The 129105-nt window shown below is 38.1% G+C and overlaps 1 protein-coding gene across 1 annotated transcript; it reads right to left on the reverse strand.

Annotated features, from left to right (window-relative positions):
* Window positions 1–1246: 1246 nt before the first annotated feature.
* CFAP46 (cilia and flagella associated protein 46) lies at window positions 1247–110222 on the reverse strand. Its single transcript, XM_072995373.2, has 63 exons — window positions 110045–110222; window positions 108749–108826; window positions 107472–107596; window positions 107253–107384; window positions 105597–105661; window positions 104358–104522; window positions 100650–100773; window positions 95072–95166; window positions 94364–94465; window positions 91999–92098; window positions 89091–89189; window positions 88443–88633; window positions 87620–87848; window positions 85207–85327; window positions 76717–76840; window positions 76407–76537; window positions 74007–74158; window positions 71463–71596; window positions 68336–68548; window positions 65245–65464; window positions 63201–63350; window positions 61093–61200; window positions 59690–59871; window positions 57019–57150; window positions 52906–53074; window positions 52425–52509; window positions 52191–52329; window positions 49427–49610; window positions 47978–48137; window positions 47319–47479; window positions 45185–45286; window positions 44827–44895; window positions 44639–44707; window positions 44191–44244; window positions 43939–44103; window positions 42886–43034; window positions 42464–42562; window positions 40603–40732; window positions 40196–40342; window positions 37285–37485; window positions 36611–36717; window positions 36014–36193; window positions 33986–34121; window positions 33305–33493; window positions 31729–31917; window positions 30608–30748; window positions 28932–29111; window positions 27342–27512; window positions 25282–25379; window positions 23686–23840; window positions 23096–23277; window positions 22398–22510; window positions 20567–20763; window positions 18659–18820; window positions 15806–15882; window positions 13065–13125; window positions 10839–10874; window positions 9905–10004; window positions 8516–8628; window positions 7413–7494; window positions 5234–5370; window positions 4074–4157; window positions 1247–1878 (listed from the first exon to the last, which is right to left on the reverse strand). The coding sequence occupies exons 2-63, from the start codon at window positions 108795–108797 to the stop codon at window positions 1739–1741; spliced, it is 8256 nt and encodes a 2751-aa protein (XP_072851474.2). The 5' UTR covers window positions 108798–108826; window positions 110045–110222; the 3' UTR covers window positions 1247–1738.
* Window positions 110223–129105: the final 18883 nt, after the last annotated feature.

Consider the following 129105-nt stretch of genomic DNA (forward strand, 5'->3'; position numbering starts at 1 on the left):
ACCTTCACCTCTCAAAAAGAATGCTACAGATGTCATGATTTTGCAGCACTATGCTACAAATCCTTATGTTTCTATCAGGTTCTAATTAGTTTTAGCATAGCAGGGAAGCCAAGAATAGTATTTTTCAGTGACATATTAATGTCTTTAAAAGGAACACAAACAATTTATCACAGGGAACAGACCTGCCTGGCTTGCTAAGAATGAAAGAAACTTAGGTTGATGCAGTGATGATTGAATCTTTTGTGTTTTTCCTTGATGTTGTTTTTCCTATTAAGTGCAAAGAAACATACTGTAATATAAAATGCAAGTTATCCATAATAGACTATGCTGTGCAGAGTACTCTTAAACCCCAGATCTAGCTTGCTGGATTAATTTTGGGGAAATGGGCAGCAGGGACCCCTCTCCTCTTACTACCAGAGAGAGCTGTACTGTGGGTGGTGTTCCTGCAGGCAGAGATGGGAAATGTTAAATTCCCAGAACCACACAGCCAGTAAGAGCCAGGATATGGGACGTTACCTTTTCTGAGTATACAGATCCAAGAATCTGGGGGATTCTGGGAAATGTAGTCTCAGAAAAAGTAACGTCCTGTATCCTGTTGCATAGCTTCACTGGCACAACATGACTGACACCACTAGCAGTGGCAGGTTGCAGCTAATTAAAGAGTCCCTATATCAGTTGCAGGTTGTCTTTGACTTTCTCTAGTTTCATGTCAACCAGCAAACAGGCCAAAATTAAAGGTGGTGGTGGTGTCATTTTTGCTGTGATGGAGCAGCTACACAACAAGTTTTTAACAATCATTTATCACCTCTGCTTCTGTGCAGGAGCTGCCCAAAGTCCCTCAGGCAGGTCAGGGAGGGCTGCAGTTGGAGGTTCAGGAACTCCTTTTGCACAAAGGAAGTGCCTTCCACTCACACAAAGAGCCTTCTAGATCTCATCTAGCATCCTGAAATCTCTGAGACAAGGAAATTGAATCTTACTAGTAGCTTGTCTGGTTAGTTCATAAACAGAAGGGGAACAGATATTTAGCCAGATGCTTCAGATTATCAGGCAGATATCTTTTCCTACCCTCCATACCCTAATGTCCGTCCGTCCGTCCGTCCGTCCGTCCTTCCTTCCTTCCTTCCTTCCTTACTTCCTTACTTCCTTACTTGTGTTAAGCAGTATTCTGGCTGGTTTACATTACGAAACAAAATAAACATGAAAAAAATCTCAGATATACTAAGAAATAAACTTATCACACATAAACAACAAACAATAGGACTGTTTATTATCAAATATACATTGTTAATGTATTATAGCCATGTACGCTGAACTTTTTTTTAAAAACAAAGCATGTGCATCCCTCAGTGGAGAACAGCAATATGGTGAAGATACAGCGACAGACTCACATTTCTGACTCCCAGCTAAATGGGTATAGGTGTGCAAACTAAATCTGTGTGATAATATACGATCATGCTATCAGGGTAGCAACCAGTACTATACCAACATCTAGCACCACAAACACACAGTGATTGTGATGTGATTAAGCACAGCGGTAACAAAACACAGATGACAGACTTCCACACTGAAAAACATCGGTAGAAAACTCAGACAAAAACATTTTATATTTCTTTGAACACTAATGTATAAATTTAAAAATAATCAAACTTATGTGAACTCAAATTAACAAGCTCCAATTATAATAGCTGTGTTTCACATTCTAGTCAATTTCTCTGTTATATCAGAAATGCACTGTGAATCAGGTGAACATTAGGTTGGGAAGTCCATATAAAACAGCATTAATAGCAGATGGCTGCATTTCAGGATGGCTTCGTCCACTGGGACTTTCCCTCTGATCCTCTTTGTTGTCTTCTGGAGAATCGATATGGTATGGTTCCACTAGAAACATAGTTCACAGCAAATAGTTAAAACCAGGTACTGGGTTGTTTTAAAAGAGAAAGACGATATGATATAGCCAAAGGAAAGGTAATCTGAAGACCTATTTCTTCTCGTAGAAATGATTTAAACATATGGCCAAATTTTTATTGAAATCAATAGGATTTCAAAGTACTTAACTTTGAACTGTACTTAACTTTGAACTGGACTGTACCAAGAGTTTTAACTTCTGCCACTTAAATATCTAATTCTTCACATCTGTGCAAGTGCAACATGTCAAGGATCACTCTTCGATACAATATTAATCCTCAATTCCATCAATCCTGGTCACTGTGTAATTTGCATATAGGACTGTTCTCGGTGAATGGAATGCACAGGTACTTCATCACATTTGCAATATTTTCCAGAAAAGAATGGTTGTTTATCAGAAGACTGGCAGGCCAAATCCAGTTGTTAGACACCAACTAGAGTAGACCCACTGAATCAAAGAATCTTACACAAATGTTGACTTCCCTAGTCTCATTCATTCAATGAATTTTCCCTAGCTGGGAATAAGATACAGATTTAGCCCATCAAGCCTGAAAAAATATATGTGGTGCAGCCTCTTGCACTAGAACAAATAGTTGGAGGGTTAAGAGACCAAGGGTCTTTTCACACATTACATAATTATATACAGGCAAGCCTCGTTTGCCACACTTGTATGGATCTGCATTCAAGAGTGGCTCCAAGATAAGTGCACTGGTATGATACAGGTGTTTGCAAATACGTGTCATATTCATACTTTAAACTGTATTGTGTATCTATAAAACATAGTACATTTACATCTAAAATGTATTGGGGGAAGTGGCCCCCAATCTCAACCATATGGACAAATTAGTGTAAGAACCTGGCTAGTTTCCTTTGCCTATATCTATTGGCTAGTATTCTGTTGCCCCATTCCTTATGTGTAGCACTCTATAGGTGTCTTCCTGAAGCTTGTGAAGGTAGATGCACACATTTCCTCATGCAAATGTAAGGCACACTGAAAACAACATGGATACAGAAGGTCCATCATCAATATTCCATAGCTTTGCTGTATTAGTTAGACTCCACTTAAACCTTTGTATTTGAAGCTCATGAGCTCATAAATTAACTCAGCAACCCTGAATGCAAAGTTTCCTGAATACTGGCCTTGACAACTAAAGGCTTCCATGTCTTGATTGCAGAGAAATCTCTGGTCAATGAGTATAAGTGGGCTGTAGGGTATTGTTTATGTGTATATGGTTCATAGGTAGGATATTTTCATACACGAGTCTCAGAATGGTTCTTGCCTTCAAATGTTATAAAATGTTTGTTACAACGAACAACAAATATTGCAATGAACTATGTGAGAGTAATTCAAATGTTATTTCAAAATATCCTGTGCAAATCTGGGATCAGTATCTCCTACAGTTTAAAACAAGAACCACCATAATCTAACGCTAACTGAAGCACGTGTGTGAGCTGGATCTGATCAAGACTACAGCAGTGGGAGGGGAAGGATTTAACACTTTTCCCCATCATGTAAAACTTACAGTATCACATAAGTAACCATATATTTACCACAATGGGGCAAACAGCAGATCCAGTCAGCCAATATTAATTCAGAAAATTGTGGTAGTGGTAGTTGTTCACACCCCTTCCTCTAGATCCATGGTCCTGAATTTATTTTATACCCATTCACCCACCCAGCATCGGTAGGGTCTTCCCCCCCCAAAAAAAATTGCACAATAGTCTAATTATAGACCTCTTGTGTCCACTGCAGTTGTGATGGGGATATAAATAAAAATAAATAAGATATTATTTTTGTATACCACTTGGTTGTCATCACAGCAAATAAATATGGAAATCTGACATCAGAGACACACTCTTTGAATGTTTTGTGGGCTTAACACACCACTGATATTTATTGCAGTACTTATTCTTAACACCATGGCTTTGCTGATACACTCCAGTTTTCAAACATTCTTCATGGAACCCCCTCCCCCACTCCATCGCAAATCTCTTCTAGGCATATGACATTTTTCAGTAGTTCAAAAAAAAAATCCCCTTGTCTTTAAGTGTGGCTATAGAGCTACAAATACTCTCAGAGGAATAGTAACAACTACTACAACAAATGAGATAAAAATTATTTAAGAGTTTGTAGTATCATTTCTTTTTTTTTAAAATATGAATTTTACCTTTAGGTGTCGGATCCATAGCAGTCTTACTCCTCTGCAGGATTCGAACAGCTTGTCCAGTTGTTTTGCCTACTTTTAATAAGCCTACAATGATAGCATAGACGTTTTCACAATTAAAACATGCACACACCATGGACCAGGGAGCAGAATCCATAATTTTTCTTTTGCATGTTTGCAGCCCAACTTGATCCCATTCAGAGTAAGGTGCATGCCAACTAGGTACAGACAAATGGTGGCCCTCCAGATGTTGTTGAACTCCAATCCCTAGAAGCAGTTCTCACCAACAAAAGGAAGAGGGAGCAGGCTGAGAGATGTAGCCCAATAAATTATATCACTGGTGTAAACCAACTGAAAACTATCAAAATCAATGGATTTAGGGCCTCCTGTGGGCAAAACTACATGTTGAGTGAAATCAGTAGTAAGTCACAAATAGAGCAGGCCCAATGAATCAATGGAATTTACAAAGATATTGACTCAGCAAATTCCCACAAATACAGTGGGCTACTCTAGTTGCAACTTATGACTGGGTTTTAGCCAATATGATGAAAATACTCCCCAGCCATTATTTACCGCAAATAACATCATCTGGAGCAAATACAGATGAAAACTGGAGGAATTTGGCAGGAAACCAGAACAGAATCCAGATCTAGATTCATGAGTATGTTTGAATTGCTTTTTCTTTTTAAAGAGTGCTTGATTCAAACATACTTAAAAATAAAACCATAAACATTGTGACATAACAGTTTGACTAGTAAAAAAAAAACACACAACAAGTTTATCAGCTTTATTCCTATGATGCCTATAATGGTTCTTGATAGCCTTTCGCACATGGCACAAATTCACACTTATTGTGTGCTCTGCAGCAAATTCTATCTTTTTTTTATATACTTGCCCTTTAATGACTGCACTCAGAGAGCAGCCTGAGTGCAGAAACCCCTTAGAAAACTCCTTAGAAGTTTCTCAAGGGCTCCTTGGTAGACGCGTCAAATCCCTCAGCGTTCAGGTATCCAGATGTACACAGGTTCAAAAGAATTTATTTGAATCAGAAAATGTGATGTTTCTAGAGTCATAAAGTTTCCAAAAGTTTTCCCCCTAGTTTCTCCCACATAAAACTAGAGATGTACGGGAACAGTAATAAGAAATCATAATGTGCTACCTACTTTCACATAAGCTTTCCAGTTTTGGTGCATTCTCTTCCAGGGTAGTATGCCATTGGTTTGCGATGATGGAATGCACCCCAGTGAGGCTCAGAAGGATTACTGTCTCCGTGGGCAGCTCCAGAGACAGGCGTAAAGAACTGAAAAACGGAACAAGAAGTATAATGAATACATATAGCAAATACTGGCAGTCCTGAATTATTAGGGCACAAAGGACAAAGCAAATGTTTGTCTATATTGCATCCATCAGCCACACCAATGAAAGCGAGTGGCATTTTTCTTATCTTGTTCTCATTAGTCTGTCAGCCATCAAATAGGATTTGGAAGCTGCAAGGTCATATAATACATTATGGCTGCAAACTGGCTATCCCTATTCCTAGCCATACTTACTGGGCTGAAGATCCTATCAAAATTAATGGAACATATTTTGGAAAAAGTTCAAAGGAAGACAACATTGCTATTAGTGAACTTCAATCACAATCTTATAGGCCCCTTCACTGGGAATTTTTAAATGAACTTTGAAGACATGGCTTTTTCAGCAGGCTTTTCCGGAATTTACATCTGAATAACGCGTTGCACTCTTCAGTGTTTATTTTCATTCTGCCATCTCGCTTCTTAAACCGCTTATCTCTATGTTGATTTTATTTACGGTGTATGTTGTATTTTTGAGTCTGATTTTGATTTTGTGTCTGATTTTGCATAATTGAGTTTTATATCTGTTACTGACAGTTGTAATTTGACGATGTCTTATATTTTTGTTTCTTGTTTTTTGAGTGTAAACTGCTAAACTGCCCAGAGTGGCCTTGTAGCGAGATGGGTGGTATAGAAATCAATTTTTTTAAAAAAGTTAACAAACAAACAAGCAAACAAATTTAATAATAATTAATAATTAAAATAATCAATTAATCCAAAAACAAATTAATCAATAAATTAAATAAAATAGGTTGAGTATTTTGGTAAGGTTTATTAATCCAACACTCCAGAATAAAACTCCTGATCAATTCCACCATTAGAAGGCTAGATGCAATATGCTTCAAGCGATGCAGAGGCAGAAGTGCTCACTAACAAACCAAGTCCAAAATCTAACTTGCTAGGAAGGAGATATCTTTAAGAATAATGACTCCAGATGGAGTCATTATTCCCCAATTTTGCACTCATATACATAGGCAGTTTCGCCAGATGACAAAAAGTTTAAATCAGTACCAACAGTGCTAATCTACTAACAAACAAGAAAAAAAATCCAGCACAGAAGATCATTCTTTAAAGGAGTTCTTCATTGCTTTTGAAATAGTGAAAAACAGCAGATTTCCAAAGCTGATGGAGGCTCTGCTGAAAAGAGCTCTCAGATTGAAAGCTTTTCCTGAGGGTACAAATCTACTTTTTAAAGAAATCAAGCACAGAAGATCATTTTGGGAGCATTTCTTCATGGTTTTAAAATATTTTTGAACCATTCATTAAGATGATGCTGGTTTCTCAAAGAGAAATGGGATGTTTAATAATAACTGTGGACAGAAACCCATGTTCATTTAGCACTAAGAGGCATCAATCAGCAAGGAAGAAGAGAGGACAAATGTTCCATCGGAGCGAGCCTTCAAATATAGAAGTTTTTTGCTTTATTCTGCCCACTCCTTTTTTCTGTCCCTCTTTCTCATTACTCCTGGCTTTTCTAACACCATGCCTGATGGAATGATCCTGTGATCTGTAAGCTTGCACACAATTTTACACCTTTTCTTTTCTTGATTAACATAATAAGCATATCACCTTCGTTCAGAGTATATTAGTCAACATGGCTGTCTCTGCAGTCTCCATTACATCAAATCTAGCAGTCCAATGGTGGAGTTGATTAGGAAGGGAGGACTACAGACTGCTGGGAGCTGCTAGGACTTTAATCACTAGGTAATACTTCCCAATGGGGATTCAACAATGTAGTTTTTCACAAGCTGCACAACAGGTTCTAGGACACAATATAGTTATAATACTGTCTCCCTGCTCCTCTCCCTGTATTTACATTTTAATGCTGTATAGAGGAACATTGTATAATATTGTATCATACTTTACCACAATATGCAATACTTTATCATAGGAAGACAACTATTGTAAATAAAATAACGAATATTTTTTAAAAAATTACTAGCTTCAACATAGGTTTTAGATTGAGAAACTAACATAAAGTTTGCTTTACCTTCTGTCCTCATCAAGATCTCTCACTCGTACAGCACTTGGTTTTGTATGCGCAAGTTCTAAAAGCATCATCAGCTGACATTCTAAGGAGAGAAACAAAAACTAGTAGTACTAATATTGTTTCAGTGGTGTTTGGATACAAATACACGAATAAGGCACACCTTAGGCAACAGAGATCTCTATCCCCATCTTCTCACCCCCATGTGAAACTTCCCAGCCCTTAAGATCTTCAAAAGAGGCCCTCCTTCTTAGTCTCATTGCCTCCGCAGGCACATTTGATGGGGACACAAGAGAGGGCCCTTTCTATGGCTGCTCCCAGGCTGTGGAATGCTCTCCCTCAAGAGCTTAGGTTAGCTCTTTCTCTTTTATCCTTCCACTGACAATTGAAGACTCATCTCCTCAGGCAGGCTTTTAATAACTGAATGCTGATATTCAGCCAAGTAAGTTTTTAAAGTTTGAAATAATGTATTTTTAAATGTGCAATTTATTATGTTTTTAATTTTACTTCTTTTAATGTTGTGAACCTCCTTCACTGGGAGAAAGGTGCCCTTACAAATAATATTCACTTATTTACTTAATAAACAAATATTTATTCCCTGACGGTCAAAATTTTTCCCAAATACTATAGAAGGATTATGGGGGTGGAGAGGTCAGTAGAAGGGAGACTTTTTGGCAGAAATCAGAGATTTCCATTCATACAAGATCGTCTTCACAGGCACTATGAGTGGCTTCCACAGATCGTAGTAGCACCCGGGGTGCCATAACAATGAAGGCAGAAACAAACCATTGTTAACATGAATCAAATTTTGGGATTCAACCAACATGGTATATGAAAGGAAGGCACTGTTGGCTCCTCATGGCAAAGACAGAGGAGAGAAAGACAGTGGAGGGTGTGCAAGACCATGACTTGCCTAGGTTTATTCCTGTCATAATAAACTATAGTTTATTGTGACACCTGTATGCAGCCAGAATGGCTCACCTGATTTCACCAGTGACTGCATATTCACCATCTAAAATTATGATAATTGAATAACACATTTCAAAATAAAATGAAGAGAGCATTGTGTTATTCTGGGGTGTTTTTGTTCAGTTTCATTAAATCACCTGGTATCTTCATAGCAATGAATCTCTCAAGCAAAATGTGGCAGAGGAATCTTTCCATTCCATAGAAGACAAATGCACTACAGTTATTCAGTAAGTGTTCCCACTCTGCTTGACTGAAAGGAAAAACAAAACAAAACATTTTAATACCAAAATAAATTAATAGGGATAATGCAGAATAATGTTACAGCACATGAAGGTGGTAATGAGAATATGTAGCCTATATCCTATCCGGATGATTCCAAATCTCACACAGAGCCAGCCTCCACGCGGAGCAGAGACATGTATCTTCAGAAAGTCACTTTCTACTCCAGGAGAATGGTGAAAGTGGCAACAGAAGGGATGGGACTAGCATCTTCACATGTTTATTATACCCACTTCACAATACCAGAATAAGACTGCAATGGGCGGAATGCTATTCTCCTAAGCAATTGCATAAGCGCAATTGTGCACATGATCTGATTTGCCTCTTAGACTTTCCATTGCGTCCCCAGACTTCCCCTAATTGCATACTGATTGTGTGCCCTGTCTCTTTCTAAGAAACAGAAAAAACCCGTGATCATACACATGTGGAAAAAATGCAATAGGACATTGGGCAGGTTGTTATTAATTATATCAGAAGGAAGCTACTACTTTAAGAATTTTCTTTTCTGCTCTGTTCTGATCAGAACAAAAAACAACAAAACAAAAACAACACACACAACCTGTATGCTAACAGCTAACAAATACTTCTTGCATGGAAAGGAACATAATACATAATGTTGACCAGAATTCTGTTGCTGATTTACTCTTGCGTAAGGAAAATCACATAAGTCTTGGCAGCAAATTGCTGCTTATTAATGAGTTGATGGTTTTCCTGGGTGTATAGCCAATTCTACAATCAGACAGACAAACACCCAGGAATACAACAAGAACCTCATTAAGGAGCAATAATTTCCTGTCATGACTCACACAGTTCCTTACAATTCAGTAAGACGATCCTGGCCTAGAGTGGTCGTAATTGACCAGATAGGCAGGATATAAATAGAATAAATAAATAAAATACACTGACAGAATACTGGCAATATGTATGTCAGCATTACGAGTATACTTGTGTATGTGTTTCCCAAATTTAGAACTAGCTGTAATTTTTCTTAACTTGTATACAAGTATTCCTTTTTATCACAATCATTAAGGAATATGATGCTCAGGTTAAAGCTCAGCATATTTAATTCCTTTCAGTGGGAAAGACTCCTTAGCTCTTCTGCTAAAATCAACAGAACCTTAAAATGTTTAATTTATGACAGGATTTTGCATTGTGTTTTCACCTTTTATAAGAAGTTTAAGGAAAATAAACTAGATATTTTTAAAGATTCTAAAATATTCTGTGTCCTGAGGAACAAAGTTACCTACCTTGGACAATGTGCGCTACCGAAAAAACCATCCCAACGAAGAGTAAATGGCTCATATTTCTCTAGGATTGTCTTAAATGTTTGTTCAGGATTATCTGTTTCTGAGTATAAAATTTTTCAAAGTTAGGAACACCTGATTTTCCAGCACTGTTGTAAAAATTAATTATATACCTTTAAAAAGCTCTAGCTCAAAAAAATATGTGTGTAAAAATTCCAAGCCTGGCTGCAGGGACACAAAAGCCCAGCCTCAAGAAGACCTAGGTCGTCTTTCACAGACAAGTATCAATTTTTGGACTCTTGTCTACAATTTTTCTGCACTGTCCAAGAAGGAGGTGTGCTTAGCCTGAGGAAGTAGGTTCTATCCATGAAAGCTTGCTATTTATTTAATTTTTTAGTGGTCCAGTAAAAGGTATGACCCACTCTTGCATTTGTGTAATCTTGGGGACTACACAGTCTTGTTCTATGATAGTCAAATTTGCAAATAAGTCCACAAAAGTTAGTAATAATCTACAAAATAAAATATGTGACTGCATAACTAAAATATGCTGCCCAGAGGCTAACAGCCTTTTGCTTCCCTTTTAGTTATGGAGAGATGGAAACCTAGGAATACAGATTTCTAGTCTGTTAGTAAAAAAAAAAACACCAAACTCTCAAACCTTGAACAGGATACTGGCCATAATTGGAAAGAAAGAAAGAAAGAAAGAAAGAAAGAAAGAAAGAAAGAAAGAAAGAAAGAAAGAAAGAAAGAAAAGCTTTAAAAACTGATACTTTTCCTTTAATATACAAAATAAAATTTGGTCATCATCTCAATCAGCAGCCATTTTCTGACCTACAGATCAGCTGCAGATTTAAATGATTTCATCGGGGAAATGTCCTCAGGGTCGCTTAGTGAAATGGCAAAACAACTCATAAGCTTTAAGTTTTACAAACAATACCTTTTCTCCTTGCTTCATTATGTGGATCCACAACATCTGAGACATAGAGTTAAGAACATGCAAACAAGACATTTTTTGAGACAGAGAGCAAGAAACAGACATTGTTGTTTAGTCATTAAGTCATGTCCGACTCTTTGTGACCCCATGGACTAGAGCACGCCAGGCCTTCCTGTCTTCCACTGCCTCCCAGAGTTGGGTCAAATTCATGTTGGTAGCTTCATTGACACTGTCCAACCATCTCATCTTCGGTCGTCCCCTTTTCCTCTTGCCCTCACACTTTCCTAACATCAAGGTCTTTTCCAGGGAGTCTTTTCTTCTCATGAGAAGGCCAAAGTATTGGAGCCTCAGCTTCAGGATCTGTCCTTCCAGTGAGCACTCAGGGTTGATTTCCTTTAAAATGGATAGGTTTGTTCTCTTTGCAGTCCAGGGGACTCTCAAGAGTCTCCTCCAGCACCACAATTCAAAAGCATCAATTCTTCGGCGGTCAGCCTTCTTTATGGTCCAGCTCTCACTTCCATACATCACTACTTGGAAAACCATAGCTTTGACTATGTGGACTTTTGTTGGCAAAGTGATGTCTCTGCTTTTTAAGATGCTGTCTAGTTTTATCATTGCTTTCTTCCCAAGAAGCAGGCGTCTTTTAATTTCGTGGCTGCTGTCACCATCTGCAGTGATCATGGAGCCCAAGAAGGTAAAATCTGTCACTGTCTCCATATCTTCCCCTTTGATTTGCCAGGAGGTGATGGGACCAGTGATCATGATCTTGGTGTTTTTTTTATGTTGAGCTTCAGACCATTTTTGCACTCTCCTCTTTCACCCTCATTAAGAGGTTCTTTAATTCCTCCTCACTTTCTGCCATCAGAGTGGTATCATCTGCATATCTGAGGTTGTTGATATTTCTTCCGGCAATCTTAATTCTGGCTTGGGATTCATCCAGTCCTGCCTTTTGCATGATGTATTCTGCATATAAGTTAAATAAGCAGGGAGACAATATACAACCTTGTTGTAATCCTTTCCCAATTTTGAACCAATCAGTTGTTCCATAGCCAGTTCTAACAGTTGCTTCCTGTCACACATATAGATTTTTCAGGAGATAGATAAGGTGGTCAGGCACTCCCATTCTTTTAATAACCTGCCATAGTTTGCTGTAGTCCACACAGTCAAAGGCTTTTGCGTAGTCAATGAAGCAGAAGTAGATGTTTTTCTGGAACTCTCTGGCTTTCTTCATAATCCAGTGCATGTTAGCAATTTGGTCTCTAGTTCCTCTGCCCCTTTGAAATCCAGCTTGTACTTCTGGGAGTTCTCAGTCCACATACTGCTGAAGCCTACCTTGGAGGATTCGGAGCATAACCTTGCTAGCATGTGAGATGAATGCAATTGTATGGTAGTTGGAGTGTTCTTTGGCACTGCCATTCTTTGGGATTGGAATGCAGACTGATCTTTTCCAATCCTCTGGACACTGTTGAGTTTTCCAAACTTGCTGGCATATTGAGTGTAGCACCTTAACAGTGTCATATTTTAAGATTTTGAATAGTTCAACTGAAATGCCATGCCCTCCACTGGCCTTGTTGTTAGCCATTAAGAGGTCTCAAAACTAGAAGCCCTGGACCACCAGTCCTCACCTACACTATAACTGTGCCCATAATTTTTCATAGTGTTATTCAATGTTGTTGAAGTTGTGAGTAGCAATTAGCTTTTACTTTCCATTATCCAGTTTGAATGTGTCACCCTTACAAATCTAGTTATCAGGTCTACTCTCTTGCACCTGATTGTCCTCATTACCTTTCACAACTCAGAAGTATTAAAGTTTCCTTTCCATATGTCACTGCTTTTGGTATGCCCTTCCACATGCCTCCACTGTAGTCATCTCATATGATGAAACAATTTCCTTTCAATTCCAGCAGCTTAAATACTGTCTAAACATCAAATTTTCTTCCACTAATTAAAAACCACTCATACCCATTCCCTACCATTTCTCCCTACCAGTAAATTCCAGTATATTGTTGTTTACATAATTTCTATAGTTGTTAACACTAACGATTGCACTTCTGGGGCATTCAGTAGCCCCTCTGCGCTACTAATGGCAGCTAACCACTGAAGATGATTCAGTACTTTAAATGGGAGCTTGTACTAGGACAGACCCCAAGGGGAACAATAAAACTCATGGGCATTGACAAGCTGTGGTTTAAACATTCCAACTTGTCAACAATAATTTTTAAAGGATACATTTAACATTATGTATATCAATCGGAAGGCAGTTGGGTAGCAGAGGTCGGTTGAGGGCAGGCTGTTATTAAACAAGGAACAGTTTTAGCCTGGGCACATCACAGCATAATGCTAAATTAATTTACTCAGAATTAAACCCTTCAGCTGGTTCTTGCTTCCTGGTAGATGTAGCTAGGATGGGAACCCCAATACGTTTTCATCAATACTACATGGCACTGTTCCTCTCAAACAGTGTCATGTAGTATTACTTCATGTAACTCTCCAGAAGGATCTCAGCTGCCACAAAAAAGCCACAGTGAGAATGCAATACTGCAGCTGTAAGAATACATATATTTCTTGACCACCATCACTTAGCCCTTACTCTAAAGGTGAAAATAAATATTGTGCTTCTTTTGGTATTTTGTTGTGTTTGAAGGAGGAGGCTTGGTACAGTTTAGAAACTAGTAGCTTGTGTAGTGAATTTCCTGCTTTGTAGTAAGGCTATGGATGTCATACACTGGCTGAAATCCTGTTGTGCAGCTCTGCATGCACAACAGGAATGACATGATCATTTACAGCAATTCACGGCTGGTCAAAGGTTTCTATTGGTGACTTTCAAATATACGTAGTTCACAATGTGATGAAGTTGCACGCACCTAAAAAAATCACACAAGAAAGCCTTAAACCAGGGGTGTCCAACCTTTCACCTTCCCTGGGCCACATTAGAAGATGAAAAGTTGGTTTGGGCCGCACATACATTTTATTTGGGCTGCATGGGGGGGGGGCAGCCCTAGCCGTCCTCCACACACACCCTCCAAGCACGTTTACCGGCAGCTGCGATCTCTGACAGCAGAGGCTGCCAGCTTTATGGGGCCGGGAGGGGGTCCACCTATTGACGGGGAAAGCGCAATGCAGTCACGCAGCCCCCCTGTCCCCTCCCACTCCTTCCTTCCCTCTCTCCACCTCTACTGTTGTGACACGCCGCGGCCACATTCCGGCCGCAAGGGCCGGCAGTGTAACTCGAAACTTTGGAATTTCTTTAAAAATAAAAAATTGCACTGGGCCGCATTACGAGCTGAGCTGGGCCGCATGCGGCCCTCGGGCCGCAGGTTGGACAAGCCTGCCTTAAACAATCATGATTTCTTATTGGTAATGAGCTGTGCAACATGATTTCAGCCGCTATCTAGATAGCCTGATGGATATTATTAGAGACGACTCTAGTGATGGTACATGTTGGCACCACTGTCATTGGGAAATGTAATTGTGAGTTCTTGGAAGCCAAATTTGGGCTTCTTGGTAGGAACTTGAAAACCAGATCTTCCAAGGACACTTTTTCTGAAACGCTACCTATTCCATGAGCATGGCTAGCTGGTAAGTGACACAGAAAGGAGAGTGTCAATTGATTAACTAAATAAAACATTTGGACTGTACAAAAGAGTCAGACTGGAACTTTAACCTCTAGGGAATCATACTAGCATTGTAAGCAGAATAACAGCTTTTAAACTAAACCCTGAAAAGAAGCTGACAGAAGCTGGGAAAGATACTGTTCATGATTAATCACCCTTATAAAAAGAGGATGAAAATGTTTCTGGTTGTTCAGATGGTGATAGGGTTGAAATACCTTTTGGATGTACCATAAATACCATAGTCAGTCAAAACACTATAGCCAGAGACCTAGGAATTTTCTACAAACACCGTCTACTAATGCCGAGAGAGGCCCGGAAAGAAAGAACAAGAAACCGGGCCTTCTCAGCAGTGGCCCCTCGGCTCTGGAACAGCCTCCCGACAGAAATTCATCTGGCACCCTCACTGGATGTTTTAAAAGCCATTTAAAAACAGGCAGGCCTTCCCTCCTGTCAATTAAACTGACCTTTACTTTTTCTTTTAATCTCTCCATCTTGGCAAGGATTTATATAATTGTTTTAAATGTTTTTAGGATGTTGTTTTGCTATATTTTTATGTATGTAAGCCGCCCCGAGTAGACCTTGTCTGGGGGGGGGCTGGGGTAAAAATCCAATAAAAGTAAAACAAAGTAAAGTACAATAAATATTGACCACAAATGTGAATAACATTAAAAGAAAATTGAAAAAAATAATAATGGTAGATAAGGCTATCAAAACATGATTGCGAAATATTACTCAAAACATCAGAGGCAGCATGTATCTGTATCACTTGCTGGGGGTGTGAACGGAAGCATGCTAGTGCTATCATGTCCTGCTTGTGGACTTCCTAAGACCACCTAGTTAGCCACATTATGAATCCCTCTGGTCTGGTCTAGCATGGCACCTTCTATAATCTTAAGGTTCCCTGTCCATTTGTTAATGGCAGAAAATGACAGGTATGTCACTCCTCTCAATTGAGAGTACATAAATTAAATGTATGTATGTGTGTTTTCAAAAAGAAGGAACATATTTTGAGCCCATAGCTCAGACAAAGAAGGAATGAGAATTTGTGTTCCCCCTAGACAAATTTCCAAATTAGCTTGGGACCTGTAGATTTCTTGTACCTCAGGTAGCTCCTTATATTGTCTAGCTGCTAGGCCAACTTGACAAATCTCTTCATCAGGATAAAGTTTGTCTGAAAAATCTTGCTGAAAGACTTTTAAAGAAACAGTAGCCTTTTCTCCCTCTTCTGAAATGCAGCACATGATACATTATGTAGTAGCTTAACTAGTATGCCTATTCAAATAAAAATAAAATAAATAATGAAGCTATTTTTTATGAAGGCAAAAGCTCAATGGAAATAAAAAAATATATACTTACTATTTTCATTCCTCTTTTTTGTTCACCTTTAGGTTTGGATTCCTTCACACCCTTTCCATCCTTCCTTCCCTCAGCTTCTATAAAATGAAAAGCAGCACTAAGGCAAACTGACAGGTATTAAGATGAGAATTAGCACTTCCTATAGTATTAGAGATGGAGTTTCACAGAATGAACTCATAATCTCTGCCTCCATTCTGTTTCCTAAACCCACAAGGTTTTCTCCTCAAACAAATAAATTCTTGTTGACATTTAAAAAAAAAACTTTCTATTTTTGTTTTGGTTAAGACACTGATTTTAAACATTTGTAATAACCACTTGAGGCAATCTGCAGCTCTGGTTTTGGAAGCAGCCATGGTCTGGAAGTGAAATTTAGATTGCTGCAGGAGCTTGAAAGTAAGACCACTAAGGTAGGGTGTTTTTCTCCCCTGAAATGTGACCTGTTCCATGCTCGAGGCCAGCTAGCTAGTTGATTTTGAGACGTCTCTAGTAAACAGCTAGTGAACTATTGTTAGCTTCATAAATCGTAATGTATATAGGTTTTAATTAATATCACAAAGTTGAATGATGGCAATGTAACATCTGTACAATTAATACTGTGACAAATGTATTAATTACAAAACATTTTCTGAAAATAATGGCCTTAATTTGAGGATGAAAAAACCTAGCCAGCATAGTGTCAGTATAAATCTGTGGTACAGTTAAAAGATTAACACATATTGGCTTAAATCTTGTTTGTAGGACAAGCACAAGTATTATTTCCTGTCTATTCTACCTTGGGTAAACTAGGTGCCACCCCAAGAATTGACACAATTGCTTAGCAGGGAGGAAAAAATGTACCATTACACTTGGGTTTATGCTACAATCAGGATTTCAGCCATTTTTGGTTATCAAACTAATAACTGCAAGAAAAACTGAAAAGGTACAAAAAGTAGCTAAAATGTCGATACAGAGAAACCACATCTGAAACATCCTCGATAGACAGTAATCAAAGCTCTGTATAAAAAATTCCAACAGAGTCCACCACTTCTGAGATACCAAGATTTGTTTGGAAGTGGAACAGATTATCAGAAAATCATTCCTAATATTTAATGAAAATCTTATTTCCTTTAATTTTAATCCACTGGTTCAGGCCTTGCCCTTGAGGTATAGAAAACAGGACTGGTCCAGCTTCTATGTAACAGTACTTGAAATGTTTGAAAATGGTTGCCATATTGCCACTGCTCTTTTGCAGGCTACATACACCTATCTCTCTCAATTGTTCCCCTTAGACTTGGTTTCCAGACCCGTCACTATGTTGGCCGCTGTTCTGCCTGGTGGCGCAGTGGTTAAACCGCTGTACTGCAGCCAAAACTGTGCTCATGAACTGGGGTTCAATCCCAGGTAGCTGGCTCAAGGTTGACTCAGCCTTTTATCCTTCCGAGGTGGGTAAAATGAGTACCCCCAGCTCGCTGGGGAGGGGGCAATGTGTAGCCTGCATAATTAACTTGTAAACAGCCCAGAGAGTGCTTGAAGCACTATGGGGCAGTATATAAGCAGCACGCTTTGCTTTGCTTTTGTTCTGCGGATAAATTGTTCTCCCTTTTATCCTTTTAAAATGTGGGATGCCCATAACTGGACACAGTATTGCAGGCGTCTGAGCAAAACAGAACAAAGTGCTACTATTTCTACTCTTGATCTGGAAATTAGATCTGTCTTGATGCAACAGAGTATTACGTTAGCCTTTTTTTTGCCCTTGTGTCACACAGTTGACTCATGAATAACTAGTGATCCTTTCTACATGTACCACTGGCAAGCCATCTGTGTGTCCTGTATTTATGAACACATTTCTTCCTGCTTTAATGCAGAAATGTACATTTATCTCCACTGAAGCATATTTGTAATTGTTTTGATCTACTTCCCCACTCTGTTATGGTCACCTGGAATCTTGTTGCTGTCTTCTGAAGCATTAGATAATCCTCACAGATCAGTGTCATATAAAAGTTTAATAAGTTTCTCTTCTACTCTTTCATCCAAGTCATTTGTAAATATGTTAAACAACACCTGGCCCAGAACAGAATCCCATGGTACCCACTTGCCACTTCTCTCCAGGATGATGAGGAACTATCAGCAAGGACCCTTTGAGTATTTTCCCTCAACCAGCTCTAAATCCATCTAACAGTAGTACTGTCTAGCCTACATTTTACCAGCTTGTCAATGAGACCATGGAGGACCTTGTCAAAAGGCTTGCTGAAATTAAGATACACTAAACAAAATCTGTAGTTTTATTTAAAAAGAGACACAGAAGATTAGTTTGGTATGATTTATTTAAAAAACAACAATTCATGGTTCCCCCTAGTAACCATCATGGATACAATTTTGTTTACTTACATGACAGTGGAAGACCAGCCGTGTGTTTCTTCCCCTCTCATGGGCTCTGCTTAGCATTATAACAAGCCTGGAGGAATTTAGGGGGCATCCATCCCCATCAACAAAGCAGTGCCATATGAACAGCAAACAACATTGTAATATGTGGACAAGAGATGGGCAATTAATTTGTTTCTTTTTCTGGTGGTTTTCTAGTCCCTCAAAAAATAGCTTAGTTCTAAGATAATATAACTTGGCCAATGTGCACAAACCTTGTGCTTGTTAAGTCCTGCTGTAGTGCTGCATCACCTCTCTCTCTCTCTTCCTCACACACAGTGATTGAAGAATCACTGTGTGTGAGGAAGAATTTCCAGAATCAACCAATCACAGTTTCTGGTTATAGTCATAGGTTGCAACTGGTAATCAATCTCCAAACTAATGGTCTAATGTTATATATATTATCTAATCTGTACTACTGAATATTTTGTCATAGTTTCTCAACAGTCATACCCGATTCTTCTTTATGCAAGCGATTGTAGAACATTTGGAGAGAAAAATCTCTGGACACAGAACTAATTGATTCTTCTTGAAAGGTACTCAGAGCTTCCAAAGGTAGCTCCATAAGGGATTTGTCCACCAGCAGTATCACACATTGTCCAATATCTTCAAGAGCTGAATATAGGAAAAATGAAGCAGATCAGAAAACCAATGTTAGAATAAAATCTGTTCTATGTTTTTTTTTTCATAAAAATGTTTCTAAGGAAAACAAATAACTAATTGGGGGCCTTTTCTAGAATCTCTTTGGAAATGAAAGCTCTACAAATGTTGTGAATCATGCAGATTATGCAACTCCATGGTCTGGAGAGAACAAATGATGCAATAATTAATCACTATGAGCTGAGACTTCATTTCCCAAAGAAATGTAACAACTGCAGTCAGAGGTAATTGCAAATAGTTTTCATTTGCAAGCAAAAACAAGTATAATACTTTTAATGTATTCGCAAAGGCTTTCATTGCCGGGATCTAATGGTTGTTGTGGGTTTTTCGGGCTCTTTGGCTGTGTTCTGAAGGTTGTTCTTCCTGACGTTTCGCCAGTCTCTGTGGCCGGCATCTTCAGAGGACAGCACTCTGTGCTCTGGTGTAGTTTGCTTGGGAGTTGAATACTCTGAAGATGCCAACCACAGAGACTGGCAAAACGTTAGGAAGAACAACCTTCAGAACACGGCCAAAGAACCCAAAAAAAAACCCACAACAAGCATATAATACTTTTAGTTTGCTACTTCTCTGCACCACAATCTGTTCTTTATCTGAGGTTACCTCTCCATATCGATCAGGAATATTTGAGGAGACACTGTAACCCACAAGGTTGAACATCATTAGTGATTTATAACATTGCTGAATCATGGTTTCCCATGCATGGAGGTCTGTAACTACGTTTGCTTTAATGATGATGACAAATAATAATTAGCAATTTGGCACCCGTCTTTTGGCTTCAAAAGTACAAAAAGGGCAACTTTCAGGCAAGAAATTAAAATAACGCAGAAGCAAAATCAGGTCATTCTCCTTCCTATACTAATTTCAGCAACTGAAGTCATTCCAAGATCTTTGGTTACCAATTTTAAATAATTGGCTGCTATTTGCTTCTTAAAATTAAAAAAAAATCAGTGATATTTGTAAACACGTTATCTCAGAAGTAGAGAAGTGTCAAGAAGGTGAGGCAGGAGAGCTGGGGCGCTGCTTCTGAATGGCAACCTGCCTGAGGAGATGGGGTTGGGAAGCATCGAACAACTGTTTGGCCAAATGATGAACCCTTTTGGCAGTTTGGGCTCATCTCTACTCCGAAGTGTTCCTTTCCTTTGGGGCAGCTCTGGGACTGTGTAATTTGCACAAGACCACACACAGTCTGGCCATTCTTTAAGGGATTCGAAGATACGAATTCCCCAGCCCCTATCTTTGCAACTAGGTGCTCCATCTCACTGAGCTATCCCAACAGCTGTTCCCCTGAATAAAGCTAACTCTCTCTCTCTCTTCAGAGCTGTCCAAGAAGGTTGGATATAGTGGGGTGGCAGAGATGCATGGAGCTACATGTCCACTGCTCAGTGTTCATCTTGTAATGCCTGCACAAGACAAGTTGCTTGTTGCCAACCAAGAAATGGAAACTTCTATCGTCTTCCCAGAGCAATATGGAAGAAGAGATAGCTCATGAGCTCAAGGTGGTTCATGTAGCAAGCTTTGGTTTGTTATCATTATGCTTGTAGACAGTTTCTCATACCAAAATAATCAGTTACTAATAGTTATCAACTTATACAAACTTGAAAACACAATTATTTTTAATTTGAAACTTTGCAACCAACTATGTAACAAATAGATAATTTTGCCACTATCTATCACAAATACAGTTTGAAGCCTAAACTATACCTTGACTTGCTATGCCTTTCTCCTTAGTTTTAGTTTTAGTTTTCCCTGCCTCATTGACTTTGGATTTTCCTGAGTCATCTGTTTTAGCTTTTCCTGGACTACCTTTTCTGTTTTTTCCTGAGTCACCTGTTTTACTTTTTCCTAAGTCACCTTTTCCTTTTCCTGAGTCAGCTGGAGAGACTGCTGGACTTTGATGTCTGAGGAGACAAAACTCATATTATTCAGAATTTCTTTAAAAACAATTGAATTAGATACTTGCAACTCATTTCATGCTAGCAGCAAAAGCAGTGCACATTGAGCTCTATTATGTATAAAGAAATCCACACATCCAAAGTTTAATGCAAAGTTAACATAAGCTGACAGATTTGTTTATAACAGGAGAGTTTGGAGGTAACTCATTATAGGCTTCCCATACCATAAGTTGGAAGCAACTTGATGGTACATCACAACACGAAACTTTACAGGCATGATGGTGCCAATGACACATATGTTTTGGTATTAAAACAAGTTGTTTTTGATGACATTAATAGGATATATGCCAGAGGATGTAATGTGATTAATTACAATGACTGAGTATTTCTTGCTTTCCTTTATCTTGATTTGTTCTCCCATGAGCAACGTACTTCTGGCAACACTGATCTGTCACAGCTAGGGCTATAAACAGAATGGGACAAAGCAATTACTGTAATAGTCCCAATGGCCGAAAAATGGGCCTCTGAGTGGGAAAATATTCACGAGCCTTGAACAAATCTCTTGCAATGTGTCTGCAGATCAGCTCCTGCACATCTATAAGAAATTCTTTTATCAGGCTACATAGCAAGTAAAATGTAGAGAACAGCTCTTAGACTCCTGTTAGTGGTCTATTTGTGACAATCACATTATCTTTATTATCAGTTTCTTTGAATTTGATATCTGTTTTTGAGCCTGAAAATGACAGCACACTGTACAGCTGAGGTTGTATGGCAAGGGATTCTGCTGCAGACATTCAGCTAGGTATGACAACAAAAATATTCTATATAATACATCAGTTTTGTGACATTATTATCATTTTGTCATGGGTGGCAGCTTTTCCCAATGGATCCTTTTAAAAAAAAGTGTTTTGAAAAGGACATTCTAAATTAAGATGCACGTGTATTTGGAGCATCCAGGCTCTACACTTCTCTAGCAACAGTGGCTTCCTATTTGTTTCTGAATCCTATTTAAACATTGACTATGATCTGGATATCTGAAGGTCTGCTTCATGTAATTCTCTTATGGCGTCTGTTCATGAAAATACATTGCCAAAGACTTCTTATAAGAGCTTATAAAGAAAAAAGAGAACTTATTTCTTCACTGAGACCTCATGCAATTGGCACCTGTGATCCAACACAGGGAGGATGCTTCTACTCTCAGTGGTAGCATGAAACACCTTATGATTGTCCAGGGCAGTGGTTCCCAACTTTAGGTTGCCAGATATCATCATACTGCAACTTCCAGAAATCCTGGTCAGCACAGCTAATGACGAAGGCTTCTGGAGTTTTAGTCTAAGAACATCTGGGGAATTAAGGCTGGGAACCAAAGGAATGAATAATTCCTGATTTGTGAATTGGATGGTTGAATATTCACACAACCTTGTCTTCACAGACAACAGCTGGTACATATGTACCAAGGCCTAATTAGTCCTTATGATCAATCCTTTGAGAACAATGGTTGACATAGTAAATATTGTGAACCACCCAAAGAATGTTAACACTATTGGGGTGGCATAGATGTCAAAATAATAATTAAAAAATACAAAGTCTCATTTCAGTTTAACTCAGTGCACATATTTTTTCTTTTTTCTTTTAAATACCTCAGCTCAGAGAAATCAAACTGTGATAATACAGGTTTTAGATATTCTTCCATATCTTTCAAAACAGCCTGAAATTCTGATGCAAAGCGCTGTTCGTCTTCATCTTCCATATTCTATGGCATAAAATTAAACCATAATTTAAAAGCAAAAAGTGATACTTAAAAGGCATATGAGTAACAAAAAAGGGACAATATAGCAGTCAAATATATAAATGGAATAATCATGGTGAATAATGTTTTGAAACATCCTATGTAAAAACTGAACAACCCCTTTTTAAACAGCAAGTATGTTATGCTTTATTATTTTTATGCATACACTGAGGTACTGAAAATATTGGTGCAAAGTTACCATGGCAACATTAATAAAATCATTCTCTAGAGCAACAGTCTTCAACCTTATCAACCCTGGGTTCCACCTTTAGCCCACACATGCATTCGGGAACCCAGCTCTTAATTCTTTACCACCTACCACATCTTAGTAGAGAGTTGGTGCTGTTATTGCAGCCTACTTAAGATGAGGCTGCAATGTTCCAGGGAACTAATGCTAATATTCTGGACATTGTACATACAGCTGTTACAAGCTGTCTCAAAAAGTAAAGAGTAGTTATTAAATAGTTCTCTATAGACATAAAAACACAATGTAAATAAGTGAAATATCTAATTGATTAATTATCTAGATAACTAGTTAAGATTTCTTACTTGATCTAACTGTGCAGATGATTCTTGCCATTTTCGCAGCCCTTCATCTTGCAGGGTTTTATCTGGTGATAGAACTTGATCCAGAAGACTCAACATCCTCTCCTCTTTCAGAAGTTTTACTTTCTCCAATAAACTGAAGAATATATCAGAATCCACAGTGGTCCGCACAATTTTAGCCTGCACTGGTGTTAAATAAAATGCAAATCTATTGTTATTTTTTAAAAAAAGCATTTTGCATCTTCATTTTTCATATCCATCATGTAGCACAAGATTCTGAGAGGGCCAGCGCAGGCACTGTCAAAACCCTATTGTGTGCATTCACAGAGGCCACGATGAAGAAAGATTGTTCTCACTCTGAACTGGCTTTGTGATGCTGTCATATGATCCTAAAGTGGTAGGAAATGCTTCTCATGAAGAAGATACAATTAAACATGGTGATGAAGCCACTGCCAATCAAACTGCTAAGAGCTTGTGACAAGGCAAGTAAAGACAGGTTTTCTCGTACATCCTTCACACCCCTCCTTTAAAAACTGTGCCTGAAATATGTATGGGAAAACATCAGCATTAAAAAGGACAACAAATACACTTACAAGTTGGCTGAAGAGGTTTTCCTTTATGTTGTCCACTCTTTTCCTTTTGTTGCCCACCCTTGTCTTTTGGGTGCCCAGTTTTTTCCTTTTGCTCCTTTTGTTCCTTTGGGCTTGCTGATTTTATTTTTTGGAGCAGTGCACCATACAACAATGATCTATCAAAGGAAACCATCAAAGCTAATTCTCTATTTTCACGAATGATTCCTTAGTGATTCCTAATCTGACATCTTTACATACACCGAATAAAAATGGTATAAATATTAGCTACTGAAACTAATTAATTAATTTAAAATATTTATATGCTACCTTTCTCCTGAAAAAGGATCTAAGGAGGCTTATAGTCTTAAAAGTAACAATATTAAAAGTTAAAAGAAAAAAATTATCACAGTATTTTTTTAAAAAAATTAAACAATTATAACATTATCATTAATAGATAAGAACACAATGTTTTAAACACATTTAAAACAACAATAAAAAGACATTGGTTTCATTATGGTGGAGAAGGGGGGAAAGACTGGTCTTTGCCTACTTGCAGTAAAGACCTTCCTATACTGACTGGAGTATTTACATTCTTTGGAAACTTCTACATGCCTTTTTGAGATGTTTAGCTTTTCTTAAGACAGCAAGAAGCTTATCTGGGAGAAAGACAAATGATCTAGCGTTAACAGACCTTGGAAAGGGCTGGAACTAGGAGACAGTGCTAAAGCAAAGTTAAGGTGCGGTATCTGCTATCTCTTAATAGAGGAACTTACAGCCTTGAGTTTGAAAGAACTAAGCAGGGCTATTACAACTGAGCAGGCCTTTTAAGGAAGTCACTAATGGAGATGGGAACAAACCAGAAAACGAGTGGTTCACCTTTGGTTCAGATACAGCGGGTCCGGCTTCCCTTCACAGAGCCAGCCACTGCCTCTGCACATGCACGTCTCTATCAGCCGGGTGGTATTTGCATGCATAGGGGCAGCGGTCCTGGCTCCTGGAAGAGAAGCTGGGCCTGCTGTCTCGCAACTGAACTGTGAATCAGCCCGATTTGTTGTTTTTTATGTTGTTAGCTGCCTAGAGTGGTCCTGACCTGACCAGATAGGCGGGATATAAATAAATAAATAAATAAATAAATAAATAAATAAATAAATAAATAAATAAATAAATAAATAAATAAATAAATAAATAAATAAATAAATATTTTTTCAGTTTATGGCCATCTCTAGTCAGTAATTCATAGCTTCATCATTACCTCAGAAGCAACGGGATGCCAAAGGACAAGAATAACATCAGCTGTGTATTGGAGGTTGTTTCTCCATATTTAACCAAACCTGAATAACTGAATCACTGGGGTTCATCAAGGTTACAACAACCAAGTATATTAGCACTAATCCAAATTCAGATTTGTTCCATCACATGAGTTCCATCAATTCCTAGAGGAAACAGCTCTGGCCACAGTGATCCATCTCTCTGATTTGGAAGAATGAAGCATGCCCCACATGGGACTGGCCTTAAACACAAACTGCAGGTAAGGCAAACCATGGCAGCCCAATTGCTGGCACATGCTTTCTAAAGCATTCTAAAACAGAGAAGTCGTGAGAACTGTCACATTCATACCTGTCTTCTGAATGCTGGAGAATGATTACATGAAAATTTGGTGGCAATTCATTCATGATATTAAAATGTTGCACAGAAATGCAGAGGTTTCCCCATGCCTACAAACAATAATAGCAATAGAATTGATAATGATGGTAATAATGGTGAATTTTTTTAAAAAAATTAGCATCATAATTTCAATCACAAAGTGCAATTTGCAATATATTTTTATTAGTAAATATTTTGCTCACCATAGTTGAGTGACTGATACATAATAAGTTCGTACAATAGAAATAATGGAAAATCACATCTAGGAAGCAGTGTATTATGAGTAAAATCATTACTCATAACTCATTAACATTTTGAATAAAAATGGATAATGTTGTTCCTTCCTACCAGGTTTATGTTATATTTTTGGCATTCTGAATAGCAGTAATTATTTCACAAAATTCAGAGATACACACTCAGTTTATTGTAATCACTCAAATGTCAAAAACATGATGAACATTTTTAGCTTTCCAGAACTCCTCATCAGCTTAAAAGGTAAAAAAAACTGAAGGCATGAAAAAAAAGCAATAAATGCAATAATCTGTCTAGATGTATTGTCCATTGTCTCTGTGACATTCTGACTTTTCAAGATGGAGATGCATACTAAGTGAAGAAGCAAAAGTACATGCACCTTAAGTTTACAGAGGCCAGTAACTTTACTGCAAAATATGGCATGTGTACGGGAAAATGTGGACGCAGTTTTCATACTTCTCTGGTCATCTGCTGCAGACACAACTGAGTATGGGATCTGGGCCACATCAGAATGTGTGACAGAGAATTAGCAATATTGCTCACATTACATATGCATTTGGCAGTTTGTCCTGCATGATTCCAAGAGGATTCCGGCTACAGCTAATGGTTTTTCTGTCCCCTATAGACAAAAAGTCTGATTGTAAGCCTTTTATTCAAGCACACTGGCTTCTGAATTGGCTTGCAGGAGAAGCAGGTTTATATAGGAGTAGTTTTTTCAGCAGTAAAACTGGATATTAAATTTATATGGCAACTAGCTAAATAAACCCAACTGAAACCCAACTGGCAGTGGTATCTAGTGGCCGGAGGGAGAAGAAACCCTGACTGCAGTAGAATTGTCTTAAAAAGCAGGACCTGTTCTTCTGGTGGGAGATCCTGCTCATAGCAATAAACTGCAGTATTTTTCACCGCACATGAAAAACACAGAGTAGTCATATGCTCATAGATCACTATTTGTGGAAATTCTACAGGGAAAAAGTTGATCAACCTGTGAGACCTTTTTACAAGCCTGTTACCGCTCCCAGGAGTGCTTTTAGTCTTCCTGAGAAGCTGCATCTATCCCATGCTTCTTGCATTTTGATTTACAAAGGAAAAGAGCCTTTAGCAATGTGTGCCACCGTCTTTCTCTGTGCATCTGCAGCCACTGTTGGCTTGTGGAGGGGAAGATCCTTCAGGGAGGGCAGACCAAAATAAACAATGTTTGAAAATGTATTATTAATAATTTACACTCCTCAATAGTAACAACAAACAGGCAACAAGGAAAACACTGCTTGAGAATGTAGAAGGGTTAGCTGCATTAGTCTGTGCAAACATTATAGGTAAAAACAAAACAGAAATAAAAAGTTTTAAAAAAGACAGAAAGTGCTGGCATCATATATATCAGTGGTTCTTAACCTTGGGTTACTCAGGTGTTTTTGAACTGCAACTCCCAGAAACCCCAGCCAGCACAGCTGGTGCTGAAGGCTTCTGGGAGTTGCAGTCCAAAAACACTTGTGTAACCCAGTGGTTCTTAACCTTTGTTACTTGGATGTTTTTGAACTGCAACTCCCAGAAACCCCAGCCAGCACAGTTGGTGGTGAAGGCTTCTGGGAGTTGCAGTTCAAAACTCCTGAGTAACCCAAGGTTAAGAACCACTGATATATATGACAAGTCCACTTCACCAGACATGATAAATAGCTGATTGCATGTGACCCCTACAGGTGTTCTGATTCAACTAGGGACCAGAACCCTGTGAGAATAGGCTTCTGTGAATCTACAGCATTTTTTTTAATTGATTAGCTCACCTTGGATATAGTTGTTAATCTCTGCTCCACATTTTTTAGAAGACTGCTTGTTCTGTCTCCTTTTTGTTCTAAGTGGTGCTGCAGATGTAGCATTGCTGCCAGTTGTGAACTGCTTGTATTCAGTGTAGCTGCTAGAAGGATCTCTTTCATCATCATTGATGCTGTACAGCTCTGTAATGTTTTAATATTAGTCTAGTTTGCCGAATGTTTTTAAACAGATTCTGAACACCTTATCAAGGAAGTATAATAGCAAGTGGTACATAGACTGCAATTATTTACAATCACAATAAAGTACTGTACAAAGACTCTGAGAGTGAAATATGAAGTATGCATTTTCTCAATTATTCAGGTTCTTTCATGGAAAAATTATCTCTAAATCACATACATGCCTGTTTAAAATATTTATATAGTTAAGTAATAGATTGTCAGTGTTAAGTAAGGGACCGTATAGTGATGAAACTGCTGTATAGCTCAGCGGTTAAGTATATGGCTGTGGATCCAGAGATTGGAAATTCGATCCCTTACTGTCAGTCCTTGATTGCTTTTTCTTTTCTCTGCTTCAAAAGTGACATCTCTACAACTTCTTACTAAGGCCTAGAGCAATGGTATGACTAGCAATTTTTCACTATGGTTGGAAGGAATATGCAGGCTTGTTCGGATATTCCACGTATGGGTTTGCCCTGCATGCCACATTTTATTAAAACAACCCCATAAAGGAAGTTGGAAAGAAAGCGATGATTTCTAAGCTGTTTCGAGAGACTTATGGCAGAACAGAGAACTGAAGTGCTCATCTCCTAATCCAAAATCCGACAGCTAATCAGTACACTGATTAGTTGTAACCATACCTAGTGCCAGTATAATGCTGCTAATGAAAATGAAAGGCTAGCTATGAACATGAACAATTTTTGGACTGAATGGAGTCACTAATAACATTTATCCTTACCCATGGTTAGCACGGTTGCAGATATAATGCTGACCATTATTAACAATAACATGAGAGGAATTTGCACAGGTGAAAACTAGAGAAGCAGATGAGTTTGCTCTCAATTACCAGTCCATTGTTAGGCATTTGCTAGTATTACGTCAACACCAACTTAATGGGGTTTACCACAATCTAAAACATAGTGGCTGAAATCCAACTACAGTACATATTTACACTAGCATAACTTCAATGGCATAAATTTCAGAGGCAAATTGCTGCAAGTTAAGAGGTTGAGGAGAGCATTTGAAATTTCAGTGACAAAGTGTTGTAAGTTAAGAAGTTAGCATAGGCATTTGGTATCAGACACCAGTCAAGACTAAATGGACTAAATGCCTGTGCTAATTTCTTAACTTACAAACATTTGTTACTGAAAATAACACCAATGGAGTGATGTTAATATAAATATGGAGTGGGATTCCGGCTGTTGTTTCCGTATGCAGCAAAACAGGATTCTAGCCCATAACGACATTTAACATCAATGACAAACACTAAGTAAAGATAATAACTTCACACAATTATTGTAATGGTCTCCCTTCAGAGCTTCTTAATTAATACCTTTACGTCGGTCCAGTCATCAGTCCAACTGTTCTAACGAGTTGTTACCTTACCTGATACAGGGCCAAAAACTGAGCTGCTGAAACTGGGTCAAATCGTCCAATGCACTCCACCATTTCCAAACTAGCATTGGCCAAGGTATCGATCATGTTATTATTAATCGCAACATTAATGCACTGCAGCAAAACTTCTGTTGACTGAAACAAGTATTTCTGAGTCCAAATCTGTCTTCCCTATATAGTAAAAACAGCATTTTTTCATTAAACATTATACAGACTACAAAAGCCGCAAACCTATAGTTATCTATGACTTCATGGAGAGTGGCAGTTTCTCACATGTAATCAATTTTTAATGAAAAATATTGCACGCTAGTAGAGGTGAGAGAAGCCTGCTGTGTACCTCAAAAATAAGCAGAGGCCTCCTACAAAGATCTGAAGGGCCTACTTGGAAACCAAAGGGACGACACTGATCACACTGAGAGTGTATCGGCATGACTGTTCAAACAGCACACCTTTCCGCAGGATCCCCTGTTTGCAGATGTATGGGGGAAGCCATATGCCTATGAATGTGGAAGCCATATTCCTACGCCCAACATCGGTAACACAAACTCTTTGAATAAAAACATGAGACTGAGTCCAGTTTTATGTCGTCCCCACATTTACCCACCCTCAGATGGTTCACTTTCCTATGATCCTTTGTAAGGTTGAGCAACCAAATTTCTATTCTAGAAAGACCAGATGAAATAGATAGCTTCTTTTGAGGCTGGAGATTTCTGTGAAATCACCACACTAGAGACGACTGAATCTCTCCAGTGCAGAGCAGAATTATCACTTCCCAATAAAAACTAATTAGAACGCCAAAGGACTAAAATTTTACAAACACACAGCATGGATGACTCTTTCATCAGCAGCTACTCTCAGTCTCCAGAAATGCTTTGTAATTGTTCCTCAGTTTCTTTTGCTACCCCATACTAAATGTTCTGTGACCACATAGTACAGTATCATGACACACAGGCTTGCCTACATAAACCAACCTTATTTCTTCCACTCCATTTAGAAAGGGAGTTCAATATTCACATGAGAGTGCCTTTTTTCTGCTTTGAAATGGCATTTGTTTTTATACTTCCAAATGTCATTTGTCCATGAATTTCTTTTTTTCATTTCTCCCTGTGCTAGTGGAGATAGCAGAGGAAGCACTGATAAGTGCTCCGCACAGCCACACTATCCCCCTCTCCCTCAAACCCCCATCTTTCTGGATGATTTCAGAAGGACCTGACAATTTCCACAAAAATGGCAAGTGGCAGTGTGGGTCTGTTGCTTCCCCCCATTTTTGCAGCAATCACATTTTCCCAGAGAGAGAGAGAGAGAGAGAGAGAGAGAGAGAGAGAGACAGAGAGAGACAGAGAGAGACAGAGAGAGACAGAGAGAGAGACACTTCCAGAGGAAGAATTTTTTCAAAATTGATCTACCAAAGAGAAAAAGAATAGTAGAAGCATCTGAAAAAAACACGTATCCATTTTCTCCCTTTTCACTTTGATTTTCACAGCTTATTCAAATTCTGCATTATTTTCTTTAGTCTACTAAAAGTATGTGTTTAATTAAAATATTTAAAATATTCAATAAGTTAAATGGAAAATTCTTCATTTTCCATTGGCATTACTTTTCCCTGTCCACCTTCTTAGAAGTGATCTACATGGTCCAGATCTGAGAAATTTCTGTGCTCAACCTACCCTTAATTCATATGCTTTCTTCCTGTACTGATCAAGCTGTTTTTTACTAAGTGGCAAAGGAGTAGTTGGTACTTCACTTTCATCACATTTTGCTTCTGCTTCTGGTGAAGGAGACTTTTCACAGAGAGATTTAGCCACCTCCTGTTCATCACAAACAAATAAAGGACTGTCAACAATCAATGAATTATTAAAGCATGCAGATCCGTCCGAAGACGTTTTCCTAGGTTGACTGTATATATTGTACATGTGTCTCCTTTGCCCAAGTATGGCACAAGACTACAAACACAAAGGTACTGAATATGCAGAAGTAAAGAAGATGCAGGGCAGGGCAACTGGTGCTAATTCTCAAGGCAACAGTTTAGAAGATGCAGCCATAATGATTGCCCTGCCCTCGGCTGCTCCAAATGTTCTGGGTCATGCAAACACCCTGTGATTCTTGGATTTAGTTTTAGGACTATTGTATAATTATAAAGGGCAAAGAGGTAGTACAAAGAACCCATTTCTTTAAGCACATGATCATACAAATTGAAGAGAGTTAACATGCTAAGAGTCTAGTCATGTGAAAACAATGACAGTGGCATAGTATACTTCAGGGCATCTTCAGTTTATCAGTCCATGCCTCTCATGCATACACCATTAATAAGAACAACCGCTACTGATTTGTCATATATTACAAAGTTCCAGATTTTGAGGGAGAGTGCTGTTACATCTGCAGCAAAAATGCCACCACCCATGCCTAAGAGGGAGAAATGAGCCAATTCAGAGGAAGCCCAAGGACTGCAGAAACACAAAGCAATGGGTAGAAAAATAATAATAAAGAAGCAGTTCTTCCCAAGCAAAACAGCCCCAGAGGGAATGAGTGAGATCAGTGCCCTAGAAGAAGAGATACCAGGGTAGAGAGATGAAACTAATTGCTCAAATCCTGAGTGTAATCATTCAACACGACATTTTGATATGCAGCCCACCTGAATATTTTAAATAGCTATATTTCCTCTCTCTTTTAAAGAAGCTCCCAAGGCAGCTAAAGAAATTATTTTAAAAGAATGAAATCATATGAACTTACAAAACAGTCTACAAAAGCCACTGAAAGGTTTAATTAACTTTTATAAAGGCCTGCTTACCACTGTACTTTCCGACCAATGAATATCTGAAGATAAAGGGTTTGAACGATCAGCAAGTAAATGCAGACTCCTTCCTGTGAGATACAGGTACTTGGCTTTGATATCAGGACAACCAGTACAAAGAGTCTGTAGGCTTGTTAGCTGAGCCAGAGCATTATGACCAATTGTGCGCCCAAGGGTTATCCAGGCCTGTTGTAATCCAGAAAATATAAAGTCAATGCTTTGGAAAGTGTACAAAATAGGCAATATGATGAGTGATAAATAATACAGTATCAATGCTTCAGTACACTAAATGTCCCGTCAAAGAAGTGGTAATTCAACCATTCTCTGGACCCTGAAGGTTGATACAAATACTGATTAAGTTGCCACATACTCTTTCAAGGCAATGTGCTTGAGTGGCTGGGCAAGCTTGAACACACACACAATAATAATAATAATAATAATAATAATAATAATAATAATAATAATAATAATAATAATAATAATAATAATAATAATAATAATAATAATAGAGGATCTGCTGCAATCAAATTTCATTCCTTGGTTTGATACTGAAACTGTTTTGTTCCATTCACCTATGCCAGTAGGACAGGGGGAGTACAACTCAGTTCTTTCAACTCACAAAGGAGTCTGATGCCACCAGCCAAGATATCCTTCTAAACTTAATATTTAGGATAGGAATTAATGATACCGTACTTAGTGGTTCCATTCGCATTGGAATTGCCATTTCCTGCAGACTGTTATGGCATTTTGCTGGGCTCTATTTTGTTCTCTTATGCTGTTTATTATCATTATGAAATCCCTGGGTGAAGTCATCTAGGAATTTGAAGTGAGTTGCCACCAGTACAGTATATTTCTCTTTTTAATCAAACTCAGGTGAAGCTGTGGAAATGCTGAAACAGTCTCAGTTTCACAAGGAATTCATTGTGGGCTAATAAATTGAAGTTCAATCCAGACAAAATGGAGGTCCTTGTGGTGATTATTTATTCTAAGATATGGCTTTCAGCCATTCCAGTGAACTTGAACTCCTACTGAAAGACTGAGGTTGTGCCTTCTATCAGCTAACGTTTGTGCACTAGCTGTGACCTCACTTGGATAGAGTTATCACTGACTGGTAATGTCTCACCTAGATTATCACAATATATTGTATGCATGTCCATCTTTGCAGACTCATTGCAAACCATGGGCAGCACAATACATAGCACCTAGATTAGTATTCAAATCACACACAGCTTAACTTATAGATACATTGATTGAAGTAGGCTGTGATGTTGGGGGAAAGGGTATCTCTACTCAAATATTGTGGATCTTCTCTTTCAACCTAAAACTTTCAGCAGGGTCTCCCAACTTCTGCATATCACTGGAAGTGTAGACTGAAGAAATTGCAAAAGAGAAGAGGGGTAGGAAAGCATATTTCTGGCAGCCTCACTGCACATGACTACATACAGGATCTGACCCATTAAACCTTTTCATAATAAGCACTTCACAGTATCTTGTTTCCAACTCTCCCACTTTCCATGAGAAAAGTAAGCCAAAGGGTTTCTTCTGAGTAACTAAATATCACACAAGCACAAACCTGTTCAATGGAAGCTGCGTCAGGGGTAAATCTCACAAAATCCTCAATAATTTGCTCAATTTGTTCGGCTCGGGCCTCCTTCTTTTTTCTCTCAACATTGGTAAGCATAAAAATATCCAAAATAATCTCTATGAGGCTCAGTTTCATGACAGCAAGTCTTCTCATCAATGGCATGCTAATATTTCTAGTCTGAAAATTTAAAAATAATGTAAATGGAAGCCACACCTTTAAAATCAAACTACATACTCTGGGCATCCAAGTGAAATGCTTCAAAGTTAGAGAATGGATATTGGAACAGGTGGAAAGGCCCACATGGAATCCTTCCAGCCAGTGACCTACTTCTCCTGCACATTGCTCTGCTCCATTAAAAATGGAGAAAGAACCAAAAGAACAACTAAAATGGAATGAGAAGGAGAAATCTCTATCAGTTTTCAGAGACACATTCATTTATTTTGTGAAATATGTTGGTATTCTTACGGGACTGTCACAACTGGGCGACAACCAGAACTAAGGAGCTACAATAATAGTACTGTAACTGCTGAAAGTGATATCTTGATGATTCTCCCCAGTCTCTGTTTTTTAGAACACTCACCAGAAGTGTGAAAGATTGTCAACCTTCCCACTGGATTGTGAACTCTCCTTGTATTTTGGACACTGCAAAAATACAGATATCACACTTACTTCATTAACTGGAAGCATGTTATTTGTATGTCGAAAAAGTTTTTCCATTTGTGTTACTGCTTCTTGAGCTAATCTGTATGCATCCATGTAACGGCTCTGCTTGTCTATAGTGTCTGTTGTGTGTTTAGCCAGAATCCTGTAAGAAAGGAACAGAGAATTTGCTGCAAAATGTATATTTTACATTGGGTGATGCGATGATCCTTTCAAAAAGTGGCAGTGGGGGAGGGAGGAAGATACTTCGAGAAACCCTTTTATCTTCTCTCCCGTGTACAGAAGAGGAATAACTGTCTCCTGCTGGAAGAGGCGGCCATTTTTGTAAGCCATTAAGCAAGCTAAAATAATATAAGTGTTTATTTATTTAGCGACATGTTTATACCATGTTTCATTTTAAAAATGTCAAAAGAGTTTAAATTATGAACAGGTACAATAGAATCAGTTGGTAAAAAGTAATAAAATAGCTATTTTTTAAAAAAATGTTTAATTTTTTAAATTTAATTTTTTAAAATTAAAACAATTAATGGAAAACTAGGGTAACAAACAACAATCAAGCAAATGGCAAGGACACTCACACACAAAATAGAAATAAATGAATAAATATAATATCAAACACCGAGAGCCTGCACAATCTCTATAGAAAGACCGTTCCACATGATTGTTGCAACAATCGAAAAAAAACCTTCGTCTGCATCACAACAAAATGAATCTCTCTGGGCTGTGGTATATTATTGCGTCTTCCACTCAGTGGATAAAGTTAAGGATATTCTGTACATGGTTTCTCAGATAACCTGGTCATGAAGTGTTCAGAGCCTGATAAGCTAAAAATAATACTACAAATCTGGCTTGATATCTGAATAGCAATTACCGGTAATTTAGAGCTTTCAGCATAGATGTTGTATGCATATTACAGAGCAGCCTAACTGCCATATTCTGTACTAGATGTAGCATCTGAACCAAGCTTAGGGTGGCTCTTTGTACGGTGTGTCACAACAGTTCAGTCTTAAAATTACCAATGCCTAGACCAAATGTGACCAGGCCACCTTGGCCAGAACGGTCAAAGCTGCCACACCAACTGAAGCTGTTAGTTAGTAATCTCACTCAAGGCATGTGAGCCTCTGTCTAATATTACTTCTGAATATAATTTTATTGACAAACGTTCATCTAGTTTTCCTTTCCTGATTCTGTATTCCAATTAGTTATGAACCCAATTTAGAATGCTGTTTTTGACTGCTATAGCCCTAAACCATTTGGGACCTTGATATTTATCAGGTCTGCTTACACCATAAAAATCTCCATAGTTCTGTTTTTTTAAACCAAGGTCCTCTTGCATGTCTCACTGCTATCACAATCAGATGCAGCTGGTGGGTACGCAGAACCCAGCCTTCTTGCTAGAAGCATAAAGGCTCTAGAATCACAATAACTCTGTTCTGAGGTAGATATTTGCTAAAGACAACATTGTTTAAACATTCTCTCCAGGGAGATACTATGGGATATTTACATGCTGTTATTAATGTTGCTATTTTAGCTTTCATTAATATCATTTACTATATTTTACTAGTTACTGTTTTGTGACTGTTTTACCTGGCTACCTTGAGGTTTAAATTTTACAATAGAATGACTATATAACATATCTTAAAAACTGGCTATTTAGAGATGTTGGGAGTCCAACAAAAGGATATTCTGAAAGTATCAAAATTAGACAAAGGAAAAATTGAGCAAAGTCTATTTTCATGAGAGTAGATGCTAGTTACTTTAACTTACAGCAAAGGTTATAAATAAAAAGGTTGGGGTTATGGACTCATCTGGGAGTCTGTTTAGCCAAAAAGTAGGAGAAAAATACTACAAACAGTGGGCTAAATACAAATGCAAACCAATTGAATCACCAAAATATACATGTTTTGATTTACAGTCTCCAATGATTCAGCTAGTATACTCTAGCTGGAATTAGTAACTGGCTTTAGGCCAAAGAAACTAGTCCCTTTCAACCTGGCATATTTGCATTGATATATTTAAGAAATACTGCGAGCTTACCTTTGAATGTCTGCACAGGCCATCAAAGCTTCAGTGCTGTAATCTATATATCCATAAGAAAGAAAGTCCTTCTCTATGTGAATTAATTTATCATATGGCTCCAGCAACATTGCTACTGAATTAGAAGAATTATGACCACGGATGAAATCTTTAGCAAAATCTATCTGAATATAGGCTTTCCTGTGGAGAAAATATATTAATAGTACATTTATTTATAAAAGATAATGTTCGCATGAAAATGTTAATATTTGCATTTGTCTATGAGAGGTGATAATTGCATTTTGGAAAAACAGGTGAAAGTTCTGCAATAGTTTATAAAATTACAGCACAGTCCTATGTGCATGTATGTAAAAGTAAACCAGATTGAGTTCAGCAATTATCTATCTAATCTAATCTATCTAATCTATCTAATCTATCTAATCTATCTAATCTATCTAATCTAATCTAATCTAATCTAATCTAATCTAATCTATCTATCTATCTATCTATCTGTATGTCTCACTGAATTCAGTCGGGCTTACTTCGGAGAAGTATAAGATAGGCCTGTAAATTATTTGAGGAAAAGAAACTCTAAACATTGTTTCAGTCTGTGATTACCTGGCTTCAAGACGTGCAATTATAAAACTCAGCTCAGTCTCTTTGTTAGGTCTTTCCATAAGTAATGGTCGCAAAATATTTATGTGTTTTTGCAGAAGATGGCAAGCCTGGACCCACAAAAAGACAGAGTTGTTTGAAATATTTTCATTCTTATACACAATATTATTAAAAAAAATTCAGAGTAATCCTATATAGTAAAAACTACAAGCAGCATTTTACAAAAGTTCATATGACTTCTTACTTAGAAGCAGATAAGGCTTAATTACATGTAACTATAAAATAAGAGCACTTACAAATAAAGGAACTGGGAGAAAGTGAGCAATATATTTGTAGAAGGCTTTTCCTTTCTACCCTTAAACTAGCAAAAGGATGCACAATACGCCATGTTGCTGAATGCTTAAATCTTTCTTTACCTCAGAATTTGGAATATTTTCATGGCGTTTGGCATATAGACACTTTTCCAAATGCTTTTTAAAGCTGGATAATTTCTGGCAAAACTGAAACACTTTGTGTATCAGTTCATAAATAACAACAAAAATCTGTCGTTGGTAGGAAAAATATATACAGATGGCCTAACCCTAGATCAAAATCCTAGTTATTATGGTTCTAAAAACAAAACTACATAATCCATCTTTACTATTGTATCCTTAGAGATAAATCATCAGATTACTTACCCTTTTGGACTTTCCTTCCCTGTCTTCCCCTAAAATTGCATCTGTAAGACACAAAGTGCTATTGCACCAAAACTTCTCATTTCCTCCTATCAATTGTGCATTTTCAAGCAGGGCTTTGGCCTGCCCGTGTTTTTTTTCCAAGTTAGCCAGCACAGCTAGAAGATAAAGGCACTGTGATATGGTACATGGATCATTCATTTCCTAAGGAAAAATATGATATTTTAATGTATATTTTAAAAAGAGTACTTTTCCATCTTTGCACTAACATTTAGACCTGAGACTTATTACTACATGATCAAAATACTCCTAATGTTAACCCCCATTTTTTTACAATAAAACAAACAAAACAATGAAGAACATACATCACAAAAACAGTCACAGAAATAAGGTTGGTCTTAATTATATTTAGTCAGCTTCTCCCTTACTCCACCTCTTCTCAGCTCCTTTTCTTGCCTCTTCTGCCACAAGATCTTAGAGTTGTTCTGCTGGCAATTCCATCAGATGGAGTGCAAAAGAAGGTTCAGCCAGAGCAAAGGCATTTCTGCTGGCATTAGGGATTTCTATCTGCAAAAGAGGCCCCTGCCTCTCCTGAGCCCCCTACCTCAGCTTTGGACTAGGATTCCACCATGTGTCTTGATCCAACCCATACTCAATTCCACATCAGTGATGACCAGTTCATTACCCTTTCAATTTAACAAACTGAGATGTACTAAATCTTCCCTAACCTTGGGAACTTGTACAGGGAATTATGTGGTCATTAAAAATATACTTACTATTATCATCCATTAAAAAAAAAGAGAAAAAACAGCACTTGATAATACAGCTATTCCTGTGCTTCACCAAGAAGGCACCTATAGTAAGTTCTCACAGGACAACGTAGAAATCCTCTTCACACAACTATGCCCACATAAGGCTGAAGACATCAACAACAGGAGCAATTTTTCAGAAACTTAAAATTTCCTACTACTGTCCCAAGACAGTCATTACTCCTGTTTAATTCCTTTAATCATTTAGAAGCCATAGAAGCTGTAGGATGGAAGAAGTCTTACACTGCTGAAAATGACTACCACTGGTAAATCATCCTGATGGCAGCAATTTTTAGTAATTAAAGGCTTCCTTTTCCTGTCTTACTGCTTCCATGGCTACCCAACAATGAAAGGGATTATATGGGAGCTGCGGGGAGCTTTGTGGAAGAAACAGGAAATAATTAATTTTTGATTTAAAAAAATTGGTTGCTTATGACATTGACAGAATTATGTGGGCATACCTGTGCAAACAGGATTTCAGACATTTTAATATAAAGGCTATCTAAATCACTACTGTACAACTGATGTGTAAATCCCTTCATAATATGGAATATTATTGTCACACCCTTACTTTATAAGAGACTGATGGAAGGAGAATGGAATAAATGCTGTTCAGGACCAGAAAAACAATATTCAAGGCCTGCTTGAAAGAATGAATGAGTGGGCAAAATCCTTTTAGTAAACATTATAACAGTGTAAATGGGATCTGTTAATGGAACAATTTAATTTCAATAAGTTGAAAGTCTTCCCCCTTCCAGGTTTTGAGGCTCCCCAGGGACCCTTTTTTGCCACAGGGAAGCCTTGTGGAGTTGGGATTCTTTAATAGTTAAAAAATCACTGCTTGGTTGCCACCAGTGGTCCCAATCCCAGCAGCAGTGACACAGCAGCGATTTTTGAGTATTGAAATCTCTTTCCCATCCCAAGGCTCCAAGAGGCTTTCCCAGGGCAAAAGGGAGCCTAGAACCTAAAAAGCGGGGGTGGGGTGGGATACGGGACCCTCGAGTCCAGCCTCTGTCAAGGAGGCCCAGTGGGGAATGAAACTCTCTGGCTCCCCAGCCAGAGACCTAAACCACTGAGCTATCCAGCAGAATCTTACAAATACGTGGTGACTCGCAAGACAAATGCCTCGCAGGAAAAAAAAACTTGCAAGACAAATGGTTTGGGCAATGGGGTTGATGACTCGCAAGAAAAGTGTTCCTGTGGCCGTGCTTCGCAAGATGAATTTTTTTTGGTTTTTTGTTCCTGCCTCATGTTTGCTGATTTTTAAATGTTTTTCTATGATGTTTAAAAAGTTAAAAGTTTTTTGATTGAAATTTTTGAAATCATCTGCACAATATGTATGGCTTTAAAGAGCACTTAATAAACCCTTTGTAAACCAAATTTGACTTTGTTCTGACTTTTTTTGCCCATAGGAACACATTAATTAGATTTCAATGCATTCCTATGGGAAAACGTGTTTTGCAAGACGAATTTTTCGCAAGACAACATTAACCGCATAACGAATTAAATTCATCGTGAGGCACCACTGTAGTTTAAATTAGATATTTCCAGTGCCTGATTTAGTATATATTGGTGTGATTTTACACAACTAAATTTTGGCTCAAGGGAAAAAAAGTAACTCCAAATTTGCACTCTTACACATGCTTAGGTGTAAGCTCTTCTAAAGTTAGTGGAATTTCCTTCTGACTTGACATGTACAGGACTGCTCTGCAAGATGAATATTGAAACCAAAATCTGAATAACTACTGGAAGGTTCATTAGTTTAAAATATCTGGCTGCAGAGCCAGACGTTTGAAGTTCGATTCCCCACTGCACCTCTTTTACAGGAGCTGGATTCAATGATCCATAGGGTCTCTTCCAGCTCTGCATTTCTAAGGTGATGATGAGAAATTTTTCAAAAGAGGAAAACCCGAAAGCCAGAATGTATAGCACAGATTTTTTTCCCTCTTGTGCTTTACATGTTCAATAAACATCTGACACTCCAGGGGCACTGGAATCTGTCCATTAAAGCAGAGGCTGCCTCTTTATACACAGAATGGGAAATTAAGTCATGCCAGAATATGTGTGTGTGTGTGTGTGTGTGTGTGTGTTTCTGAATAAGTTACCTGAGCTGCTTGGTGTGCTTCTGAAAGCAGTAGTCTTGCTGGTTGATATAAATTCAGTTGGAGTAAGACCTCAGCCTTGTCTATCCAGAGGTAGGGGAATGAGAGTCCACTTAATTCTTTTTCAGTGATAGGATTTAGTTCCAAAATCTGTAAAAGATTCAGACTTGCCATTATTCTTCCTTTTAGGAAAAAAAAACATTTTGTAAGTATTGCAAATCTTGCTAATTAGAATATAATGACTAAGCATAAGACAGCAAAAAATAAAATAGGAGAGATAGAATCACGGGATGCTTGGAGATCACAATTAATTTAATATACAGGATGCCATTCATTTCTTTCTAAAAGCCATCAAGCAATTAAAGGTAGCCTAGTTACTGTATTATATATTCCAAATAAATGCAAATTACCTTATCTTTTGCAGATAATTTTTGTGTATTTTGATCAACATCACCTGGTTTTGGACTGTCAAGTAACTTATTTTCCTTTTGATTATCTTTTAAGGCATTCTCCTTTTTAAATGCAATCTCTTGTCTAAATCTAAACCAGGAAAGAAGCAATGGGAAAGATCAGCATGTTATAAATACCTTGGCATAGTTTTTCATTCTTCAGGATCCTGGCTTACTCATGTAAACCACGAAGCAATAAGTGCCCAGAAAAATACGGGGCAATAACAAGATTTTTTCATACTGTTGGGGGTAAACATGTACCATCGGTAATACAAGTTTTTAAGGCCAGGATTATTTCACAAATGCTTTATGGTTCTCAACTATTAATTTACACTAATCTACAACCTCTGGAGATTGTTCAGACCAAATTTGCGAGAGCCATTCTTGGAGTTCCACCTTGTACTTCCAATGTGGCTCTTCGCTTAGAGGTTGGGTTAATATCTATTAAAGCACGGGCTAAAGTCCTTATGCTGAAATACTGGCTTAAACTGATTTTTTTCATTAGAAGGCTTGGCCCTACTGATCCTACTAGATTCCTTTCAGTCGGAGTGGAAGAAGCATATATCTGAAGAGATATCAAAAATTGGCTTTTCCCTCTGTATACTTATAGCAATGGGTCTCACGGATGTCATCAAAGCGCTGAAGTTAAGGGTATGGGACATTGAACTACAGGACCATGTTGGCCAGTTAGGGAATTATAGCTTCCTTAAGAAATCTGCTTTTATCACCTCCTTGTATTTAGCCAGCACTATGCCATCTAAAGTCATAAGGGCTTTTACGCTAACTAGGCTCAATATATTTCCTTCTAAGCTTTTGGAGGGAAGATTTTGAGGTTTGCCTGTATCAGATTGTCTCTACCCTTGTAACAGTGATAAAGTTGAATCAGTTGGTCATGTTCTGCTTTTCCGTACTTGTTATCGGGATCTTCGTATGGAGCTTTTATCACCTATTATCTGTAAATCTCCTGGGAGATAAGAGGAGGATTATGTGCAGTGGCTACTCTCTGACAATACCCCTTATATTACAAGACAAGTGACCAAATTCTGTGCTGCAGCAATGGTTATTCATAAACAGATGTTTAGGTAGGTGATTTTAGATGGATAATATAATGTTTTTAATATAACACTGCCTGAGGTTTTACCTATATTAAGTATATATGATGTTATTAATTGGAAAGAAGGGGTTGTTTTATCATGTTTTAATGGAATTTTATTACCCTGCCCGACTTTACGAAACAATAATTATATGTATCTATTTTATATTGATTTGGTTTTACTGGTCTTTGTAATAAAGTATACTACTACAATGGGAAAGATTAGTCTCTTTTATAGCAAATATTAAGGTCATGAGCTAACAGACAAAAATGTTTATGATAATCATTTTAGTGTTCATGAAACATCCTTTCAGTCCAGCTATATCAGCGCAATTTAAATACTGTGATGCCCTTATAAACAACTATCACTCTTCAAAGAGCACTGTGTAATTATAAAGCTTATCACCACAATTCAGCTTGCAACACTACAAATTAGAACCATGGAGAGAACTAGGTTGTATACTTTTCAGTTCCCCATTCTGACACAACAGTCTAGGATACATAAAAGTAACACAGTCATCTAATAAAAGTTAAAATTCTGCCATTCTAGGGTGGGGTGGCTGGATTCATCACCTCTTACTTTCTTTCCCTGACTAAGAGTGTACAAAATGGCTGTATGATAATAGTTCTGGTGGCTCCCCATCTATTGCTTTAGACTGTGGCATACAGTTATAAGGGATGTTTGTAAAACACTTACAGAATGATATAGGTTAATATAAAATACCATACCTCCCTTGTTCTATTTCATTAATGAATACTCCACCCACTGCCTTCTCATGATAAGACGATGCTGGACACAATTTTAGATCTAAGCAAGTACTGGAGAGTCTGTGAAAACAAATGACATAATCTGTTATTACTCTCAATCATCCTAATCACCTATTTAATTGCAAAAAATGCAAGAAGACTGAACAGAAAGGGTAGTTTCATTCATTGAAGAATGGCCCAAGCCCATTCGAAAATGAAACTGATTTCATTCAATGTGTATTCTAGAAATATGTGGCTAGAAAAGTGTCTGTAATGAAAACCAGGGGATGCCAAAATGTCCGTCACAACTGAAGTTAGTTTAGCAAGGATATGAAAGAAAATTAAAAAGTTTCATAGTAATCACAATAATAAAAAAAAAATGTTTCTAAGCAATCAATACTAACCGGAGATGGTAGAGATCAGATAGACTTCTGCTTTCTACAACATCATGAGCAATGATCTCAGCCAGATGAAGAACTGGAAGAGTCAAGTGCGTACACAAAAGAGCCTGTAGTTCCTTAACTAAAAGGTCTAGGTAATATAAGGTTCGTGTCTAAAAATGAAAAGAAGAGTAGATGGAAGACAGGTTCACAGTACCTCTGTCCCAATTCCTTACTCCCCACTCCCTTCAGAAGGCTTTCTGAAGCAATATATCCCCACCTAATACTCATGCTTTGGGATTTGATGAGACCCAGAGAAGGTTTCTGCTCACACATCTTCTTTACCCTCCCTATCCCTCAAATCCCTCTACACACTTCTATCTTTCCCCCACTTTCCTTATCTGAAATCAGTGGTGGTGCAGGGTTAATATAAAAGTGGTAGGCAAAGAAGAGAGAAGTTTCTCTTTTCTTTTTCTGATGTCCTGTCACACTAGCTAATGCACATGATGGTCCAGGGATTACAAAAACCTTAGTTCCTACCATTGCTGCACAATCTGGCTGAAAGCATACTGGGGCAGCAGGAAAAATTCCCCTTGACTTTACTGCTTCACAGTCACCACAGATTTAAGGCAATTATAGCAAGAGAAATGATTTCTATAGTATGCTCAGTCTGACTTGTTTCGTTTCTATCAGTTTTCCAGGAAAACTGAAGAATTCTGGAGCCTCTCAAAGGCAGGTATCACTCGGAGATATCATCTATTTCCTGCCAGAATGTTTTGCCACAGCAAATCTTTCTGTTCATACTCCAACAAGTTCCGCAAATTCACACAAACCCAAGAAAGCTCAGGATCAAATTAGGTAATACATTTATCATATTTTCTTGCCAAGGCACTCTTCCCAGCGGTCAAACTGGTTGACCAACTGCATTTGAATGGAAGGTAAAAACAAGCTTCATTTGAAAGCCTGGCTGCTGAATTCTTGTATCTGAGGAAGGGATTGTGCATCTCTCTGACATTCAGGTCTGACCCTTTGACAGAACAATTGGCTTCCTGAATGTCCTTTTTTAATGTTACTCACGGGTGCTAGAATGGTCTCTCTGTTCACAGCACAGCCACTTGAGTCGTGTTTGAAGGCCTCTCTGATTTCATCAGGACATTCATAGTTTGCCCATTCCTCCACACTTGCAGGTAAGGCATCAGCAGGGGCTTTTCGTTTAGATTTGTCTTTAATAACTGACTGCACCTGGAAATAAGGTTTCTATTTGAAGGAAGCTTATTTTTTCCCCATTATGCTAAACAAACTGGAATATCATATTTAAAGACAACGTACCTGTCTGACGTCTTTTGAGGATTTATCCTTTTTAGGAGGAGTTGTTGGTGACCTCTGGTTGCCAGTGGGATTAAGAAAAAGAAAAGCTATTGTGATGTTTTAATTTTGTTGTGGAAATAAGTAATTAAATTGGGATGTATTTGTGTGGGTTCAAAAATATCATAGTAGGACTGGGAATCCTGTGAGCCTTCAGATATATTTTAATACAGCTCTCTCTCCCCCCCCCCCCCCGCGTCTTGGTTGGTTGGGAGCAATGGGAGTTGAAATCATCTCTTCAGGACCAAATAGCCATCTCATTCCTCTACACTTGCGAGTAAGGATCGCTGGGTCCTTTCCATTAAGACTTTCCTTTAGTCACTAATTATACATGAAAATGAGACTCTTATTTTAAGGAATCACATTTTTCATTTACATCCAATCAAAACACGATATTAAGAGAAAAATATACCTGTTTGCCCTCTTTTGAAGATTTATCTTTTTTAGGAGGTGTTGTTGGTGACCTCTGACTACCTGGAGGCTTGAGGAAATAAAAAAAAAGGAAAAACAATTGTAATGGCATGTTTTTACTGCAAAGCAGAACAGAATCCCATTTTCATTTACATCCAATCAAAACACTGTATTAAGAGAAAATTATACCTGTTTGCCCTCTTTTGAGGATTTATCTTTTTTAGGAGGTGTTGTTGGTGACCTCTGACTACCTGCAGGCTTGAGGAAATAATAAAAAAAGGAAAAACAATTGTAATGGCATGTTTTTACTGCAAAGCAGAACAGTGCGAAATGTAATACTCTGTATTATCCCATCTACGTGTGATACTAAATTACTTGTCCACTGGTTTTGAAACCTCAGATCACTGAGGAAGATGGAATGCACATTCGTGCTTGTGATAACATAAATAGTTTCCATAATGTATTAACAGAAGAAATGTACAAGTGTAGGTCATTTATCTGAAGAAAATTTAAGCTTTTACTATTTTAACATAAGGGAGTATCTTACTTGTTTTACATCTTTTTTCCCCTTTGTTTTGGAAGTAGACATCTGAGATGGTGAAACTCTGGTCAGTGCTTTCAAAGCAGATCCTGCTGATGTCAGTGACATCTGGGGAAAAATAATGACATTTATTTTAGCATCTACAAGCGATACATGCTAGATTATTTATAGGAGACAGAAGTAATCTCTCTTACTTTTACAAACAGCACAGTTTCAAAAATACAGTTTAGCTCTCCAGTTACCTTACAGCAGCCTACAGAAGGAAAGATTTCTGTTCCTGGTACCTAGTGCAGCGACTTCTTGAATAAAGTGGAATGGGACAAAATAAAGGAATACTGCAGGAAGGAGGAGAGAGAGCACATGCTCTTTCTGTGGACTTTTTTTTAAATTTAATGCACCTTAACACCTATGATTGACTTGAGATAGACTTTTCTCCCCACTGTTTCCCACCTTCACAATAAACACTGAATATCACATTGTTCAGGAGCATCACCCAGAGAAACTTTTCAGATAATGGAGGTCACTCTCCTGCAGGAAGGGGACACCTTCCTTTTTTGAACTTTCTTAAGTTAATTAATTTTAGGATACAAGTCACTGTAATTGCCAATCTGCAATCCTTCAAACAAATGACATGTATCAGTTATTTTCATTAACTATATGTGTCATTCTGCACCCTATACCATGTATTTTCCTCATTAACCAAAATCAATTACTCCAGTAATCTTAGCAATTTTAACAAATGATTTTATTGTTTTAGTGTTGTTTAGGGAGATTAATTCCTTTATTTTATTGTATTCTATGGGGTTTAATATGTAGTATCCGTAAACCACTTTGGAATTTTTGGAATGAAAAGTTGCACAGTAATACCAGAGTTGATTATGCAAACCAGTGGAAAGAAGCCTGAACACTACAAAAGAGTGCTATTTATTGTACAATAATCTATTGATTTTTATTTTGAAATTGTCACAAATAATAGTGGTAATGTATTAGCCACCATTAGCAGCAAAATGCCAACAGTCAGTGCTTCAGAACAGTTTCAATTCCACCATATATTTTTGCTCTAGAACAATTACAAATAAAAATGGGGGTTCATGCCCTAAAACCAGTCATCAGAGCACTGCATATAGAAAGCCCAGATACATTTACAGAACCTGGTCATACTGCTAACTAGAATAATGTGAGGATGTCTATAACCATTGGCTAGATCAGTGGTTCCTGACCTTGGGTAACCCAGGTGTTCTTGGACTGCAACTTCCAGAAATTTTGGCCAGGACAGCTGGTGGTGAAAGCTTCTGGAAATTGCAGTCCAGGAACACTTTGGTTACTCAATTGTCTTGATATGTAATACGTATATGGAATACTACTTTAGGTGTCTCTTAATAGAAAGATTTCTGGGTTTGGATTTTATTTTATTTTATTACATTTCCAGCATTTTAATTTTTTTCTCCAAAAGCTGGCAAGGCAACAAATTTAAGATGTCCTATTCTATCTTAAATTATTAAATGTAACCCATAAAATCATTACTCAATAAAGGGAAATTTCTTGATTAACTAAAAAAGCAACTGTGTGTTGTGTTATAATCAAGTTGGTACTGACTTAAAGCAACTTACATAGAGCTTCCAAGTTAAGTGAGATATTTGTGTGATGCTGATAATGTTTTGATAATGTTTTGCATTAAAACTATCACAGTGTTTTTAGTATAAACAATTCTGATGCTGCAGACATAGCTGGACTTATAAAGATTATTAGAGAAGCTTAGCAACAAAGGAGTTTATTTTGATTTAAATTCTAATATTTAAGGGATTTACTTACACCTCACTAGTTTAAGACAGTTTGAGGGATTATATAAATATGATCATTTCTTTAGTTCTATCACATACTTCAGTTCAAAATAGAAGTACTATGCATAGCTCTCTATACATGGAGCGTGATTGTGTCTGAACAGTCAGATGCTGTATAGCTTTTGGAGCAGAATTCATATTCATGTACACCAAGGGCAGTGTAATAATCTTTGTTTTCATATGATCTATGGAATTACTGATATGAATGATAGCTATTTAATGAACAGTTAGTAGAATGATACAGTGACACAGTACATCTAGTATGTCCAACCAGCTGATAAACACATTCATCTTCTTACCTGCCATATGTGCATCACAAAAGCATATGCCATCAAACAGTGCTGCTCATGAGAAGGAGAACCGTGGCCAGAAATGACTGCCATTATAGTATGAGCTCTGCATAAAGCTTCCAACTGTTTGATACTCCTTAAGTCTCTGACTGTAATTTGGTCTCTTGACTCTACGATCAGAAATAAAAATAAATCAATACATAAATAAAAGGTTAAAATTAAAAAAAATATTTCTGTCAATGTCACTGAAAATGGCAATCTGCAGAATAGTGAAGTATTGAAACATGAAGTTTTTGTAATATGAAACATGATATTAAGTTTTTGTAATATGAAGTAATATTTTTGTTCTGTTCTCATTCTGTATGGCATTTGTTCTGTACATCTATCTTTGGGAAGGAGGAGGAGAAACAACTGATATTGCTTTTGTCTACTATTCTTCATATTAACAAGCAACAACCATGTTACAATAAAAGCACAACACAGCATATTCTAAAATTTTATATAAATACATATTGTTTGTAAAAGAACTAAAATATAAAAGGTCTGTTAAGAAAGATATTAAAGAAGTTCTAAAATATACTAGTTCCACAAAATTAAAAGAATTTTCTAGAAATAAGCATTAAAACAATTGTCTTAAAGACCATTTTTGGAACTATTTAAACTTTTACCTTCTTCATCAGGACTTTTCCGGATAGGTCTGAGGTATAGCAATATATGTATTGCCCATTCCAGGTGTTTAATAGCTTCACTTAGAGGAAACTGGTTGCAATACAGCCATTCAGCAAACCCTAACAGATTATCAACTTTCTTTAATTCAAATTCTTTTTCCTGTACAAAAATAATGATGCATTATTAGGATAGTAGCTCTCAATAAAGATTTTTCAGTCCTTAAGAGCAGAGAACCTTGCTTAAATATACCAGCATGGAATGAGTGAAGTCAGACTCTTATATTATGTGCCATCAAGTCAGAAGTGACTGATAGTAACCCTAATAGGACTTTCAAAGTAAGCAAGATATTTAAGGAGTGGTTTTACCTCTTCCACTGAGCTTCCATGGCTGAGCAAGGATTTGAACCCAGAACTTCTGAGTCCTAGTCCATCACTCTATCCACTATACCACACTGAGTACCAAATTAAATCAAAGCCAAACTTGATCAGGTCATCGAACAACAAATAGAGCCCATTATTTAGATAAAATTTCAAACATTTACTTTTCTCATCGCTTAAAATTCCGGAAAATACTGAAATTAAAACAATGTAAGTTACAGTATGAAAGGAATGCTTTAACGAGAAGGAGAGAAATCACTGCAAAACGTCTGAGTACGACAAATGCCAGGAACGATGTAGGTATACTTAAATTGGCATATTAGAGTACACATTTTTCTATTCTGATATATTCAAAATATAAACAGTTTACTGAAAGGACACAGAATTAAAATAAAGGGAAGTTGTTTATTATCACACTCAATCTTTTCAAACTTGAAAAATGCATTTTAACATGCAATTTCAAATTAGTTAACTAGCCTTTAGAATCAGATACTCCAACAGCGTCTTGAAGAGGTTTAACTAAAATTAAGAAATCAGTAGCCATCTAAGAAACTTGAAGGTAATGTACCATGCAGCCCTATGGTCTTGAGAAAGACAGGGTAGAGTCCATACAATATTGAGGACAGAGATGCTTACAGTACAAGTGATGATGGAAGTTTTTCCCAGTTGTAGTGGTATAAATTTCTCCTACAGTTCCCCCACCTGTGCTATGATGGCAGAGGGGGAAGGAATGAGCTGTTCCATGTATGCTTTGGGGAAGTAATGGATTCTTAAGACTACATAAACCTATATAATACCCAACAAGTCCAAAATGTACAATTAATCCCTCCCCACTGATATCAATGGGAGAAGAAACAAGAAAGGAATATCTAAATGGAGAAGGACAGAGGTAAAAATTCAACCTATACAACTAATAGCATTCTGTGCTGGCTGGCACAGCAAAGGAAATGAAATGATGGATGCTCTCGAGTGAATTCTTATTGGTTACTGAGGTATGTTTTAAAATATGAGGTTTTACACTAATAAAATGTAGTGATTTACACTACTGTTAAGAAATAGTTAGATACAGACCTGTAAAATATCAATCGCATTTTGGTAACAGGATAACTGTCCCACAAGATCTGGCGACACAGATGCTAGACGATGCCACATATGCGACAAGCAGTCCTCACTTTCATCTTTGAATTTCTGTATTTCCATGATATAGTTACGTCCAAGTCTTGCCTTCACCATTACCATATGTTTAAAAATAGGGCTGTGTGAAAGAATTTTACATTGTCAATGTTCATGAGTAAAAACCTACTTAGTCATTAATGATGTGTGGAGATCCCACACAAATTGAGGGGAGCACGCTAGCCCAGCCTTCCATTGTTGCATTGAACGTGGAAACATAACAGTCTGAACAAAGGGTTACATCAGGTAGTCTCCCCATGTGAAGTAGCACACTGATTCTGGGAGGTTCTGGCTCACGTGGAGAGGCTACCCAGATACAACACTCTTGCATACTTTAGACAGTCACACATTTCTGTTCAGAAAAGAACAGTGGAAGAATATGGAGCTATCATGTTCTCATCAATATGTCTGGGCTCCATACACTTTCCTAATAAATGGATAGGACTTAAATTAAAGTGGATCTTTGACATTTCTTTTATTAAATAAAATGCTATAGAAGTCACCATTTTTGTATTATAGGGACATCTATCCTCATGACAGACAGTAAACCATCCTGTCCACTAATTTTATTGTGCACATTTGCAAAGCAATAGAATATACAGTATTACTTAGTTTTAGAACTGCACAGATTGAAAACCCTTCAAACTGGGTCAGATGGGCAGAAGAGGGGCAATTTTTGCAATTTTCCTTTTTCCCTGTAACTCCATAAGCCCTTAAAAGTTTGCCCAGAAGAGCTGGATCAGTCTCCAGAACAGTACACAAGACAATGATGAGAACTTCAGAGGGGAAGAAAAATCAATGAAAATAATAATCCAGCCTTCTTTCTCCATTAGGGAGGCTCCACAAGATTTGGTTTTGTCTGCCAATGGAAGACAATGGAGGATCAATATTGGATCTACCCAATGTGTCTTCCAAGATAATATTCTAGCACAGTGTTTTATAATCCGAATTTCTATTTTTACATAGAAAATTCTAAAAAGTGAACACCAACTTTAATTAGAAATTTGGGACATGCTAAATACAGAAGTGGCAGAGAAATGGAAGAGAATATACCAAAAAAACTGTTATTAATGCTTAGTTCTGTTATTAATGCTTAGTTCTGTTATTAATGCTGAGAGTTACTGAGCGACTGGTTTACCTATGCGTAGCAAGGTTGTGATCCTAATAGTACCCTATCCCCTGTCACAAAATACCAGAAGCTATATTCTAAACTTGTAAGCCACAACCAAGAAGATAAAATTATAAGAGTATCAGTCCTGGAGCTCATGTATACAAGTAATGTAAATGACAAAGACCCAGTCCCACACACATATAAGTGCCTGATGGACTCAGATAACTTTGCTGAACTCAGATTTATTTTGATGAGATATGTGTAGAATTGTGCTGGAATTCTCTCATTTGTTCCCTTTAACTCTCCCAACACACACACATTCAAGTGGAAGGGGCCTATAAAGCCACTGAGTCCAATCCCTGATCAATGCAAGAATCCAAATCAAAGCAGGTCTGACAGATGGTTGTCCAATTTTCTCTTAAAATCCTCCAGCGTTGGAGTGTTCACTACTTCCTGAGTTAATGATTTCACTGTCGTACTGCTCTAACAGTTGAGAAGTTTTTCCTGTTATTCAGCCTAAATCTGACTTCTTGCAGCTTGAGCTCATTATTAAGTGCCCTGCACTCTGGGATAATCAAGAACAGTTTCTAACCCTACCTTTCAAGTATTTGAAAAGTGCTATCATATCTCCCATAGTCTTCTTTTCTCAAGGCTAAAGCTGCCCAGTTTTTTCAGTCCTTCCTCATAGGGCTTGGTTTCCAGCCCCCTAATCAACCTTGTTGTCCTCCTCTGAACTTGTTTCAGTTTGTTGACATCCCTCTTAGTGTGGTGCCCTGAACTGGACATAGTACTCTAGATAAGGCCTAACCAGTGCTGAATGTATATTGGCAATTTTCCTGCATGAAACATTTTCATCAATGAAAGGAAACAGATTTTACATACTACTGCTTTAGGTAGTGACCATACCAAGCTTTGAAAGTTATTTTTTCAAAATAATTTGTTACTTCTTATAGAAATTACTTGTCATTCCTCATTATATTAAAAAAAAAGCAGTGGGTTTTGTTACCCATTTTTTCATTACTCTTTTTTAAACTAGTTAAGAAGTTTTCCTCCAAAACTTGAAAAAAAAAAAGCCACTTAAGACACTTTAAAAATTCTCTTATAAGGGGCTACAGTAATTAGAAAAATACTTATTTAAAATATTAAATTTAATATTAAATAGGTATTAACTATTATTTAAAATATTTTTACCCCAACCTGTCCATATAAGGACTCAAGGTGGCTTATAATTAAAAGTGATAGATAGAAATGATAAATTATTCAAACATTTGTTAAAAATTAAGTATACATTATATTAATAATGTTATATAAAAGCACTATTAAAATAATACAAAATAAAACATTTCTTGTTTCACTCAATCACTTTCACAACCACAGAGTTGTTCCCACTCAATATGTTACACTTGAAATGTAACTTTCTTATAACTCCATTACCAATAAATTGACTCATTACAGGTAAATAGCTATTAAGTCATACTCTTTGACTAGAATTTGAAATTCACAACATTCCACATTGAAATAAAAATCAACACAACACTCCAAACAACTTACAGTCTGTGCTTAGTTCGAGGGAGTATCTGAATAGCATCATCTAATACTTTGAGGCCTGCCTCCCAATCATTTTTATCAGCATGCACTTGAAATAACAATACATACAAGAACGTCCTTAAAGTCAAATCTTCATCGGCACCTTTGAAATAGATCAAAATAATACTGTAAATAACCAATAGGGTCGCTTTATATAAGCAACCCTCCCCCCCGCCCCATACTATCATGAAACCTTACCTGGGAAAAAAGGTGCACTGGATGAACTGCTGCTTTGAAAGTCTATTGTAGGCCACTGATGCAAATGCAACATTTGTTCTGCTTCCTGAATAATGAGGTGAAAGGTGGGAATGGGAGGAGAGAAAGGACATTTTAATGGTATTTAATACAGCCTTGAGAATACAAATTTCTTTGAAGTGGACAGTTGGTTTGGCTGGCAAGAATTACTCTGAACAAGTGGCACAGGCAGGGGAAGAAAAATGTAATGGTCTGTAGGCTACAGAGCTAAGAAGATGAAGACATGGCATTGCTTGTTTATTTTTAAAAATGTACTACCCCAGCAAACACAAATTTGCTTGGCAAACTCCACAAATTTATATGAATTAACCAGCCAATGTTGCATCTTTGGTTTCTAGTTTTGTTTTGAACTGAAGACAAAACTCTACCACAGGTCATGGAATAAAAGTTGTTGGCTATAAATAGTTGTACTTCTGTTTATTACCTGCTTGTTTTTAGCTTCTGAGGCTTTGATTATGCTCTTGAGAAGGACTTCAGTGGGGATTTTAAGCTGTTGCCTGTCTGCTGAAGAACCAATGAAAGGCAAACATGCATTCCAGAAGTGTCTAGATGCTATCATGGCAAGGGCAACATCCCCAGCTTCTCCTGCATATCTACAAAGGTGGAAAAAACACAAAATGAAAACTATGTATCTGGTGAATATGATAAACACTGGCTAAAATCCAGCAGTAAGTCACTAGGGGAGTACGCCTATTGAAGCAGTGATTTGGTGAGTCAACTCTTGTGACTTACTCTTGGATTTCAGCCAATATTCGCAGAAAAAACAACACAATATTCTTGGGCTATCTTTGTAAGGATTAGGTTTTACATTTCCTGCATGTACCAAGGATTTCATATCATTTAAGATTTCTTTTGAGTAAATGGAGGCAAAAGCCTGTAGAGTATATCTACCAATTTCCATTCTAAAATACTCATCTTAAAACTATAAAATAAAAACAAATGGTGAAATTATGAATATTGAATATTCAGTATCTTAAACATTTCTTATTAAATTTTTTTCTTATTGAAACATTTTAAAAATGCACTATGCTAAAAACAACATGCTCTTTTGAATTCACATTCATGACATTCTCCTAACCATTCAACACACTGCTGATATTCTATGGCACAGTACCTACAATTAAAATTATTTTTGTCATTCCAGGAGTTAACAAAGCTGCCAATTTAATACAATTATGTTCTTCTTTCTTTCTTTTGAATCTTTAGTCATATCTGCATTTTCAGATAAAACAGTGGTGTATACAGTTCTAACTGCCTGTTACCATGTGGGACAGAATTCTCAGCTCCTGTGATTTACACATGTCAGATTATCTGGTCAAAATGGTAAAGGTTTCACAGACATATTCATTTTAGTTATACTGTTAAGTGCTTTAATAATATCAGGCCACTCTTTCATAGCAAAAGGACAAGTTCAGCATAACTTGTAATCAGTTGTCATCGTTTCTTCACATTTCCAATACAGAAAATCTTATAGACCTATCATTATAGCTTTTGACGCATTATATGCCATCTGGTCAAAGCAGCTGTCCCTTAAGTTAATACAATGAGGAAAAAAATAATGCTTTATATCCAGATGTTTCCCCAAATATCAGAACTTGCATGGATGACCTACATCGTACTCTCAATATATCACAATTTTTTTCCTTTTGCCCTGTGGTATATTAATATTCCAACAGTACTTCACAGATGTTTTGACACCAAATCTTTCTTACCAACTAATGTTATCAATTCCAAACTACTCCTTAAAACAGAAATATTGTCCTTTTACTTCTTTGTGTAATATTTTGTGTGCATGTCCTCAAGTCATCTGTTCAGAACACTTTTTAGCTGATTATTATATATTTTTGTTATAAATCAAATGGAATTACATTTTCACCACAAAACAAATTTCCTACAAATTCCATTAGGACTAACATTTAAATAGATTATTCCATCTGTTTATTTAAATAGAGTTCAACCAACCTTTTAAAATTTTTTTCATGTTAACAGATTTCCCACTGAGGGGGTTGCTTAAATTCCGAAACTGCAAACTAACATTTCCATGGAGCACGGGCAGTTGCAGTGTGAGATTGCAAGTCAGGCCCAGTCTAAATGGCTAACAACTGGGAGATTTCCTGTCTGCTTACCCCTCCCAACAAATTGGAAAACATACATGCACTGAATTTCTAGGATGCAATGGAGCAATCCAGAAAAAAGCTGGAAAATGGTTGGCCCAGAAATCAGCAAATTTAAGCTTCCACTTGAATTAATCCATATCGGTGATAACCTTGTTAAATACCTCCTTGATTTTAATTTAATAATTTATTTGTTTGTACTTCATACAGGGCTTGAAATAACAGGCAAAGTGTAAGGGGTCAATCTGAAGAATGCGGGATGGTTTCCCACTGGGAATAAAATACACTGGTTGGATGGTTAGGCTATACTCAATCCGTCTCAAAAAGTGAGACAGGTGCAAATTCATTTGAACAGTAATAATATATTATGATAAATAAGCAAGCAAGCATATTAACTTTAGATGTGCATCTTTTACAAGAGCAGAACTCGGCTTCAACTATGGTTTTTGTAGCCTTATTCCCCATTTCAACTTTCTACGTATATCTTTGGGGGTATAGCCTAATGCTACATCTCAGGGGACTGCCAGGCCATCTAATGGTTCCCAACCTTGGGTAACTCAGGTGTTCTTGGACTGCAATTCCCAGATGGCTTCACCACTGGGCTGGCTGGGGTTACTGGGAGTTGCAGTTCAAGAACACCCGGGTTACCCAAGGTTGGGAACTATTGTTCTAATTAGCTTTGGTGGGTTAGAGAGGACAGGAAACTTACATTTCTCTTGATCCATTTAGAGCCTTTACATAATTCTATTTTCTGTTAGAGTTATACCAAAGCAGTTCAGTTCTTTCTGATGCTTTACATAATTTTAAAATTATATAACAATGCCCAGAGTCCAATTAAAGAATTGTGCTGATTTATGTTCATTAGCATAAATTTCAGTGATGAGCTAATGCTAGGTAAAAAGTTAATGTTTGTTGTTGGATACCAAGTCCAGTGACTGGTGGGCAACACCAAAGGCAATTGCTGACTTCTTCACTAGTGACAATTCACAACTGAGATTGATGCCAATGGGCTTAAAGTGATGTACATAAGTAGTAAAGTTCTGTCAACATAATAAAGCCTTTTAAAATGGTAGTAAGTTCCAGAATGTTATGTTTTTGCTGTTTGCATTTTGTCATTTTGAAATGGCAAAATAGTGATATTCAGAAAGCTTCCTGTTTACTGCTCAAGTACATTTTTAGTTCAGATAAGATCTATGACAATAAAAGAGGTCAGTCATCAGCTAGAGTGCTGTTGGTATAAGTCACCAAAAAATTATGTCTGAAAATAGCCAACAACATGTTGAAAGAGGCAGTGGAGCATCTCATTTGCAAGGAGATTGTTCTCAACCCAAAGGTATGTCAGAACTACTCCTCCTTTCCATTTATTTATTTATTTATTTATTTATTTATTTATTTATTTATTCATTCATTCATTCATTCATTCATTCATTCATTCATTCATTCATGGCACGTAATCAAGAGTGTAGTGGCTAGGTAGATTCAGTTGTTTTAGAGGAAAACGTCATCTAGACCAGTGGTTCTTAACCTGTGTTACTCGGATGCTTTTGAACTGCAACTCCCAGAAACCTCAGTCAGGACAGCTGGTGGTGAAGGCTTCTGGGAGTTGCAGTCCAAAACTCCTGAGTAACCCAAGGTTAAGAACCAGTGATCTAGACCCATTTTAGCCTGGTTTCAGGATGGGTTTAGGGATCATAACAGTCTTGGTCACCCTGATACATGACCTGGTTCAAGCTACAGAATACCTCACTGTTTCCCTTACAGCTTTCCATGTTTCTATACTATTGGTTCTCCTAGATCTGTCAGTGGAATTTTATGCCATCAACCATGATTATATTACTGAACTGCATAAGGAGTGAGACGTATGGTGAGACTGTCGCTTTGCTCCTGCCTTCAGACTCAATTACCAAAATAATAATAATAATAATAATTGTAAAAAGTATTTCAGTCCCACAGGCTACTAAGCTGGCTCTCACAGCTGTTCTATTTTTACTGCTGAGTGATGTGATTCATTTTCCCTCTCTGAAGAAAGGAGATAACATACAGAGTGAGAGCACCTTACAAGCAGGAGATCCCAAATGCTTCTACCTGGTTTTTAACAAGGGAATATTCCTGGGCAGTGGCAACCAACCCAAGATAAGAAGCATTTGTGTGTTTGGGTGGGAGGAGGTTAAACTGAAACTCCCCCTATTCATTCTGATAATGCTAATGGCAACTAACTTTTTCCATTACACCTTAATCAAGAGAGATTGTGTACAACCTAGACAGGTGCTTGATTGTCATGGGAGGCTGGATTAGTCCTAACAAGTTGAAGCTGAATTACTACTTCATCATATCTGGAGTATTGTATGTGCCATATCCCCTTTTCAAAGAAATGTCCAAACTGTTTTACAACAATTTGCTACACTTTAGAGGCCACAACTTACCTTGCACTTGCAACAAAACATTTTGATGCCACTGCACGCAAATGCTTTTTGCCAGCCAGATTTTCCATCATACTCTTCCCTTGTGTACAAGCAGCAATACTTAACATTTCTTGTCTGGCTGTGTAATCATTCCTGTCCAAAAAAGGTCAAAAGTATTGTCAACTGAACATAAGAGTATTATGGATCAGCAACTTTCAAGGCACAGAATATTTCTGTTTCCCTTACCAGTGGTAAAATCTGTGAATCAGACTGAATGAACTTGAAAAAGTTTTAAACATCATGATAACAATACTACACTTTGCTCAGAAAATAACAACAACAACAACAACAACAACAACAACAACAACAACAACAACAACAACAACAACAACAACAACAACAACAACAATAATAATGTACCTTTCATATAATAATAAGGAGTAGGCCTCATTCTATGAACTAATTAATCACAATCTCTTTTGTCTTTTTGGTTTTGACTATGAAAAGACAAAGAACTGAAGTCGGAAAGGACTGAATAGGAGTTTTTGCTAGCCACACATATGCACATGGACAAGCACATACTGCTTGGCATGGAAATGAATGCTACCACTTAAAAGGTGCAGAGTAAAATTAATCTAAACCAGATATCCCTCTAATCTTTATATGGTGAGCAGACAGATCGTAAAATTAATCTCCTGCACACATGTAGGACTGAGAGACTTCAAACTGGTGGTGCTTGAAAATAAGCAAACCTATGAGAATCCACAAGCAACATAACCACAATATCCTAACATGCTTAGGGCAAGATCATTTCAAGGGCTTACATGCTCCCTCCTCCTGTCTTCCCCCTTGTTATGCATCCCTGTCTCCTAACCTTCCATGGCTTGCTTTACCTAACGATGTCATCATACAAGCTTGCTGGTGTTGGCCTAGTTAACAACTAATCAAATTTGTCTTTATAATTAGCATTTGAAGCGAATAAGCAAACTCTGCTTACTAAGCAATCCTGGGTAAACATCATCCATCCAATAAATATACATTTTTGTTCCAAGAAAATTCCACAACTTATAAATGGTGGAGAAAATCCATAGAGGTGACTTATACATACTGAGTTTCTTATTTGAGCCATCTTTTTGTTCTGTGTCATCCACTCAGAACTGACTTATAGCAGCCGAAATAGGGCTTTTAAGGTAAATGAGATATTTAAGGAATAGTTCTACAAGTTCCCCACTGCCAGTCAGCTGGCTGAGTGAGGATTTGAACCCAGGGATCTCTCTGTCTACTACGTTATTCTGGGTATCCCAAGTCATCTCAGGAGATCAGAAATATATCTCAAGAAGATTTTTGTTATTTCTTGTAAACCTCTTTTCTCCATTTGTCACATCAAATAATCCTCACACTTCAATAATATCTCCACAACCATTATTCTGATATTTTGCCTGAATACTGTGATATTTGAACAAACAGAATATCATATGTGAACTGCTTTGACACTTATTATTTCATGTATGAATTCATCTAGAATAATTATTTATTGGTCAATTCTGTTCTGCTTCTTGTGGGAATATGAAGCAGCTCAGCTCACAGGGGAATTTCCTGTCCAGTTACATACATATCTACAGTAGTTTTCTGGCAGAAACAGTACATGGCCATTCTGCACACCATCTGCATAAGCTCAGTGTACCAGACTGAAGTGTCAGCTGATTCAAGTTTAGCAGTTTCTCTGTCCTGAACAAAGTGTTCTTTTTTTTTTCCAGCTCAGAAGGCTGGCTTTTGTCACAGGAATGAGGTCAAGCTTATCGCTAATAAGCTGTCAGTTAAATGATTTGATTGAGGGCCAAAAGACATTTTTTTTCCTGAGGGGAGAAAGGCAGTCAGGAGCTTGAGCACCAAAGTGGGCCCAAACGAAAGATTAAGTACACTCCCGCTATCTTGCAATCTTCTTCTCATGGCTATAAGCTTTATGGACAATTTTCAGTCTAAAAGGACAGTTACACACAATTGTAATTTCTACTTTTACACTGCACTTTTTAGCCTCATGATGACAAACCAATATGGTGCAACCATACTTATGTCCATTAGAGGGCAGCAAAGCTCTACTTTAAACACTGGGAAAAGAATTGTATTTCTGAAAGCATTTTTCCCATTGTTCCTCCTGTGCCTCCATATTGACCTTTGAATATAAAGATACATAATGAATTGTACTCAAAAATAGCATTCTCCTTCATCATTAGCATTAGCGTCCACCATTAAAAGTGAACTTTAAATGACATTATTCTCATTCATTAAATCTGGAAATAGTTTGAAAGCATTTCACACGCTAAACAACATTCAGAACAGAATACGGCATACTGAAGTGTCTGGTTTACGGAAAAATGAGGATAAAGAAAATGCATTTACAAAACAATTATTAAATGAGCCAATGTCTCAGACACTGAAGGCAAGAATCGCCACAGTGTGTGCAGAGACAATGGAAGAGATATTAATACACCACTGCCTCAACTTATGGCCGTAATCCATTCCAGAAGATGGACATAACTCAAAATGGTTGTAAGTCAAAGCATGCATTCCCCATGAGAACACGATTAATCCATTTCAGGGGGAAAAACACCCCAAAAATAAAAATAAAACACTGCAAGCCCCATAGGAATGCTCTGGGGCTGAAAAAAATGTGTAAGTTATGATTACTTACATTCCTCTTTTCTTTGCATCCGTGTTGTGCAGTGCTTTATCATCTAAGTCCAAAGCCTTCTGAGAGCAAGTCATGGCTAATTCATGGTCATGGCTTGTGTATGCATAATGTGCAAGCCGAGTCAATGTCTGAAGTTGCACTAGTGAGTCTGTCCAGTTGCACTCCAAAGCCATTTTCACCAGCTGTAAATAATACTTGGGTAAGGCTGTTTTTCTGGGACCACAGTGTTAACACTTAGCACTGTGAGTCTACAATACTCTGAAGTAACACTTAGGGCAGTGGTTCCCAACACTTTTTTGGGTCACAAATCTCTTTTATAATAGCCAAGTAATCTGCAAACTCCAGCACCACATTTAAATAAAAAGAAAAAATTTAATGAAATCATCCCTTCTCAGAAAGTAGCAGTTTCTTTCTCCCCCTGAAGGGCCTGTTTCTCATACATGCACATACATGCTAACTTTAATATCTGGCTCTGAAATGTCAAGAAAGAAATTATTTAACAAGGGCTACAACACATATTCTACTTCATAGAAAACACTTTGCAACCCCCTTTGAAATTATGGCCCCTGGGCTGGGGAACACTGGCTCAGGGAGTACCTGATGCTGAAGTCCTACTGGAGCTGTGCAGCTGAGGACCTCTTAGGAAATTTGGATGGCAGACTACTGGGTGCCATGTGTAGAAGTGGGATAAATAAAACTAAGAGATGATTCAAGGAAAGCTATTTATTTATGATCAATAAATATAAATATATTATAAGAATTTAATTCAAACATATCTCCTTTGTATCTTCCCGCCCACCCGTAAGCGTGCCCCACCCACCCATGAGTGTGGAGGGTGCCACGCCCCTCACACATGGACCCTGCCCCCTCAACCGGTCCGCAGTTTGGAAAAGGTTGGGACCACTGCCCTAGAGGACCTGATTAATCCCCTTCGTCTTTCCCTTTACATATTGAATGAGAACAAAACTGTTCAGAATGTATATTTACCTAAGGCTACTGAGAATGCAGCTGCCTGTCTTACTCTCTCTTTTATTCTTTTCTTTTTTAAATTTAGATTTCATAAGCCTTATTTATTTCCTTGAGGGATCCATTATAGCGCAGAAAGGTGAAATATAATCCCTTTCACATCATTAATAATTTCCAATTAAATTACATTAAAATTACTTGATAAGCCACCTGAAAAACAGATGATAAAGCAACCAAGCTGCTTTAATCATCTGGCAGCCCAACCAGTAAATTAACTTTCTAACATTTCAGCATAAAAAGTTAGAACTGTGAACTCAACTCAATTATTTAGATGGCACACAGAGGCATACAGAAATACATTCATTACGTATGAATTTCATTAAAGGTATATTCTGCTAACAGTCATAAGCACAAGATTAAAAACAGCAACAACATACTTGTGACAAGTTGGGAAGTGAAAAGTCCATGAGACCCAAACCATTACATGAATACATTTCGACACCAATAAATACTTTTGCCATAGGCGTGGATCCTTCATCATTGCTCTGTGTAGGGAAGGAAAAAAACAGTCAGGCTCAATGTTTTCAGAGATAACAAGACATACTATGGAATGGATAAAGACAGAAGAATTACATTACCTAGTAATTTCCATGTATAATTTTACTGTACTTTACGTAAATTATGGCTCTAGCCTAACCTTCTCATTATTTTTTCTCTTTCTAGAAATACTGTTTTGCGAAAGAACATTCTATTATATGGAGACCACTAGGTTTCAGACTCAAAAGCACCGTGCTCTTTCTTCCATTTCACCTGCAAAACATTACTTGATGCTTCAAACAGGAGGTCCAGGAGGGGGAAGAATGAGACATCTGAACCATCACATTTTGCGACAGGAATCAGCAGTTTCCAGAAGTTCACGGTGCTTACTTATCTGCCCCTGGGCCTTGGAGGGCTGTATCTACCCCTTTACATTTCATCACCCAAAAAGTTTTGTTTCTTCCTTTTTAACAGGAAAAATCCCCTCACACAGTCTCATGACTATAGGGAACAATTTTGTCATTTTGTGGTTGATTTTGAGTTTAGAAGACGCTTGTGCTTCAGACTGAAATACTCAGTAGTTGTCATGTTGTATTAAATGCAGAGGATACAGACTAGAGCCACCAATATATGTGCAGCTACCCTGATGGGTGGCTGCATATATATTAACTACTTGTTCAAACATTGTGTAGTTGTGGACAAAATGTATACTAAATTTTATTTTTTAAAGTAAAAGTGTACATTTTCCGAAAGGCAATCCTAAGGTCCCTAGGAAAACACCTCTGGGGCTATAGGGTACATTGGATGCTCATTTCGGAGAGCAAAGACAGAGGTCTCACTCTCAGCTAACATGGAATCCTCCATAAAGAAGTGGAGAAAAGAAGCTTGCAGATTGTGTTGCAGCGGATCTATGCCAACACTGGTAGCTGATGCAGGTGAATTATCCCCATTGATTTCAATGGAGAGAAGCTATAAGAAAAATAAATTAAAAATGGCTGGCATGGTAGTAAATGTTGCAGAGTTTTGAATTTTGGGTTATTCCTCTAGCTGCACAGTGCAAGGATTCACAGACCAGAATAGCTTTGAGTTTCCCAGATTAGCACACCCCTTTTTCTCATTAACTGGCACTTATAGCTGCCGATAACTCAGTTTGAGACATTAGTAGTTGAAAGAGTAAAAACCATTTCTTTAATGGCAGATGTGAACAATTCAAACAGCAAACTGATAAACATATCAGCTTTCAGCAACAGACCTGAACCAACTCAAGAGAGAGGAAAAAGCACACAGCAGAGAGATGGGACTCTCTTTGAATTCTGAGGCAGGGAAGGAACACTTAATTAATGCTGGATAGACCTAAAGTCACCACCAGCCCAGAAGAGTCCCTCGCACCCACACATTTTCCAGGCAGCATGTGAGATTGTGAAAGCTCCAACAGTTTTTTAAAAAAGTTGAAAACCCCTGTTCCTCCCTCTTCTCTGCCCTGCCAGCACAGGCCTGGTGGAGAGCTCTAATTTAGCAGCTTTCTCAAGTAAGTGCCTAGATCCCCTATCCTTCCATTTTCATACACTGATACTATATGAGTGGCCTGACAGTGCTAAATATATTGCAAAAGCATCTACAGTACCATTTTCTCCAGGCCCTCAAGCCCAGGGTGGTAAGGAACAGCAGCTGTAGAGCTGCATGCATGCTAAATCTTCCGACATGAAGTATAGGAAGGTCAATATAATTGATATGGCAAGTGCATACCCAGGAGCATAGGGGGCTGGCAGTTGAATAGAGATAAGCCTGAAATGTTACAGGAAGCCACTATGCATCATTCTTCTGCTGCCTAAGGTGCAGGACTGCAGCCACAGAAATCAAGTATTTATAACATTATTATTATTTATTATTTATTTATTTATTTATTTCATTTATATGCCGCCCACACTACCCAAAGGTCTCTGGGACATTTAACTTTTATTTCCGAATAACAAATAATTCTTTTCCATATGTTAGACAGAATGGATACCTCATCTTCAGATCCATGCCATCTCACAATCTGATGCTGAACTAATTGTTTGGCTTTCACCCAAGTAGCAATAACCTGTTGACGCATAGCAATAGGCACCGGCTCATCAGGCACGCTTCCATTAGGCAAACGCATGGCAAATTCACAAACCTGATGAATAACATTTACCAAATGTCAATGCAAAAGGAGAAGGAATGCAAAAGGCACTATTAGCAAATGTACTGTGTTACCCAGAAGTTGTCATTGGTACATCTTCCCCTCTAGAAATTAATTGTGAGGTTTATGATGGGCACAATTTCTTTGACATTTGAAATGAGGCATGTAAATAAATACAAGCCTCTTTCCTCTTCTCTCACTGCTGCCACAGGAACAAGAGCAGTAAGGGGTTCAGGAACATGAGACTTTTATCCATTGTTCCCCAGGCTCTGATATGTCACCAGTAGGGGAAGAGGGAAGCTATGTGGGAGGCTTTGGAAGAACATAGTGACCAAGTCTGTCACATCCCAGGAGGTTGAATGGATAAAAGGAGAAGAGCACACCATTAAAAAAAAATCAGCTTGTTACTACCATAAAGCTTGGCGAGGTTTCCTCCTGCCCCTAACTCTTGCTAGATAACTTCTGATTATATGGATCTCAAAAGAGGAAAAAGAAAAACGACAGAGGCTGTAATGTTTTGTGTCTCTGAAACTTCTGGAACAGAGAGCAAATGAAAGCTGGGACAATAACAAGTAGGTGAATGCTTCCTAAGAAGTGTATAAAGACTTGCCATAATTAACTGATTATTAGAATTGGGAAATATTTAGATTTACTCAGCATTTTAAACGGAGTGCCATATTCTGACATTTCTTCCTATTTGGTGGCATGTGAACAAGGATGTTGCTGTTGAAAAGAAGCTGAGGAATCAACTGCTAGATAGCTCAGTGGTTTACTGTAGGTATCTGGCAACGAAGCCAGAGGTTGCAAGCTTGATTCTTCACTGTGCCTCCTTAACAGGGGCTAGACTCTATGATCTAGGGTCTCTTCCAGCCTCTGGTGTGAAGAAGAAGAAGAAGAAGAAGAAGAAGAAGAAGAAGAAGAAGAAGAAGAAGAAGAAGAAGAAGAAGAAGAAGAAGAAGAAGAAGAAGAAGAAGAAGAAGAAGAAGAAGAAGAAGAAGAAGAAGAAGAAGAAGAAGAAGAAGAAGAAGAAGAAGAAGAAAGAAAAGTAGTATTTCCAGTTTACTCCAGAATATTGTTCATGAATGTGCAGAAGGCAATAGTCAAAATTCTAACCACTACCAACTCTGGCCCAGATCTTGTCTGGCCACTGTGGAAGGGGGAAGGAGCCAATTCCAAGGAGGATGTCAACCATTCAATGGACAAAAAGGCAGATCAAGAAAGTGTTCTCTGCAAAACAGTATTCAGGAGGGAGAGAGTAAGGTTTTTCTCTTCAGTAAACCTAGTACTTCCACATACTGCAACCATCTTAGTAGTGCTTTTCATTGCTTTTGTACCTTTGCACTTTGGTGGAGAGCAACAGTTACAAGGATATGTTGGGGGTGGGGGAGGAAGTAGCAACCAGCAATCTTTACAAGTTTCTTAATTTGGGCTCCCCACAATCTGCTGTTCCTCTTTTTCATAGCATCATTCTCATACCGAATGAACATCTTGCTCTTTTTGTAGGGCTCTTTGGGTATATTTTTCGTCCCCCGGAACTCACTCATGCCCCTCACCTGCTTTGGACAGTCCTCCTGACTCTCTGCAGCAGATGACAAAAACTGAAGTAGGGGAAAAGGGTAAAATCCAAAAATGTTCATCCTGCCGGTGGAACGCTATCCACCAGTGAAATCAATGGTGTGTGGGGCACAGCAATGGGGAGGGGTAATCCATTTCACTGGGGGATGCCTGTCATCAAAAAACAATTCCCCTTGATTTAGTTTCTCTTTCCCCTCCAAAATGCTCCCACCTTTAGAATCTATTCTTCAGAAATATTCTCCAACACTCTGTTTCAAGATTTGTATATGTCAGCTCCTGGTCAGCTAAGACCAACAGAATGAAAAATATGTACCTCTATGGCTGCCTTAATATCATGCACTCCTGCTGGATCCACAGAGAGAGTTGGGGTAGCAACTGTTTTCTCAAATACTTTTGGAGGTGGCTTTTTACGTCTGACAGGCCCTTCTTCTGTAACTTTCTTTTCATCAGGTTTAGAAACTGGTTTTGGAATCCAGGGGAGAATGAGGCCCCGGGCCAAGGCATTACATAATGTCACCAAAATAGTAGTATTCCTGAACAAAAACAAAAACAGGAGAGAGAGAAAAACCTAAGATGCACTGTTACGCATTACAGCTTTTGCTGTGTTTTTAGTATAGCTTATGTTCACCATTTCTAAGAGTGGCATATGTTTGTTCCTTTTTAATATTTCTATACTTACTATCTTTAGCTTAAATATTGTCTTTCAATGATGTAAGCCACCTTGGGTCCTTTTTAAAGAGAAAGGTGGGGTAAAAATATTTAAGATAGTAATAATAATAAAATTAATAAATTTTATTACCTATCTCATCCTTATCCTAGAGAAATATTTCTTTTTAAATAGAATTATATCAGGATTGGGGATATATCCTGTAGATGCCTCACTGAAAGTAAGGGTTATCAAATTCAATGGGACTTACTTCTCAATAGACCATACACTGATCAGCCACAACATTAACACCATCTGCCTAATATTGTGTAGGTCCCCCTCCTGCTGCCCAAACAGCTCTGACGCATTGAGGCATGGTTTCCACAAGACATTTGAATGTGTCCTATAGTGTCTGGCGCCAAGACATTATCAGCAGATCCTTTAAGTCCTGCAAGCTGCAAGGTGGGGCCTCCATGGATCAGATCTGATGTTCTAGCACATCCCACAGATGCTCAGTCGGATTGAGATCTGGGGAATTTGGAGGCCAAGGTAACACCATGAACTACTTGTCATGTTCCTCAAACCATTCCTGAACAATTTTTGCAGTGTGGCAGAGTGTATTATCCTGCTGAAAGAGACCACTGCCATCAGGGAACACCATTGCCATGATGGGGTTACATGGGCTACAACAATTTCTAGGTATCTGGTATGTGTCAAAGTAATTTCCACATGAATGTCAGGACCCAAGGTTTCCCAGCAGAACATTGGCCAGAACGTAACACTGCCTCCACTGGCCTGCCTTCTTCCCATAGTGCATCCTGCTGAAGTCTCTACTCCAGGTAAACAATAAACATGAACTCATCCATCTATCTGATCTAAAATGTGATTCATCAGACGAGGCAACCTTCTTCCATTGCTCCATGGACCACTTTTGACACTCACATCCCCATTATAGGCACTTTTGGCAGTTGAGAGTCTTCATGGGCTCTCTGACTTGTCTGAGGATACAAAGCCCCATATGCAACAAACTGCAATTTTGTGTACACAAATGTGTTCTGACACATTTTTATCACAACCAGCATTAGGTTTTTCAGCACTTAGAGCTACAGTAGCTCTTCTGTGTTTTCGGACCAGACGAGCTAGCCTTGGGCACCTGCAACCATGATGCCAGTTCACCAGTGTTTCTTTTGGTTGGTACTAACCACTGCATACGGGGAACACACCACAAGACCTGCCATTTTGGAGATGCTCTGACCCAATTGTTTAGCCATCTCTTTTTGGCCCTCATCAAATTCACAGATCTTTTCGCATGCCCGTAATTTCTGCTTCCAACACACAAAATTCAAGAACTGACTGTTCATTTGCTGCCTAACAAATCCCACCCTTTGACAGGTGCCACTGTAACAATGTAATGAATGCTATTTCCCCTGTCAGTGATTTCAATTTTGTGACTGATAATGTATATAGATGTGCATTATAAAAGGTATTAAAAAACTTAAGAGGCAGTTCAAATAGACGTAACAGTAAAACCCATCAAAAGTGAAACTTTGTTTTTGTACACCATGCATGTAAAAGTATGGATAAAGAATTGAGTATACAAATTGGCTGCAACTTAAAATATGAAACCTAAGTTTTAAGAGAGAAAAAGCCTCCTGAGGAAACTGCAAACACTCTGAAGCATCAGATTCTTAAAATCAGAATTTAGATTTATTTTACAGGGTGACCTACTTATACAGTGGTTAAAAGATATTTATCATAACTTCCTTTTAAATATGAGTCTTATAACTCAAAGGCTCCCTTGTCTTGTCTGAGATAATGCTTAAAAAGTGTGAGGGCATAGGTGTGGTTACCCTACTGGCAGGGAGCAACTTACTGTGGGCCACTTTGGAACAGTCGGGCTTGATTAGAATGATCTAATTAGAAACGGCTCCTGCCAACATTGTGAAGTGGCCTAATAAGCGAAGCACATCAAGAATAACAAAAATCACTTCCCCTGCTCAGCAGAGGGAAGGGGAAGAGAGAGAAAAATGTTTTGACTGCACATAGACTATCTCTGATGTGCTTCATCAGTTAAAAAAATAGTTAAAATATTTTCTCTGTCTTCTTTTGAAGAGCCTGTCCAAAAACTGCCTGCTGCGAATGCTACTGCCATGGATTTGTCTGTGGGCAGTTTCTCAATCAGCTCTTTAAAATGCAGCAAAGAAAATATTTTTTAATTTTTTTATAGCTGAGGTACCACATCGAAGACCATCTATATAAAATCAAAAGAATTCAGTTTATTTATGATAATGCCATTATGACTTGAAAAAACTTTGGCTTAGTCATTTTTAAAATCTTTTACAACCTGTTTTGAATGAGTAAAAGTTGATTTGAATAAAATATTTTTCTATCAGCTGAAATATACTGTCAGCTACTTATATATAATTTTTAACCAAGGCTACACTCTAATTGGTGTTCATGCAAAGTTTGTGTAATTTTCTATAGCTAAGTTGACAAGGTGCTGTGGTATATTTCAGATTCATGACTAATCATGAACCTGATTGCACAACTAAAGCATGCCCCAGCACCTTGTCAATTAGCTGAAATCAGCTGTAGCAAATTAGATAAACCTTAAGCAAACAACAGCTGGATTCCAACCAATGATACAGCATGCCAAAAATGAAACTGATAGCAATAAAAACCATTAAAATTAGTATTTCATGATTGCTCTCTTAAAAAGATAGATGAAATAATCAGCTAAAAATCTTCTAGAACATACCCACAATGTCCAGTGTTTCTTATTGCACTGAATAGAGTTTGCAGCGGTTCAACAAGCTCTCTTTGCCTTTTTGAAGCAATTAGATGTTTATTGTGATTTAAGACATACACCACAGTGTTATGGACAATCCAGGCTTCATTTAAGTCTTCCCCAATTTTGGCGGCCCGCAGAAAGTTTTCCATAGCGTATTTCGATAACTGGTCTATCCAGGTACTAAAAAAAAAAAACAATGAGGAAGAATATTTAGTTTGTCATAACCAGAATGAAATAAACTAGCAAAATGCATGCATTTATGATTGTTCTGAGGAAAAGAATTCCTTAGGTCCCTGAAATATTATGATTTCCAAGTACTATTGCAAATGTTAAAACCATTTTGAATAGAAACTGGCTCACAGGGATGCATTTGTGCTCTCCATTGCCAATGCTGCAACTCAGGCCCCCTCATGTCAAATGGAAAATAAAGTAGACAGCAGATCCAGCAACAGATACCTGTTGTTTCATTTGTTTTGACCTTTAGTACCGACTCAAGATGTATATAGAATTGAAGATTAGTCATTACAACAATTTCAATGTGTAGTTTAATGTGATTTTAGTGATGGCAGTTAACTGCTCTGAGCACCATATTTTTTTAGGGAAAAACTTCTATCACCTCTAACCTCTGTATGTGTAAGAAATATAGAATGACCTTGAGGTTAAACCTATCTAAACTGGCCTCAAGTTTTAAAAACAGATGGAAGCTATGGTGAAGGCTTACTGGGAACGCAGCCCCTCACACTTCTTTCCAACAGATATTCTAGCCACAAGGGACTGTCCGTTCGGTTCCCAAATGGAGTAGTCACTAGCCTGTTGTACCACAAGTTTTTAGTATTTAGTTACACTGGCTTGTTCAAGTAAGGTTCAGTAGAAGCAGCAGAATAGTTATTAACAACAGATTAACCATGGAAAGAGTAATTTTAAAAAGAATGAAATTTCCACTAGACAGTTATTTAATGCAGTAGTTTATCAAACTGATTTCTAATTATTTTAATGCGGGCCTACTGCTTTTCAGTTTCTGCAGGATTCTGACTAATTTATCCACCATGACAGGGTCCTTCAGGACATAAAAGATCTGTTAACCATTATGCCCGCCTCTGCTGGAAAGCTGAAATACGCAGCCATGTCGCTCCAAGCAGCATTTCCAGTTCATACTGTCATGCCCCATGAAATTTATGTCATTTTTACTTAATAAATGGCTGCAGGTCGGTATAAAACCTATGCTTTTTTTCTAATTAAAGAAAGTGAAAGCTGTTTCAAGGGTCTCTGTTTCAGGTGTCTGTTGAACGGTACATAAAAAAACAGTTGGCTCTGGTCACTTAGGTCTTTATTTTTTTTTAATGGAGTCAGTATATAAAAAGGTACCCCTGGAATTATTATGCTTTTAGATCATTTCCTCCAAGTGGGTTTACATTAGACCTTTTCCCCATAAATTTCCAGAAAAAAGCATTTCCAGTCTTCTTACAAGAAGACTTGCACGACACAAAGTTGTGTGAAGAATCCAGGGCCCATTAGAATCACTTGCCAAAATATTTTTTTTAATTCTGTATTTCTGTAGTTGGACAAATTTATTTCATCTGGTGACACCATAGGTTCTTGAATTCTTCACATAGTCAAGGTTTAACTGAATTTAATCATGAGAGGACTATAACAATGCAAAGAAAATGAGCATACAGGTGAATGCTGTGTTATATACACAATGGAGGTCATTTACTTAATCTGCTCTGCAGATTATCTCCATATAGTGTTATAGTGCAGGAATGGATGTAAGATGGACTGGAAATTCACAAAACAGTGTCTGAATGAGAAGAAACAACTTTCCTCCATATTCTTCACTGAGTAAAATGCTATCACACACTGATTTCTTGAATGACACCTAGCACTCTTCCAGTTTCCAACTGATTAGCAGAACTACTCCCATATTTCCTACACATTTTCCTTTCTACAAACATCTACAATCCTCTGCCACATAACAGTGGTAAACAGAATTAATTAACAGAACAATCATATGCATGTTTACTTTGATGTTCCACTGAACTTCCCCAGAAAAGTTCCCCAAGGGACCTAGAGACATCAAAATTATGGAGAGGCTCCTATTGACTCTCTGTTACAATCCCTCCAAGTTTGGTGAAGACTGGGTTTCAGACATCCAAGTTATACACCTACAAAGTGGATCCTGCTGGCTTGGGGAAACCCAATCTTCACCAAACTTGGAGGGATTGTAGAGGACCGTCATGGGAAGCTTCTCTGTGATTTTGGTGTCTCTGGGTGCCTGGGGGTGTCAGTGACTAGCCAAATGAATGATGAATCAAAATCACTAAAATTCGTTGATTCATATTAATCCGGGCATTGATTCATATGACTACAAATTGACAAATTAGTGATTTTTTGAATGAATTTGGTGATTTGCTTTTTAATTCATGAGCATCGCCTCCTAGAGTCGGACACAACTGGACTAAAAATGTCAAGGGGAACCTTTACCTTTATCTTTACCCATCTTTAATAAACAGACAGACAGAACTAAAAACTGTACATCTTATGGAGTGCAAAATTGTACATTTAATAGAGAAGTAGTCTGACATCATCACAAGTAGAAGCAGTTACAGAGGTAAAGCAAGGCACAGACTGGATGAATTATGGAAGGAAATCCATACTTCCACCAAAATCAGATTTGGGTGAGTGGGATTTGTTTAATGCAATCTGTACTTATAACTACAATGATCATTAATGTCTTGGAAAATTCATTGAATAATTTTCCTGGCCTTAAATGTCTCTTCAGTGAAGGGGCTCAAAAATATGTTGCCCTCAACAAACCATGAGCATGTGTCTCAAAGTTAAATAATCATAAAAATAAAGGGGAGAAGCATGCCTCTATTGATTCATTAAAAACTGAAACTATTTACTGCTAATCAACTTTTGCATATCTGATTTGAATCTTCATTAACAATTTGTTTTTCTAAATTTATGGAAAAAGTAGCACTAACATTTAAAATTCAAAATTTAGTTCATACATCTAGCTGAGCTAAACTTTAAGGGATGACTGCTCTGATAGCACAATACACCAAGCAAGTAACAATTCTTCAAACCACACCACCTGTATGTATTCCATTCTGATTCATGCCCAGTTTGCGATTGGGCATGTCCTGCAGAGTGTGGACTTGTATCTACAGGGATGACAGCATGATCATTGAGCTGAACACCTTCCATTCTCAGTAAATGAATTGTTGCCTAGAAAGGAACACACAGGAAAAATCAGCAAACAACAATGAGAATACATACCACACCAAAATTATTTGATACTCTTCATAGCGAACACAGATATTCATTTTTTAAAAAAACTGGAAACATGGGATCAAGTCCAAATTCAAAGGATTTCCATCTGTTCCAAGCATAACTACTGATACCATCTTACTCCACCCCACCCCTCATTTATACATCTCTATAGCTAGCCAGAGATGCAGCTGGCTGGATAGCTGGCTGTGGGGCCAGAGGTTGGGAGTTCAATTCCCCACTGTGTCTCTTGGGAGAGGAGCCAGCCTTTGTAGCCATGGGCAAGTGGCACAGTCCACAGAAGAAGGGAATGGTAAATCTCAAAGTTCTGTGTATGCTTTACTTAGAAAACCCTGAAAAGGGTTGCCATCACCCTTTTCAGCACCATTTTTTAGCTAGGCTAAAACGACATACTGTGGTTCCCAACTATTATGGATACAAGCCATAGCAAACCTAAGGAGGACGTGCTCTCATATTCCATTTCCTCTACTTATACCCTTATATGAAAAAGACACAAAGTGTTTGATTCTAATTTTAACCTCACCAGAGTTCCCAATGATTTCTGACTTTTGGGAACTATGCTTTGTTTTAAATTTTTGTCAGTGAATAAATGATGATCTAGAACACTGGTTCTTAACCTTTTTGAAAGAAACGCCTCCTTGAGTCATTGAGGAAGTTATCACTGCTCCCCTCTCCATGGCGGCGGTGTGGCACCACCATGGGGAGGGGGTGATAACTTCCTCAGTGGCAGCGCCAGTGGCACCACATCCACTGCCAGCACCAGCTGCTCTGGATCTGGCGGCGTGGGGAGGGGAGTGATGATAACTTCCCCAATGGCAGTGGTGGCGCAGTGGCTCCATCACTCCCCCTTCTGTTCCTTCACCCCTGCGTCACCCCTTTTCGTTCCATCGCCCCCCTGAAAAACAAAATCGCCCCCTGGGGGGGGTGATATCACCCAGGTTAAGAACCACTAATCTAGAACAAGACTTTTAAAAAGCCTTATGTTCTCAGGTTCAGCCATAAATGAGGAACTGTAGTTGGTTTAAAATCAAGATAAGGAAGATGCAGTTTTAATTGCAAGAAGGCGAAGGAAGGGAAAGTGGGATCATGTAAAATTGAAGCTCGCTCTGACTAGTGAATGAAACAAGAAAGAAGCATCCTTTCTCACTACATCTTTCTCACTGCATCCTTTCTCACTGTACTTTTTCTTGTGAAAGAGCCAAGCCTCTTTCACAAGAAAAGAACAGTGTCTTTAACCTTCTCTTGCACAGAATCAACAGGAAAAAAAAAGGTTTCTATTCCTTGGAGCTGCTCTCTCCTGTGTGTAAAAAAGATACCGGCAAACTGCAGCAAGCAGCTAAGACGTCTACAGAAAGGGCTTTGTTCACATTTGTATTAGTTATCACTCTGCAAGATACTTTTTCTGTGTCTCAGGTTCTGTGGGAATGTGTACCTGGGAAATGCCTATCTTCCTCCAGAGGAACAAAAGCCAATTCAGAAATATGGCCTTTTCAAGAGTAGGAGCAAAGTTCTAAAGTCAAGGTCACTGTCATATTTCCTAGAAGAAACGCAATATGCACAATTTTTCTAAAAAAAATTATTAGACCAAATAACCTAATATATGCAGGAGTGTATTTTTATGGCAATTATTTGCTATCACATTGCCTCTGTTTTCTTGTATGGCCTTATTTTAGCGTTTTCTGTTTAGAGTGCCTTTATGAAGTATCATCAGCTATCCTAAGTAAGACGATTTCTAAGTAAGACGATTTCTAGCAGGAAGGCAAGATTGATATAGATGTCCCTATAATGCCCAATCTCTAAAAATTCTTTAAAAACCTAATACTTAATACTTACCATTTTAAAGAAAAATAATTTATATAGAGATAGAGACTTCACATTCATACTGGCACCAGTGATAAATGTATTTCTTTAAAGTAGTACAAAACCGAAGAGGAATCTCTCCAGATAATCAGCAGTTATTAGAAACCATAAAATCTTCAGCAAAAAAAGCACCCCAATATAATTGTTAACTATTTAAAACCTCTGAGATTACTATCAAGCATGCCAATATCCGTACTGTGATTTTGCACACTTCCATAGATGTGAGGGAGGACACTGGGAAGAAATTGTGTTGCATTAAGAGCAAAAATATCCCCTTGACATTGTTAATTTCAGAACTAGAGTCATAAAGAGATGAGCAGTATAAGCATTTTTCCCCATTAGGCCTTGTTTTTATGGGTCTTTCCCCCATAAGAAAGCAGCCATCCATAGAAAGCCAGTGTGTGGGGAGATCATTGCCTTATCAATATTGGATATGCCACCAAGGGAGGGGAGAGAATAAATAAAATTATTTTGATACTATACTAACCTCTGCATTAATGAATCTTACTTCTGCTAATGTTTTGAGCAAATCTCTTTCCAAAGAGAATAATTTAGTGGGGGAAGGTGATTCTCTTTGTACCGGTATGTTTCCTTCTTGTTCCTCTTCTGTTGTGTTCCAACTGGTTTTCTTCCTGAATACTAAAGGAAAAGCAAATATTTAATTTTTAAAATCTGTTTGCATAGAAGTGCTCACACAAACATTTTGAATAATAAAAGCTGTTTTTTGCATAAATAAAATTAAGTAAATGTTTTAAAAAATTAATAATGAAATTTAAGTCTACTTCCAGACAAGGCTTTTACCATGCAGGTTATTACCAGGCTTTTATCTGGCTCTTTCACACATTTTTAAGTAAGGACCAGATGATGTTACCTTTTACTTGTAATTCTCCTGTCTTCCCATTAATTTTTCCATTTTTTTTTCTTTTCAAGTAATCTATCATGAATAATAAGAAATAATGGCCAGAATCCTATAGGTATTTGTGTGAGGTCTGCAGAACTTGGGATGGCTAATTGCAATTAACTGATGAAGTGTCAGGCCATTTTTCGGTCAAGTGCCTGGTCACACGCCTGATTGTACAAGCAAGTTGCATCCCAGAACCTTGTTAGTTAGATGCAATTAGTTGTAGCAAGTTACATAAGACTTACACAAACATCAGTAGTAATCATTTCCTTTGATTACTAGTAGTAGGATCTAGCCTTGATTTATTAAGAGTTCTTGGCTGATAAAAATGCTAGGAACAAACACACTAGCTTTATATTAACATACAGCAATCACAAGCTCATTCCTTATCTCACAGGGCAATATTTAAATTCAGAACTAATTATATTAGGTTCGCCAGGTCTCAAAATAAGAATGAAACCAAATACTGCCATCCGAGTGGGGCATGGGAAAACAGGACCCAAAAGTTTAAGGTATGAACCTTGAGCAGGCTATGCATGAATAGGGAGGGGCTGAGCTCAGAGAATTTAGTGTTCAGATGAAGGGAAGGAATAATATAATTCTATTCTGCTTTGGTCAGACCTCATCTGAAACACCATGTCAAGTTTTGGGCACCACCATTAAAGGATGATGTCGACAAGCTGAAACATGTCCAGAGATGGATGGCCAGGTAATCGTTTCAAATTACAAGAGATGTCACCTAACTGTGGGAGGAACTGCTTGACAGTAAGAGCTGTTTGACATTGGAATGGACTTCTTGGTGGGTCATAGAAATTCCTCCACTGGAGATTAGATGGTCCAGTCACATACGTTTAGCTGTAGATTTCTTCCATGGGCAGGAAATTTGACTTGATGATGTATAGGATCCCTCTGAGCTCTACAGTTATATGATTCTTTAATAGAAATGGCCGTGAACCTCAGTTCAGAGATTTTTTTTTACCATTCTGTATGCACAGCACCTATCTCCTGCCTCCCTGGCTGGATCCCCCACTCACCAGCTGGCGTGTGCTCCTGTCTTCCTCCTCTACGGCTCTTCAACCAGTTTCCAGCAGGAGCATGGGCTTCCCTGCCGTGCTCCCTTGGCTGATCACCCACTCAGAGAATGAGGCAGGACAGGCAAACCTGTGCTCCTGCCAGGGACTGGTCAAACAACTGAAGAAGAGGAGAGGAGTGCGCTTCGACTGGTGAGAGGGTCATTGGTCGCAGATGCGAAAGAAGGAAATACATGGCATGAACTTACAAACTTAGATTTCTGCCCATCTCTATTCTATAATTCTAATTCTGTTTTTTTGGGCAGGGAGGCAGTGAAGAAAAATTTCCTGTATCTAGAGGCAGAGCCCAGTGGGTTCTCAGAGAGCCAGAGGTTGTAGCTCAGCATACAAACTTTTCATTCACCCAAGGTTTTGGCACTTGTAAGTTGCTGAGGAAGGAGTTTTATAGCATTTGGATGCTTTACTGCTCCTCACTTGAGTGTTTTAAATTTGAAGAATTTTATACTAATTTTTAAAAATCTAATTGTGTTTTAATATTTGAATTTGTTTGCGTTCCTCTTGTGTCGTTTTTTTCCCCATCTTGCTGTAAATTTAGTCCCCCTTTTAGTGGGCAAAAACAAAAGAAATATAAAACATAAAGATGACAAACACATTGTGGCACCTAAAAGACAAAGTGCTATATTCTAATGTGAGTTTTTGTGGATAAGTCCACCTCCTCAGTGGATTTAGTGGGGTGTTTGTAAATTAAATGAACAAGTAAGCTTATAAATAAATATGTTATTCATCGAAGGTATAATACTATCAATTACTGTCCATTAAAAAAGCTGAAAGGGTGGGAGAAGCTTTGTCTCTTGCTCATTGCGCAATAGGTTTTCTCTTTAGAGAAAAAGAATGACCTAAGGTTGCCTCCATGATGCCTGCTGAAAGAACTCTGTACAATAGGACCATGACTTACATTTTCGGCGTTTTGATGTCTTTGTTACTTGACAGTCATCATACAAGAGACAGAATCTACATGCAGCCCGACACACATCCCACACACTCTGTTTTCGAGCTGTTTTTGCTATTTCTGACCAAAGTCTAATTCTGCAGCAATGAAACATTTCAAAAAAGTTCATTTACATAAAAAATATCAGAATGCACAGAAATAACAGCATACACATATTTTTATTAAAAGGGTATGTCATCTTTCTCTTAGATTAAACTGTTTTCAATAATTGATTCCTTAGGAAGTAATTAAAAATACTTATGCAAATAATTAATACCTCTCCTTTTCATTTTCATGTCCTATTCTCTTCAAATGTCCATCTGCTTTTTCCACATTTCTTCTATGGTGCTCTGCTTTTGCACAGAGATAACTAATCTGACCCTTAGTTTTACTTGAGTCAACTAAACAGAAAGGGGGAAACAAAAACACAGAATTTTGCAACATGTTCATGACATTGCTATCACAGTAATTCCATAAATTGGTCACTAAAGTAAAATAGCTACAAAGTAATTCAATACAAAATAAAAGTTCTATAAAATTATCTAATGGGATTCTGAAGCAACAAATAAATTAAGAATGGACACAAATGAATGTGAGAGACTCCTATGAAACATATAAAACATCTCTAGGTCTTCTGTTATGTAAACTGTTGATTCTATAAGATATATATCTGGAAGGGAAACATTTTGTAACACATCTCAGTCTGTGTAATGTATACAAATATAACATTAACAATGGTTTTCTATATACGTTGAGAATACAATGTGTTCATCAGAAAAACCTGAACTTTTAAGATAAAAAAGGCAAGGAAAAAGAGGAATGAGAATTATTTACAAGCCCCAACGTATTTGACATAGAAAAGAACTTAGACTGACAGACACAAGATATAACAGCAGAATGAGCTGAGCCCTCAGGTGGAAAATGACTCAACCAATACAGATATGTCAAACATGGATTATTTCAGCAGTATAATGACATAGTAGTCATACTTTATATGACCAAGCTAGATAAGATTTCCGCACAAGCATGATGAGGCAAGGCATTGAATAACATCCAGTTATGGCCTTTGACATAACCATGACTGAATAAGCTTTAATTTGATCCTCAGGCAATGTGCCAACCAATACAAATAAAAATGCATGAATAAAAAGGGGATTTTAACAAAATGAGGTATTTCACATATTTATAGAATAGCAGACATCATGGGATTTAAAATATCTACTAAGTGTTTCAGCACAATCTTATTTCTGTTTGACAGAAGGGGGCTCACTCCAAGGAAGGTGAGCATAAGATTGTAGCTCCTACCAACAATTTTTCAGGCATAAAAAGATTTCTTACTGGTGCCACACATAGCCTCACATATTTTGTGATCATGCACTTGTATCTCATATAATAAAGTGATTTTTAAAAAGCACTTTGTGGGTCCAGTTGCTAAGATTGTGGGGGCAGGGAGATTTTAGCAAGGCTGAGGGTCATCTTTCTGGATTGATCAGTGGCCTGAGAGTCACAATCCCATGGGGCAGCTAAAGAAGAAAGGGATGGCCAAATAGGCTAGTCTGCATATTTAACTGGGTGTGTGTGTGTCAACGATTGGTATAATGATTATTTAACTGAAAAATGAGTTCAAACTAAAAAGGCATGTTTTTTTCAAAAACATAAAGAAGACCCCTCATTCAGTCTCAAACTTAAAAAAAAAGATTACATCTGAGGAGTATGGAAGTCCTTACTGCGGGATCATCTTCAAACATAGTAAAATTTCTTCATGGCCAAGAGGGCACAAGGAGACTTTGTAAAGCATATACAGCAAACGTTTTTCAACCAAAATTTGAAAATAAGGATGTGGGGGAGCTAGGGGATCTTGGGAGTTGTTCCAAAAATCCCCTGCCATATTTGACACTGGCAGTTATCAGCACTATTTATCTTAGTACACATAAGGCTATAAACAAAAAGGGTTTATAATTTGTAACTTGTGACACAGCTGTTATTTAGTTCTTCCGGGACACAAAGGTTCCCTTCAGAGGTCTTCTTTTCTTTTTCTTTTTCTTTCTTTCTTTGGTGCTAAATGAGGTTCCCTCAAGCATGCTTGTGAGTGAGTGGTGCTGTTCTGATTACATAGAAATGTAATACAAGGAATTTGTCTACAGACTGGCACTAGGAGATCTGAAATTGCTATTAGAGTATTTGGATGGCAGGATGCATTACATAATTACTACACCTGTGTTTTCTAAAAGAAACATATACAATTCATGCGTAACATGTATTAAATAAGCATAAACACCAATCTGGGAATATAGGTATCCTACATACTATTTCTATATTCTCCTTATTTGCTGTAAAACATGTATAGAATTTTTAATTCTTTATTCACTATCTTAATGGATAGCACAGTGCTTTCCTAGAACTTCAAAAGCCCAAGTCTCTAGGAGGCATTAAAAGCAGTAATTTTGTACTGTATGTTTATATTTTTATCCACTCACAATTTTTGTGTTTAATGTTAACAGCTTAAATCCCTTAAGTAGGATTCCATTAGCCATGGTCAGATCCTCAAAAAGTGCTGTGCTAGGATACATAAAAGAGGAAAAAAAACACTGCTTTGTAGATTCAGAATGGTGTTTCATCTAGGAAAGTATATTATTCTCAGCAGTGGCCAGTCACAGTATATGCCATAAGAAACCGCACAGCAGAGATGGAGACTCGTGAATTGCTGTCAGGTCAGAATTAATCACACCAGCGACTTGACTCGGACTTGTCTTACTTTTTTCACAGACTCAACTCGAGACTCAGACATATTCTTCTGAGTTGCGTTTTCAAGCCCCTATTCTTTAATGAACACCTGCAGGAGAGGCAGGCAAATGGTGGCAAATGGCAGAGAAGGAGGGAGCAATGGGGAGAGGTTTTTCATGGGGGAGTGGAGGATGAGGGAAGGTGAGGCAGCCTCAGCTGTTTTCTTCCTATTGGTCATGACTCTGAGCAGAAGGGTGGGCTGGCCAAGGGGAGGGGGATAGTGAGGAGGAATATATATGAATGCTCTGTGTTTTCCCCTTTCACTTCATCATCAGCTGGGGTGGTTAGGCTAGAGGGTTCAGCCCAGGCTTCTTGTGGCTCACAAGCATCAGACCTCCCCACACACGTTCTACACAGACCCCCTCTCCACATACACATCCTCTCTTTTTTTCTGGAAAAAAATGCTTTTTAATAAGGACTTGAGACTCAGACTTGAGGCTTGGGACTTGGAACTTCAGACATGGACCCAAAGACTTCGACTTCAGACATGGACCCAAAGATTTGCTAACATCTGCATAGTGCAGTGCACATCTATTTCCCCAGTACCAAAGGCACAGTCCTCAGGATCTTTGGACAGTACAGATGTGACAAAAGGAGCCCCAGATGTTTCCTAAAATCACCAACCTCCTTCTGCTGGTTACTGGGAACAATTCCAAGGTTAAAACAAGAACCTAGGAAACTCAAGGAGTCAGTTGTTTTTGGGTTCAAGATGCCTCAGAATAACTAAAAGCAACTGCAAATGGGATAGACATGCTGATTTCAAGATTTATTTGGATACACTCATATTGATGTTCTGTTGGTTTAAAACTATTCTATTGTATGCTATCTATCTTCAAGAATGTACAACTGGGATATAAAGAAAGGGGAAGGTCCACTATAAATTTTTAATCAACATCCCATTGATATGGTATAGTTTATTCACTAACTATTCGACAGTGGCTCTTTGCCACTGAAAGCACAGAAATGAAATGTAAAGAAATCATCATAATGTTGCATCAAATCAATTGTGGCTCGTGACAACCCTTTTTTCAGGATTTTCCAGGTGGAGAATACCCATAAGTGGTTTATCATTCCCTTCTTCTGGGGGCATCCTAGAACTGTGCAGCTTGCCCAAGGCCACACGGGCTGGCATCACACATAGGAGGTACAGTGGAGAATCAAACTCCAAACCTCTGGCAACACAGCCAGATACTTAAACCACTGAGCTATTCAGCCAGAATTTTGGCAAGCAACTAGAGGTTAGGTAAAGGTAAAGGTTCCCCTTGAAATTTAGTCCAGCGGTGTCCAACTCTAAGGGGCGGTTCTCATCCCCGTTTCCAAGCCGTGTCCAAAGACACTTTCCGTGCTCATGTGACCAGTGTGAATAGACACGGAATGCTGTTACCTTCCCACGGTGGTGATACCTATTTATCTACTTGCATTTTTACATGCTTTCCAACTGCTAGGTTGGCAGGAGCTGGGACAAGCGACGGGAGCTCACTCCATTGCGTGGATTCGATCTTATGAGTGCTGGTCTTCTGTCACTGCAGCACGGTGGCTTCTGGGTTTAACCGACAGTGCCACCATGTCCCTAACCATAGGTTAAAAACCATACAAATAACTGATTCAACTAGATAAGTGATTCAACTAGATAAGTGATTCTCTTGTTTAAGATAAAGAGTATTATTTAAAAGGAAGCTAGTTTTCTGCTTTGTGATGTTGAGATTTAAAGTAACAATACTTTAAGTCTTGGGAACTTAAATTTTACTGGCAACTAGTGTTTACTTCAGTTAAAGCTCCTGTGTTTACTTCAACTAAAGCTCATCTCTAATTTATGTGAAAGGTCTATTAAATGTCTTCTAAAAAGCTTTTTACCTCTAAGGACTTGAGTGATCAAAGTTTTCCCTTCAGCACTGAATTAATGAAAAAAAATTATACAGGAAAAATTTGAAATCAGCCTTAAACCTAATATTAGCGATAGCCAGTGTCAGCCTTAAAATATTTTCACACAACAGGGCTTTTTTAATTTAAAGCAGTCTTTCCTTCTTATCTGTGCATAGAACCTTTTTTGTTCCAGTGAAGGATAAAGGCTGGAAAAAGGCAATGCCTTTGTAATGTGTCACCAAAATCTTGCTGTATACTGACATAGCGTGGGAGTGTAAATCATTGTGTATTTCCTTTTTGCAGGCAAGAATGAAACATTAAAAAATTTCTTCCCCATCCCCTCTCCCCAATACTGTTTGCAATAGTTATAGAAATGTTAGCGAATGCCATTAGAGAAGATAAACTAATTTGTGGTATACGGATTAAAGGTAAGACCAAAATCAATTTATTCACAGATGACTCATATTAACAACAGAAAACCCCTTAAGGGTTAGGGTAAAATTACATTTAAAGGAGTTTGGAGAGATAACAGAGCTACAGAAATCAGAGATGGTGGTGTTTAATCATAATAAGGAAGAAAAAGAACTAATTAGAAAAAAATTGATATTAAGATAGGGGAATTAGGTGAGTATTTAGGTCTATATATACCTAAGGACTTAAACCCATTAAGAGAAGAAAATGTTAAGAAACTGAAATGTGAAGTTAAGAATAAGTTAGATGGTTACAGGAAAATCAGTTTATCATGACTTGGTTGAATAGCAGTGGTTAAAATGAAGATTTTACCAAGATAATTTTTTTATTTAAAATGCTACCAATAGAACTACTTGAAGAGGAGACAAAAGATTAGCAAATCATGATTTATAAGTTTTGTAATGGAGATAAAAAGGTACAGATTAATAAGAAGGGATGGTAAAACCTCAGAAGCTAGGAGGGCTGGGGCTCTCTAATTTGAAGAGTTATTATACTGCAAATCAATTAAGACATATAGGGGACATTACTGTGCAGCCTAATCAAGTAATATGATGGGGGTTGGCATCATGGGATCTAGATTTAAATTTTGAGAATATTATTTTTAAACTACTTTTATTTTAAACCACTCTAAAGATAGAGGTAAAGAATTGGAAACTCTTTCCTTAAAAATATGTTGACAATTTGGAATAAGCATAAGAATATACTTAGTCCGTTACTATCACCATTATATCCAGTGATGGAGCTGGAAACTCTTCCAATGAATTTGAAAAACCTGGAGTGCATATTAAGAGGAAAACGAGTCATTCAAATAAAAGATTGAGTAGAAAAGATAGGGAATAGAGAACAAATAAAAGATATATTAGGAAGGGAGAAAGTATCTTGTCTCAGCTTAATACAATTTGAGAAGCGGACAAAAATTGGCTGAGGAAAATGGTAACTATGGGGAACTTAAGAAGTTTGAGGAAATGTTACTACAAAAGGAAAGTGTAGAAGAAAATAGAACACTGAAAGGTATAGTAAGAAAAATTTATAAAATATTAATTGAAGTGGAAGATCAAAAGGACCCACTGAAAGTCTTATGGAAGTATGATATGACAGAAGATGTAGGTACTGAGAGATGGGAAAAAATATGGGATATAAATATAGTGACATTTATGTCTATAAAGATTAAAAAGAACTTTTATAAAATTGTGTGGCAACGGTATTTAACTCTGGTGAAACTGAATCAAATAAATAAATAAATAAATAAATAAAAACTGTTCTATATTGTATTGGAGAGGGTGCCAAAAGGCTGGTATTTATTTTCATATGTGGTGGGAATGTGAGATTGTGATGACATTTTGGCAAATTGTACTTATAGAGATAAAAGAAATAACTAAGTAAAATGTAAAGGTATGTCCTAAAATAGCACTTTGACCAATATTTGATAAGGAGAAATATCACTTGGCAAATAGAGAACTATTTTCTAGTTTATTAACAGCAGTTAGATTAATGACAGCTAAGTACTGGAAAATAAACACGACTTTCAACTAACTGGAAGCTGAGTCATGGCAACTGGCTTCTTTCTTATTAGGTTGAAACATTTTGCTACTCCTTCAAGTAGCTTCTTCAGTCTTGGATGAGTAGCAAAATGCTTCAACTTAATAAGAAGGAAGTCCAGTTGCCATGACTCAACTTCCGGATAACCTCACCTGGATAACTAGAATCTTCATAGGCTTTGAATGGTATAAAGAAGATTAGAATACAGCAATCAATGATAAAGTAACATGCCATATTAAAGTGAAGAAAGGATTACTTAAAAGGCATACTTTTGCAGAAATTTGGTGAGACTTTATTGATCATGCATTAATAAAAGCAAAGGGAAGTGTACTATTGCAAGAAATGTTACAGTTTTGGAAGGAAATGAGAATCCTTGAAGAAAGAGAATTGTTTATCTCTCCAATGGTCCTGGGGGGACGACGACACATTGTTATAATTTTAAAGTTATGTGTATTTAAGAAGTGTCTTATTTGTTTCTCTGTTTGTTTAATTTTTATTTTCTTTAAGTTTGGATTGTGTTGCATATATCTTTATTATAAAATTTAAAAGGGGAAACTTTTTTTAAAAAAATCTTCCCTATTGTCTGAAGCTACAAGAGTTTTGAGAATTGTTTTGTCTCTTCCAGACTTTTTTTTTTACAGACATCAGCTTTATGCAAAAACTCATTTTTTGCACAAACAATCTGGTTGTTTCAATACAGTGTGTTTCTTCCTCTTGTACAGAATACTGTTCCTTCCACTGTGGGTGGCTGATGACTGTGTTTGGGCAAAGCGGTCTTTTTGGACACTGTCTTGGTCAAGCTTCAGAACTACCCAGCTACTCATTACGACATGAACCAAAGAAACAAAACGTTTCTGTACAAAATTTATAATGCAAAATACAACATTTTTTGTACAAACCAGCATTTTTCATTTTGCTTTGGTTGACTAAAGCCGCTGCTCAGGAAAACAGGTCTGATCTTTTTACCCTCAAATCAGAGCAACAACAAAAAAAATCTTATAATGATTGACAATTTTTTCAATAGGATAGCTGGATGAGTTGAAATACCCTTTTACAAGTATTCATTACATGCTTAAATCAGAGTAAACTAGCACTCCTACAAGGCAAAGTGATTACATTTACATCTTCTCCCTCTTTCAAGGAACCCACGCCAAAACACCTATGACTTTCCTTGTCCTCCCAAACATGGCAGAGGATATCGCAACTTCTGTTACATTCTGACTTTTTATTACTTTTGCCTACATTTCAGCTATAAGATTTTGGGGATTGAGTGAGGTTATGTAGACTTTCATCCCCACAAACCATTCTGTATAGACAACAGGGTTGAAAAGGACTCCTAAGCTGACAGTGAAAGAGGAAGAAAAAAGGTATTGTTGGATTTTTTCGAAACTTCCTAGGTTCTCTTGAAAAACAAGAACTCAAGTAATACTACTCAGAACTTTGAATGGAATAGACTGCGTATTGGAATAGACACAAATTACATACTGGACAAGATCCAACAATATAATTTAGTATCCAAGGCCAGTAGAATAGTGGTTTCCTTCCATTTCCATCTCTTGCTAAAGAACTGCTCCAGAAGACTTCCCAGCATACCAAACAGATTTGTAGGTTATGCAGGGGCCTTGGTGGGGAACAGTGAGTTGTTAATTCTAATGGAAAGAGTGGTGTGCACTGGCGACACACCATTGGATTATGGGCATTAGTTTGTTATTTTTGTACTAGAAATGAAAAACAGAAACCATGTTGAATGCAGCTCTCACTCTCTGCTCTGCAACAGAGAAGTCCGAGCAAGATTTATGGATAGTATTTTGAACAGTGGTATTACGGAACATGGCAAACAATGTGCCAGTTGTTCTGGTGGAAAATAAGAGTGCTGTGCTTTCCTTCCCCCTTGCTCTGTGTGGATTTCCAACATGGAAAAGGCCCATCCAATACACTGGCAGAAGGAAAGGACTGCCAAGGATAGCCGTGAGTAAGGAGAATTCACACATTGCAAGAGTGGAGCATTCATGGACACTCTTGGCCCCTGCAACATACAAACAAACTCAAGCAATTCTTTAGGGTAGGAAAAAGTGAATGGGCTTTTGTCAACCATATAAATGTATATTACCTTTAGATTCATTTTCGCTATCAAGGACAATCTGAAATGCCTCAGGAGCTAGGGCAAGGCCAGCATTCACCAAGAGTGACCGTTTTTTCCTCACACTATCTTTTGGTGTTCCTTTTTTAGCCTGAATAAAAACAAAATATACCTAATAACAGATTTAAATAAAATGTTACAATGCATAATCATACCAGAAGATGACTAATTCTGCCCAGACTCCCAGCCTGCTAACCAAATGCTCTATTCCGCCTCTTTCCTAGCTTTCCATTTTTATTTTCTAGCAAACACTCAATATTCTATGGCTACTAGAGGAGGCAAATATAGCTATTTAGGGGTTTTCATTTTTGTTCTTCAGCAAACATAAGGATTTTTTAAAAGGAATGTGGATATTTCGCTCTCCTTCAGCACTCCTTTAAGTATGCCACCAGAAAGAATGAACTTTGGTGGCTTAGTTTATTTATTTCTTCATGTAAGCTAGTATTGCACCTGTGAAGAATCCCTTTAAAGGGTTAAAAATAATAATTTGTGGAAGAATAAATTCCTGAAAGTACAATACAGTACCAATCTTTTTACATGTAAAACTTCTCAGACATTCTCACTGAGGAAGGGCTATGCTTCTTCTGTGATTTCTTCGTCACTTTAAGCTTTAGGCCTAAATTACACATTAAATGAAATATGTAGCTAAGCCACTATTTATTTCTTTACTACAAACTAATCATGTGTAGTCCCAATTCAGATCAAGACCACCATGCGTGAGTAGGGCAAGTTTAAACATTTCAGCCCCAGCTGGTTCCTCCCATTTCAAATTCTACCCTGCAGCAAAGGCTAAAATAGAAAATAAAAATGTCATTGGTGCCAATGAAATCATATGTGAGTAGTTACAAGGGAAGCATAGCATAATATATCTTTTATTTTTAGATTTTTTTTTATTCTTTTCCTTTTATACAGTCTTTCCAATATCAATCTGCAAAACCTCTACTTTTAGGCTATTCCTGGACACAGTTTACAATGCTAGCATTTTTCCTTAAGAGTTTCAGTTTGATACAAGTTGTATCCATGTGTTTCAACTCACAGAAATATTTCGCCACATATATATCATGTCCCTTTTTCAATATGTAAGGAATGGCATAGAAAAATAAATAAACATGTGGTACAAATTGTGATGTTAAATCTTAAATTGCCTGAACTGGACAGGAGTGCAACTGGTATTATCTTTGTGAGGAAGTGGATACATCCTGTTCATGAACCTTTCAGAAACATATTTCAGAGAATACTGAGAAGAGAACCATAGTTTTGCTATGCTGGGTCCTTGCTAGGCAAAACAAATGGGCACTGTCAGTCCATCGAGAAACTTTTTGCCATGGAGATTACTTAGAACGGTCTACACAAAAGACTTTCCTTGTTTGCCCTAGAGACAGTCCAGGCACCACTTAAGACTATTGTTACATATGAACAGCCCTGTTTGATTACAAAGGTTTCTGGCAGGCAAAGAGTAGCTTGGAATGCAATCCTCGAATAAACTGAAAGCTGAGAAGGAGACAAGTGAAAAAGGAACATTTATATGTCTCCAGTCTTATAATGTCTTTATCCTCCTGAACATTTTTAAGGACTTTAAAATTGCCAATTTCAGAATGCACGTACATCACAGGTCCTCTTGTATGAATGTGACACACGAGAGTGCCTTCTTTGCGGCTATTCCCAGACTTTGGAACTCCCTCCCACAGAAGGCCAGACTGGCCCCATCTTTGTTGTCCTTCTGCAAGCAGACAAAATCCTTTCTCTTCAGGCAAGCCTTCCCTCAATAACTAGCTACCTGTGTGTGAATTTTAGATGGTTGTTATGCATTATTGCTTTGATTGGATTTTCAGTAATGCTTGTGTTTTTCATGTTCGTGTTTTCCATTTCTCAGAGTGGCAATTGTTTCTCCCCCTCCTTTTTAATATTTATATGTTTCTTGTTTTTAACTTTAATAATACCTTTTAATGATGTAATCTGCCTCTTAATACTCATAGTCCTTAGTTTTAAATATTGTCCTTTAATGATGTAAACCACCATTGTACATTCATTGTTTTCCGCTTTAAATATTGTCTTTCAGTGTTGTAAGCCACCTTGAGTTCTTTTCAAGGAGAAAGGTGGGGTAAAATATTTTAAATAAAAAATAATACTGCATTCTGAAAATACACATACAGAAAATTTAATTGCATCCATCACCTGACTTTGGATTCTCTGCAGTTAAGATCACAGGATTATCAGTTAAGACTTCCAGAAAATAAACATGCCCTTCATATTTTATTTCAATACATATTTTCAATGTATGGAAATAAGCTCTATCTCTGATCCAAGTTGTAAATGAGCATATGCTAATTAAAATATATTCTTCTTCTTTCTCTTTTTAGCATTATAATTATTCAGCAATTACCTGTTCTATCATCAAATTTGCTTGGTCTTCTAGACGCTCCAGTGACTTGTACAGCATTGTGTTTAAGTTAAGCCTATGGAATGCCATTTTTAAGTACTCATTATATTGCCCATTGTTATCAAGATAGATGGCTTTCTGTAAATGTTCCATGGCAGCCTCTATTCTATCTGCCTTTTCTTCCATCCGAGCAATTTCCATATGCACTTGGCAACGTAATAAAATCAACATGCTGAAAAACATAATCATGACTATTTTCTTTCAAATGTGTTAAGACATTCTAATATGCACATTCTCATTATGCAATGCATGAATATTGCAATTAGGATTTTTTTCTTAATAAAATCATTTCCTTTCCCCAAACAAATTAACATTGTCAGATGGGTCATATCCTAGTCAACACAGCTGCTTCTTGAAGACCCCAAACACAGAAGTTTTCAAAGCATTTCTATCCATATCATAATGGCTGAAATCCTGAGGGGCAGACTCTGCCTGAACAATGAGATTATGTCACCAAGAGTGGTATATTGCAGTGATTAAACATCTGCCTTCTTGGTTTCAGGATGCATGTGACTCTGTGCACCTCAAAATCACAAAATGAAGCCTTTAATCACAGAGGGAGCTATGCAACAGGCTCTCTGTCATTACATTTCCCCCCCCAATTTTTATTTTATGATAAACATCTGAAATCTGCCAGATAATCACAAAGTCTCTGTCAGAGCTAGATGGACTAGTAATCTGACATACTATATAAGATATCTCCTAAATTTATCTCAAGGGATGTCAGGCCTACAATACAACAGAATTCATAACAATATTGATTTACCTGTCAATCTTCTCAAGGATTTCAGCAATAGCTAGCAATGGTTTCCGTATATGCTGTTGTAAATTGTGCTGCAGCAGTGGTAAACAGATATTCCACAGAGTAGCGCAGACACCTTGAATAACATTAGGATCTTTCAGCCGAATTGCACGATTCAGAATTAACTCAAGTTTGTGTATTTCTTTCAGTTGAGCCTACAACAGTAAAAATACACCTTACATTGATTAAAAGAGCAAAGAACGCTTTGTGATGCAAGATGCTCCTGATTAACCACAAGACTTGATTTGTGATCCAGAAATGTAGGAGCAGGAGGCAAAGGAGTCAGGTAAATGGCAGGTGGGATCATATGGCAATGGTGACCACCTTTTCTCAGGAAGGCCTGGACTGATCTAAGAGTCTTCTTCGCAGCAACACATTTGGCCAGGGAAAGTTTGGCTAAGTTGGGTGCAGGGCTTCAGGTGGCCAGCCAGAGCATTGCAAGTGTCAAGTCAGTCGGCTTCTGGAGCATAAATTTCTTCTAGCTGTCAGCAAAAATTGATCTTCTGGTCCAAAAAGGTACAAAAAAAGAGACAACAGATAGGAAAAACAAGACATTGAAGGCAGAGGGGCAGAAATCTATGCAAAGCAGTGCAAGTTAAGGAGCAGACATACCTCAACAACACTTTTAGCATATGTTTCAATTTTGGGCCCAAGCTTCTTGACTTCATAATCACATTCCAAGCAGTCCAATTCAATCTCTTTCCCCAGATCCTATTAATATACATATATATCATTACTATGGAATGCAAATTATTATGAATAATCTTAGATATTTAAGGCGCTTCATTGTAATGGTCAGTCATTATACTCATAAGTGGTTTTCTTATGTGAGCCTGCCACATATTTTGAGATCTTCAGTCGAAGTCTTGTTACATATCCTTACCACCCCTAGAAAGAACAAGGCATGATTTTCTCTGAAGTAGCAAATTGACTGGGGGAATAAGCTCAGCTTCCACTCTGATTAGCTTTCAGCAAGAAGCTGAGGCTCTACGTAGACGTGTGTAAATATGAGCAAACATATGTATGCATATTAACAGATGATAACATTTTCTCATACAAAAAAGGGTGCTAGCCCATGAAAAACAATGCCAGTATCACAATAAACAAACAAACAAACAAACAAACAAACAAACAAATAAATAAATAAATAAATAAATAAATAAATAGGTATGATTTATCTACATTATACAGTTATAACAACCTGAATACACTTTAACTCTCATGGCTCTATCCTGTGGAATTCTGGGATCTGTAGTTCAATTGAGATACAGTGGTGCCTCACTTAGCGATGTTAATCTGTTCTGGAAAAAACGCTTAACACGTTTAATACATTCCTATGGGCTAAAAAGTTACCTTAAAGCGAAATTCCTCCATAGTGGTGGCCATTTTGGGTGCCTCTACAGCGAGGCAAAACAGCGGCAGCCATTTTTTGCGGCGGCCATTTTGGAACAGTCTATCAGCTGTTTTAAAAAGTTCTCTTTGCCATGATCGCTCCCCCGTGATCATCGCAAAGTGAATTTTAGCCATAGGGGACATCGCTAAGCGATCGCTCCAGCGATGGGCAAAAGTCCATCGCAAAGCGATTTCATCGCTCAACGGCGCGATCGCTAAGCAAGGCACCACTGTACTTGGAATTATCTGCTGACATTCCAGGTAGCACACTAGATCCTCTAACAGAGAACTGTATGCACCTCACCAAACCAAAGATCCCAGCTGGTTTGTCTTCAAAATGTCAGAAGATTCTTTGTTGTTATTATCATTAGTTAGGCACAATGAGTTAGATTATGCAAAATGGATGTGCATATATCATACATATAGTAGATATTTTCATGTTGTACTTGATGCACCATTGCAACACTAGAGAACCATTGGTGAATACTTATATTGAAGATATCAGCTTCCAGATAACCTCACCTGGATGATTCAGAATCTTCATAGAAACAATGAAAGTCAATTGGCAAAATCCTGCTCAAGGTGCAAAACACATAATGTCATCATCTGGCACCACTAATATTTAATTTAAACTGATTAAATGCTTCCCATTCCCTCTTCGGGTTTTGAGGCTCCCTTTTGTCCCAGGGAAGCCTTTGGGAATCTTGGGATGGGGGACCCATTAATTGTAAAAAAATTGCCACTGGATCACTGCCAGTGGTCTGGTAGTGCTTTTTGACTATTAAAGATCTCCCTCATCCCATAGCTCCCAAAGGATTTTTCTACGAAAAAGAACAACCCTAGGGAGCCTCAGAACTTGAAAGGGGGGATAGGAAGCATTTAATCCATTGATTTTAATCAGTTAAAATTAAATATGACCAGTTTTTGATGGTGACATCATTTGGTTTGCACCATGGAAATATGGGAACAAGATTTTGATTAACGTATATTTATTCTGTTACTATTTTGTGGCTTGAAACCAATTGCAATTTTTTTCAAATAAAATAAAACAAATTCTATGAAGCCCCACATAGTTCAAAACTGTTTGAAAACCATGTTTTCCCTAGAGAACCACACTTTCCCCAGAATGACAAAACAAACAAACAAACAAACAAACATAAAGTGTTGATCCTTGTTTAGGATAATCACCCATTGCTTAGCATAGTAAGTCACAAGTAGAACAGGCCCATTGAATTAATGGAATTAATTGAAGGGCTCACTAACCAAATTCCCACTAATTCAGTGGGCCTATTCTAGTTGTGACTTATTACACTCAACTACAGGGATTCAGTTAGTGTCTGATGTCAACAAAGGCCATATTTAATGCACATACATTAAATATGACTCTCCAAACCACCCCAAATTACAGTACAAATAGCTTTGTGAGAAGATAATGAAATAATAGTTCTAAGTATAATATGAGAGATACAACACAAAATCGAGGCCATACAATAGTATGATGTAAGTATCATTATTGCATTACTATAGATATATTATATACTACAATACATAGAATACTTTGAGTTCTTTGGAAAGTAATCATATTGCTTGTAACCTATTCATTAGTCCAGATTATAGTGATTTATTTTATTTTATTTTATTTTTTTTCCCAACAAGCCCTTGAACAACTTTTTCCAATGGTCAGAATCTGAAAACAGGTCTAGAACTATTTTGGTATTAAGTTTGCAAAACTTGCTGCAGCTCATTGTGGCTAACTGACAAAGTGCTGTGGTGTGTCTTGGTTGGGTGCCTGGCCCTGTACCTAACTTCACAACCAACATATGCCCAGCAACTTATCAATTAATTACAGTCAGTCATGGAAAATTACACAGATGTTATGCAAACACCAGTGGGATTCTGGCAAGTATTAAAATGTATATTTACATCATAAGCAAGAGCTTTTTTATATTTACAGGGATGTACTCCTTTATTTCCTATCTATAAATGCTTTTAGGTAGTAATTTCCCCCTGATAATAGCTAATATATGAGTGAAGTTATTTTCACTTTGTTTATAACAACAATAATAAACACTCTCTTAATGTTGACTTCATAATAAGATAGTTCAGCCAAGAATATTTTAATACTCACAGTAGTTTTACATTTCTGCAGATCATTTATACATGAACATGCAACAGGTATACAATTTAATTTCAATGAAAGTTGAGCCAATTCCAGCAGCAAAGAAATTCTACAGAAGGAGAAAGCAAAAAATTAGAATAAAACTAGTACAGGTAATTAATGCTACACTCAACAGACACACAATGTCATCCTAAACTGATTTACTTAGAATTTCAATGCTGGTTTGTTCATACTTAAGAATAAGATTATTGTTAGTCTGAAGTATTCCATATTTCTTACTGAACGTTACAAGAATAAGATGTAAATACAACATATCTTGCTGGATAAATAAGCCATAGTAACTTTCTCATGAACACTGCAAGGACAATTGTTCCTCCTCATTTTCCAGCTGGCCAGCCATGAAGATTCAAAAAGACAGGTAAGGAGAGAATCTAATGGCAGGAAGTATAAACTCTTGCAAGTAGCTTGACATTTCTGTATGTCAAGATAATAGAGGGAAGTGCTTATAATAACTTAATTCTTTTGTTCTAAAAACATCCTATTTTTAATGTTTTACATTATATTTGCAGAAACATGTAACTAGTGCACTTTTGATGCCTGTGTGTAAATGTCACTGTCCATCACAGGATTACAAAAACACATTATCAAGGTTGTCATGAAATAGTTTGCAGGACATACTGTTCTTATAAGACGAATCATTTGTCCATCTGATCCCACCTGATTCCTATAAAGGTATACACGGTTCCATCTTATTTGAGATGGACCAGTCTGAGCAACAGCTCCGTCCATCTCCATTCTGCAGAATTCCTCTGTTTCCTATCTTTTTAATCCTTCAATAAACCCAAATCCCATATATTTCAAACAACAACAACAACCTTGCATGCTTGGTCGGTTTTCTCCCTCTCTCTAACAGGTACTCAGAATTGGACCTGCCAGAATTACACAAAATAGAATTTTCTCTACAATGGTAACATAAGCAAAATCTGGTGGGTAGTTCCACTGCCTATTAGGCTCTATAGAGGGAGCATCTCAAATTACCACCGACCCATGCTCCCTCGAGACCCCCATGAATCCTTGCACCACCAGGAGCAATTTCTTCTCCTTGAAAGGCCGTTTATAATGACACTTATAAGGATACATGGAGGTAAGAAAAACGTCTCTTTAAATCTCCAGGATTTTACCCAAGTGCGAATTCTTTTGGGGAGAGGAAGGGTACATTGCCTAAAGAAAGTGTCTTAGCCACAAAGCTGTACTAATTGCTTTTATTTGGGTATTCTATGTGGTCAGGCTGGTGTGCAAGTCTCAAAGTACACAGCCAACAGAATTTCTTTTCCAAAATAAGGGGATAGGTGGACATCTAGGTTTAGAAGTTTGCTCCTAGTTACCCAATCATGCACCTTCTAGGCTTCACTGAGTCTAGGGTTCAAAGGGTGGTGGAATTTAGGGATTAAAGTTAACACCTTCTCCTAGTGGATTCTCCTTTAAAGAGGAGTATTCCTGACACGAGACTTTGGAATATGGGTGCAGGCAAGACAAGTTACTGTTCAAGCCCCTCTGGAAAGTTTAAGAGAGATAAGTGCAGCCTTTGACTTGCCTTCAGGCTTAGGCCTTTCAAAAACCTCCTGCATGCAATCTGCTAAACCAATAGCCAGAATAATCTATTCCTTCATCCAGAAAACATTTTGGAGAGAGGAGAATGGGAGGAAGAGAGTGTAGCAGGGGAGAAAGAAGGAATCAACCCTCTCCACTCTTAGGTCTAGTCCTACCCACTACTACCATTCAGCCTTTGATAGATCACCCTCTAGGGAATGAGATCACTGATAGAGAAAAGGCTACCCACTCTAACACTGGACCCGGATATGAGAACTTGCCTCCTTTTTAAAAAACACTTCCAGCTTAAAATGTTTTCTTAAAGTCTCAGACAAGGACAAGAGGACTGTGTAACAGATTTTGTTATACAGTAGGACCAAGGTATCTGCGGGGGATCGGTTCAAAACCCCCAGCAGGGGCAAAAATTGTGGAAATAGTGAACATCATACACAGCATGGTCTCTGGCTCCCTCTAGTAGCCAGTTATGGTAAATACACTGTAGAAATACATATACATACATATTTTTGGGTTTTTTAATTTAATATTTTCAGGCAATGGATAAGTGAATCTGTGGATACTGATCCTGCAGATAGGGGTCCTATTTGTCTGTTGTACAGTCCAAGATAACTTACTTTGGGGGAGGACTTTCTAAGTTCTGCAATCTTTAAGAAAGCATGGGAGATTCAGCCAAATTTGTCTTAACTTTGGCATGAATGCAGTTTAAATAATACATATAGACATTTTTGAAAGGGCTTCCAGAGTGTTGTCGACCCATAAGCCTTACCTTTCATTACGATTTAATTTCCTTCTAGATCCCTTCAAAAGTTCATATATATTACTCAAATCAGTGGCTGCTTCTTGTGGAATCTCATTTTTATCTAATTGCCTGCAATTAATTTACAAATGGATGATTAATAACATTTTTATTAGAAAAACTGAATTTTGTCCAACAATCAACAAGTTTTCCTTCTTTCATGAGCTGGATTTGTGAGTAGCCTATTCAAATTAGAATCATCTTGTATGAATCAAAAGTTAAGTTTACACATCTTTCTCTACTTCACCTGGTTTTGGTAAGATACAAAAAACTGTCTTTCAAACCAGAAGAAAAGTTTCAAAAGAAGCATTGCAAATTCAGTTTAAAAGGACAAGAAGTAAAAGATGTGTCTTTGATCACATTATGATGTCCATCAGTCTTCACTCTCGTTATTTTGGTCCATGTTTTGCTATTAACAAACTATCCTCTTTAAGACAGGAGTGTGCTATTCATCTCTCCAACTAACATGGAAACCAGATTTCCCTAACCATCTCCTGAGTAACAAACTACCCAGAGCACTGCTACAGGATATGTGTGACTCTGAGATGGTGGTGAGAAGAGGCAGGTTGATTTTACAAGACAATTTAGTATTCTTCTCCACACGCCAAACTGCATTATCATGTGTTTCATGTCAACATCCCAGCCCATTTGTACACATCTACAACCATCAATACTTACAACTTGATTGTCTGAATCTGAAAAATAATGTTCAAGTTGGGAGAGTTTTCAAGTTCATCTTCTAATTGTGAAGCTTCTACTAGTTTATGACGTATCTACAAATAATTATAGGAACTGTATCACCACCTAGTAAAAAGTGGGTCAGTATGGTCACATGAAGAACAGACTCCCAAAAGAAAAGAGAGAGAAAAAAATACACTGCAACTGCTCTTGCACATGTAGTTTTTGTTAACAGAATTTCAGCCACTGAGATGCTTCATAAAATTTTCCTGCTGTTTTATGTAAATAAAGAGGCCAATACCTGTAATTTTTCACAGGTAATGTACAGATAACATAATTCGAGGGAAGGGGAGAGGCTCTTGTTTTTGAAAGCAAGTTTAAGTAAAACCATTCTATTCATGAAGTTCACCTCTAACTGAGCTTCCCAGGTGTAGTATGGTTCCTTCCACTAGGAGGAGCAGGAAGTGTAACATGAGTTGTGGATTGTGATATTGGTAAAAATCAGTAACTGAGGGTGTGACTACATAGCAGGAAAAACACAGTTTGATCTGCTGTGACTTGCACCAACGGAAATCAAATCGCTGTACAATTTCTGCAGACAGCAAGGCCAGAGAGCTCAGTTCCAACAGCAGAAACTGCCTTAACAAGATGCCAATAAGTGCTAATTGGCAATTTCCATCTCTCTCTCTCTCTCTTAAATTGTTCTCCTATGTACTCTAGCAAACCTTTAAAAACCTTTAAAAAACATGAAATGGTTGGGAACAAGGAGCATTTCTGATGAGATGAACTGAACCCCCCCCCCCCCCCGATGAGTGCATCTTTGCTTTGGATCAGGCAGTCACACTGGCAGAAAATGGACAAAAGTGATGTCAAATTGATCTCAACGAATTTGAACCATGCTGGCTGACAAAAATTCCTTGCTCTAAAAAGAATATTCTATAATAGGCCTCACCACATTGATATTTACACTGTGTTGTTCTTAGATTTTAATGCAAAGATGGGCCCAGCTCATCATAAATTAAAGGATATATCACCAATATAGTCACCACTGACTCAGATAATTTCAAATAATATCCTAGGCTAAGTTTTTTTTAAAATAAAGTATCATAATACCTTTTCTACTTATTTTGCCCATCCCAAAATGCGGCTTTATATCACAACTTTAATCACACCTTTCTACTTAGCTTCATTATTTTCAAATTGCCTTTTCGACAGATTGCAGGAGTGCTGGAATATTCATCTATTATTTGGTTATTAAAGGAAGACTGGTGCCACATAAGAGAGATACCATTCAATTACAGTTTAGAAATTATTATTATAGTTTAAGACCATTGCCAGCTTGCTTTTCCTCAAAGGTACTTTTGAGAAACATATAATACATGACCTCAGTTGCCTTCATTTCATAGCTTTATTAATATTACAGCTCTGGCAAATCAGGTATGTATTTCATGTTTAATTTCATGAGAAGTTATGCAAAGTACTTTCCCCATTACCACATGACTGATCATTTGGAAGGAAACAAAAAGAAGACATTAAATGGCATAGGAGAACAGGAAAAATCCACCAACCATATTAGCCCCGTCTGATATTTCAACAATACTTCCATATATAACTGGAATCCTTCTTCAGTTATCATACTTAGCAACTACTATTCCCCCTGGGGCTTGCAATAAGCCAGCATTTTGTGAGTCATATCCACGTATCTCTTTGATGTAATAAGCAAAATGACAGGTCAGCACCAAAAATGTAAGAATTCTGTCATTCTATTGACTTTAAGCTGTGTTGTTATACAAAGTTTTCTGGAAAGATAGGTGATCTAAAACTGCTTTATATTTCATTAGGGTCTGTTTGTTTGTTTTAAATGGTAGGGGAAGCAACAGGGATCACATCCTTTTTTAAAGATCATGCACCATTTTCAAAAAAAAAAAAAAAAATTGTAACAGTCAACCCTTGACTTACGAATGTCCCTAGATGCAAACTTTTCGATTTACGAATGACTCCATTGGCAAAAAATGGCACTGACTTGCGAACGGAGCTCAACCTATGAACAAAGTCAAAGCTCCATTCGCAAATCAATGCCTTTTTTTTTTTTCCCCAACGGAGCCATTCATAAATGGCTCCCTGCAAAAAGGCAGGGTGAAAGGCCTGGAAATTTGAATTTCCCCTTTCTCCCTGCCTTTTTGGCTTCGGAGCTCTCTCTGATGTCGGGGGGAAAGCCCTTTAAGAGAGCTCTGAAGGCACCAATAGGTCTCCCAGGGCTTGTACACCACCATGGGAGACCTCCCTAGGAGTCCCCGCCACCGCGATCGGCACCTTCGGAGCTCTCAAAGGGCTTTCCCCCCAACATTGGAGGAAGCCCTTTGAGAGCTCTGAAGCCAAAAAGGCAGGGAGAAAGGGCTGGAAATTCGAATTGGATTTTGAAAAAGTACATTTTACTAAGAGAATAGGTAAAGGCATGTGGGTTTATATTTTTAGACTTCAACTTCTCAGGAATTTGGGGGGGCTTTAGTCCAGAAACACAAATCTGTACACCTCTAGTCAGCTGGAGGCACTTTCTTACTCTGTGATAATTCCAGTGTATGAAGTATAACTATAGGCTGAGCAGTGTCGTCGGGGTTAATGGAAGTGTTTAATGTATTTATTTTATATTTCCTGAACCTACTGAAAATCCATATATCCCAACCTACTGACAATGATAGTATGCTGCTTCTGAGCCTTATGGCTTGAGGGGAAAAAAGGTATAGGGCATTTTTGTCCCACTGTTTTACATTGGCTGGGACAATAAAGTGCCGCAATGGCAAAGTACAATAGATTTTCAGGAGACTTTTTTGGCTACTCAAAAACAGCAACTGTACATGGCAGGTGGCTGAAAATGAGCAACACTGTTCACAGCTCTGACATGCTACATAGTACATCTAAGTCTGTCTGGATTCTGGGACAAAATATGACTCTTGATAACTAACATATCCTGTACTGATGCCTGATGACTAAACTAATCAAATTTTCAATTAAACAACTTTTAGCAAATCACCAGGCAATTCTATTTTTCCTTTTCTCGTTAGTGATGAAGATCTCTGGCTGCTTACTCAGAAATAAGTCCCTCTGACTTCAACTGCACTCTCATGCAAAGGAGAATTGAATCACAGCATTAGGTTTCCCTGTCCCTCTCGTCTTTATTCCTGTTTTCCCAAACACTTTCATATTCTATTGAACCTGTTTGTTATAACTGAATTACCAGCAGCATATTTCTAGCTTTGTCAAGTCTAGCAGCCACTAATAATTTGATGAACATTTCATAAGCCTGCTGTTACACCTCACATCAATCCTAAAACAAACAAAAAATACTAGCCTCAGTGGGACTGTCATAAATACTCTGTAAGTGCTACTATGTCCTCCCAGTAGTTTTTTTTTTTATCAAAAACCAAAGCCAAAATGAAACTAACATAGAAGCATTCTGGCATCTTAAAAACTTACCAAATTACTTCAAAGTGAGCCATCATGGATTTTGTGTATGTGCTTTCATCACTCTTCCATCACACACGAATGTCAAATTGCAAATGTCAAAACACTCAAAAATGATTTATCCGGTAATCATTTACTCTTGCAGCAATTGCCCCTCATTTTCATTTAGAAGGAATTTCATACAGAGTAGATGAAATAACAGTGGTATATTTCATCCTAACATATAAAAGTCTGCATTTGCTTTGAGATATTTCAGTCATAACCAATCCTATCAATTGCCAAAACCCAACAGCATATTTCTACTGGATTCTGTTCCTTCCACCAGAACTGGCACTTCCTTCCCTGGTGTCAGGTTATTAGAGGGCCTGGTAGTTATAGGAGGAATTATTTTCTTCTGATTCTGCTAGTAGAAACAGAGGAATCCGCTAGAAGTACACTGCTGGATCCAGGCCAACAGCTGCTTCTTTAGTCTTTCAGTTTTGGACTTGCTTTCCATTTTACAGTGGTATCTCAACTTATAAACTTAATTGGTTCTGGAACTTCGGTAGTGACTTGAAATGGTCGTAAGTCAAAGCACCATTTCCTATAGGGATGCATTGAAATGCAATTAATCTGTTCCGGCAGAAGAAAAAAATCATGAACCCCCCCCCAAAAAAAACCCTGCAAAACTGTCAGAAACACAATTAATGCATTCTGGCCGAAGGGGGGGGGGGAGAAAAGCAAACAAACCATCCAAGACCCATCAGTAATGCAAAAAAAAAGAAAAAAGAAAAAGAAAAAGAAAAGAAAAGCAAAAAGCAAACAAACCCCACAAGACCCTCTGGAAATGGGGAAAAAACCCAAAAAGCAAACAAACCCTGCAAGACCCTTCAGAAATGGGGGAAAAAAACCAAAAGCAAACAAACCCCGCAAGACCCATCACACTCTAGCTGCCTAGAGTGGTCTTAACCGACCAAATAGGCGGGATATTAAACAAACAAACAAACAAACAAACAAACAAACAAACAAACATAATCCCACCACCCAGCCCAAAACCATGCTGCAAAACCCACCCAGAACAAGTAGTTTTTAAAAAGCAAAAAGCAGCACCTTATCTTGCCAGGCAGTCCGAAGCCTCCTCTGATCGCAGTCACTCTAACTGCTGGGGTGAAAGAGCTACAAAGAAGTAGCCTCTTCGCCTACCAACGGTTAGCAATTTGAATTCCCCCCCCCTTTTCCCCCTGCCTTTTTCTGTTCATAACTCGAAGCTCCGGCCACAAGTCAAAGCAAAATTTTGCGGCCAGAGTTGGTCGTAACTCAAAATGGTTGTATGTTGGGGCGTTTGTAAGTCGAGATACCACTGTACTAGGCTGATTTTTTTTTAAAAAAAGAAAACCAAAAGGCAGAAAAGCTTCTGTTGCATCTTAAAAACAGCTTTCCAGTCTTTTGGACTACAATCTTATAATTCTTACATGAGAATAAGTCTCTCTGAAATCGATGGGATACTTCTGACTAGGCATGTACAAGATTCTGCTGATCACTGCCCAATGATATAGAACAGCAAGTCAGAGTTGAATATGATGCTAACAAACCTTATTTTAGAAATAGAAAATATGGAAATTTCAAATTATTTTGTACATTTAATGTAAGTGATATGCAACAACATGGAAGAGTTATTTTTATTGAGTAATTGACTAAGATTGACTAGGTATTGACTACGATGTTATATCTTCTTTGCTGTCCTGGGGTTTTCTTCTAGACCAGAAAAACCCTTCTAATAAACTGACAGTTTGTCAACAGATGGTCTGACACATGATCATCATTATGTCTGTGGCATAATAATAGAAATACCTCTGCCTTTCCAGTAAGACAGGCTAGATCTTGAGCACCTGTGATACAATACAAATATCACATTGGTATTCCTTCGATTTTACTGATTTTTTCTTTCATTAATTGCATGCCATTCTTCACTTACGGTACTTCTTGTACATAACAATTTTTTCATGACAAAGGGATGACTAGGGATGGCTTCAAATCAGATGGTTGCTGTGGATGACACTGGGCTACAAAATCTGCATCTCAAATGTCTATAGAAATATTGGAAAATGAAGCCGTAAATTATTTTTTCTGTGATTACCATTAAAGAAAACAGTTGTTTATATCTCCCTGGGGCATTTTCCTTAATGAATGCTGCAGCGGTGGATGAAAAATCTATGGCTTCCTCAACTCTGGAAGCATCCAGGAAACATTCAAGCAATTCTCTGTGAGACAAGAAAATAATATTTATGACAGGCATTGTTTTGTTCATAAATGACAAATAGTGACAAATTATTATACCACTAATTTGAAAGCTGTACTCATCCATCTGGCATGTGGTATAATGTTTCAGAAATGTGATTTGAATACATAGTTGTGTGTTGCTGTATATAAATTGCCTATCGAAAGATGTTATGGTATGGATGTGTTTTCCAAGGTATGGGCTGTTTCTGTCTGTCCTCTGTGTTTTGTTTATTGGGTGTGTTTGTTTCTTTAACTAATTCTAACTTCTGTGAAAATAGGTACTGTACTTTGTTGTGCTGTGAGAGCAAATATGTGGTTCAGTATTTGGGGCTCCATCCCATTATTCATTTTGTTCAAAATTTATTGGATAAATTACTTATCCTTTGTGACCATGTAGGCCCCCAAGGCTGTCATTTTGTGCTGATGTCTGTGACAGTTTCCCAACATTTTGAAATGCACCCATTTACCCCCAAAAGGCTGAAATCTCAGACAATTTGTGTATGATGTTTTTCCCAAAATCATGGCTAGATCTGCACCAGCATGTATAATTATTCTGAAGATCAAAACAAAATAATCAAAGCATCTGTGTCCTTTCTTTAATAGGTTTTTACTCAAACCATCAAATCACTAGTTAAAATCATTCAAGAAAACTGTTTGAAAGGAAGCTAACAAGAAGATCTGATGCACTCTTCTGGTCACATCAAATTCTCTCAAGATTTCATCCTGCTTTCAAGCCTCTAAATCATCCAGCTATTTTAGCAAAACACAGAAGTAATAACTGTGAATTCTAAAAGTTGTTCTAGGAGTATTGACAGTAAGGCTGAAGACTGAATGAATAGGACAAAATTAAGTCTAAAAAACGAGAACAACCATCAGATTGGTAGAAATCTCTGCCAGTTTCACTTCTGTTCTCCTTTACTTCCCCCAGAGGAAATGGTGTTATCCCATGAAGAGCAATCATTAATATCACAGAAGAAAATATCATCATCTTGATTTCCCTGTCAACACCATGTCCTCAAGTAGCTTTATTTGAAAGAGCTAGTAATCCTATTGGCAAAAGAAGAGCAAAATGTCTCATTGGTTTAATTCAATGGAAACTGACAAGGGCAAAGTATGCTGTGTGCGCTTGGTATCACGGCCAGCCCAGAGCAGGTGTATATTAAGAGGGAAAGGAAGCAAAGCTATGATTAGGCATATGGAGGAGAAGGAAAGCAGCCAGACATCATCTCTCCAGTTTGAAAATATTTAGTGATTTATGATCATTCGCAATAAAAGGGATTGTTAGGATTGCCTAAACAAAAATAGGAAAACTAACGGGGAAGGGGAAGGGTCTAATTTAGCCCAAGTTTAATAGCTTCCAAATCAGTAAATCATAAAACATTTCAGTTTGTAATTCTTGGGCAAACAAAATAAAAATGCATAAAAGTAGTTTAACATAACTATCTCTAACATCATGCTGCCAATTTCAGTTTTATATCTCTCTGAATGACCAAGCAATTAAAATGTAAAGTAGTCAATTTCCTGTGTAACACTAATGACTGTGTACACATCTCCTATTCCCTTTATAACCACAATCCAGAAAACCATGCAACTGAATCCATGTGCCCATCAAATCATAAGGCTAAAACCAATGATTTGCTGCCTTCCAGCACCAGAACAAAACTTTCCATAGCTCAGAAGCCAAACCATAAGGTCCTATAGCCCTTGGGTCTACCTGAAAATGAGCTCCAGAAGGTTTTCAGCCCTCCGGGGAATATTTTGGGCCTCCACTGGGGAGGGGAGATTGCTCCACTCAGTTCCATCGAAGGAAGCGAATTCACCAGTGAATGCCCCATTTTAAATTTAGGCCCTTCATTCCTCAATCCAAAAATATCCTGCAAAGCACACCACTTTCAAAAATGAAAGCATTTTTAAAAGTAGGATGTAGTAAGGATGTGCATGATGAAAAGTTTCTTTCATTTCAGTCTTTTCAGTGGGTGAGGGGACTTCTATTTTCATTTTTTCATGTATCAATCCTTTCATTTTACATAAACCTATTTCAGGTTTTCCATTCACATTTTCTAGCACTCCTCAAACCATAAAGAACACTTAAAACTACCCCAAAAAAACATAAGCAAGGCAAGAGAGAATCAATCTACTCCAAAATCAGGCAAAAGTACATGAGAAAGAAAATCATTTGCAATCACATAAACAATCCAGTGGTACACTGGCACAGTCACTAAGTCCATCCTCCAGGCCCACACATTCCCAAAGAAGCAAAGAAAACAGACCCATCCACCAAGCAAACAAGCAAACAGATGGGCAGGCAAACAAACCAAAGCGGAGGAAATCACCAAACAAATTGGAATAAAAGATAAAAAAAATTAATTACAAGGAGGCAAACTAGCACAGGCAGGCTTCCTGACAGCAGCAGAAATAATTCAAAGAAATAGAGAGAAGAATCCCCCCTCCAACTATTTTAAAAAATAAATAGAGCCAAGATGGAGGCACAGTAAGCAGGCAGGGAGATAGACTGGCAGGAAAATTCAAGATGGAAGGCTTCGGGATCTCAACACACAGTAATCCCACAAGAAACAATTGAAGCATATAACATTTCTCTCTTGGTTCCAGGCCCTTTTACAGATTCAAAATTCCCACTCCTCCCCCCCCCCCCATGTTCTGACTGGCTGCTGTGCTTACATTCTTTGTGGTACAATTGAATGGAAAAAAAAATATCCTGCAGTTTGACAGACAAAAGGTGAAAGGGCACCAGGTTACAGAAAAGAAGGGACATGAAAGAAATATGAAACTTTTGTACATCTCTCCTTCCTAAGCACAAATCATTCATGTTTTATAGATTTTATTTTTTTAGCAGTCAAGTAAAGAACACTAATTATGTGAAAAAGTGCCTCTTTCATGTTTTGAATCTCCCATTTGGAAACAAAAGTTCCATACCTAATGCAAGATGTTTGGTAGAGTTTGGAAGCTGCTCTTCAAATGAAAATGGAAGAGAAACATGATTTCAATAGAAGAACTATATCAAGCTTGAAACATGCCATTTTGCATGGATATTACTCATGTGCCAACTAACATAACTAGGTAGCTTATGTAAGCCAGCGGCTGACTACACTAGCTGAAACATTCTGGGAATTTTACTGCCAAGTAGTTACCTTTCTGTCTCTGATCTTGAGTATGGGGCCTACTACTGGAACAGAGAGAGGGAAATGACCAGCATGAACAAAAAAAAATCTGACTGGTAGAAGAAAAGAGACAACCATTGAGGTATGTGTGTGACTAATGTGTCTCTAACATGGACAAACCTAGGTGCATTTGCTAGTGTCTAACTATTTTGTTTCATAGGAACGGAGAAATTGTCAATAAAGGTACAAGGGCTTTCTAAATATGTGCAAACGGCATTGTGTTTACTAAGCTCCACTAGGCATTTTATTTATATGTACTTCCGTAATGAATTGGTAGAGTCAGTTTTTCTATTGATGAATAGCACAGAAGCACTGCTGCCCAGGATGGAAGAAATGGCCAACACAACATCAAAATGAGCCTTCCCTTCAACAGTAACTTAGCTTACATCATGAGTTCCGCTGTCCAGTCCTTGTCTTCCTCAACTGGATGCTTCAACGCAAGCACAATCTGAATGAGGCTTGGGATAAGAAAGTGGCGGAGCCCAGGTTTAAAGAAGGGCCTGATGATCTTCCAATAAATAACTGAAGCATTATATATCAAAAAATAGTATCTGGAATAAAAAAAAGAGAACATATTAAGATATCATTATGTGGAAACTGAAGCAGACAAGGCATTCATTTTATCAAGTCTTTCCCCTGAACTTTACAGCAGTCTGTTTCAGATGAAACCAAGCAAAGGCACAGGAGCCATAAGAAACACAAGCAAGATTGTCGGTGGCATAACAGAAACTTGAAAGGAACAAGGTGCCTGATGATTTAAGTTAGGTCTGCATTCCTCCTTTGTTTCCTGTACTATATGGGTGCTTACTCCATGCTATACCTGACCAGAGACAAAACCAGGTTAGGGTTGCCTATGTAAAATGGTACTCTCTCACATTTGGGACTTAACATCCCCAAAAGGTTAGCTTCTACTGAATTACTTGGTTTTCCTATAACCACAATCGTTCTGACTTACACATAAGCAAAAAATTAAATATTTTTTACCCATTTATATAAATAATTTAGGCTTGCCCCCAGTGGTGTCACTGTGTTAGTGGAAACAAGTATAGCTAATAAAGAGGTGGGGGGGAGGGACACCATTTAGCTCTGGGCCTGCAGGTAGCACCCCTCCCCAGAAGACTTTCTACAGCCTCCAGTCACATTAGACTCCCACTCCTCTTCCCACTATCCCGGATTTAAAAAAAGTTTGGTAACAGTGACTCACTTTTTAAATAGGTCACAAAGGCTCCCTCCCTGCAGTGTTTAAAACTGCAAAATATTCAGTCACAAAAATATTCACACACACTCCCCAGATATGGGCTTTCGGCCAGTTCCACTTCCTTTTTTTCATAATTTCGGTGACCATGCAGCCCCTGGAATATTACATGTGCCCCACACTTTCAAATACATGTTCTTGGTTGTTTTGTTACTTCACATCTACACTGTTCAGAAGCAACAGCTAACATAATATCAAATTTGGCTGTCTACACAGGAACTCTTGAGAAAATGATCATCCATTTCCATTCTCTGTCATTATTTTAATTGTTTCACTCAAGCTCAATAGTTTCAGAGTTTCTGCAGAATGGAGTGCCAGAGTTGACCTTCTAAAGGGGCTAAACTGGGAATAAGTTGTTAAAAAAACTTACCTTGTATCACCTAATGCAAAGTCTATTGCTTTGAGCAAGTTTATAATGAACTTTTCAAACTGTTCCTAAAATAATGATAATAATAATAATAATAAATAAGTCAAAATATTTTATTATTTCACTTACCGTATATTACATCTATTCACAATATAATATACATAATATTGTATATATATCTTGCCCTTCTGCCACCATGCTGCATTATCTTAATTTCGCATATGAAGATGTAGACCATAGTGCTGGACAGTGTAGGGCCAACAAAACTTGTGCTGAAGGAGTTCCAATGAACCCAGCCAACATTCCTGCCCTAAACCAATTTCTTTCTCATTCAAATGAGAGGAGCTGATATATATGCATCCTTGCTTATGTAGAAAGCAGATTCCGTATGCACACACATTGATACATGCACAGATTGGAAAAGTATTGTTTTAAAATTAATCAATTCTATCATTAAAATAACTATTTTTCAAATGTGGAAAAAAACATTAAGAGCAATCATTAATGTTAACTTAGAATCATAGAATAATGGTGTTGGAAGGGGTGTATAAAGCCATCTAGACCATTAACCTGCTCAATGCAGGAATACAAATCAAAGTACATCTGACAGATGGTTGTTGGTGGGAGTGGAACTATACATGGCACTGGAAAATAAGTTCTGAAACACATGTCTTCCTGATAATGCAGATCACCCTTTGCAACTTTCCTCAAGTAGTTTTTCTGGTTTCTGCTAGACAAGGGATTCATTTAGTAAAAACGGAGAAAGAAAATGTGAGTGGGATATGCTGTACTAATCTGTAGTGCAGAAATAGTTTTGCAGATGTGCCAATATGCCAATTTCCTCTTTAAAAATTCTATCGTACTTCAGATTTATATGACAAACATGAGTTTGGGAATTTTGGTTTGGGACTTAAAATAACTTCAGTTAGGCTGTGATTTTATACAAACTAGTCTTGAGCAGGTAATACAACTGGAAAACAGATATGGCTTGATGTGTGATGGGACAGAGAAATGCACATAATTCCTACTCCCTTGTCCCCAATCCATCAGGCAGACTTCATGTATTCACATCAGCCTGCAGTGGGTCTTGTGTGCTCTGCTGAATATGCTTACTATGTTATGGTTCCATGAGTGGGAAACACTGCCTCATCACATCTCTCAATCATGGAAACACTGGGTGTTCAGCAGAGTTTTGTGGCCCTTGTGAATTCATGAAAATCTGCCTTGATTTCTGTGTGGAGCAGAAATAAAGAGGGCAGGTCACTGCCATGCTTCAAGCCCTACTTGCGTTCAGACAAAACAGCTGAATAGATGGGCTTGGAAGTAAGTCTCATTGAAATAATTACATCTAATTTCTGAGTAGACATGAATAAAACTGTATTTTTAAAACAAGTTTACAACATGACAGTTCATTCCTATAGCTCTCTGTGATTCATCCCACACATTCAAGACAACCCTCCCATTCATCCAGGGACACTTCTGGAGGGGATGGGTGCCTCTGGGGCAGGGGGAGCAGGGGGTGGAGAAAACACTCCCCCCCCATAAACTTCCTCATATTAACTTGTTTAATGATCCAAACACAGTGTGCACTATACAATACCTAACTGGTCCTTTTATTACAGAAGAGTGGTCTTAAAATTAAAAATGGGAAAAACTCACCATGTTATCAGTAGATACGGGGGTATGTAGCTGGCTCTGGCACAAATACGCTCTACCCAAAAATTGGTTAACAGGAGGTTTCCCTTTAAAATACATTTGTAGACAGTCCTTGCTCATTTCCGGAAAACCCATCTGAAGTTAAATATATTTGAATTTTTAATAAAGTGGTTTGAAATTTCAGAGGAAATCATAATGCCAATAAAATGAGGGCAATCTTACCTTATGTGCTTGTTCTGCACACAGGACATACAAATCAGAAGAGAAAATCTCCGAGGAATCAAGGGCTGATTTTCCTTCATCAGCTGATTTTATCAACTTGTAAGTATTCTTCAAAACCTCAACATCTCAAAAAGGACATTCAAACAATATTGAAAACAATATTTTGGAACCATTTATATTGAAAATAAGCATTTCAGTAAGCTGCTTCCCCCCCCCCCATTAAATACATCATAGTCAGACAATTAACCAACGTCCCACCTTAGGCCCAACCATAGGTTCCACCTCCACTCCTGCAAGTGTCCAAAACAAACAAAAACTGAAACTGGAAATGAACAGGAGTCAATTCCAGTTTCCTTAAAAACAAACTCCAGATAAAAGCATAACTGCCTGGGAAGCCTTGGCACCAACCAAGTCATGTGGGGGCCACGTGCCCTGTTTTAAAAGAGAATCAAACTTGTTGGACTTCAGTTTTTCTTCTTTTAGTTTAATAATGGCGAGGGCTTCCTGGAACCACAAAAAACAGGTGAAGGCGTATGCAGCCTGTAGGTAGCGTGTTCCCCACTTTTGAAGTAAATACTCAGATATATATGAAAAATCAGTTTTCTGAGCCATTCCACAGAGGCCATCAAGGTGAGAAAGTATAGCAGCAGAGCATAAGCCTTACAAGCAGAAAATTTAATCCCTTCACTATCCTATTTGGAAAATGGATGGGAGAAGGGTAAGTGTGACCTGTTCAGCACATTTTTAAATTGCTCTGTCTCTAGCAATTTGGATCAACCTGCATTTTGACACAAAGGTAGAGTTCAGCAAATATGTCACTGCTACAAAGTTTCAGTAGGCCAAAATGTATCATTTATATAAACAACTGACTTCTGAGGCTTAAATGGAGGACTTCTTCCTTGCTTTATAATGCAACATGTGTGCATGCATGCGAAACTTTCACTAAAGGAACACTCTCGTGTTCCTTTAATATAGGGGAGGGTGGCACATAATATGTGCCATTTATTTAGTGAAGAAAGCTGTAATCCTATGCACATTCGCACAGAATTATGTTTGACTGAACATAAAAATCTTGTTTGTATTAATTTACTTGTCTTATTTATAGGTTGCCTTTCACCTGATAAGGGGACTCAAATAAACATATTTTGGACACTATTGTATATTGCTGGGGTGGGGTGGATAGTTAAAATCTATTTTCACACTGGGGGTCACACATAATTGCCTATATTTATAGAGAAAGAGTGAGACAGATTGTAACAGTTTGCATAGCCATTCACCTTGGTGTCTCTCAGCATCTGACAGTTGCTGCCTGATTAGTAGCTCCATGATTTCTTAGTAGTAGAGCTGTTTAGAACCTGCTGGTAATAAAATAATAAATGAGACATGCAAATATTTATTCACTGAGGACCTTCTCAGTGGGCACTTCCAGGCTTTGGAAGGCACTGCCCCCAAAAAGCCAGAATGGCCCCTTCCTCCATGTCCTGCCTGAGAAGAAAGGCAAATACCTTCTTTTTCAGTCAGGCTTTTAAGTGATATGTGTCTAGGGAACACTTTAAACTTTCATAATTATACTTTAAACATTGTAAAAGTAATTTCAAAATGTTTTTTTAATTCTGAGAGATTTTTTTAATATATAGCTTTATATGGCATTTTTTAACTTGTTATTGATGTATGATTTTAATTGTTGCGAGCCACCTTGGGTCACCTATGGGGAGAAAGGAAGCATATAAAGGAATAAAATAAATAATAAATACTCGATTCATTTCATTACTTCCCCTAAATAAAAACATTTAAAACTAATCAACACTACTTTTTATTATATTACAGTTGCCTGTTTCATACGCTCTATCATACACCACACTTTCACCCCTTTTGCAGGATCATTCTATAATGGAACACAATACAACCTGTGGCCAGGGCTCAATCTTATCAGTGCTTAAATGGAAGCCTGCTCCTGGGGGAACACACTTAGTTATGAGCATCTTGTCTGCATCATGGCTAGAACGACATTACATACTGACTCATGACTAAACCCACTGACAAAAATCCAGATATTTTTTTTGCCTGAAAACATGCAGTGATTAAAACGCAACCTCGGTTCAGCCATTTCTATGGCAACTCAAGCTCAGATAAGCTCCAGATCACACATACTTCCGTTTAAAATAAATAAAATCTCATAAAATGTGAATAGTCAAGGACTCCTACTTCCCAAGGACAGCACGAATGTGTGTGTGTGTGTGTGTGTGTGTGTGTGTGTGTATGAGTATGTACAGTATATGTATATGTATATGTATGTATGTATGTGTATATGTGTGTGTGTATATGTGTGTGTGTGTGTGTGTGTGTATGTATGTATGTATAAAATAATAATTATATTACTCTGCGAATCGTGCGTACCCTTTTTGACACAGGACTGAACCTCAGACAAAAGTTATATTAAAACGGGGCAAGTGTAGGCTGCCAAGCCTCCAGAGAACACAGCACCCGCTATTTTTGTATATCGTCCCAAGCTTTCCTGGACACACCACGACACCCATCCTCTCACACTCACACTCACACACTCACACTCACACACCTCTGCCGTCTCGGTCCGTCCCTCGACGTCAGTCCCAGGGAGGTTGCCCTCTGGCCGGGTCACGAGGTCCACCCAACGTTCTGGGCCATCCCAAGAACATCTCGAAGCCCGCCGCGCTTCCGCGTCCCTCCGTCTCCTAGCAACACCACCCTCCACCTCCCTACGGGTCACTATTCAAGTCAGAAAGCCTTCCGGAGCGATTAAAGAAAAAAAACCACCGCCGTCGGAAGAACCTGCAGCCGCGGATATAAAACGTTTTCGTTTGAAAGCTGCGCAACACCCTGCCGGTGCATATAAAAATCCTTGGACAAGCTCAGCTGCCATCTTGAGACAAAGGGTGGAGATAAAAGGAGGAAGAGTCCCGGCTGTTTTTAAGTTTAGGTCTTATTTTATGGCCATCCTGTACCTGGGGCTTGCCGAACCAGAAACAATGTGGCTTTTTCGGTAGCACTGAAGAGTCCTTTGTTAACAGGAAAACACCCCCCCCCATCTCTCTCTCTCTCTCTCTCTCTCTCTCTCTCTCTGTGTGTGTGTGTGTGTGTGTGTGTTTTTGCATGCTTGATGTCTCAGGAAAGTAAGACTGAAAGATTTGCCCGCCTGGGGGAATAATGCCATTAAGAAGCGCCAATACATGTTTGCCCTAACATTTGATCTGGCCCAGAGATGAAAACTCTTTCCTCCTGCGCTCCCCACCACCAATAATTCAAGTAATGTAGCTACTGCCTGGAGCGCTCTTTTTATGTTGCTGCTGCAGCATGCAGAATTCTTGTATTTCCACAAATAAATGAATTGGCGAGGCATAGTTTACTAACAAACACAGTATACAGTAAATACATGGCCATCAGCCTGAAAGAGCAATTTCATAACAGAAGCTGCAATCGATAGCTTGGTTATGAATGAAATAATCATGACAGGATGTTATCAGCTTTGACATGCCTCCATGCCTCTGGCACTTTGTCTGTGATAAAATTATTTGAGATGAAAGCAATGCCACCAGTGACTATGGCTTTGAGCTGAGATCACTTGTGATTGCAAAAGACATCTGGACCATCATACCTACCAGGAGAGACAGCAGCCACTGGGTATGGATGATCCTCTTTTGAAATGTAAAGCTTCGGTATAGCTGGGTTCTTTTCACAGGATATCAGCCAAGCATGCACCAGAGATGGAGAATATTTCACAGCAGAGTGGTAGTGAACAGAGCTGCTGTCAAAAGATAGATTGGATATTGCAGAACTCTTCTGATCCTGGTGACATCAATTCAAGAGAGATAAAAAAATGAAATGAATGTTTGGACTGTGCCTGTAGGCGCGCAGCAGGTACAGCTTGCTGGGATTTATAACACTGAGATAACTGTGTAGACATGTTCAGAATAAATGTCTAAGCAGAGGAGAGTTGAACACATACATTTTCTGGTAATCTTTACCTCTCAAATTCAACAAAACGTTCATCAAAAGCAGTATTACCCAATTCTTCTCCACCCGTCTCTCTTGCTCTGGTACCACTAGGAAGCCTATGTTCTCTTTTGTGGAGAAATGCCCTCTATTTTAAGGGCTGCCAAAAGGTAGTTCTCTTTCTGAAGTAGTCCTCTGTTCAAATATCTGTCCAGTTTACATATCACTTAAAGATAAAGAATCATAAATAGGGAGATCAGGAATATCCACAGTGAGCACCTATGGAGCAGACTCAGCAGATATAGATCACCTGATCACTGTCTTCTCTGCTCAGCTGAGATCTACTATAAATATGTTAAAATCATGAACAAAATCACTTACAATTATGCTTTTGTATGTCACTTCTCATTTTCAGCTGTAAGCATCTAAATGTCCTTTTAAAGATGATGAACATATCCTTTTTGGTGATGTTGAAATTGTATTTAGCTACCACAACAAAGGGAGGTTTGTGGGAAATGTATAATATTTAAATGAAAATGCCTTTACTTTCCAGAATGTTGGTCTCTTGCAAATAAAATTTAGGTCGACTGCTCAAAAGAGAAAAACCTCGGGGATAATTTTAAAATAATCCATTTAGTGAAGAACACTACAACTCTACTGGATATGATTATATCATTTAAGATATGAGCATTTCTGCATGAACAGGCTTTAAAAACACTCTGGAAGGAGATAATTTGTCATAATTAGTGTGGCTTGGACAAGATGACTTTACCCAGAGTATGACAGCAAATCAGTACTCGGTGTATACTGTTTTGGCATGAACTCTTTTGGTTAAACACAACTTCCCAACATGAAACTTGTTTAGCAAATATCTCTTTGCCCTCCACTTTAATGCTGGTAACCAGTTGTAAATAAATGCATAAAAATTAATGATAAAATTTCAAAAGCTAACCAATATCTGCCTAAAGAAGCGAGAGACAAATATTTTTCTGGACACATTAAACAGAGGGACAAATCAGAAGTTGGAAAGAAACAAAGAAACAAACCTACCATTTTAAATGACAAAATCAATAAACAACATTTACTTACAAAGTAACTTAAAATAAGTTAAAATAAACATGAAATTGCTTTCTCAAACCTGGGAAAATGGCCAGAAAGCTGTGCCACTAATGTCTGTCAGCTTTTGAGATGGAGGAAGAGTGGCTTCTGAGTTGCTAGCCAAAATGAACATTGTCTCTCAGCCCTCTGAGATTGGTCACCCTGTACATTAGAGAAAGAGCTGTTACTTTACACATTGATGACATCCTGTCAGACTGTGAATGGCTTCACTCATTGGCCAATTAAACTATATGTATATTTATTTATGGCTGCATATAGTGGATTTATATATCTCTGAGTATGTAAGGGCTAAATCTGATCTGATCTGGCCACTGTAATACATGCCCTAGTTATTTCCTGTCTGGATTACTGTAATGCACTCTATGTGGGGCTGCCAATGGACAGTGTCAAGAAACTTCAGTGGGTCCAAAATGCAGCAGCCAGAATGCTGACTGGGACTAGTTTCAGGCATCACATAACACCCCCCCCCATTAGAGCAGTTTCACTGGGGCTGGATATGGGGAAGGTGTAACTCCCCTATTACAGCAGCTCCACTGGCTGCAGATCTGTTTCTGGGCACAATTCAAAGTACTGTTTTTAAGCCATAAATGACCTGGTTCCAAGCTACCTCAAAGATTGTATCTCCCATTATGAGCTGGCTCAGGTGTTAAGATCATCAGGAGAGGTCTTTCTCTTGGTCCGCTACTTTCACAGGCGTGTCTGATGGGGACACAGGAGGGAACCTTCTCTGTTGCTGCTCCCAGACTTTGGAACTCCCTCCCACAAGCAGAAGGATAGCAAATGTAGAACACCCTGTTGCTAGTTTTCCAATGATATATGTAATCAACGTCTATTCATGTGGTCCATATTTCTGAGTAAGCTTTCACCAGAATGTATTGTACCCACATTACACATAAATAAGCCTCTAAGTTTTAATTCAATCTTATTTACAGATAAATGCATTTGAGGTCAATATTGAATGCAGCATTATGAACCATATATTGAACATAGCCCTCTTATCTCGGGCTTTGAGGATGTTGTAGAGCACTGGTTCTTAACCTTGGGTTACTCAGGAGTTTTGGACTGCAACTCCCAGAAGCCTTCACCACCAGCTGTCCTGACTGGGGTTTCTGGGAGTTGCAGTTCAAAAGCATCCGAGTAACAAAGGTTAAGAACCACTGTTGTAGAGAAAGCGGCTGAAGATCAAGGTCTGCCCTTCCATTTGATAGAAAGCGGTAGATTTTGAATGAGAGGACATTGTTAGTTATTCAGTTCATTATTATTAAATATTTACTGTTTGAGATGAGGAGCGGTACATGAGGGATTTTCTGTCTTATGTGTCAAAATAGCTTGGCTGGCTTTAGATTTGGGTGGATGGCATAATTTGTTGCTTTTCCTTAGGCAGCAAAACATTTTGAGTGAGCCTTGCTAAGCCTGACATCCTTGTACCTGGGAGGAAATCCCATGGAATGCAGTAAGACCTACTTCTGAAAAGCCCTCTGTAGGTTTGCACCAGAAAGCTGCAATCCTACACATAATTATTTAGGAGTTAGTCCCATTGAACAAGCCAACTTAAACAACTACATAGGACTGATTTTAAATCCAGGCAAGTCACACTTTATCAGTCAGACTACAGTACTTTGGACTTCAGCATATGTTTCTTGGGTATGTGTTCAAAGCATTTACCTTTATATTTATTCATTGATTTAGGCTACAATCATATTTAAGATTTACCTGGGATTGTGCCCCATTGAATTCACTGTATAAAACAACACTGTACTATTTTTAAAATAACCTGAAACTTGATCTTTTTTTCTTCAGACATTTTCTTAAAAAAAGAAGAAGACCACAGACAGGAAAATACAATTTGAAGAAAACCTATATTTTGTTCTGTTAATTCATTATTACCTGAAACCCTGAATAAATTCCCATCCTTTTTATTTAGTTGTCCATTTACACATTAAAATTTTAACTATAGATTTACATGAGTCCTCAACATTGCATACCTACTCAGTAACTCAGAGGGAACAGGGAAGTTTAAGATTCAGCCTGAACATCAGAATATATTTTGGTAGAGGAGATTCAGTTTAGAGTATCTGAAAACATAAAAGCCAAGTACTTGTGATCTTGTCTAAAGCTGGACACACAATCCTAACTGCCATTCACATTTTGCTTCTGTACAAAAACCAAAAACTGGCAATGCAAGCATATCACAGGGTGCTAACATTATACATGACAAACATTTAAAATGAATCTTTAAAGTCTCTTCTTATGTATATCCCCATTCATCAATTAAATAAATGGCCATTCTGCCATTCAGAAAATAGGGCTTGCCCAGATTGAAATGAGGTACATATAAACGATGCAATGGAAATGTAATTACTTTTTTCTATTTTTTTTAAATACAAACCAGAAATATACACACAGGATCTCAAGTATGGTTGCCTGATTTCAGCTAGTCTCCCCCTTCCACTGCATCTCCACACAACACAAAACATCATGCTCAGGAAAACCCCTCCCTCAATTCTAGAGGGTCTTTCTGAGGTGTTGATTCGAAAGGGGAGGTGTAGATACAAAGTGCAGAACCACCTCCTGAGGAATATTTCCAAAAGATGTTTAAAAATTAAATATTGTCAGTTCGCATCTAAATCTTTGCTTATGGCATACAGCAAAGAAGGCATCCTAATGATATATTTATAGGTCTTGGCCATCACAAGAATGGTGGCATGCATTATTTTAGTCATTTCATTTTGGCATCTAGCATGGTTTTAATTGACATGCATTGTCATCATTAAATGTTAATTATTCTTGTTAAATATACATAAAATACTTGCATTTACAAAAGTGGTAAAGGGACGCAGGGAACAAACACAAGACGGATATTGGGTTCAGTGACTTGTCTTGCCTACATTTATTTGATTACAACGTTTTTTTAAATTAATGTCTCTTGAGTATTATTTCATTGTGATTCAACCTTTTAATCTTTCCATAGGAGTTTCTGAAAGAGCAATACTGTGTACTTCATCATGTTCTAATTTGGCCTCCGTCCAGTACCGCCTTTACCCTGACAGTTTACAACTCTAGTTTACGGATGGTCTTCTCTTCCTAGTCTTTGCTAACTTTTCAAAAGTCTCTCCATGCCTCAAGGGATATATGCCCATTCCCTCAAATCTTGGCTTTCCTTCAAACAGAATTTTTCCAAAACTGAAAACTAACATTATCTCTTTCTTCACATCTTTTGAAACTTCAGATTCTGATTTTCTTGACACTAGTGTCCTTCCCGTCAAGTTAGAAGTCATGGAATACCTATTCTTCTTTTTCTGTTTCTTCATGTTATCTATGTTCTTACATTTTCAGCTTCCTATCTATGGACACTGGAAACCAGAAAACTTAAATTTCATTCTATTACTTTTCCTCATGGAGACGACAGTAATATTATTTGTATTATTCTGACTTGTATTGTCCGACTGTTTAGTCAGATGGGGCTAATCCACCACCTAATATAGCCCTGTCAACAGAATTATGGGGACACAGTGTGCACTTAGACCAAGCAAAAGATAAGATTAACTAGCAAACAACATGTGTAGTTGGTTCAATCACTGATAGCTGCTGCATCTGCCCATGAGCCCAGCTGCCAATGCTCCAGTCCTTAAGCCTCTGCCTCACTTCCAAAATTTGTAAAATACGGTACTTAACTCTAGATGCTGTGATAATATTTTCTACTGATATCTTCCTTTTTTTCCAGTTTGAAACTGCTTCTTTACTATTAGGAGCAACCAGCCTATCAACCCCCTAGTATCCCCTATATCGTACAAGTTGCTGGTCTAAAACATTTTATATGCTTCAGAATAAGCTTATATGTTTTCACATTTTACAAGGGCAACAACGTAATGACTGCATGACAAGCACAAGAGCAGAAGTCACTGTTAGGCATATCTGTAAACTTGTAAACAGTTTCTTTACATTTGTTGTTGTTTAGTCGACTCTTTGTGACCCCATGGACCAGAGCACGCCAGGCCCTCCTGTCTTCCACTGCCTCCCGGAGTTGGGTCAAACTCATGTTGGTAGCTTTGGTGACACTGTCCAACCATCTTGTCCTCTGTCATCCCCTCCTTCTCTTGCCTTCACACTTTCCCAACATCAGGGTGTTTTCCAGGGAGTCTTCTCTTCTCATGAGATGGCAAAGTACTGGAGCCTCAGCTTCAGGATCTGTCCTTCCAGTGAGCACTCAGGGCTCACTCTTTACATTAGCTGGCCCTAAACAAGTGGTCTCCAGATATTATCCTTTGTAACTCTTTTTATCCCCAGCCATGCTTGTAACACCCATTCTCTTCAGTCCATCTGGACATCTCCAAACCTGGGGGGCTTTATGGACAATCAAGGAAGCTAAGGACTGTTCATAGCTACTACAGATAGCAAAACAGAAGTGTCAACCAGAACACAACGGCCAGTTCATATCGGTGTAATATAAAATTATGCTGGGTATTACGCCTGGCAACAAGGAATTTTTCTAAGCAATTGCACAATCAGCCGTGCATCACCAGCACAACTCATTGTGCAATGTGCTGGCAGAAGTGCTTCAGGGACAGCACTTCCACCTTGGAGCTAGCACAACTACCAAAGGCACAACCTCGAGCTGCACACATGTCATTGTGTATTAGGATCGTGGCCACTGATCTGGCATAAGAGAACAAAGTTCAGCTCAAGTTGCTACAGGCAGCTGGGGTTATATCCTTAATGCTGTACAGGGCCAGTGCAGAGAGACTCTTGACCCCTTGTGTAATGTGTCCCAGGCTCCCCATGTCTTTAAACTATAAAGCACTATGCAGGTCTAAGCACTGTCAGAAGGTCAGTGCACCAGAACAAAGTTGCAATTAGTTTCTTTCTCCTCAGCAGTCATATGATTATTTCTGCACATACTTCAATCTCAGTAAGACAAATGTTTTCTGCTTAGGCTAGCTGAATTCAGCTCTCTCCAGAGCTCTGTCTTTGAAATCCATTGCCTTCGTCAAGAGAGCACATTGCTTCCACAACACTTCTAGTCTCCATAGTAAATGGTCCATTCCCAAAGCGTAATGTAGCTTAAGGCTATAATTCTACCGCACGCTAAAGAACTAGGTAGTTTTAAAAAATAAATCGCAAAGTCTGTAATCTCGTAGACAAGACCTGGGAATAAATCCTGCTGAACGCAGAGGAGGCATGCTTCTGGGTAGATAAAGTACTGTACTGTAGAAAATTTTGTCACCTGATAAAATATGTCCAGCCAAAGATATACTGTATTATTGATTTTATTTATCAACAAATGTTATTTATTTATTTATTTATTTATTTATTTATTTATTTATTTATTTATTTATTTATTTATTTATTTATTTATACCCCGCCTATCCGGTCGGTGAAATACAAGTGTTAGCAGTGCTCAGGAAAGAGATTAACACAATCTAATTTTAATGAACTCTGAGGCTATTTTATTTTGAAATTATTCTCAACCAACAAACAACATTTGAAATCTTTAGGTACCTGTGATCGTGTCCATTTCCCTTCTTTCCCTTTCTGGGTTTGTTCTCCATAGATGATTCATGGGCACTGCTCATTTCTAACAAAGGTTCTTTTATTTTTGACAACTTCTTATATTTAACATTGGTAACAGACTCTGCCTTTTGCTTCAGAGGTATCTGAAGCAAAAGGCAGAGTAGACATGTTCTAGGCAGGTGGTACATAAATATAATAAATAAAAAAATAAAAAAATATCTGGTCAGCTGCTTTATCATCAAACCACAACAAATCCCTCTTAACAGGTAGAGGCGTCAAAATGAACTCTTTATTATCCTGGCTCTTCGGTTAAAGTAATGCTTAACCTCACTGGAGAGGGTGAAAAATCGATCCCACCCAACAGCTCCCAAACCTTCTTGCTGGGGTTTGGCTGTAATCTGGGTTGGAAGGGACTCACCCCACAGGGTTTCCCAGGACTTTCGGACCATGACCTACTCTCATGTCTCTGGGCCTCACTTTTTTGCCACTCTCTGAATTTCTTCCATTGCTCTCTTTCCTCAGTTTCACCCCAGTAATGTAGTTTGCAATATGCTTTCCCTTTCCACTCCTTCTCTGCACTTTAAACTCGGTCTGTTCTCCAGTCCACAAAACTTCTTGCACTATTTCTACCCAATCTTTCTCCTGTTTACCTTCTTCCTCTTTCACCCAACAAGCTTCTGCCTCACCCAACTCCAACTGACCCCTCCTATCCCCCTCTTTCCCTTTTATTCCCTCTCCATTTCCCCACTGAAATGTCGCTGTGGCAATCACCCTGCTTTGGCTCATGTAGGAGACTATTTGCACATACCAATGGGAGCTATTGGCAGGCAGAGCCAGAGAAACCAGAAGGGAGGGGTGAGGCAGAGAAGAGGAGTTTTGGGAGTGAGTGAGTCAGTTAGCCAGTTTGAGTCAGAGATTAGAGTCTGAAGTAGGTCTGGGGGAGTTAGAGAGTGTGATATAGTGAGGAGTTACGAGGTAGGCAGTTATGAGTGTGGAATTCGTAGAGAGCTAAGAGTGAAACAAGTTATTACTAATCTAATGAATACTTTAAAGTCTGTGAAGAACCTGTTTAAGCGAACTGTAACCAATAAGTCTGTTTTGTTCAACTTTATACTCACATGGAACTCAATCTTTCTAATTAAAGGGTGTTGACAGAGGTCAACTGGTGGCAGTGTAAAGGAGAGAATGTGTCATGGACCTCAGGCTAGTGAAATAATCTGGTGACACGCGAGGGGCATGTCACAGTCGCCCTCTGGTGATTCCTTCTTTTCTGGATCTCTCTGTCCCTCCTTACTCAAGCACAGTCCCTTTAAGGTCTCTTCCGGGGCAGTCACCTTTCCCACAGTATCTACACTCCAGGAGGTGGACGGCACACTCTGAGGAGTGCCCCTTAGGATACTCCCATCCTCGCAGTACCTGCTCCAAGTTAGCTTTTAATTCCACTGTCATTCTTAATCTCACTCAAGGTAGCAATAAAACATTGCCTATTACTCACAAAGATTCCAAAATATTATGGGGGAAGTGCACCTTGTTTCAATGTGTCTTGAATGCCTTGGCTGATTAGCAGTTTGTATATGGGTGAAGGATTCTGTCTATTTTTATTCTTATTATAATTATTTGATCAGGGATCTATACATTATTATTAGGGGTGCACACAAGAAAATGTAAAGCTTGTCAGTTATTGCCAACTTTTTCCATACAACATGCTGCTCTAGGTAAGTATAGGAGCAATCTATGTTCATAATATGAGTAATCTTGTAGCACCTGAAAATGATATTCAAAGGTTCATTACCCAAAGGATATGTGTTCAATATGCTATACTGGGGAATCTCTTAGACCAGTTTAGATCTACGAGATGTGGTTCCCTTGGCTTAAACAGGATCACATAGATCACACTATGGATATGTTTAAAGTTCAAACATAATTTATTACCACAGTTTGTCATTAGTGCTGATTTGGCTCAATACACATTCTGCCCTGCACAAAATAGGATAATAGCAGTTTTCCAGATTGATGTGTTATATATGATTATACCTCACATTAACTCATGCCAGCAGATTAGCTATGCTGGCTGAGAATGATGGGGCATCTCAAAGGCTCCATGCTGTGGTGTCTTAGAAAGAGGCAAATGAAATGATAGAGATAAAGTTTACTATGAAAAACAGATGTTTCTGTTTAAAATCCATCTCAGCACATGTGCATAATAATATGATATATGCATGCACATGTCCAGAAATTCAATGTAGATTTTTAAAGAAGCCCATCATCAGGATAAAGCTAGTTGCTCCCTGATTCATTTTCTTGATGAGATATTTTGATGGTGGCATTGGGAAGGTGGCATTGCCATTTTTTTCAAGTTAGCTAACACTTTCAATAGTAATTTCAAGAGAAACCATGCACTGAAGTTTTCTCATCATTAATAAGATTCTTCTACTTTAGAATCTTCCACCTGGTTGTTCCTTTAAGTAAGTATGGTGATTTCATTAGAAATAAAATCTGAGTGTGCACAACTCATATTTGCTACAAAGTAGCAAATTCTTCACAGTTTAACTCTCAGATCATCACAACACAGACATTCTTCATCAACAGAGACTGAATTCCTTGCAGATTTTCATTTTAAAGGAATTGAAGATAATTCAGTTTGCTCCATCAATTATTACATAATTTCAAATAACTTTGGCCTTCAGGACCACTGCAGACATTGATTCACATTTAACATTTTCAGAGGACTCCACAAATTGGCCATATCTGTATCTAACTCACAAGGATGCCTGTGGGCATTTTCCATTTGGAGGATTATTTTTTCTTCAAGGTTAATAAATCTGACATATCTTTTCTCTTGACCCACAATGCTTTATTTGAAGAAAATGAAATGTGATTTCAGCATAATTACATATTATAAACATAGCCAAACACATTTTGAAATACTTCTGCCTTACGAATAATGTATCTGATCTGATGGCCTAATTAGGTCCCCGCACATGCTATGCCTTGTTTGTGCTTAAGGAGAAATGGGCCAGATATTAGGAGAAGGGTGGGCAAGCTCCAGAAGCAGGGGGGCCATGAGTAATTTCTGAAAAATCACTGCTTCTGCTCATGCCATTAACCTTATGTGGTGTAGGTTACCACAGGATTTTAGACACTGAGTTTCTCCCAAGTCCCACTCTAAGACCTCTGACAGCTATGCCATATAGGCCACAAAACAAATAATTATGTTAGAATGCTATTAAGATAAATGGGATTTCTAACTTTCTGTGCCTTGTTGTAAATTAGTGTTTTGATCTCTTTTAATGATAGGAAACCACCATTTATTCACTGGAAACATCAGAGTGATGAAGAAGGCCAAATTTCCACGCTACCAATGGGATTCTTCCTATGACTTCCACCATCCAACTTCATTTATTAGAACTACTTCACTTTTAAGTGGTTTTGAATGAATGAATGAATGAATGAATGAATGAATGAATGAATGAATGAATGAATGAATGAATGAATGAATGAATGAATGAATACAGTATTTTATTACGGTCAAAGACCATTAAATTTAAATCATTTTAAAACTGTAGCCTGATTGGTTTGGGTAAAGAGTAGAAGAGAGGGGAATTTTTTTCAGCCACTTTGATCAGTAAATGCGAGAAAAGAATTGGATAGTCCATTTAAATAACAGCATTTTATTTTGCCTTATTCCTGAAGAAACTATCATAAAAGGATAAAAATTAATTTTCAGATCTTTTAAGTGTCCGTTTCATGACATTTTCTGGTTGAGTATCTTTCAGGTAGAAGCTAAATAACAATAAAGAATGAAGCCTTCAGGTCACTTTAGACTGTAAGAATCCTTCAGAGGCAAGTAATAATGTAGACCAGTGGTTCTTAACGTGGGCGATAATGCCCCCCAGGGGGCGATTTCATTTTTCAGGGGGGCGGTAGAACGAAAAGGGGCGGCGTGGGGGCGCTGGAGCAGAAGGGGGCGGTAGGGGGGCGCTGGAGCAAGTCAAACCTATGAAGATGGCTGCAGCCTTTTTACAGTGTGCATGAATATATATTTTCTTCCAATTTTAATTTAGTTTCAGACTTTTTGCCTTGAAATTTTTAGTTCCTGCATTTGTTTTTATGCCCTTTTTATATTTCTTTTTGCGTCTTAAAATTCACTTGCAACTAAATCATTAAATGTTACTTTTTGGGGGGCATTTCATTTTCTTGGAATTTAATTGTGTTTTCAGGGGTCATTGGATTTAAGTGTCTTAATAAATAAATAAATAAATAAATAAATAAATAAATAAATAAATAAATAAATAAATAAATAAATAAATAAATAAATAAATAAATAAATAAATAAATAAAGAAGATATCATCACCGCGGGGAGGGGGGCGATGATAACTTCCTCAATGGCTCAAGGGGGCGTTTCTTTCAAAAAGGTTAAGAACCACTGATGTAGACCATACCAGATTAAAAAAAAGAAAACTGATATTTCAATGGAGCGTAATCCAACGGAAGCATAAATCTTGTTAAATAGTACTGCCTTTAATAAATAGGTCTTCAGCTTCCATTATTTATAACCATCATTTCAAACAGGGTTCTATTATTATTGTTTTCTGTAGATTTCTAAAAGATACAGTTTTTGTTTCCAAAAAGATTCCCTTTCCATATACAGTAGTTATATGCCTGTTGTTTCCTTCCTATCTCCTCTTCATTGTCCCACCTGTGTGGGGCTCTCTTCTCTCAAGGAGGTATATCTGCTGCTCACTGCCATCATATTCATCCATAGGAAGTCACAAGTGCTCAAACACATAACAACCTGAAATCTGGGGGGGGGGGGCTTAGGAATCTTGTCCCTTCCTGTCTTTTTAAAGTAACCATTTTTAATATGTATATTGCCAGATTTTCTTTTCTTCTTTATCTTGGAAGTTGGTATAGTTATTTTCTGTTCTTGCTTAGCAGAGAGAGAAATAGCACATGGAATCTCTTCAGCAAACCCATGCATGATGGGCTCCTGCAACCATATCTAGGGATCTGTCTCCGGCATTTAACACAAAAAGGTTTCCTGAGGTAATAAACATGAGTTTTCTATTTTTAGATTCAGCAACATCTTTCTAGAGTAATAGCCATATGCTCAGCAGAAGCATGTTGCACTCAGTTTGCATAAATATCAACTATTCTTACAGAGTTTTTCTCTCCTTTTCATGCTATATCATTGGTGTTATGAATTGATGCATTCTGGTGTGACAACCACCGCCACTTCCTCCTCCTTTCAAAGTGCATACTTTCTGTTTCTGACATGGTACAGTCATGACACTTAAGCAGTGGCATTGGCAGGAGAAAGAACAGATGAATGCCCACAGGCGGGACTGACCTTATAGATAGGGAGATTGTGGCAGGTGCCCCCCCCCGCTAGCAGATTTTGTCTGTCATAAAAAGAAAGAAACTTGTTAGCTATTTATTGTATTGTGACTCTAAATTTTGCTTTGTGAGGTGGTGACACTTGTTAATCAGGTCCTATTAGGGCTGAAGGGTAGACTAAGGGAAAGGCTTATGGATGTATGAATTGGATTGGCCTACAAATACTGTATATGGACTATGGGATAGACTACAGAGCAATGGAATGATCTACACCAGTGGTCCCCAACCTTGGGCCTCCAGATGTTCTTGGACTTAACTCCCAAAAATCCTGGCCAGTAAAGGTGGTGGTGAAGGCCTCTGGGAGTTGTAGTCCAAGAACATCTGGAGACCCGAGGTTGGGGACCACTGATCTACACATTGAGTGGAATGAAGAGGTTCTTTGGTTTGTTTCCTAAACAGCAAGCAAAGCAAAGCATGACTTATTGTTTCTTGTTGGCAAAAAGAGCAGAGGGTTTCTCTCAGCTTGGATGTTTGCATTTTGGAATGAGCAAAAAGATAAATGATTGCTGTGGCAACAAGGGTGTGGCCAAGCTTACAGATGAAGGAAAAGCAGGGAGGAGCTACAAAGTTGGATAATTTCAATGGCCCCATGCCCAGTGCATAGAAAACGCAACAATCCTATCATTTGCTTCAGGACAAAGGAATCATTTACTTTCTGGAGGTAATGGATGGTGATGCAATGCATTTATCCTCCCAACTTGCTACCTACCAATATAGAACTGAATTTTAGTGATGAAGAAATCAATAGAAATGCAGAAAAAATAGGGATGTCAGTGGAACAAAAACCAATTGCTGGTGGACAGAAAAATAGTTACACTCACATAAACATGCTATCATTTTTTTTTCTCCTGTAGTTTTTACTTTTTGCGAATTTTTACTCCCTTTGCGACTTTGGGCCTTAGTTTGTCCTAACTTTGGGGTAAGGGTTAGTTTTTATAATGGGTTAGATTACACTTTCTGGGAAATTCTACACTTCCTAATCAGTTTTCCATTATGAGTTTTACAAAGAGCTACAATAAGTTATCCTGGGCTAAACTTCTGGCCTGTGGATTGCTCTGAGTAAACTTTGATCCCTTGCATTTTCTTTTTCTTTTTATTCCCTTAATACACACTGGTGAGGTCCAGAGTTCACTAGTTGAGTTTATATTTTTCTTCTAATTTTCTCAGTCAAATTGTCCTGGATCAATGTTCCTGCACATCCCCCTGAATTTTCAGAAACTTGTTATTTGGAATAGGTAGTTATATGTCTTTCATTCTCAGAATTTAGGCCAAGCGTGAAGTTTAACTGCAGGACTGGTGGAAGATTAGGGTCAAATATAGTTTGTTTTTTTAAAAGACCTAACTGTGGCTAATTTTACATGTTTTAATTTCATCTCATACTTTAAATTATTATTCAGATAAGATTAAAACAAAAGAGTAAAAATGTCCTGACACCTTAAGGACAAACTATTATATCCCAATGTATTTATTTTATTATTTTTATTTATTTAAAATATTTTTATCCTGCTTTTCTTTTTTAAAAGGACCCAATACGGCTTACATTACTAAAAGACAACACTATTTAAAAGCTAAAAACAGCAAGTGTACAAATATTAAAAAAGAATTAAAGAAATAGGACAGATCCTGAAGCTGAGGCTCCAGTACTTTGGCCATCTCATGAGAAGAAAAGACTCCTTGGAAAAGACCCTGATGTTGGGAAAGTGTGACATCAGGGTCCGAGGATGAGATGGCTGGACAGTGTCTGCGAAGCAACCAACATGAAATTGACACAACTCCGGGAGGCGGTGGAGGATAGGCGGGCCTGGCGTGCTGTGGTCCATAGGGTCACGAAGAGTAGGACACGACTAAACGACTAAATGATGATGAAAAAAAATATTTAAAAGGGTAAATAAAGATACTAAAACACATTTAAAACAACAGAATACAACAAACCATTTAAAAACTCTTCTCAGATCACTTACCTGTTTCCCCAAAAATAAGACCTAACCTGAAAATAAGCCTTGGTATGTTTTTTCAAGATTTTCGTAACATAAGCCCTACGCCAAAAATAAGCCCCAGTTAAGTGAAACCCTACCCTCCACCATTGTGCAGGATTGTGCAGCAACCAGAAGAAGATAACATGGCTGTATTTGAATAAATGTAGATTGTTGTACATGAAAATAAAATAAAACATCCCCTGAAAATAAGCCCTAATTCATTTTTGGAGCAAAAATTAATATAAGACCCTGTCTTATTTTGGGGGAATAGTCATTAAGGAAAAGCCTGCCTGAAGAGAAAGGTATTTGCCTGCTTGTGGAAGGACAATGACAGAGATGATCCTCTCCCATGTCCTTACCAAGCACACCTGTGAGGGTGGTGGAACTGAAAGAAAGACCTATCCTGATGACCTTAATGCCCAGACAGACTCAGAGAGGGAGATGCGGTCTTTTCGATACCTTGGACCCAGACCATTGAGGGCTTTACAGGTTAAAACCAGCACTTTGAGCTGTGCCCAGAAACAGATTGGCAGCCAATGGAGCTGCTGTAATAGTGGAGTAAAACTTTCCCCGTATCGAGCCCCAGTTAGCAACCTGGCTAGGCATTCTGGACCCTTTGGAGTTTCCAAACACCTTCCAAAGACAGCCCCACATAGTGTGTGTTACAGTAACCCAACTGAGATGTAACTAGAACGCGTGTCACTGTGGCCAGCTCAAACTTCTCAAGAATTGGGAGCAGCTGGCACTAGTTTTAACTGTGCAAAGGCACTCCTGGCCACTGCTGAAACTTCAGCCTCCAGGCTCAGAGATGAATCCAGGAACACCTCCAAGCTGTGTACCTGTGTTTTCAGAGGGAGTGTAACCCCATCCAGCACAGGCTGCAACCTTATTCTTTGATCTGTGTGGCGGACAGCCCACACATCACTCCTGTCAGTCATTTAGAGCTCTAGTGCAGGAGCCTATGAGAAGACAGGAGGGGCGGAGTCAATAGAACTGGCTGTGACAGAGAGTCATTGAGGGAGAGGACTGGGAAGTGTTTAGACAAGATAGTGGACAGTTGGTTTGTTAGAGAATATTAAAAAGTTAAAAAGAATTAGAAGTACATAGACACTCAGAATATATTGAGACCTTGTTTAAAGTAAATGAATACAAGCAAGCTTATAAGTAATCAAATACGTGTTTATTGAATGAATGATAATAGAACATCCATGATTTTCCTCTGTGATTTACTTACTACTGCATAAATAAACCTCGTTATAAAGTATTTGGCAGCAGGAGTGTGAGATTCATAACTGATATAATGAGGATAAAATCCTCTGGTGGCAGTGAAAAAGGGGGAAAGAACAAGTCGTGTCCAAAGGCGAACTTGTATGAGAGGCAAAACATACAGGGGTCACTTGGGATGTGTGACAATCTGCCTTTTGATTGACCAAGAGCACCTCTGTCTTGTCTGGATTAAATGTCAGTTTATTAACCTTCATCTAGTTCATTCTTGACACCAGACACTGATTCAGAACCAAAATAGCTTCCTTAGATTTAGATGGAATGGAGAGATAGAGTTCTGATTGAACACCAAAATTCTGGATAACCTGTCCCAGCAGTTTCATGTAGATGTTAAATAGCTTGGAGGACAAAAAGAACCATGATGGACATCACAGGCCAATGGCCAGGGTGTCGAACAAGAGTCCCCCAGCACCACCCTCTGGGTTCTCCCCTCCAGAAAGGACTGGAGACACTGTAAAACAGTGTTGCCAAGTCCCATCCCTGAGAGATGGCGCAGAAGGAGACCATGGTCAATGGTATTGAAAGCCACGGAGAGGTCCAGCAGAATCAATAGGGACATACTCCCCCTGTCCAGTTCCTGGTATAGGTTTTCCACCAAGTTGACCAAAGCAGTCTCCATCCCATAACCAGACCTGAAATCAGTCTGAAATGGACCTAGATAATCCATTTCATCCAGGAATACCTGGAGCTGAGAAGCCACAACCCGCTTCAGCATCTTGCCCAAGAATGGGATATTAGAGATTGGCTGGTAATTTTCCAGTACCACAATGGCTCCTACATGTGGCCTTTCTTTAGTTGATTTCAACCCCCACCCCAGAAATGCAACAGTAGAAGTGTACATATTTACATTGGACTTAAAAATGTTTTGTGGATCAATCTGATTAATCAGAGGTATGATATGTCCAATAAAGTGGATTGATCCATGAAAGCTCATATTGGAATATAACAGCTAGTCTTTAAGCTGCTACTACATTTTTACTTCATTTTGTTTTTGTTTGGATAAGCTTGTACAGACAAACATGGCTACTTATTCCTAATTGTTCTGCACTGTATTTTTCCTTTCACCTTTCTGTACCAGGAATTCATTGATTTTCCTCACATTTCTTTTATATTGTACCTTCAGTTTATGGGTCTTATTGGCTGAATAACTGCTGTGATTTGAATAAATTTTTACCTTAACAGTATCCATGAACAGCCTCAGATCATCTCTGGTTACACCCTCACACCCACAAGGGCAAACATCAAACCTCATTTTCACTTACTGGGCTTCTTGCCTCAAGTGTCAGTAACTTGACCACCCACGGGTACTCTGTCCCTTGCCTGGGGAGATGTATGTCAATGTTTGTGTGACCCCAGGCATCTTCAAGTCTGGACCAGCCACGGCCACAACCAGCCATCCCTAAGAACTACAGGTGACCGCTGTTCACAATGCTTTAGTTCAGAAAATGTCTTATAAAGCAAGATTGTTGATCTTCAGTCCCTCTTATTGTTACTTTTGTTCCAGCAAATATAGGGACAAAAAAGAAATGGCAGGGGGCATCCATCCTATTTTTCAGTGAGCCATGAAATAGTGAAGCAGAAGTATGACGCTCTGAATTCCTCCTTATATGGAGGAAACTCCCCCACACACAATCATTGGAACATTGCAAGGGCCAGAAAATATCCCACACTAAAAGACACGTGCCTTAGATGCTAACTCTCAGTACACTAGAGTTCTCATTAAATTAGAAAAGATCTACAACTCCCTCATGCCAAGCATGGCTCTTTCCCTTTCATCCTAACACATGATAGTTTTAGAAACTTGTTACAGTTACAGGAGGAGAGCCAGGGATTGCAAGACCAAAGACTTTTGGGCAACCATGGAAGACGAGGCTTGGCATGCAGGGCCATGACAATTCACAGCCTGGGAGGCAGTGGTAATCCCCTCCTTTCCAATCCTAGCGGGTGGGAAATGAATGTTCTCAGTACCAATATATTACTGTAATACAAGTTATTTGGCAGTGTTTTTGTCTTCAATGGGCAAATACGGCCCCTTAGGTTTAAGAAAGGCCTTTTGCTGACAAAGATCAAAAAGCTCTAGAATTAGTTCAATGATACCTATAACACAAGTGCCTGCCTTCTGGGATTTTTCTTGGAGGGACAGTTATGATGAGCACCTTGCACCGTGAGATTTCCCGCTCAGCACAGGTGACTTGGTTTTCAAAGCAACAAAAGTACTACAGACTCGAAAAACAAAAAACAAAGACTGTCTCATGCTGTAGATATCCGGAACCGCGAACTTCTCCACCTAGAGGGCTGCCTCGAGGATCCCCGGAGTTTGTTTTTTCTTTTTTCTTCCCGGCGATCCGTTCCTCCAGCCAGGACGCCTCCGGGAGCG

The sequence above is a fragment of the Pogona vitticeps genome, chromosome 3 (assembly GCF_051106095.1).
Source record: "Pogona vitticeps strain Pit_001003342236 chromosome 3, PviZW2.1, whole genome shotgun sequence".
Lineage (NCBI taxonomy): Eukaryota > Metazoa > Chordata > Lepidosauria > Squamata > Agamidae > Pogona > Pogona vitticeps.

What these genes read in the sequence shown, in the direction of transcription:
- CFAP46 (XM_072995373.2), bottom strand. Translation starts at nt 108,797, where the DNA reads ATGGAGCTACTAATCAGGCAGCAACTGTCAGATGCTGAGAGACACCAA. An exon ending in TTTGCATTAGGTGATACAAG is followed by an intron (nt 104,523 to 105,596) that starts GTAAGTTTTTTT and finishes TTTTTATTCCAG; the next exon opens with ATACTATTTTTTGATATATA. An exon ending in GGAAAAAAGATGTAAAACAA is followed by an intron (nt 44,896 to 45,184) that starts GTAAGATACTCC and finishes TATTTCCTCAAG; the next exon opens with CCTGCAGGTAGTCAGAGGTC.